The sequence below is a fragment of the Diadema antillarum genome, unplaced genomic scaffold, assembly GCF_040938485.1.
Source record: "Diadema antillarum isolate AM-2024a unplaced genomic scaffold, OU_Dant_1.0 seq00000776_RagTag, whole genome shotgun sequence".
NCBI classification, from domain to species: Eukaryota; Metazoa; Echinodermata; class Echinoidea; order Diadematoida; family Diadematidae; genus Diadema; species Diadema antillarum.
In genome coordinates this window covers 102,877-212,500 of record NW_027271665.1, presented here as the reverse complement: position 1 = coordinate 212,500, position 109,624 = coordinate 102,877, and the positions used below count along the sequence as shown (strand labels likewise).

The following is a 109,624-nucleotide window of genomic DNA, read 5'->3' as shown; positions in this document are numbered from 1 at the left end:
AATATCATAACCACACGCCATGTTAGATGTCAAATAATGCACAAAACAAGCCAGCGACGCAGTCGCCTTGACACTTACAGAATTCAGACATGTCAGAAGGAAATCTGTTTGAGATATCATCTGTACTTTCTACAGGAAGAAGAGACAAAAAGGAGAGCATAACAGGAAAAAGAAAAAAAAAGAAATAAGTGAACAAGAAAAACAAGGGAGCTGATCATCAGCAAGACACAAAACACTTGGTTGCAAGCACGCAACACACATACATACACACACACACACACACAAACAAACAAACAAACAAACACATACATGGCGATGAACACACGAAAAATCTACACTACCTAAAGAAAGAGAACAAGAAAAAGCCAAGACAGAGCTATAACAATCATGCATGAGTGAAGTTCGATGAAGTAGTGGAAGTGAGGGAATATATTTTTTTTTCGGGGGGGGGGGGGGGAGGATAGGCCTAGAAGTACCATCTTTTAGATATCTTTATTCGTACTTCAATCTAATTACCCTAATTAATCTAATCATTTCGTTACGAAATTATGTGTTAATACGTGCGCTGAACGCCCTTCTTGCCAGCGAAGTGTGCAGTTTTATTAGACACACGTCATAATGGTAATCTACTTGTTACCGCTTGTTGTCATGGGTATGATTATTTGTAAGTGTCTTTCGGCATTAATTGGCAATGTAGAGCCTTAGGCTTTGAGAGGAATCCCCCCCCCCCCCCCCCCCCCCGAAAAAAAAAACGACTCAAAAACTCATTGTTAAGCTGTTTTTTAACCGATATTGAGCGTCACCCCCAAGAGTACAAAAGTAGATAAATGATAAAGAACCCTTAAGTAATATCAAAGTGAAACAGTTCGACTATTGCCCTAGAAACGGTGGGGAGGCAACAGGAGATATCATCGCTGCGAGCCTCGCTTCCATTCCTCTTGGTCTCTCAGGGTACCGTTTCCACTGCTTCTTTACTGTGGATCAGAAGACATCAACGGATTGTGATATTAGCAATCGTGTTTCCTCGTTCTCACTAGGAAGGATAGTCGGCCATCTAGATAAACAGTCAAGTGTACGACCATGGAGGTGAGTTTGAAGAGCCGAAGGTGACCAAAATACAGTTTATTTGTTTTTTCTATTTGATAATGACGTTTCTTAAAAATCAGGTCTTAAAGGCAATATACCTCAAGTTTATTCCCAAGTTAGATATGCCTAATGTTAATCTAGGTGGAGGTTAAACACGAAAATCATAAAAAGTACAAATTTGTATCATCAAGTGCATCGTGTAGGAAGTCAGTTTGGCCGACTTTCTTTTCTGGTAATCACTCGATCATGAAAAGTACATCAACATGGTATTCGAAGGGGTGGGGAAGGGTACGAATGCTCCCCTTTTTTTTCTTCTCGTGATGAAACCTTGGTTAATGGATTATCCTTCAGAGATGTCCATCTTCCCGTGAATCAATTACTCAGAGTTACCTTGACTTTACTGGAACTGTCAATAGCAACGCCTTACGTATGCGATGTATAACCTTTGCATATAATTATATTTAATCTGACGCGCCATCCACTGTGCATGAATGGCCTTGATAAGCCATAAATGGAAACACACGAATAGCAATTTCCGTGCCTCTATATCATAAAAACGTGGAGCTTGTGCAATCAAACCTTGTTGAAATATGCATTCTCTGTGTACTCTTAAATTTCAGATGGTCATGCTCGTTGCTATTACTTTAATGGGGTTGGCAGGTAAGATGATGTCAACATCGTTGCATGTATATATATATATATATATATATATATATATGCCAATCAGTCTCATTTACATGTATTATGTTGTATTTACCAAAGGGGCCCCGTACGGATAAGAAATGTAATGAACATCAAATCAAAGTATACAAACAATAAAATAGCCTACACTACAAATCAACTACAAATATTCCAAGACAAAAATACAAATAAACTCAAACATTGGTACTATTACAGCTTGATAGGGCAATCAGAAAAGTATCGTTACTTCACCTGCCCCCCCCCCTTACAATTGTTGATATTTAATACCTTCAGATTTCTGACTTCACTATCAGTTCTTCATACAAAAAAATGAACTTAAAGTATGGTAGACGAGAAAAAAGGACGATATTCATAAACAATGTGATTTATACATTTCTGGAAAGCTTAAGGGACAAGTCCACTTTCATATATTGAGAGAATACAGCAATATTAGTAGAACACATCAGTGAAAGTTTGGGGAAAATCTGACAATCCGTTCGAAAGTTACGCATTTTTTAAGTATCTGCGCAGTCACTGCTGGATGACGAGAATACTACACTGTATGATGTTACATGCGTACAATGATGCAAGGAAAATAAAAAGTGAATTTCACAAAAATTTACTTTTTGAATAAATTGCACATTTTTTCGACTTGTTACTGACGTTTGTTAAGGGTAATATAATTCCCCCTGCCTTCTGAAAGAGAGAAGTCGAGTGTTCTTTTGTTATGCGAGAAAAATGGAAATATGTTGAATTTTCTTTATTTTTTCTTTATATCGTTGTACACATGTGACATCACAAGCCGCAGTAGTCTTTTTATCCAGCCTTGACTGAGCAGAAACTTAAAAAATGCATTACTTTTGAACGGATTGTCCGATTTTCCTCAAAATCTCACTGATGCGTTCTAGTAATATTGCTGCATTCACTCAGCCCACATGTCTATGAAGGTGAACTTGCCCTTTAAGTCTCTTGGAATATGAATAATTAACTTTCAGAAGGTAAAAACGTCTCCAGAACGATGGAGAGATGGTGTTTTGAGACCCTTTTACACCACCAGAAACCGATCTGACGGCGAAATTTTGGTGATCAAAATTCTGACGTCACGAAATGTGCGCTGTGCTACCACTCCATCCACACAGTGGGTTCCGTCTATGGAGGGCCGTTGCGGGCGTGGTTCGTTTGGCGCATACGTATGGAGAGGCAGTGTGCCCGTTTCCATGTATGCCCCAAGCGAGTTGTGTCCGCGGCGGTCTTCCATATCCGTCGCCTCGCCCTCGCTTCTTCTACCACTCCGACTTTGCCACTGTCACTATCAGTGCCATTGTTACTGTCACTGTCATCACTCAATTCACTCTCGATATCAAACTCAAAGTCTTTCTGTACAATATAAGGTAAAAATTGGACGTTTTGATATCTCAGCCGAGAAAGTAGAGGCGACTAAAGACAGGCCAGATATTGCATCCGCTCACCAAGAAATACGTGCTTTGTGAATGGCGGCCTAGATGTCCCGCTGCACTCGTCAAGGGTTTCGTTCATTTCGTGACGTCATATTTTAGGGCTCGAAAAAGACGGCTGTTCCGGAGCGAATATCGGTGAAGCAAATCAATCAGTTTTAACTCGCGATTTCTCAGTGGCGCGAGTATGTTTTAATAAGTCACATTAAAAATCTGTTTTAGGAGACATTTTCCTCTGCTTTGACACCTTCTTTTATATGATTTTCTTGATTTTAATGTCTCGTTCACCATACTTTAATAATATGTAACACAAAATAACATCAACATAGAAATCAGTTGATTTTAATACATTTCCATACCTATGCATGCCTTCATAACCTATCAATCATGCTGAGTACCCTGCATGATGTTTTGAAAACAGACAATAACTGCGCATTTCGAATAAAATCCAGAAAATTGTTCCACATCTCTTAAGCTTGATGATGAAAAGAGTTCTTAAAATATTCTGTTTTGGATCTATGAACAAGGGAAAATTAACGGCATAACGTGTATGAAATGATGTGTGTCTTACAGGAACTAATTGTCTGAGATTGAGTAATGGGCTCACCCTATTGCTTATTCAAAATATTTGCAACTCTGGTACTGAACTCGTTGATGTATTGATTGCCATTGTAATTTCAAGGGCATTCGCTGAAGTTTCTCCAATTGACCAATAAAAGTTCAGTTTACCTTGTCAAAATTTACTTTTCATAATTCCTTTCCATTTTTCGAACAAACAAGCATATACCGCACACACACATAGATATACGTATATATTAATATATATGTATATGGGTCCAGACGTAGCTTCTGCTTTCTGGAAAAAAAATATTCTGAATAGGGGGCCGGAAAATGAAATGAGTGTTGTTAGAGGTGATGACATGATAACGATTTAACCTATATGGGCGGGCCTTGACTACAAATCTGTACCAACCTACAACGATATCTATCACATGAAGTTGAAAAAAAAATCATTCTCTACGTTCTTATGGTAGAAGCTGGGTCTGGGGCAGTTGCGACTGACCTCTAAATGTTATCAAGATATAAAGTGTGTTGATATGTATTAGAATAGAAGAAATCAATTAATTTTGAGTTTAAAAAAATCTATTGAAGAAGTAACCGATTTGAATGGGAACGCGATACAAAATATCTCTCTCAAAAATGTTTGAGGAAGTTTAATACTGTATGTTATAAATACATGTTGACCTGTTCGTGCCATTCAGAGCTTCATTTCGCAGATAAATTGATAAGGAATAGTCATAAGGAGGTGCAGATGGATAAAAGAGATAGGTATAGACAGACAGACAGAAAGATTAAGAAGTTGGAAGTCTCCAATATATAACTGACTGTTCAAATTCAACCTTATGACAGCTGCAACTCAAACACTGTCACCACCCGGTGATTGTCAGCCTAATCTGCAGTGCCCACTCCAAACATACATGAACGCCGAGGGAGAATGGGTAACGATACGGGGTATCGCAAAGCCAGTACTCGGACAAACCATGCTCTCTTTCAGCACATCCGTCATCGACTTAACTGCATTCAAGCAATATAAATGTCAAATCCCAGGTGAGGACATGGCTTCTTGCAGGTTAAACCAATGTGATAGCTGGCAATTGAAATGAAATGGCATTTTAAAGAAAAATTATAGGATCTTCACACTACCAATCCCAAAATTATAGACTAGTATTAGCAATCGAAAAATATAATGTCATATTTTCCACCTGTTGGTGAATCCTAAATATAAGCAATGCGAGCATGTTTTGTCATTCTTTATCAAATCTTCTTTCAATTAATATTTTCATTTACTTTTAACTTTATGTCTAACAAGTAGGACCTCTTATTGCTCTAGACATTTTTGGTAAGATATCTGCCTCCGTAAGTTCTCCAGTTTTCTCTTTTTTTTCCTTCTTTTGCTATGCCAAACTCAAAGATACAGTAAATTGTAAAAGTATGATTATGTTCGTTACTTTTCTCTTCTTTCATGCGATATCTTGTGGTATGTGTGTTTGTTTGTTTGTTTTATTTCATTCAATCACAGGAAAAAATGCCCTCGATCAGGTAGGTAAGGCTGTCTTTCAGAGAGGCCATAAACACAGTGTTACAACAGCAATAGAAACAAGACAGCAGTTAACAAATCAATCAATGCAAATTAGCAATAAATACAAGCATAACATAACAAAATACATTGTAACATACCAGAAATTAGATGCCAAGAAAAAAAAAGAAAAATATAGACGTAACCACTAAAACATAAACGCTACAAAAGAGCGTGACACAAGCAGGTTAACGTAGATTCAGACAAATTAGCTGAAACATATTTTGAAATCCACACTAGGTAACACCCATAATCTAACATTCATTGAAATGCTTTCAAATGACTTATTATTCTTACATTTTCGGGAAGGTTATTGAATTTCTTAAGACCTGAATAAATGTCTGTAACCTTTTTAAAAACCTTTTCAAAAACACTGTATAGTGCTTATTTTTAAGGAGTATCAGAAGCAAACAATGAATTGAATATGAATTTTCCTCCTTTTGATTGACCAGACTAGGAATCTCTTTAACATATTGAATAATAAAGAAATGCGGGGGAAAAAACAACCAACAAACAAACAAAACAAAAAAGTTTGCAGCATTATTGTGTGACGTGTATGTGTTTTGACGTTTACTTTTTGCTCAAATGCAGAATGTGCCTCGGCACCCTGTAAGAACGCTGGTATATGTGAAGAACTCCCATCAGGCTTTGCGTGTATCTGCAATTCCACGTTCACGGGAAGGCTGTGTGAAACCTACCTTCTAGAAGAGCCAAACAGTAAATGACTTTCTTACGCTTTTGCAACCATCATAAAAGATCGTATAATTCCTGTTATTCCTATCAAACAATAGATTAACCCCTTCATTCCTATCCATAGGTAGGCGTTTGATACGTTTGAATCATTGGCATTGGCACAGAAAGTGTTAAAGTGTGTGTGTGTGTGTTTTCCCAATCTACAAGTGGATTTTACATTATGGTTATGAGGAACAGAAAGATAAAATTTTCGGTATGGGTCGTAAAATTTGTAAGGTTTAAAACGAAAAGTGATTTTAGTGGCATAATTATGAAAAGGAGCTAGGAAATGACGTCATCAAGTTTATAAAATTCTCTCTCTCTCTCTCTCTCTCTCTCTGTCTCTGTCTCTCTCTCTTGGTTAGTGCACACATTTTTATAAATATTACATTTTTATTCCATAATAATCATGGGCATTCCGATTCCCCTAAACACAAATTCACGGTAATTGCATTTACAACAGCTGAACAGGCTCCTGTGAAAAATACAAAGTTTTACTTATTGACTTCTCACAATTGTTCACTTTGAATCTACAATATGGGATATTTTTATTTTTTGTATTCCAAGACCATGAAGGAAGTTTTATTCAAGATCTGTCAACAAAGCACTGTCTGATTAACTCATTTAAAACGCACCTGTGGTTTCAACTTACAAGATAAGGTAAAGAAGCATTCCAGACGATTTGCATAATCTCACATCTTATAGTACATAGATCAACAGATCCATGTATAAATTTGTGAAATTTATTGTGCTTCTGAGAAGAGAAACAATACTTTGAAATTACACTGAACAAGGATCATGACATAGCAGGCTCATATGTTTCAGAATTTTAGCAGTGTAATTCTATTACAATACCACTTGCTTGCGAGTTCACCTGTGTGTAATCTATGCATGCCTTCTTCTTTTGTTCTGCTTCCTTGAGCCCCAACTCATGCATTCTTATGTTTACCCTGCCATGTCATCATCCTTGCTCATTGCAGTTTGTTATAGATTTCGAAAAAAAAGTCTTATTCTTTAACCCAATCATCATAAATTCTCGAACTCTGTCTTCAGTACAAGTAACTTAGAGTTGTTCGAATGTAAAAATCTGAAAACCATTTGGAGATTTCCTTTGATTATGATAACACGCGCTATTTTCATATCTATCTTGTTCATTCAACAACACATGGAATATTTAAATGTTTTACTGAATAAGAATTTAATATTTCGTTTTATGTCATCATAATGAAATTCGCTATCCCACGGCAGTTCTTTTTTTTTACGCCGAGATGACATCTGGCACTGTTTTGGGGGGAGTTTCTTACATTTACCAAATTTACGAATTCGACCAATTCAGTGCGTAATAATATTGATAATAATACAGGTGACATATAATGCGCCAATGAGTTATGAAGTACAAACATCATTACACAAACATGCACATGAAAATAAATGAAACAATAATGATGATGGGAAAAAAAAATCATAATACACAATTCTACTGGAAAGCGGTTACAAACAAATGAGTCATAAGGCCGTGTCACACCTTTCTGGGCAAGCTACGCGGGCTTGTGGCGAGGAGGTAGTTTCCAGCACGTTATAGAAGATTTTCCGCGGGCGAACAAGAATGTTTGCAATTTTCGCATTTGTTTCTTACGTACTAGACGCGTGCTACTTACATGACTTAGCTTCTACTTGCGTGCATTCCGTGTGATCTGCGTGAGAGCCAATTCCTGCGATGTGCTGCCGGTAAAGCCCCTGTTCCACTATGCCGTTCTCGCTACGATTTGACAATTTTCTCAGATCGGGAAGGATCGGGTAAAACCAGAGCCGATCTGGACACAGTACGATGTTAGAACGCTCTAAGAACGCGGCAGTTACGACTTCCACGTGCTTGCTACGCTCTTACTACGATGGTCGAGAATGAGACATTACAAGCTCTGTCGCTGCAGTTACGCTCTAGAACGATGTAGCTACGCTGTCAGTGCGATATTGCCGATGTTATCCGATCGATGCACGCTGTATTTACGCTCTGAATGATCTATACGATCTTATCACGCTATTACCCAGTTCAGAGAGCTGAAAAGTGCCCGATGTGCCCCGATATACCCCGATTTGACTGTAAATCCGCAGTCAGTCAACTTATTAGTATGCAGAACCAAAGAAATACACTGTGGACCTCGAAGAGGCTCCTCAAATCACGGCTCTTTTGCAGCAATGCATTGCTATAATCAAGGGCTTGCTGATCTTTCCAAGGCTTTTTCTTGATGTCCTTGCTTTTATAATCCGTCTTCCTCCAGTTGTAGATGATTTCACGTTCTTCAAAATTCTACTATGCCCTCTTCTCCGTCCTCTTAGAGCATTAAGTGCAGTCTCTCTTTCTTCGCCCTTTGTGTAGCTGCTTCGCTGCATTCTTTCTTTTTTTTTCATGTTTTCTTCTTCTTCGGAAATTTGAGCTCCTTTTTCATATTCTGCCTCGAAAGGTGCAGCGACGATCTCCTCCTCCTCCTCAACAATCTTGCGTCTCGATCTCTTTGATCTTCTTCTGGCAGACATTTTGGCTGCGATTTTTCCAGCGTATCGGCTGCGTCCTGTTTAGAGCGGCGAGAGCGGGAGACGTGATTAATTGAGTCTGGGAAGGCGTAGCTAAAGTGGAAACAGCGTAACTAAAGTGGGAATGAAGCGTACTGAGAGCGTCGTAGGAACGGGCCTTGATTCTATACGAGAGAAGAGAACGTAGTGAGAGCGGCGTTAAAGCGGGAAGACGTGCTTTGATCAGGGAAGAGCGGCGCTGAAGGTGTCTAAGTTTACTTCCCGTTCTTGTGCCGATGTTACTACGCTCAGAAAGACCTTGTTACGCGCATCCCGCGGTGTTTTGCTCTCCCCGCTTGCCGTACGATTCAAAATAGGTCAATTTTGATCGGGGAGATCGGGAAGAAATTTTGAACAGGTTAAGCCCCCGTTCCACTATCACGATTTGGACCCCGATCTGTCCCGATCTAGCAGATCGGGAGAGAGCGGCAAAAGCGTACGGGGATCGGAAGCATCGTAGCAGCAGCGTGTGGAGGTCGGGGTTGGAGCGGGCAGTTTTTCAGATCGGGAAGAAATTTTGAACCGGTTCAAAATTTCTTCCCGATCTCCCCGATCAAAATTGACATATTTTTAATCGTACGGCAAGCGGGGAGAGCGTAGTGACAGCGTAAACGCAGCGGGGAGAGCGTAATGACGGCGTAAACGCAGCGGGATGAGCGTAGCAAGGTCTTTCTGAGCATAGTAACATCGGCACAAGAACGGGAAGTAATTTTAGCTGTAATTTTCGAAGAAGAAGAAGAGATGAAGAAAAAGAAGAGAAGAAAGCAGCGAAGCAGCTACCCAAAAGGCGAAGAAAGAGAGACTGCACGTGATGCTGAAAGAGGAGGAAGAGGACATAGCAGAATTTTGAAGAATATGAAATCATCTACAACTGGAGGAAGACGGACTATAAAAGCAAGGACATCAAGAAAAATCCTTTGAAAAATCAGCACGTCTTTGTTTATACAATGCATTGCTTCAAAAGAACCGTGAGTTGAGGAGGCTCTTCAAGTTCAAGTTCAAGTTGATTTATTTCACTTCCAACAAACAAATAATAAAAAATACAAAGAAACGCTCATATACACAGACGTCATGAAATCAGTACCACAATGCGATGAACAGAATAACATTGTAAAAGAGATACAGGCAAATTATCAACAGAGATACAAATAACAGTTACGTCACTGTGGTAAATGCATATAAAATATTGCTGGAAATGGAGGGGACTGCTAAAAAGCAGAGCTTGTAGTATTAGAATGCAGTCCCCTCATAGAGAAAAATATATAATTGCAAAAAACAACAACAACAAATTTCCCTAAGCGGTAGCAAAAAAAAAGACAGACAGAGTAATACACACATACATGCACACATACGGACGCACATTAACAAACACATGGCGGCTCTCTTGTAAGGAAAAAATTGATGAGAGGATAGAAAGATATAGTAGTGAAGAAGCAGGGGCGTCACCAGCTTTTTTTCAAGGGGGGTGCGTTTTGACACTAAATGTAACCAAGGAGGTACTACCTCCTTGATGTAACGAGATTTTTTGGACAGACATTTGGAACATAGGAAGCTCTCAATCCCTAGACTTTTACGTTTTTTTTTGAGGGAAGCCAAGCAGGGAAAGGGCACCGGCGTATCTAGGATTTCATCTTGGGGGGGGGGGGGTGTTAGTATGCGAGGGAGCGAGCAAGGGGGGGGTGGGTGTGGAAGTGCATGTTAAAGCAACATGCCCTTCCACACCCCCCCCCCCTTGCTCGCTCCCTCGCATACTAGCACCCCCCCCCCCTCCCACGGTGAGAACTTTTTGCATTTTGATGTTGTAAATGGTGCAATTTGATGAAGGCTTTTTGCGTGTTTTCATCGACTTGAAACAGTCCCACTTGTTTAAGGTAGCAGTATATTTTGATGGAAATTGTTGTTGAACAATGTGCCTATAAACTATATCATTTCATTAAACTTCTTGCATTGATTCTTACACTGATGTCATGAACGTGACCGAGCCCGAGCAAGCGGAGCGAGCGAGGGGGGAGGGTGTGGGAGGGGGCCAACCCCCTCCCACGGTTAGAACTGAAATTGCATTTTGATGTTGTAAATGGTGCAATTTGATGCATGTTTTGCTTGTTTTATCGACTTGAAACAGTCCCACTTGTTTGAGGTAGCACTATATTTTGATGAAGATTATTATTGAACAATTTGCCTCTAAAATAGTATCATCCAAATAAACTTCCTGTTTTAATATTTACACTGAATGTCATGAACGCGGCCAAGCAAGAGCGAGAGGAGTGAGCAAGGGGGAGGATGTGGGAGGGAGTGCCCCCCTCCCACGGTGAGCACTTTTTGCATTTTGATGTTGTAAATAGTGCAATTTGATGCAAATTTTTTGCGTGTTTTATCGACTTGAAACAGTCCCACTTGTTTAAGGTATCAGTACATTTTGAAGTAAATTGTTATTGAACAATTTGCCTACTATATAAATGGTATAATCTAAATAAACTTATAGTAATAATTCTTACACTGATGCCATGAACGCGACCGAGCCCGAGCAAGCGGAACGAGCAAGGAAGGGGGGGGGGGGGGGAGGTTGTGGGAGGGAGTTGTCCACAATGGATTATGGAATGACGGTGTGAAACGACAAATTACTGGCAGCAATATCAGGAGAATGGCGTAACGACTACATGCGAGCGAGCGGAGCGAGCGAGCTTGAAAATTTTGACATTTTACAGTCCAAAAATGCCGTTTGTAGCCATATTTTTTCGATTTGGAAATTAGGGGGGGGGGGGAGGCGCACCGGGCGCAACTGCTGACAATTACAGGCAGCAACATCAGGCGAATGGCATAACAATTAAATGCGAGCGAGCGAAGAGAGCGAGCTCGAAAATTGTGACATTTTACAGTCCTAAAACTGCCATTTGGAGCTATATTTTGCGCAACTGCCGGCAATTACTGGCAGCAACATCAGGAGAATTGCATAACAATTAAATGCGAGCGAGCGGAGCGAGCGAGCTTGAAAATTTTGACATTTTACAGTGAAAAAAAACTGCCGTCTGTAGCTATACTTTTTCGCTTTGGAATTTAAGGGGGGGGGACACATCGGGCGCAACTGCTGGCAATTACTGGCAGCAATATCAGGAGAGCATAACGATTACATGCGAGCGAGCGGAACGAGCGAGCTCAAAAATTTTACATTTTACAGTCCAAAAACTGCCGTTCTTAGCCATATTTTTTCGCTTTGGAAATTAAGGGGGGGGGGACACCGGGCGGAACTGCTGGCAATTACTAACAGCAACATCAGGTGAATTGCCGTAACGATTAAATGCGAGCGAGCGAAGAGAGCGAGCTTGAAAATTTTACATTTTACAGTCCAAAAACTGCCGTTCTTAGCCATATTTTTTCGCTTTGGAATTTAAGGGGGGGGGGGACACATCGGGCGCAACTGCTGGCAATTACTGGCAGCAATATCAGGAGAGCATAACGATTACATGCGAGCGAGCGGAACGAGCGAGCTAAAAAATTTTACATTTTACAGTCCAAAAACTGCCGTTCTTAGCCATATTTTTTCGCTTTGGAAAGTAAGGGGGGGGGGGACACCGGGCGGAACTGCTGGCAATTACTAACAGCAACATCAGGTGAATTGCATAACGATTAAATGCGAGCGAGCGAAGAGAGCGAGCTTGAAAATTTTACATTTTACAGTCCAAAAACTGCCGTTCTTAGCCATATTTTTTCGCTTTGGAAATCAAGGGGGGGGGGCGCACCGGGCGCAACTGCTGGCAATTATTGGCAGCAACATCAGGTGAACTGCATAACGATTAAATGCGAGCGAGCGAAGAGAGCGAGCTTGAAAATTTTACATTTTACAGTCCAAAAACTGCCGTTCTTAGCCATATTTTTTCGCTTTGGAAATCAAGGGGGCGCACCGGACGCAACTGCTGGCAATTATTGGCAGCAACATCAGGTGAACTGCATAACGATTAAATGCGAGCGAGCGAAGAGAGCGAGCTTGAAAATTTTACATTTTACAGTCCAAAAACTGCCATTCTTAGCTATAATTTTTCGCTTTGGAAATCAAGGGGGGGGGGGGCGCCCCGGGCGCAACTGCTGGCAATTACTGGCAGCAACATCAGGTGAACTGCATAACGATTCAATGCGAGCGAAGAGAGCGAGCTTGAAAATTCTGACATTTTACAGTAAAAAACTACCGTTTGTAGCTATATTTCGCTTTGGAAATTAAGGGGGGGGGGGCGCACCGGGCGCAACTGCTGACAATTACTGGCAGTAACATCAGAAGAATTGCATAAAGATTAAATGCGAGCGAGCTTGAAAATTTTGAAAAACTGCCGTTTGAAGCTATATCTGGTTTTGTTTTGTTTTGTTTTTTTTTTTTTGCTTTAGAAATTAAGGGGGACGCATCGGGCGCAACTGTTGGCAATTACTGGCAGCAATATAAAGAGAATTTAAATGCGAGCGAGCTTGAAAATTTTGACATTTTACAGTCCCCAAACTGCCGTTTGTAGGTATATTTTTCGCTTTGGAAATTAAGAGGGGGGGGCGCACCGGGCGCAACTGCCGGCAATTATTGGCAGCAACTTCAGGAGAATGGCATTACGACCAAATGCGAGCGAGCGAGCTTAAAAATTTTGACATTTTACATTCCAAGAACTGCCGTTTGAAGCTATATTTTTTCGCTTTGGAAATTAAGAGGAGGGGGGGGGGAGGGGACGCCCGATGCGCCCCTCCCCCTGGATCCGCCACTGGTAGTCAAGGGTGTCGGTTTATGTCCATGACTTGGGGAGGTATGACCAGCGAGGTGGCGTCGAAGTGACCAAGCGGGGGAAGGATGTCTAAAATCTGCACTTTAGAGCATCCCCTGCTCCGTATCGTACGGATGTACAGTACGGTCGATAAAATAGAATACTAGTAGATATGTATAAAATCATTGCTGCCAGAACCAGGGGTGCGAATTGTTTTTGCCCACGAATTTCTTATTTCTTTTTTTAGTCCCTGGTGCAAACTGTAAAAAAAAAAAAAAAAAAAACATAGAAAAGAATAATTATTTAGCGTCCGGCGTTGAGGTCGCTCACTGACTGATTTTTTTTTTTTTTTTTTTTTTTTTAAGGATCTGAAGGGGGTGCGTTCGCACCCAACGCACCCCCCCTGGTGACGCCCATGAGAAGGTAGTAAGTCCGAGGTGGACAAGGGGGGCGGGGGGGGGGGGGAGGAGGGGAGAGGAGAGGGAAATGGTGGGTCATAACCAGGGCACTGGAGGCACAGAAGCACGGGCTCGCTGATGAAGAAAGAGTAGTGAGAATAACGAAGCAACAACAACTTTGAAAATCAAAAGTAAAAAAAGAAGAATGAATCTTCGAGGTCCACAGTATCTTTCTTCGGTTCTGCATGCTAATAAGTTGACTGACTGCTGACCCACAGTCGAATCGGGGTACATCGGGGCACATCGGGCACTTTTCAGCTCTCTGAACGGGGTAACAGCGTGATAAGATCGTATAGATCGTTCAGAGCGTAGATACAGCGTGCATTGATCGGAATACATCGGCAACATCGCACTAACAGCGTAGCTACATCGTTCTAAAGCGTACCGGCAGCGGCAGAGATCGCAATGTCTAATTCCCGATCATCGTAGTAAGAGCGTAGCAAGCACTTGGTAGTCGTAACTGCAGCGTACTTAGAGCGTTCTAACATCGTACTGTGTCCAGATCGGCTCAGGTTTTACCCGATCCTTCCCAACCTGAGAAAATTGTCAAATCGTAGCGAGAACGGCATAGTGGAACGGGGGCTTTAGGGTCTCCTACTGGTGTTCTGCGTGTACCTCTGCGAGCGACCCCCACGACTCACTCGGAACAAGTTTTGAGCATGCTCAAGGCCTTGTTATACCGTATCTGGGGAAGTTTTGCGGCTTGATTTGAGGGGAAACAAATTTGCTCCCTGGAGCTCTCCGCAGTTGGTCCGCACCTGACAGTACCTAGTGCGTATCTCGCCTGTACTTGCCCGGAGGTGCTCACGCAAGTCCGATTTAACCGCAGCCAAGTTTTGAGCATGACCAAAACATTTTCCGGGTGAGTCGCGGGAATGCCCGGAGAGGTTCACGCAGAACGCCGGTAGGAAGCCCTTAGCGGCAGCACTTCGCAGGCAACTCCCACGCAGGTACTTCGCAGTCCCCATAAGCAGCCAAGATAATGACATTCCTTGGGACTTCAGTCATTCCTTTAAAGGAATTCCTTCACTGAGTTGTCAGCCCCCACGCGACTGGTACAAAGGTCACACAGTATACCCGAAAGTAGAATTTAAGTAGAACGCGCCCAGCAAGTAAGACGCATGCACTGACTCGCCCAAATCCTTGTTCGCCCTCAGAAATTCCCGGTATGCTGGAAAGTCCCTACACGCAACAGAATGCATAGCTTGCCCGGAAAGGTGTGACAGGGCCTAAACATGGTTGCGGGTAAAAAGATTTGCGTGCACACCTCCGAGTGACTACGGGTGAGATATGTGCTAGGTACTGTCATGTGCGGCTCATTCCGGGGACCTCCGGGTAGTAAAAATTGTTCTTTGCAAGTCGCACGCAAGGCTTGCCCGGAAAGGTGTGACACGGCCTTTAAGGCCGTGTCTCACCTTTCCGGGCAAAGCTACACGGGCTTGTTGCGAGGAGGGTTTTCCAGCGCGGAGGAGAATTTTTCGCGTGCGTACAAGAATGTTTGCGAGTTTCGCACTTGTGTCTTACCTGCTATACTCGTGCTACTTACATTCTACTTGCGTGTATTCCGTGTGACCTGCGTGAGAGCCTTGACACCGATCCGTTTTCTGTGACGAGCGACGTACGGGTACTGAGAAGTTGTTGAAGTTGCATGAGCAGGGGCGGATCCAGGAATTCCGTAAAGAAGGGGCGTGTTTACAAAATTAAAGGGGGGCGCACGCACCCCTCCCTCCATTTTTTTCTTTTTATTTCTTTTGTTTCAACAAAAAATAAGAGGGGGGCGTGAGCCGGTTGCGGTCCTCCCTGGATCCGCCCCTGATGAGAGGTGCTGCCGGTAAGGGTCTCCTACTGGTGTTATGCGTGTACCTCTGCGAGCGAACCACACGACTCACTCACTACAGCATATAGTTTGATAATCTGGAACAGACAACACACTCAAGGATCTTGGACAACAATGTATTAGTTATCCATTCTAATTTGCCGTAACTGTCATTCTTTAGTCTTTTTATTGGTGCCTACTCGTTCCTTCATTTATGCATCTTCAATATTCACATTCACTCTCTCACATAAAGATGAAATTGAATGTTTCACCGACTATCGGAGTGCTGCGGACTACAGGGGTACTGTTAACAAAGCTAGAAACGGCATGACTTGTCAGAAATGGACATCGCAAACGCCGAATTCCCACACGAAGCTACAAGATCACCCTTACAAGGGACTGGGCGACCACAACTTTTGCCGAAATCCTGACAGGGAGGACTGGGTGTGGTGTTACGTCCCTGACCCGTCGGAGCGTTACGAGTACTGCGACATTGGCAGCGCCCAGCCTACTTGCGGCTTAATAAACCGTACGTGTTGAGGGTGTTGATGAAAAAAGAAATTTGTCTTTTAATACTGGAAGCGTCCACTTGATATTAAGAGCCTTATGGTTCAGTTCCTCATTAGATTATCAGATAAGAGACACGTATTGGAAGAAGAAAAAGAGGATGTCGGAGAAGAAACAGAAAATGGAAAAAGTTACTATTTCTGCTCCTTTCATGGCGGTCCCGACCTGTGCTTTTTCTTCCTTTTAAATCTGCAATAATTACGAGAAATAAAAAAAGAATAATCATAATAATATTCATATAGTAATGATAATAGTAATCTTTATTATTATTATTATTATCATCATCATCATCATTATTGCTACACCATTGATTACCAGTTGCATTACTGGCGAAGATGCTCTCAATAACCAATAATTGTATGGGATATATATATATATATATATATATATATATATATATATATATATATTGTGGAATTTGATCATTTGGAATTTACAATTTTTTATATTGTCGATTCTTTATCTAAAAAGGAAATGTAACTGAAGATCTGCATTCAGGGCAGCAAGCATTTTCAGTGGTTATAACGTACAAAATTACCACACGAACACAACACTTGAAATTTGTCATATCCGTATTGCTTTAGAAACACTCGTGGCTAAGTCCACCTTCATGGTTATGTGAATTGAGTGAATGCAGCAATGTTCGTACAACACATTAGTAAAAGTTTGAGGAAAATCGGACAATCCGTTCAAAAGTTATGAATTTTTTAAGTTTCTACACAGTCACAGCTGGATGAGAATCAGTGTGTGACGTCACATTATATGTTGAATTTTCTTTATAATACAATATTATTGTATATGTATGTACAATTAAAAAAAATCACATATTTTCATTTTTCTTACATGATTAAAGAACGCTGGACTTGCCTCTTTTAAAAGGCAGGAGGAATGATATGATCCTTAACATACATGCCAGTGACAAGTCGAGGAAGTGTGCATTTTTTTTTAGAATAGAATTTTGTGAAGTTCTCTTTATAATTTCTTTATATTACGTGTATTGTTATATGCATGTGGCATCATACACTGTAGTAGTCTTCTCATCCAGCAGCGCCTGGGCAGATATTTGAAAAATTCCTAACTTTTGAACGAATTGTCCAATTTTCTCCAAACTTTCACTGATGTGTTCCACAAATATTGCTGCATTCACTCAATTCACATAATCGAAAGTAGACTTGTCATATGAGTAGTTTTTGTTCACTTCTCCATAGTCTCTTCTTTTCCTTGCTGATTTTCTCTTTACACTTCCTTTTATTTTCTCGGGAAAGGTTAAACCCGCACGAATAATTTGAGTAAACATTCGTTTACTCTACAAATATTCTTTGTCCATTTTCTTTTCTCTACTTCCTCTTTTTGGATTTTGAATAAATCTAATGATTGCAAATAATTATTGAGTCCTTTATTTGATATCGCCATAAAATGGCATCAGTAAACCTACATTAGATTTCCTATCATCCCAAGAGACTTTGGGTACTGTTATTCATTGTATTTACCGAAGTTACAAATTTGATTAAGTCAGGGCATTACTTGTATCCATCTATTAGACATGGAATCTGTATTCCCTATATCATTTACTCTCTTAATTCACATTTACTCATTTGTTGCCTCCTTTATGTATTTCATGTCCATTCCCTCTTTCACATAAAGATGGCATCGAATGTTTTACTGACTACCTGTTGGCGGCAGACTACCGGGGCTATGTTAACGAGACTGTAAACGGCAGGACTTGTCAGAAGTGGACATCGCAAAAGCCGTTTAAGCACAAGATGTTACAAAATCACCCTACCAAGGGACTGGGCGACCACAACTTTTGCCGAAATCCTGACAGGGAGGACTGGGCGTGGTGTTACACAACTGACCCGTCGGTGCGTTATGAGTATTGCAACATTGGCAGAGCCCAGCCTACTTGCGGCTGATATCTTTTGAAGAAGAAACCTGGCTTCACTGAATGCGCCCACATAATAAGTCTTTGAGGATCAGATCTTCATTAGAGCTGTTAAAGAAAAGAAACATGAGGAAGAAAAAGACGAAGACAAATAGAAAAAAAAAAGATCTCATCAACTCCTTACGTATCATGGCTGTCCTGTCTGCCCTTTTTTCTGCCCCTTTCATTTCTATGATGATTACACTATAAGATGCATTTATTTTTTTTTTACTATTTGTTGCCTTGCTCACGTAGGTAAACAGTTACATTGTTGGATAATCGATTCTAAATATGTATCCTGTACTCTGTTTGCGTACTTTGAATTCAAGTTGCTACTGTAATTGGGGAACAAAAAAGAAATATGTACATCATTTTATGTCAGTGTACTATCGCATCCCCTGATTGAATCACTTTATAGCGTGTTTTATCAGATTCAAAGAATATCTAATAGTTTATTTCTATATCAAAAGAGAGAAAGAAACATACTAAAATCAACGTAGTATAAACTGAACATAAATAAACGTAAAAACGGTATGAACATGTTAAATTGACAATAATCGTTATGTTTAGTCATGTTATCTGTAGGTACAAGATGTAAAATACACATATACGTACTGTATAAACAGTACCTAAGATGCGTTGAAGAAATTCCATCATATCTGTACCAAAGATGTACTTGAATTAGTCGTTTATATTGTCATCTCTTGTTATTTACTATCTCGTAACATTACGTTGCCGCCAATCACAATTCTCTTCAGGATTTTATGTCAACAAAATGCATGAATTTATTGAGAAGATTTTGTGCACAACTTATTTGGAGGCATTTACCTTAATGACTTCATTGTCTCTATCAATTTGACTACGCGGTTGCGGTTGATATCATAGTGCTTTGGGGTGATACAGGCCTCTGAGGGCATGCTACAAACTTACAAAAAAAAATTATTTATTTTTGGACCCTTATTCAAGAATTTGTGCGTAGTACGTTTACTCTGGAGAATCTATCTATAACATCGCGTTTGTTGGCTACCAAGAAATTTAAGAAACGTTCGAGCTAATGAAGTGAAACTTTGATATCGTTAATTTTTGTCACAATTTTGTAAATGCAAATCACACAAAAATACACTTAAAGGGATGGTACAGTATTGGTGGAGATGAGATTTTGGCTTTTAACTTTTTGCGAGATACCAAAAAAACACTTATGATATAGTACAGAGCATACCAGTTTAAGAGGAATTCAAAGTTTATTTGATGAAAATCGGGTTTGGAATGACTGAAACATCCGAAAACAAAGTAAACCAAAGCGATCGTAATAAAGTGTGGGTCCCACACTTTATTAGAATCGCTCTCTTTTGGATATCTCAGCCATTTCAAAACCAATTTTCATCAAATAAATGTTGAATTCCTCACAGAATTACATGCTCTTTCATATTTCATAAGAGGTTTGTCATTATTTCACCCAAAAATGTTAGAAACCCGAAATTAGGTCTCAACCAAAACTGTACGATCCCTTTGATCTATTGTACACAAACATGATCAGTAAATTGAAAATGCACCCCTCAAAAATAAGAAAGGAATAAAAAAAAACTAAACTTGTATCAAATCAGTAGACTATTCAGTTAGGTAATTACGAGGCTAAACAATCATGTCTGTTATATTGAATCCATTGAGTATATCATTTTGTCACAGTTATTGATGTAAACATAATAATGTCGTCACTCAAGAGTTTTCTTCTGCTGTATACATACAATATTAGTATAGTATCTTCCATCTACTCTACACCTCGCTCTGCATAAAGTAAGAATTGATAACTTGTAAGACATCATACAATATTCTACATCTGAAGGGAAGCGAATTACACGTATGGCCTATAGAATTATAAATATAGAACAAAATGAGTATGTTCTGTAATATCATAGTTATGATATTAACAGTGGAATTTTTTGTGTATATATGCATGTATTTACTTACAACTGTACAGACATTGTGTATGATTTCATTTAATTCATTTGCACAATGCTTTTTTCGTTGTGTGCCAGTGAAATACAAATTTCTGTTCAAAAATAACAGACAATAAAAACGGATGTCACGTGTTGCATCACTCAGCACTAAATAAACTTCAGCCTTAATTGAAATTTTACCAAAAGACTCTTTGATTTGTTACGATTGGCATTAGACCTATGCTTGTCTGTACCGCCAAAATGTATTTTGTTGTTGTTGTTATTGTTGTTTTTGTTGTCGTGTCGTCGTCGTTTTTCATCCTTGTGTTTCTTTCTTTCTTTCTTTTTTGCCGTAACATACAAACAGTATGCTTGAAAAAATATATATATAATCTGGGTGTCAAAATAATGCTATTAGTGGGAAGGAGGTAGCCATTTTTACTCGTATCAGTTCCAGGTAAAAATGTCAGAGGTAAAGATGTCAGAGGTAAAAATGTCCGAGGTAAAAATGTCCGAGGTAAAAATGTCAGAGCTTAAAAATGTCAGAGGTAAAAATGTCAGAGGTAAAAATGTCAGAGCTAAAGATGTCAGAGCTAAAAATGTCAGAGCTAAAAATGTCAGAGCTAAAGATGTCAGAGGTAAAAATGTCAGAGGTAAAAATGTCAGAGGTATAAATGTCAGAGGTAAAAATGTTAGAAGTAAAAATGTCAGCTAAAAATGTCAGAGCTTAAAGATGTCAGAGGTAAAAATGTCAGGTAAAGAAACTTTTCCTCTGGCATTTATACCTCTGAAAGTTTTACTTTTAACATTTTTACCTCTGACATCACAATGTTTCTAGTTTCACCGCAAAAGTTATGTTAAGGGTATCATAAATCAACACAAATCAACATGCATGTGGGTTTCAGGGCCTCTTAAACGTACACGCAAATTTCAAATCCATGAACGGATAAGATGTCTGTGTGCGCATGCGCTGGCCGTCGATTCAGTGTAGCTCTCCCAAGGTCCTCTCGGCCGAGTCACATTCAGTCATCAATTCGAACAGAAAGGGACTATTGGCAGAACCAGACGTTGCCCGAAGCCTGTTTTCAATACTTGAACTTAACTGGTGAGTCTTCAAATTGAAGAAATGTTTGGATTTTAAGTTGATATTTACCCGCGATACTACGTCTGTCGTGATTCTGAATGCTACAATGCGCAGCCCCATTTAGCTATGCGTATGGGGCTGCTGGTCGCAGTTATCATGCATGCAGTAATGGTTTCGTACAATACGTGTACTGTATATTGATTCTCGTACCGCGACGGCTTTGGTACGAAACCATTATTGCATGATTACTAAGACATGAGAGCACTTTTGGGCGAGTAATTCTCACAGTGTTAGTTATATGAAAGGTACTTTAACCTGGAACACAAACTAAGACAAGGAAATTCAGGGATATTTTTGATTATCTTTTCCTGATTCGATTATTTCAATAGGTTTGGAAAGTCTGCTTGAAAAGAATTACATGTTACTTTAAAGATTAAAATCTGCTATGTTAGAATCCATTCTCAACAAAAATCCATGTCTGACTGCGGGGGGGGGGGGGGTGGGGGGGGCGGGGGTTGTGATGCAGGACCACATAATTCAGACGCAATCAAAATAGTATCAACATTGCTTCCTTAACTTGCATCAAACCTCCAGCGTCCACAACACTTGCACTGTATCATAATATAACTACTACCAACCTTGGAGAATGCTGAAATGCTGAAATGCCTATCTACACGCTCCATCTGCTTCTTATACATTTCCATTCTCTCTCCCTCCCTCCATACCCCTATCTCTTTACACTGGATACAATGAAACACGTGTAAATCGTTTTCTTAATATTTTTTACATGTGTAATTGTATGCGTTGCATACATGCATAGGTTCATTTTAGAATTTCCAGTACATTGAAAGATTTTTTTTTTACGGTGCATTTTTGTAAAAAAGAAAATCGTACGTGGAAGAACGACATGTACAGATTTGCTTTGAGTTTCTTTTTGCATGTTTTGCCTGCTTATCGAAGGCGATCTGTTCAACATTGCCCTAATAGTCAACAACCTAAACTGATGTCACAATGTATCGAAACTTGATTTGATTACTCTGATATTGCCTAGAGCAAAGCTTTATCATGCTTACTTTACAACAATGTACAAGGTTATTTGAACTATAATGGTTCTTTGAAGAAAATGTTTTAGACTTTTAAACAGACTTTGTGAACTACTGTGCCCACATGTCAACTAACTCTGGTTAGATTTCATCTATAGGATTGACATCCGTGAGGTTTTCGCCTGTAGGAAATTGATGCCCCTTCATGGACCCTTTTCTGTTTAAATGTCCATCTCCCTGCTGACTCACTTCTGCGTACTTCCCCGCAACTATAGCGGGATATCTAATTTACATAAGAGTCTAAAGTGTATAGTTATTATGTAGTATCAAACGGGGAGTGTGTATGTGTGTGGGCATGTGTGTGTTATGTGTGTGTTTCTTTGTTAGCCTGCACCTGTATCCAGTGATGTTATGTGGATGGCACGACGCGATGTATTATCCTTGGGAGTACGTGTAAGTGTGTGTGTGTGTGTGTGTGTGTGTGTGTATGTATGTATGTAAAGATTATGTAAAGTATACACTTCCTCGGAAAGGACGTATTCCTTCCTTAACTTCCTTAACTCTCTTGTTTTGTTGTTTATCGATAAATAAATATAATGAATTATAATAAATTATAATAATATATAATAATATATGTCAACAAAATAATTTTCTCGATGGACAATAAATGAATCATTCTGAATCTGAATCTGAATCATTTCATTTTGCAATCATATCATTATGTCTCCAAGCTGAACACCATGTATTATTTAATTTTGTTATCTATATTTGAAATTGAAATTGAAATAATATATGTCAATACAGTGTGAGAAAAGGACGCATTTTATTCAAGGGATGTACATCTATACTTCAATGTTGTTTATTATCAAGCTTTCGATCACATACTCGTTATGTGAGCCTACAAGGGGCGATAGCCCGTGCCTCCAGATCTAGAAACTGGTTTGACATTATTTTAAGAAATGCTAAGTCTGATTTTGGGTAGTTGCTTTTTAAGAGGAGAGTCGCATGCGGTTTAGTAACTGCATTCATTTCAGCTAGACTTTTCCGTATAAAGGTTGTCAGATCTCCCAAACCAGTCTTTTTACGGCTAACTTCTGCCAAATTATTTTCTGGTCTCAGTGGCAAATTTCAAGACGATGTTCAATTAGTAGGTACACCCCAATGTTATGTATGATAACTTTATTAATATATGATGCCATGGGGAATATCATTAGTGACCCAATTCCAGATATAATTATTGCTTTTGATTTATGAACTTATAGTAATAGTACCTGGCTTTGAAACTCGTTGTCATACCTACTTATTAAAGTCTTTGCAGAAGTATTACGTTTCATAACCTTTTTTTTTACGTTTCATCAAAAAAAAATGTTCTTCATTTGGTAATGCTTTTTTTTTTTATTCCAAGTCACAATATGTTGTATTCTAAGCCCTTTGTATTCTGTCGATCTTCACATAGTTATCACATTTTATTATATAATTTCACTTCTAATGTTACTATTTCCTACTTTTTTTTGGGGGGGGGGGGCAGGGCAGCCAATATTATTGCATGACCTAAAAAAAGTGAAATTTGATGATTTTAGGGGGAAACGGTGCCGATATGATTACACATACATTATACATATATGCAAGTATTCATACATACATACAGTATTCATAGATATAGCTAGAAGTCTGATTTTATCATGCATGCACACGCATACGCGTGTTGGTGTGTAGGGGATGGGGTGTTGTAGTGTCTGGAAGACTAATAGTGGGGCAGATATGTGAAAAAGATGCGCACATCCGGCGGAAAGTATGAAATTTTGCATAAAGGGGTATTTTGAGGCGCTGATTTCAAAAATTGCGGATCCAAGAGATCTGACCACGGGGTCGACCGCCATTTTGAATTCCAATATGGCCGCCGTAAAAGATCCCTATCTTCAGTTCTGAATGACATTAGCCATTGGAATTTGATATATAAAAGCATGGTGATATGATGACTTTAATAACAGACTTATTTGATATGTCTGACAAGCTACACGGCAGCCAATTTGAATTTTTACACATATTTGCCATGTTGGAGTCTTGAAAATCTCTATCTCGGGTTTGTAAATTACTCTACCTGATTGAGCGCGCGTGTGTAACTGATAGAGTGCGCGCTGCTGTATTTACATTGTGACGTCAGTGAAAGGTGCATTATGCTTCCTTTTTGCTGCACTTTTTGACATACCCGTGAATATTAGTCGTGTTGTTTGTCTTTGTAGCCACATTGGAATTCAAAATAGCAGGCATTGCGTTTGTCAGACACATCACATCAGTTAATATTTTAACTCAGTATGTTAAAATACTTGTTTACACCTAATTTCAGGGTCACTCACCACTTAGAAATCGAGATAGGGATTTTGAATATTTCGTCGAGGCGGCCATATTGGAATTCAAAATGGCGGCCATTCAAAGTTTGTCAGACACTCCAAATCAATCTGTCATCAAATTCAATGTGTCAAAACGCTCATTTGTACCAAATTTTGGTGCCACAGGTCATTCAGAACTGAAGATAGGGATCTTTAAATTTGTTTTGTGATGGCGGCCATATTGGAATTCAAAATGGCGGCAGACCCCGTGATCAGATCTCTTGGATCCGGCAATATTTGAAATCAGCGCCCCAAAATACCCCTATATACAAAATTTCATACTTTCCGCCGGATGTGAGCATTTCGACGTATTTTTGCTACATATCTGCCCTACTATAATGTTCGTTTTATTTTTTTAAATGGGACATACAGCTTATAGGTAGCTAAACACTGTTTCTGCAGCAGCTCCTTAGCAGACAGGTATACGGCACTGAATTGGACTATTATAAACGACAGATAAACAGCATAAAGACAAAGAGATAGGTGTGTAGCCAGATGAGTAGATGGATAAATAGATATGCGTACACTATATTCAATGAATCAATTTAAAAAAAAAGATGAAAATAAATACTTGAATGACTTTGTACATGAATTAGTAGAGCAATATATACATAAACAAGTTAATGAATAAGAAAGCAGATCATTAAATGAATATAGAACACAATGTCCAAAATTTCTTTGCGACAAGAAAAACCGTATAATCTAAATGATAGATAAATAGAATATAGATAAAATGACTATGAACCATATTAAAACAACTTTAATCTACTTTTCATTGGTTTCACAATTGTCGTGGCCGCAAAGGAAGCAATGAAGACGTGATACCAAGCGATCACGTGACCAGCGGATTCATATCTTGTCTAAATAATGATAACAATACCAATAATAATGATAATTGTAATGATAATAATAACAATTATTATTATTACCACAATTATTATTATTATTATTCTTAGTAGTAGTAGTAGTAGTATTATCATCATCATAAGGGCTTATTTATCCAGGGTAGCCTCTTCAGGGCTACCATTGCTCTACCAGAGAGCCCTGCCATTGTCATTACACCAGCGTTGCCAGGTACCCATTGATACTCCTGCGTCGAGAGGGACACTTGGCGGGAATCGAACTCCGGTCCTCCGACTGGGAGTTGGGAGTCTTAGTCACTATGTCTCAGCGCCCCCAGCGAAGTACAAGACAATTAAGATGAAGTGTCTTTGGCAGGGCCACATACTGCCGCTGCCAGGGACTCGAATCCGGAATTGCATAATTGATAGTCGGTGTCTCATCCACGAAACCACGCTTGTACTCGACAATGGCATGCCTTTCAGCATTCGCTCTCATCCAGGCGCCCAGGGTCGACGTCAATGAGGACAATGCCGCTGAACTCTGCCGACGTCTCGAAGCCCTTGCCCGGTTCGATGTCGTCGATCTCGTAGTAGCTTCGATACTCCGACATCACCGGTTTTTGTCTCGGAGCCCTTCGGGTGACAGGCACAATCTCCCCAAATTCTGCGTCATCCCTCGCACCATATCCCATGGCGGGAGGGTTTCGGCTGAGTGTCATGGGAAGAGTGTTGCCAAGATACACGTGGCTGATGTTTACGGCTCCTGTTGGCTTGGGAAATGTCTCGTACGGGATTCCACCAATGACTGGACGGGCCAGAAATGATATGATAAACATTTAATCTTCTCGTGAGCTATAAGACATTGATAATCTAAAACAGCACCTTGGAGAGTCATTTCTTCGTTTCATACCATATCATGCTGTAAACAGTTGGCCAGGACAATATCTCTAACAACTAAACGTGCAAAACTCGACTGTATTCATGCTTAGTATTCTTCACACAGTGTTGTCATTGAGGGTAACTTGGCAATCCCGCACATACAAAAACAGGAGAAACACACTCTTTGATTACACAATTTTACCTAGAGAATATCAGCTCAAAAAATAAGAGGGATTATCAATATTGGCAGATAATTATCTTCACTTGAATTCAGAACGATCATTGTAAACAAAGAGCATTGTCCGTTGCGCTGCATTGTTCTTGGTATGAAATCAAAAGATGATTTGTTATTTCAGAATGCAGGTTTAATCTATGGATAAAACTTTCTTTTTGTTGACTAGCTTACAAGCAGAATTTTCCTAGGCAAAATCAATTTCCTGGTTGGGCTGATCGACATCCAGGAATTATACAAAATTATTAGGTTTTTACAGTACACTATGGATTTTCTTTTCTTCGAAAATTTGTTCTCATCAAAACAAAATGTCTTAATCCAACGTAAAGCACGATCCATTTACTGGTTTGAGCAAATGTTTATCTTGTGGCAAGTGCCATGTACTGACAGCCATATAACAAAGCGTTTTATAATCATTATTTTATGGAGGAGTGGAAATGATTCTGATTTTCCCGCACGTAACAATTCGTATTTCCATCGGTGAGACAGAAGAGTACATCTAGCTTGCGTACGAACCTGAAAGAACTCGATCGGACCTCGATAAGGAATTCGTCTTCGATTCTTGACGATCGAGAATTTTGTCGAGATCCGACATCAGTGGCGAGAATGTTCCTCTTTCGAGTAACGCCTGCATGTTGGAGTATTCAATCACGTCTGACCCGTCTGTCGACCTCTGTTCATTCTTTAAGATACAGACCGGAGACAGAAGTATAGATTTTATAATACACATACATAATGTTTATACGAAAGTTTTGCATAATGGAGCAGGCATATACCATTCCGTAGCTTTCAAGTGAGAAAAAAAATGCAAACGAAACCCGACCGAGCAATATCATCTACATATTAAGTATATACAGCTGCACAACAGTATTGGAGATATAACTTGTGGAAATTTGACCTTTCTTAATCTTGTAGAAGTGTCTCTTCCTGTTTTGCTGAAGATGTGCTAAATTCAGAAATTAATGACAAAAATTCATCACATCAAGTAAAAGGAAGATGGTTGGTACGCATTCAAATGTTTACAATGCAAAACATGTTTTAATAAAATGTTAGCTTTCTAGCAGGCAGAATATTTCTAGACTAGAGTAAAGTAACCAATAATTCAGAAGTTTCAAAGAATAAGAAAGTGGTCTAAATAATTGGTGGGATCCATTTTTTATCAGGACCACTTTGTTTTGGATATTACTCAGCCATTTCATTACAGACTTTCAAACATGTTTTCCTTTCCTTTTGGAATTGTTTGCTCTTTTATATTATTTTCATAAGTAGATTCTCATTATCCCACAAAAAAAATCGAGTCTTGAAACTCTTATATATTTTTTCTCTCGATTCTTACATATTTTGTCATTCTGCCTTTTTTAATACATTGGCATGAGGAAGCAATTTAGATAACACGTAAGTATTTATTGTAGACGAGCAACGTCTTTTTGTGTAGGTCTATGTATATATGCTGTATACATATAAGATATAGACACAACAGATAATATGTCATGTTAATGGACAAGTTCGCTTTCATTAATATATGAATTGAGAGAGTGCAGAAATATTGATAGAACACATCAGTGAAAGTTTGGGGAAAATTGAACAATCCGTTCAAAAGTTATGAACTTTTGAAGCTTCAGTGCCGCGATCTCTGGGTGAGAAGATAGTACAGCTTGTGATGTCACATGTGTGGAACGACAAGAAAATATGAAAAATAACATATTTGCACTTTTCTGATATAACAAAAGAGCGATTGACTTGCCTCATTTAGGAGGCAGCAGGATGATAATTACCCTTAACTTACTCTTGTGACAAGTCGAGGGAATGTGCACTTCTTAGTAAAAATACTTTTGTGAAATTCTCCTTATATTTTCCTTACATTGTTCTACGCATGTGACATCTTAAACTGAGATAGTCTTTTCATCCAGCAGTGACTGCATGGAAACTTCAAAAACTTATAACTTTTGAAGGGATTGTCCGATTTTCCTCAAACCTTCACTTTAGCTCATGCGTTCTACTAATATTGCGGCATTCATGCAATCCACATGTATACGAAGGTAAACTTATTCTTTAATTTTCGTGCTCATACCAATCCTCTTTTTTTTAATCAAAATCAATATTGAAATTAGAGGATTTTCATTATTCAATCTAGTTTATATCTATATCATTATAACTAATGTTAAGTAAAAAAAAAAATAATTGCATTTTACATATTCTAATTCATACATTGAATGCACAATTGGTCCATTAAAAACGTTTTCTGAAGATTTCATCTGGATGAGTCACCTGCGATTTAAGACTACCCCTTTGGTTGTCGCCTGGCCCGTCTCTGGCTCCTGATATATCCAGATTGTCGGGTACAGTTTTGAAAATGTGATCGCTTGGGCGCCAGGGTACGCTGGCCTGCTCAGGGGACGTCGAGGCCTGAAGTTCTGGCGAGGAATCTTCCGAGGACACGCTCCAAATGCTGACACTGCTCCGCGTTTCAGCATCCCTGTAAACGCCACGCCAGTCAGCGGAAGACCCGTCGATGGAGCTGATAGGCACAACTCGATTGACGTACGTTTCGTCGGGCGTGGAAGGGTGTGGTAGGTTGGTTTTCCCCTCCCCTTCGTAGTGTCCTTCCGATGCTGTTAAATCTTTCCGTGCTTTACAGGCCTCACCGGTGTTGGTACACGCAGTTCTTTTCCCAGCGTGAGTGTCAGACCCCGATTTGGACCGTTGGCCGTGTTTCACTTTCGCTTGCGCAGTGTTGGATCCAGGCAACATTTCCATGGAGACTCTGACAGCAAGAAGATTCTGTGTCAATCAAAATTGTGATAAAAAGGAAACCAAACACCATCATTACAACATGGTAGGCCGTAAAGAAATATCAAATGGTCAATCGAAGCCAATGGTCGCCGTTATACAGCACCGCTTCGGAGAAAACGCAAAATTATGCACACCATGAAGATGACAGGTCAACAAAAGAGGTGGTCACTTTCCATACATCAATCATTACATATTGCTCTCTGGATATTAATGATACACTTGTAAACCAATATAGCAATCAATTCTCCTCCTTGTCTCATCATGCATTTCTACACCTACTCGATTTCAATGTCTGTACGTGACTTATATTTTAAACGTTTCATGATAAATGTTTTATGAGAAATGCACTTACTATTCCTTTAAATACTGTTGTAGGCCTATCTCGTAATCCGCGCGGGGATATTACGAATGGAAATCAATTCTGACAATAATTACAATGAGGCAAAATGGGTAACCTCATTGGGCTTAAAGAAATCTTGGCGAAACAATTTGATGTACAATGAGTTGTTGGGGACAGGAGGAGCTGTTGTACATGGTTCAGTGGATAAGACAACCAGCAAGCAATCACTGGACATTGGTTCGAGTCCCATGGTAGCAGCTGTTTGTGACCGCGCCCAAGACACGTCATCATAAATGCCTCGTCTTTCAAAGGGGGTCCAATGCCGATGATCCTATACGATTGCAAAAGAAATTACAATATTCCCAACACAAGAAGAACAAAAAACAAACAAACAAACAAAACGGAGACAGGCAACCTGCCTGTCGGATAGTTAGCTATCTCATTTACTTATAGAATGATTTCATGAGTGAACCAGCTTTAACATATATGTTGGTATGGATTCATTGAAGAGCCCTATATACTTGTAGATGAAGGCCTTACTTCGCGTTGGTATATATAGCCTATGGATGTAATTATTTTGGCAATTGTTTTGTTTTGTTTTGTTTTGTTTTTCAGTCTTTCAAGTATGCGTCTTGCGTCGTACAATAAATTACGTCTTGCCACTCCTTCTGATGATGATTATAATTATACCGATAGTCCGAGTGGCTAAATAGCATTCTCCGATATTGCTTAACTGGGTTCTTTGTCAGCTGAGTTGAGATGGAATCTATTTCAAGATCGGAACCGAGAACAACCTACCACTATGTCAAGAATATCATCTATACATATATATATGTGTATATATATATATATATATATATATATATATATATATATATATATATAATGCAAATCAATGTGTGCATGATGCAGAAAGCCTACGTGGTAGAAAACTTCTCGAGAGATTCAAACACATGATGCTCGAGGAATAAAGTCAGAATTCATCGTTTGTTTGGTTTTTTTTTTTTAGAAGAGTTGTGATGACTTGACTTTATTATTGTGCAGTGTCAGAGAAGTGACGCGTTGGCGTTAGATGGTCGCCATTTTACCCTCAAGGCTGTAACAACATCATGTCCAGAAAAGCGATTGTTAAACGGCTTCTCATTTTTCACACAGCGTAAATGGGGAAACGTGGTTTCGCAACGACATCTACCCTGCCAATTTTCGATTTGCTTTTCCCTTTGTCTTAAAAAGAGCATAATAGGTAGTACAAGCATAATACGTTGTAGACAAAGAGAAAAGTCAAAAGCGGGGGGGGGGGGAATCGCGAGAGCTACAGAGAGAACGATTTCGATGTGAGCCGCTGGAGAGGAGTAAGTATGGACGATTCTACACGCAGCCTTTTTCAGTAGTCTCGCTCTCCAAGGCCGTCATCATTTTCTGCGCAGCTATCTCCGCATCTAAAGAATCTCGGGGACGTTCGTAGTAGATATCCCGTACCTTAACTATCATGACATGTGTGTTCTACCAATGACCAAGATGGTTAACGATTCATGCGAGGGTATTTGAGAATTGATTTGTATAGTAGTGCTTAATACTCAGGTTTGTATTCTTGCTTTCGATCTAGTATACGCGTAAGAGTCTACATGCAGACTTCCTGTTAGTGAGTAGTCTCACTCGTTAAGGTTGTCATCATTTTCTGCGCAGCTGTCTGCGCATTGAAGGAAATTTCAATGATAGCCTTTTGTCAAGGCCCTCTCGCTGTGTGGTGAAGAGAGCCCAGTAGAGTGTGGTTGCGCGAGGTGTCGCACTCGGCTGGGCTCGCTTCGCTGGCCCGTTACGGCGAGAAGGCCTTGACAAAAGGCTATCTCATTGACGACCCTCGTGTTCTCGATATGTGTTCTTCCAAAGCGTTTTAACGCTTTATGCGAGGCTCTTTAAGATTCGATATGAAATATAGTGCTTGATACTCAGGTTTGTATTCTCGCTTCCTATATGTTAATTTCTTGATATCTATTGGTAGTAGTTTCCCTTGTAAGATCTATAAGTCTAAAGAAAAAAAAGACTTCCCAATAAGAGTTGGGACCCATCTTTTATTACGACCACTTTGCTATAATTCTGCTTGGGATATTTCAACCATCTTAAAACCGATTTTCATCAAATAAACTTTGAACTGCTCTTAGAATCGGATGTTCTATAATATGGGATAAGTGGTTTTCAGGTATCTCACAAAAAGTTAAATCTGAATCCTCCATCTCAACAAAACAATACCATCTGTATAAATCACCTGGTCTGACCCTCATGTTTTTTTATACCTGCATACTCATATAGTCAGTTTCGTGTTCAACATCTACGGCAGAACATGATTCGCCTCGACAATTTGAGCCGGGTCGTTCAGCCGCCGCGGCCACAGTCAGGTCATCCGAACTCTCGTACCGCCGCCGGTCCTCAGCACCCATTCTTTCCTCAGCGTCCGTGGGCTCGCCTTCTTGCGCCTTGCCCCGCTTCGTCGCGCAACGCGGACAGTGGAGACGGCGCCGGCAACACGGCCAGCTGAGAAACCAATCGTTAGGCAGCAACTGGGTTTCTCGTCGATTTGGCGGGCAACAGGAGTCCGTCATCCGCCGACAGAGTTGATTCAGAAGCACGCCCGTGATTACCATGGCCCATAGAACTCCCACAACTTTCATCAAGTCCTGGGCGGAAAGAGTCTGTTGATTCCCGGTAGCAGCTTCAGGACTGTCAACATAATCGTCATAGTTGTGTTAGCTCATATAGCCGACAAAAAAAAAAATTAAAATAAAATAAAAATAAAATCCACAACTGACCACCACATTCCATACCGGATTTAAAATACAAATGAATATCAATTATTATGACAGGGTGCCTCAGAAAACAATAACGATTAAAATCGTAAAATACAACCTACATAAATAGCAACAAACCCGATACTTGAATTCCCAGATGGCCCTATACCCTTAACATTATGATAGTAATAGTCGTGGCAACGTTGTCAGTCATTATTACTGTGTAATTTGTAATGGGATGTGTGGTTTTGTTGTTGTGTAATTTCGCGTCAAGCACCATTTCTTCAGATTGGTGATTAACCATTTCTGTGCAGGGACTTTAATAGGACAGAGTGTGCATGCTGTTTGGAAGTTTCGGCACTCTTAAAGGGAAGATAAACCCCAAGAACAATGTGGATTGAGTGAAAGCAGCAACATTAGTAGAACACATCAGTGAAGGTTTGAAGAAAATCGGACAATCGATGCAAAAGTTATGAATTTTTTAAGTTTTGGTGTTGGAACCGCTGGATGAGGAGACTACTACAGGTTATGACGTATGAGTGGACAACAATACCAAGAAAATATAAAGAAAATATTACAAAAATCCATTTTTCATGAAAATTACAAATTCCATCAACTTGATATTGACATATGTTAAGGGTAGCAATTATTCCCCGTGCTTTCTGAAAGTGGTTGGTCCACTGCTCTTTCATAATTCTAGAAAAGTGAATTTTTGTTGAATTTCCTTTATATCTTGTTTGTATTGTTGTCCACTCATACGTCATATCCTCTAGTAGTCTCCTCATCCAGCGGTTCCAACACCAAAACTTTAAAAATTCATAACTTTTGCATCGATTGTCCGATTTTCCTCAAACTTTCACTGATGTGTTCTACTAATGTTACTGCTTTCACTCAATCCACATTGCTCTTGGGGTTTACCTTCCCTTTAAGCATAACGTGGGTTAAACGAAACTAATCGCGTGGCTATGTCGCACTCAGCCAGGCGAAATAGCACAAAGTATATAGACAGAGGCTTGCATTCACTCCCCCCCCCCCCCGCATGCAAATAAGGAAATACATGATTATAAACGTATTAAGCCACATAATATAGGTATATGATACGACAAACGAACATGGCAACTCTTGAAATTATTCGTTCTCTAAAGAACAAGAGACTTACGTCGTCGCAAACGTTGCTCCATCCTCTCTAGGATGTCTTGGATGCTTCCCTTCAGAGATTGGGAAACTGGGCATGCTGTATGAGGAGTATCTGGTCGAGGTGCAGGGAGAATCATCTGCGTAGTGGATTTAAGGAAATCAAGCTGCGATGAATGAAATCGCAACCCGGAGCAGTAAAAGGTGACGCAAAGTGTTAGCCGGAAGGCACACAATGGACTATAACGGCATCCATCGTACTTACCACCTTATTTGGGAACTGATACTATAGAGGTACTATCTGTATAAGATTTGCTCTGTGGATGGATGCCCTATGAACTGTTTTAAATCCTTGTATATGAATCCGCTATTTATCATGGTTTGCTCTAGGCCTATATAACTTTGGTTGGTTATCAAGGGTTATAGTGGACAGAATCGTTGGAGTTGTTGCAGTATGCGCTAAGAGGATTCCTAATTTCAGTTCAACTGATCTTATAGGGATAATTTTAGGATCAATCGGTCCTCAGATGTTAGGAACTGTTTCACTTTACCGTTTGGGAACAGTAAACACCTTGCACGTTATGGAATACATTGTGAATGTCTATGTATCCATCCCCATTAGATCTCATCTGAGTCTGTACGAAATTTGGATTAATTGTTTGGCTCTAGAGTGTCCACTGTAACACCACTCTTATTTCAGCAATCTGATGCTGAATCACACCAGGCCATGTTTATGGAGAGTTAAAATTGATTGTATAGTTGATTTCTATGATAAGTCTATGGCAGCCTGTGTGTTAAGGAAAAATATAATCGATCTTTTGATAAAACGGCGTCCAGAGTTCTTTTCAATTACATAGAAGCAGACTTCTGCGAGAGTCTTACCATTTGCACTGACCGACGTGATCTTCAAGCTAAAACTCCCCAATCCTCTGGAGTCAAACCACAGGTACGCTTTTGGTCCGGAGCTCGTGGCGTTGGCTCCCGCTCCGCGCTCGGGCTCCAGCAAACACTGTTGCCGGTCGAAAGCGACAATGTGCCTTTCTGTCACGCAGACAGTATCTCCTTCACCGACATCGATGACGGTGAACTCAAAGCGAACTCGACATCCGAGTGGTGCTTCGATGACGTAGAAGGCGAAAGAGAACTTCAGGTAGTGGCTTGGGTAGTTGGGAGACGATACATTTGTATGAGAATCACCAGGTGGGACCATTATGTTGTATTCTGCAATGAGAAACGCCCTATTTGAAGTTATGTTGTCACATTCATGATCTGCACGCTGTGATGTGTGATATATAGGTAGAACGAGATATGGCATAATTGCGTATTACATATACAGGGCGTATCAAAAAAGTTACACTTTTGGAAAAAAAAATTATCTAAATTACATTTCAAAATATTTGGAAGTTTTTTTTTTTCATATTTATGGATGCCCAATAGTCTCATCTATCAAGTGCAATCAACAAAACAAATTTTTGTTCACGCTTGGCTGAACACTGACGCTCTTTATCCAGAGTGTGAAAAATGGCTTGCGCCAAATTGAAAGAAGATTACGAAGCATATACCTCTATGTATATACCTCTTTAGTTCTTCCAGTCATTCACCACGCAACAGCAGGCTGGTAATGTGGAGCCCAACTCGACACATTTTATATCAAACATAATTATCATGCTATGAATGCACATCGTGTGTAAATATGATATCATAAAATTATTTACCGTCTCCTTCCGTTGCGCAGGTCATTAAACTGAAAGAATGTTTGCCTGCCAGATCTCTCCTCTTGTTCAAATAGATTTTAAGTTTCTGGCCGGGGGATACTAAGTCCAAAGGGGGTGGCATAAGCCGTCCTCGCACCGTCATCAGACGGACAGGGGTCGAAGGGGTGTATGATGTGTCTTGGTGGTAAAGCTCCAGGTACTCGCCGCTCCCCAATTCCACGTTTTCAAAATGTACTAACACTGCAGGCAGATCAAAGAAACAAAGAAGGGAAATACAGGAAAGGAGATAAAAGGAGGTGGATAAGCTAAATATCCAGTATAAAAAAAGATGTATTGTATGTTACAAGATATGTTATCATTTGACGTTTGTATTACCTATTTATATTGATTGGAAATGAAAATAAAACATGAATGAATGAATGAATGAATGAATGAATGAATGAATGAATTAATTAATTAATTAATTAATTAAAGAAAATAAAATGATGGTGGTATTGATGATAAGTGTACAAATAATAAGGATAACATATAATGTCATAATCATCACCATACACATGAAAAACTGAACATATCAACCAACAAATATAGCAGTATAAGTATCATAAACATTATATATATATATATATATATATCAATTGTTCAATACGTGAATAGATACAAATGAATTGCATATCTCTTTATCTATGTTCGCATTCTATAAAGATAAGAGTATAAAGAAACAAGATAAAATTGTATTAAAGATGTAACATACCTGATTTTTTATACATGTATCAGGGTGTATATTTTCTATGTACATTGTATTTTATCGTTATTATCATTATTATTATTATTATTATCATCATCATTATTATTATCATTATTATTATTGACATGTATAATATATGCACTAGACCTCACGTCTTAAGACAATTCACAGCAGCTGGCACAATGCAAAAGTCCAGATTTCCGGCACGAGTTACTTCTTATGAATGATATGTGTATTATGCGCAATACATTTGAACGCATAGGCCTATACAATACGTTATTAAACCATCATTAGTCAAATCATGTTCGCTGACAGGTCTACATAGCGTAATGTGACAAAATAAAACATTGCTATGTTGAAAATACACAATGCCCGTTGAGACAAATATCTATCATAAGTCCAGTGACGTCATATTCACGATGTATACTGCACTATACACATGACGTCCTGTTATATTCATCGCATCGGTATTGGTATCAACCTCTTAAACTATTGTGTATATCACGTCCACTGCATACACGGTAAGTGCAGCAATGCATAAGCAATCAACAAAACAAGAGTCATATTTGTTTTTGTCCGTGAAAACGTCCTGTAATAATTTCAAATACTAATTGAAGGTTATAAAACAAATATGTTGTACCATATCTAGCCTGTAGTAAACTCGTTGCTATGCCAGAAAGAGCACTATTTTTGGGGGGCTGCTCCACTATGTAACAGAAAAATAGCGCTATTCCTGCTACCATGGAATCCATAACTTCAACTAGAGGCTCTCAGTACATGTAATATTTCTTTGATATCTACTTGACACTTACACATTATTACATGTATATACAGTGGAAAAAGGGGAGGTGAGATCATAGATTGACAGGACAATGACATTTAATCCGCGCGACAATTGCTCCGAAAATTGCAGCAAAGGCTTCGCGACAGTGTTCCGCGACTTTTTGTTCGCCTGACATTTGCTCCGGTCGACCGACCGCCGACAATCGCTCAACCGACTTGTTGTTCCGCAGAAATTTTCTTCGAAGATACAGTTGTCTCCCTTGCAAGTGCTCCGCTGTCTATGCCGAAGATTAATTTCTAAATTGAATTCTCAAGCGCATTGTGATATTTGATAATGTTCGCTTTTTATGTATGAAATTACGAAATCTGACGACAATGAAATGTTATTCAGAAACTACTTAGTGCAATTGTTGTTTTCTTTCCAAATCAATACTTTGAAATAGATGAAATCGATGTACAGCCAAATCAGTAATCATCAATTCACTCAAATGTTTTATACGTTATAGTATTCGAAATGATATGAATGTTTGGTATAGTTAGTCGTTCCATTGTCAAGCCAATGTAAACCCAATGTAACGACTCTGGCGTTAAGAGTGATCCCGAGTTTAAAAAGGGGGAGGGGGTCAAACGTGTCATATCGTCCCCAAATCATTTTGATAGTAAACAATGATTATCATTGTTTTGGCATTATCTTTGTTTTCGTAATTAGTACTTTGTCGTCATCATTACAATCATTATGTGTCTCATTACCACTGAAGTCTTAGTATTTTGTGATTTGTGGGCTGCGTTGATTAGCTCGAACGATGATGACAGATAGAGGTTATGCATGGGAATGTTTCGCAAAGGATAATTACAATAATTTAATATGCGATAGTAATGATAATCAATAATGTTGGTGTCAAAGACGGTTTGCTTAGCACACATTTCCTTCTTTCATTTTCTCCTCTCGCCTTCCACTCTCTTTTTTTTTCCTGGTGAATAACGAACATCAACAACAACAGCAAAACCGCCATCATACTGTCACAAACCATGGACTACGCAGAGGCGGATCCAGGAATTCCGTAAAAGGGGCACAATTACAAAATTAAGGGGGTGGAAGAATCCCCATTTTTCTTTTTATTTCTTTTGTTTTAACAGAAAATTAAAAGGGCGAGCGCCCGATGATATTCCCCGATTGGATCTCCCCCCCCCCCCCCCGCTACGTGCAAGAGTAAGCAATATATATGTACGTCTCTTGAGGAAACGTGTTAATTGTGATGAATAAGAAGGAAATAAATTCTGTTTTTCCTTTTCACTAATTCTGAGTGAACACAAACTTGGAAATAATTTTCACTAGACACGAAGTGCCAGACTTGGCACGAGAAATATGGAGTAAATGATAAACAGAAGGATGCACCAAATGCGGATGAGCATTTCCTCAAGTTTAGAAGAGGATATAGAGTCAGGAACTGTCTTTGTGTGGAGCAGCGATGACATTTATAATACGAGCTATATCTTGGGAATTCAATTAACTTTGTGAATATAAGTCGTTGTAGCAAATGCTTAAAGTCAAGTGGAACAATTCCCGAAAAAATCAAGGAGATGAATTTAACTTCCTGGTGAACCAAGGAGATGAATATAACTTAAAAAACAAAGTCTTAGTAAACTTAATTTAAGTGGCCACGGTGGCCATCTTATGATGCTATTACAATTTAAGCATTGAAGGAAACAATACAAATATATGTATGTATATGTATATATACATGTATATTATAAACAATAAAGTGGAACAATTTATGATTTCTTTCTTAACCCGGGATCAATGTCAACACTGTGTCGTGCCCCTGGCTTAGTAATTTTATTATAGGAGGAAGTTATGTGAATCTATACTTGATAAACAAATTCGAAGACTTGAGGATTATTTTCTTAATTGGGGATCATGATAACACTGTCATACTTTGACTTTATAATTACTTGAACTAACAACAATGATTATTATACAATCATATCATTTTCTAATAATATAATCAGTAAAATATTGGTTGTCAATGAATCGATGTTAATGACTAGACCCATTTTCATCTCTTTCAAAGAATTGATAAAGGAGAAAAAATGAATATTTGCACAAAATAACTCATAAATAATATCTACATGTCGTAAGACTATCACAGTTTCACATAGAGTTCATGAAAAACTAACATTGTTATATCAAAAGAATTTTAGAATTCAATCTTCTGCAGAGCACTATGGATCGCGGGAGGAGCAAGAGCAGTATATTCACAATATGTATTGTCTGAGCAATTGACGTCGGAATAATTTTCGGCAAAGCTAATGTTGTATCTTTGGAGCAAATTTCGGTGGAGGAATAATTGTCGGCGGAATTATCAAATGTCGCGGAGCATTTATTGAAATTTGAGGAGCAATTGTCAGCTGATCATGTTTTCAATCATCGGATTGACAGCCTGCAAACAACTTGGCAAAGATTGTGCTATATGAATACAACAAGATCTCTTAGGCATCTAATTCCAGACTAAAGTGGCGTGAATTAATTTTTCTGAGGCTCGATGATCAGAAAATGAAAGAAGGTTCGTTATCATTAAGGTTCGTCAAGCCAATAATGTAAAGACGGTATACGTACTAACGAAACCACAGAATAACAAACCTCATTTTATTTATTTCTTTTTATCTACTTTTTTTTCTTTCAGTAGGGCAGCTCTGCTATTGGCTACAAACGATGATGTAATTCTCAGAAGCCCCATACACATACATAGACCCAAAGAGACAACAGAAAAAAATATAATACATAATACATAATACAGTAAAATATACGATAAACTGACAGCATGGTTATGATTTCGTTTTCGGATCAACGAACCTTCCGAATAACAAACTGTAACCCTTAAGTTGATCTTAAATCCACTTCCTACCTCTGAACTTTCTAGAAAGGAATCGTTGAACTGATAATGCGATGAACTCCGTTCAAAATAGCATATTCGCCGAAAGCTCTTAACACTCCATAAAGAATAACACCATTTATATCATTTACTTTTCTTGCAAGATTTCACAGAAGTTATTTCAAACCTCTGCGCTGTGATGAGAAAACGATTCCGTGTGACGCCAATACGTTTATACGTTTATTTATCAATAATAAGTCACAAAAGTATGAAATAATTTTTTGATCATGTTTTATCAGTATCAGACATTTTCTTACCACGTGACACTTACATAGATCTTCAAAATCAGTTGTTATGAGTACAATCGTTTCTTTTTTGGCATAAACGAAAAAAAAAACACACAAATGCATGTGTTTCTTTCCAACACTTATGTGCATGCAAAAAGGAAAAATCAACACGCTGTGTAAAAACAATATTGTTTAGGTTTATTTAAAAATGTGAAAAATTATAGACAGAGGGGGTATCGGAAAACAAAGTATGCTGTATATCTGATAGATGACGGAAGCCATGTTCTTGGAAACGGTACTCCCTATTCATTATTTATAAGATTGTCAACAGACAAAATCGGTGATAGAAAAGAAGAATCGGTGATAGAAAGCAACTGAAAAAGACAGGTAGTGACAGGTTTCGTAGACACAAGCCCACTATCAAATCTAGAATGAAATACTGTGCAAAGTGCATGAGGCAAAGTTTTTTTTTTTTATTTAGTTTTTCCTAAATCATTCGAACATTTCTCTAACTCGTATTCCTAGGCTTCTTCCATTTTTAGCGGAACGTCTTGTTTCTTTATTACCTCGGCGATTTCCTGGAGCGATAAGCAACACAGGTTTACCAGTAGAGAAAGTTGAACGAGTGATCTCAACCTGGCTTGGGCAATCCTGCAGAAAGACGTCTTTACCTGCAGAAACGCGATCATCGCAAAATGTACACTCTAAAAATTGAAATGGTAAATCAACATTTCAGATGCTTTTACTGCTCCAACCTCTGGTTAAATATTAAATGTAACATTCAAAATATCAACTTTTACACTCTACAGAAGAAGAGTGAAAAAAATCACTCTTGAAGGAGTGAATAACAGGAAAGAGTGAGTTTCGAGTGAAATTGACGTGAATTTGGAGTGAAAATGTTCATTTTATTCTCGAAGATTTTTTAGTGATCTTTGAAGTCACTCAAATATGAGTAAAAATGAAAATTTTCACTCAAAATTCACACCAATTTTACCCGAATCTCACTCTTTTCTGTTATTTACTCCTTCAAGAGTGAACACATTCACTCTTCATTTTTAGAGAGTACACTCAAAACATTGTAATTCCATTTAGAAGAGGTTAATGATAAATCCAACATTTTGTATGTCAAATTTGATAATGTACAAAATGTTGGAGGAGTGACAATATCTAAAATGCTTATTTACTGTTTCAGTTTTTACAATGTATACGTGGTATGATGCCTGTTTTGGGCAAGCGTTATCAATGTGGTTATAGGCAACAGGCATTCACGTATTTCCTTTTCGTGTGTGTGTGTGTGTGCGTGTTTGTGTTTTAATAAAGAACTTTATGGAATTGTTTTCTCATCTCTTTACAACGAATCACAATTCATATCACTAGACAGAAACATGATATACAACATATTCGAAACGCAGAAAATATTTACAAAAGTAGCTTATGAGCTGGACAAAACATCGACGATACGGCCTATGAGTCATATAGTTACATAATATGTATATACGTTATATATTATATAATGTAATATCATGTGTTTATATTTAACGTATAAGTAATATAGTCTTTTTTTCTGAGAGTGTGCATCGTAATAGCTTCAGGCTCATAGACTATAAGCGTCACCAAGACAAGAAGAAATCCAGCATTTTCAAGAAAAGGATAATCGTTTCATTCTTCTTTTCATTTTTTTTTTATTTCAACGCTGGAAAATCCATACAGCATGAGCTGTTTTCCAAAGAGTGCGGGCAGAAAATACATACTAATTTACAATTTAAAAGGATGATAGAAGACAACAAATCGCAAAAAAAAAATCAAAACAGAAATACAATAAAGAAAAAAATATCCAAGCAGAAAATGTATGCATACAAGATGAGATAATAAAATAATGCTGATGACTTCACTTCTAAGTAAAGGATGACATCCAAGAAGGCGATATAGGACTACTTACCGATGATCGAGGGCAGAGTAAAGTAAAGAAGGAAGAATTTCAGCAGCGAAGCCATACTCATAGTCCAGCGTGATAACCAGCCTACGAACAAATAGTAACACAAACATACACCGCCCCTCAGGAATCTGTCCTCCTTTCCAGAGGTGTATTCTGCTTGTCTTCAAGTGCCAACGGTCTTAATAGCCTCTGGCTGAAGGAAAAGATGGGAAACCTTTTTCAACTCTTTCGATACTTCAAGACCTCAGCACTCTGAATACCGAGGTACTGCGAAAGAGAAAGTAAAACATGAGCATGATGAGTATATGTTAAAGTGAACCACCACCCTTTAGTCGAGACTACTTTCATGACTTTGATGAAGTAGTCTTGCTGCTGTCCCAGTCATGTTTCATGTTCATTACTCTGTTTGTTGTTGTTTTATGTATAACTGTTTGTTCGTCTGTCTCTTAGTGGGCTGCCAATTTTTTTGTGTGACGAACTTTTTGTGCCGATTTGTTATTGTTTTCAATTCAATTTTTGCATCGGGCTTTTAATACAAGAGAGGCCCACACTCTACAAGCTCTGTCTTTTTTTCACACAGTGCATACATTGAAAACTATTTCACTTTCGTTATCTTAGCAACTATTGCAATGTATCGCTACAGTTAGTTTTTTTCCTATTATTGTTGTCTTTTCTGTACAATTGTATGCATTGTTTTTTGTCACTGAAGAAAGTGAGATTATGCTTGTATGTTGTATAAAAAACGAATAAATATGACTTTGAACTTGAACAGGAAAGGAAGTAAACGCTACAATGAAATCACAGAAATCTGAAGAAAATAGCACATAGCATAAGAACGTAATGCTTAACAGTTTATTTTTTTCCCATCGGTCATGATATCAGGTATAATTTATTATGCAAAATTGTGGCAGCAATGACGTCACCACTGTATCAAATGAATTATGTGTTAGTCTCATTTTTAGTTCATAATTAAGCGACTACGATTTCTTCTCGACGTTGAAACAAAGGAAGGTCAAACAAAGACTTTCATTGAAATTTCGATATTTTTTTTTTAATTTGTCCGATTTTACTCTGTTTATCGATATCGAGTTGAATGCTGAGTGCCTTTCATTTCTATAAACCTATCATTTTGAGTATATGACGCCTTTAGTTTTATTATCATTATTGTTATTATTATTGTTATTATCATTATCATCATCATCATCATTGTCATCATCATTATCATTAACATCATTATTATTATCATTATTATTATTATTATTATCATCATTATTGTTATTATTATTATTATATTTATCATTATTATTATTATTATTATCATTTCTTGTTTGATCTTGTATTGCAGTACACTAAAAGACCACTTGTCACGAGAGCAATGACTGGAAGAGCCAACAGTGATTTACACCAGGCGTATATAGACAGCCACCTTAGCACATCCAGGGAGGTTTCGCCTCCTCTACCTGGCAGATCCAAGAAACTGCATTCATAGGGTTCTGTTCAACATTCTAAATTTGAAAGTCATCATACTACAATGATACAAAGATCCTCTTCTTTTTTTTTTTTACCGGAGAGCATAAAAATTATGATAGAGAGGAAGGAGAACATTCTGCTTATTGGTAATGTAGTTATCCGTTGGGCCATCCCTTCTGGAAAGAACACAGTGTCCTACAATGTGAGAAACACAGTGTGAACACAATGTGAACACAGTGTGAAATCTCTTTACGCTGTCAAATTCGAGCGTTTTAACAGTGTGAACACATTGTGAATCCCCAACTCACAGTGTGACACAGAACATTACCATGTGAACACTCTGTGAAAACCAAATCACAGTGTGAAATCGTCTCCATACTGTTAAATTCGAGCTTTTCACATAGTTGACTATGTGACCACACTGTGAACACACTGTGGGACACTGTGGGTTTTTTTTTTGTAAGGATATTCTTGTCATGCTGGGGACTAGACTAGGTACGTCATTAGCCTTTTATTGATTTCGAAAGTGAACATCCCCCTCGTCTGCATGATAAACCATTAATCATTATAGATGGACGTGTATCGAAAGAGAACTTCGGTGATGCACTACAAAAGCTAACATTGAGATGGCTGACAGTTCTTGCAGTACCCACATAAAAGGAGCATTTCTAATCACTATAGGAAGGAAAACGAGAGAGAGAAAGGTTGAAGAAATGGAAGAAGTAAGAGATAACAATTCATTTTCAGCTCTTAAGGGAAATGTTGTATCAAGCTGTAACACCATCCTTCATCTTGGGACGAAAATCCCTAACATCATCGTGATTTCTGACTTCCACGCTCATACAGAAATATAGGCGTCATTTTCATGCTATATGTATGTATATGTGTGTGTGTGTGTGTGTGTGTGTGTGTGTGTGATAAAAACCTAAATGGTATAGAAACCCTTCATCCTCATATGTCCTCCATTCAAAGACTAAGTATGCAATCATAATTATTAAACTATTACATGCATGTCGACTTATTATCCCTCTACACTCTTTCACATGCTTTGTATTTGTTTGTTTGTACTTTGTATGTGTTTACAAAAAATGTTCTGTTGAAAATACGTTCATGCAAATCATGCTCATTCCATTATTCATAAATACCCAAGGTTATGAATTCATATCATGTGTCATTTGATTGTATATACTATAGAATGAAGCTGATGAGGACAGAGCGTCTAAAATACGTGTAATGTGAAGTAGATGAGAACTTGAAAGAGAAATAAGACAGCAAAGATGTCTATAAAGGGATCGTATAGTTTTGGTTGAGACCTAATTTCAGGTCTCTAACATTGGTGAGATAATGAGAAACCTCTTATGAAATATGAAAGAGCATGTAATTCTATGAGGAATTCAACGTTTATTTGATGAAATTGGTTTTGAAATGGCTGAGATATCCAAAAAAAGACAATTCTAATAAAGTGTGGGACCCTCACTTTATTACGATCGCTTTGTTTTACTTTGTTTTTGGATGTTTCAGTCATTCCAAACCCGATTTTCTTCAAATAAACTTTGTATTCCTCTTAAAATGGTATGTTCTGTACTATATCATAAGTGTTTTCTTGGTATCTCGCAAAAAGTTAAAAGTCAAATTCTTATCTCCACCAATACTGTACCAATACTTTAAAATGTACCATAGAATGAAGCTGATGCGAACATAATTATTTAGAGCTTCTAAAAATACGTGTAACGGGAAGTAGATATGAGGACTTCAAAGAGAAATAAGACAAGGCACACTTCAGTTCGTGACTACTCTACTTTCTACTTCTTTCATGTAACACTAAGCAAGTTCTTGAGATGGTTTAGGGCCGCATTAAGTGATCAAGACGAGATGAATGATCTAAATCGAAATGAGAAACGAATCCTTATTTATTAGACACAATGACAGTATTCCACAATATCCTTTCATCTATTGTCATATCGATAGCCTGGGACAAGGAAATGGCTTGTAATTCTGACATTACGCAAGACTCACGAAATGCTTTCGCTTATGCTATTATAGTGTATACACAATGCCGCGACGGTGATGTGGCGTGTAAAAAATAAGTTGTTATGCGCACCCATGAATAGGATGCCATTTTTATTGCTTTGAACGTAACTGAATCAACTGAGAGGGTTGATATTCGTTACTAACCTATCAAACTGACCAGCTGATGAAGTTACTAAATGATAGAACTATATATTACCTTCATTTGAAACTTAATGCATTTTCCTCATATAATTAAAGGGATGGTACAGTATTGGTGGAGATGAGAATTGGGCTTTTAATTTTTTTGCGAGATACCAAGAAAACACTTCTGATATAATACAGAGCATACCATTTTAGGAGGAATTCAAAGTTTATTTGATGAAAATCGGGTTTGGAATGACTGAAACATCCAAAAACAAAGTAAAACAAAGCGATCGTAAAAGAATCGCTCTTTTTTGGATATCTCAGCCATTTCAAAACCAATTTTCATCAAATAAACTTTGAATTCCTCATAGAATTACATGCTCTTTCATATTTTATAAGAGATTTCTCATTATCTCACAAAAAAAAAAAATGTTAGAAACCTGAAATTAGGTCTCAACCAAAACTATACGGTCCCTTTAAATCCAAAACAGTGAACATACATACATATCTGTATAGCTTTTGATAAATACATGCATATGTATGCATAGATTATAATATATAAATATTACATCACAAAATGTTGATTTGTACCATATTAGCTATTAAACATTGATTATATAAAAAGAAAAAGCAGTCATTACTTTTTGACAATAAGCTGTTTTTAAACAATTTAAATAATAAGTTATTTCTCAGTATAAAGGTATCAGAAACAATTTATCATCATGGTCGGACATCCGGGTATTTCTGTTACACGTGGTCACGGAGAGGGACCGCTTAAGTTAAAATAAAACTCCCAGTAGCCTAGGAGTTGATCGAACTTTCATTACTTTTTTAAACGAAATTATCAACTTTTCTTCCTTAATTAGCTTGTATATGTGTATATATCTCTATAGGGGCAGGAGGGGGCATAAATTCCTAAACACGGCCGGGAGGTGTATTGACTTTATGTATCCATCAACTTGAGGACACCAGTAAACGTAGCTATGTCGCAATATCCCTTTGATATAAGCTTTCGGTCTTCGCCCTTCTACATTTAACAATAAACATAATTTACAACGACACTATTATGGCTATTCAACAGTATGAAGACAGGCTAAGTAAAATACGTATGGGTATATATCCTCAGTCATTTGGAATCGGAGGCTGTCTTCATCCTATTGTATAGCCCATATTATGGTCCACTAATACATTTGTGACAGCCAAAAGAATATTTATTGATAAGCTAGGGAATGGTAGATCGCTGGTTCTGCAGACGGTACTATGTTGTCTGTATAACCACGTAGATTCGTACACTGCTAGTAGTGTGCACTGCATTCGCGCTGAAGTGCCGCACATTATATAGATGATGACTGGCGGTGGAGGGAACGTACCGAATGTTGCACCCGAAGGGTTTGAAATGCTATTGAGGGAGGTTATAAGTCCCGAGACGAAGTGGAGGGACTTATAGCCTCCCGAAATAGCATTTCAAACCCTGAGGGTGGAGCGTTTGGTACATATTCCCGGCAACAAAAGTCACCATGTGTTATTTATGGGTTAGTCAAATCTGCTTTTTCACATTGTATGGAATAGGCAAAGTCATCCTATCGATTGCGTGGAAAATATGATTGTTCAATCGTTTGGTATCGTTTGTCATTTGTTACGTGAAAATGTTTTCCCATGGGAGAACATTACAAAAATGTTCTGCCCATGGGCGAACATAACCAAAGTGCCTCCATCACGTAACTGTGTTTAGCCAATCACTAACCGGTATTTGACTAACCCATTTAATATTTTAGTTTGTATATAAGTTGGGAGGTGAGAGAAAGTCTCACCTCCCTGGTATAAGCTACCGGAAGTGACATGTACCCGACCGCAAGATTTGGCAAAAGTTAATTCTCTCTTTCTCTCTCTCTCTTCTTCTTTTCCCCGTTTCTTTGTTCCTTTTTCACACACTTTTGCATTCTTTATTTTTCTTTTCCCGACCTTCCCAGTTTCCCCGCACTCTTTGTAGTTGTAAGCTTTTCATCCCCCTTATTTCCCCCTTTCCCTCAGAGGTGCCCACATGATACAAGCATAGTTTTTTTGAGTGGGACCTCCACTTTTTTTTTCTCGCAGAGTGTATACAGATTGTATGTATCTTTTTTGAACTGATCATGTAGACATGAACATGTTGTTAATCCTGTCTGGTTATTTATATTTTATTTTATTACTCGCATGCCAAACTTATAATATTGTTTCTTGTACATTCTGTTGGAAAAAGAAAAGTGAAAATGAAATTTAAATTGAATTCACTGTTTTCTCTTTACTATCAATATCTTGATTTTATTATATAATAATTTATATATATATATATATATATGCTATTATATATGTATATATAGATATAGATATAGATATATATATATATATATATATATATATATATATATATATATATGTGTGTGTGTGTATGACAATGTTGTATTTTATGTAATCATTATCACTATGCTACTTGTGGGAGCATTTTAGATTAGTGTTTAGTAATCTTACATTGCCTATCAAAGTTGTTAATAATCAAGGAAAATCTTGCAAACAATAAAGAGTCTCAAGTTTCATTTTTGAAAAATATCTGAATTGCAATGACTGGAGAAATGAAGAGACACAGTAACTCTGAATAAATTCGTGTACAACGAACAAAGTAATGTGACATTTTCTTTAATAGGGTCAAATTTCTGTACAGCAATATGTTCATGTAACACGTGAGCTATTATCATAGCATATAGAATGGCAAAGTATCATGAATTGCAGTTTCTTTAACAGTAACATATAAAAATATAGTAAAATACACGAGCACTTTAATGCAAACAACTTCGACAAGCCTCAAAACAAGCCTCAATGACTATTAAAAAATGATGACTTTTTGTCACACACACAATGTGTATTACTTACATTCGTTTATATACGTCAAACAAGCGCATCAATCAGACATGAAATCCGATATTTAGAAGAGTATAGTTTACCCACGAAAGGAAATAAGGTGTACCCATGCTCTAAAGCGATGCTGCTTTAGAGACACTCTGATACAGAAAGACCAAAACAGATACCAACAAACTCATATCAAATTTCTTATGGTGTTGGCGCAGATCTAAAGTGATAAATGCATGCAGTAGCACCACATGCAAACACGCACGGCTGAAATACCGGACACTAGAGCAAAGACACATACACACAAACACAGGCACATACACACATACGCAGGTTGTTTCGTATGAAAACGCATGATTTTTCCAGTTTCACAAGCTGAATCACCTATACCAAGAGAGAGTATTTACACCATTGGGATGAAATAAGTGTTCCATCATGTCCGCCGAGAACAACTCTAGAGACTTTATGAGGACTCACAGTAAGAATAACAACAACAACAAAATAGCAATGTGCAACTATATGCGCCGAAAGTCTCTCAATTTCAGAACAACTTCAAACTTCTCTCTTTAAAGGGATCGTATAGTTTTGGTTTGTTTGTTTGATAGATACTTTATTTTCTGCAAATCAATATGTAATACATAAATTGAATAATCGTGAACATGGGAAACATACAAAGTATATTTGAAACAGAGTCGTTTGACTTGCATAAACAACGATATAAAAGGAAATTAATGATATTACAGTATGCATGTCTATGCAGCTGGGATTACAATAACAATATTATATTTAAGAAGTGATAATGCAGAGGGCCGCCATTGTAAGCATTGCTTGAAAAGATGGCCGGCCCGAGGAAAAGGTAGGTATGTAAATTGGTAAACAATACAAATTCTGCTGCGAAGATAGAAGGGGAAAATAAACTCTGATGTGTGATGGTGGTGAATGTGCGTGCGAGTGTTTGAGAGTGCACAGGGGCAGATAGGCTGGGATTTGGAATGATAAAATTGGTTTGCTGGAAGAGGGAATGACTTACGATGTTGCTACTATCGGGAGACCAACATAAGTCATATGAATTATTCGTGCTTAATTCGTATTTGAAGTATACTGTGATAAAATATGCTTCTTTAAGTTTGCTTTGAATGAAAACAAGGAGGCACACTAATTCAACTCCTCAGGAAGAGTGTTCCATGTATCCGGACCGTGATGTCTAATCGATTTTTGAGCAAGTAAAAGCTTTGGATTACTTAAATGAAAATCATGGGAACGACGGGTAGGGTATGAGTGAATGTGATCATTAGTTACTAGGGCATTATGGAAAAATGGTAATAAATTTCGAATGTGTTTATACATAAATATAGCAGTTAGGTATGAATGTATATCATGGGCCTTTAGAGTTTTTAGGCGATAAAATATGGGATCAGTGTGAGCCAAAAAATTTTAAAGTGTGCATAAATTACGAAGAGCCTTTTTCTGAAGAAGAAAAATTGTGTTCAATTTGGTTTTGCTACAGTTGCCCCATACAATATTACAGTACATTACAATGGTAGAAATAAGGTGTTGTATATATATCATTATAGTTTGATCATTAATTAAGTATTTTATTCTCCTTAAAACACCAGTTACTTTAGATATTGCTGTTATAATATTCTGGACATGAGTATTCCAAGTTAGATTGTTATCTAGGGTCACTCCTAGGAACTTGGTTGAATGTTTCTCAGCAATGTTTATATCATCAATAGAAATACTTTGAGGAAGGGTGGGTTGGGATTGAAACGTATGAAAATGTATAAAACATGTTTTATCAATATTGAATGAAAGCTTATTACTTCTAAACCATTTCGAAATATTACTTAATTCCATGTTAAATGTATCAACCAATGTTACAATATCCTTGTGGGAATAAAAATACATTGGTGTCGTCTGCAAATAAAATGAAGTTTAAACGAGGAGAGGAATTAATGATATCATTAATATAAATCAAAAAAAGTACGGGCCCGAGGATAGATCCCTGAGGGACACAACATGACACGTTCAAATGGAACGAATGACTGGATTTAAATGCAACATATTGTTTTCGATGACTTAGATAACTTCTAAACCATGACAAAGTAATCCCTCTCAGGCAATAATTATGTAATTTTTCAAATAAAATGTCATGATCAATAGTGTCGAATGCTTTACTAAGATCCATAAAAACTCCAATAATGTGCTCCTTTTTAATAAGCTGTTGAGACCTAATTACAGGTTTCTAACATTTTTTGGTGAGATAATGAGAAACCTCTTATAAAATATGAAAGAGCATGTAATTCTATGAGGAATTCAATGTTTATTTGATGAAAATTGGTTTTGAAATGGCTGAGATATCCAAAAAAAAGAGCGATTCTAATAAAGTGTGGGACCCACACTTTATTACGATCGTTTTATTTTACTTTGTTTTTGGATGTTTCAGTCATTCCAAACCCAATTTTCATCAAATAAACTTTGAATTCCTGTTAAAATGGTATGCTCTGTACTATATCATAAGTGTTTTCTCGGTATCTCGGAAAAGGTTAAAAGCCCAATTCTCATGTTCACCAATACTGTACCATCCCTTTAATATCAGTCCAATAGAATGGAGAGAAGAGGAGAGAGGGAGAGAGAAAGAGAGAGAGGAGGAGGAGGAGAGAGTGACGAAAGGAAACTTTATTATCTTATGTTCTTCCACACCTTTTGACAAGGGCATTAATAATTTTGCTGCGAGAACTTAGTTTTGATCACGGGACCCTGTTGAGATAAGCTGCAAACAATGCTCACCACTGGATTCCATTGTGGTGTCGAAGAATGAATGACCCTCTCTTTCAACTCACCGAGAGTTGAAACAAAGAATCTACGAATTTAGTAGCAAATTACCAGAAAGCGGAAATTCATTGTAGGACCACAATAAGAGGCTCCACACTTTGCCTCAACAATTTGTTAACATCAAAATTAGGCAACCACGATTAACAAACAATAGAGAAAACAACAGAGAATCAATCTTTTCTATCTCCCTCTCTCTCTCTCTTTCTTTCTGTCACTCTCTATCTACATATATACTCAGTATATTCAGTATATATATATATATATATATATGTGTGTGTGTGTGTGTGTGTGTGTATCGTTTTATTTATATATTTATATATATATATATATATATATATATATATATATATATATATATATATATACATATACATAGCGAAAACTTTGAGCAAAGAAAATGGGTATTACAATTGTTTCTGGTCAGTTTTTCCTTCCTTGTTTCAATATATATATATATATATACATATATATATATAAGATATGTTCTGCTTTAAATGCCCTTCCAACACAACATGGTATCCACAACTAGATTTTGAAATCAGCTGTAAAATAAAAAAAAAGTTTAAATGAAAGAACAGGGATGACCGTGAGCTTTGGTGAGCATATCAGTTTGCTCCCCGTTCTCAGGACTACAAATGTAAACTGGGTTGATATGTAGGAGGGGGGGGGGGGGGGGGGTAGTCAGGGTTGATACGTGGGGGGACACCTTGTTCAAGCACATGTCTTGGATTCAAACTCTGATATGTGAGAGTAAAGAGTCATAGCCATCCGACGTCCTACTAGTCCCACTAAGCAAATGCTAAGTACAGTGTAACTACAACAGAGAATAAAGTTTGCGGCAAATGTCTACAAGCCAATGGCAAACAGTTTGCCAATACAGTTAAGTTATTTTCTCATTCTCTGAACTCACCCTCCCTCCCCCCCCCCCCCAAAAAAAAAAATGTATACACGCATTGTACAAGGGTATACACATTGCTTCATATATTAGGATAACATAATGATATCATATTGCATACCCTTTATATAAGGTAAGAGACAACAAAACAATGAATGCTTGCTAACAAGCAGTCACGCTGCAGCCACCGCCAGCCTGTAGGCCCTTCCGAAGAACTGCAGGCAATTAGCCTGATTAGAGAGTACCTTACTGAGACAACCATCAATGCCACGTGATCATGCCGATTGGTGATCAGAACGTGGAATTGCAATTGTTTGCCCCTTTACTTTCATTCGCATTTTTTTTGTGCGTATGTCTGTGCTTGTATGTGTGTGTGTGTGTGTGTCTGTTTGTCTGTATGTTTGTATGTCTGTGTTTGTTTGTGCATTTATCTTCCACTTTCTCCACACGCATTATCCATCCGTCTTTCCATGTGTAGGTGCCTAGGCATTTCTTTCTCGAGAGAAAGATCCAAGCGATAAAAGTAAATAGGCCTGTGTTTTCCATTGTTTCCTTACAAACGAAAATAGCAAACCTTGTGTAACAATAGAAACATTATTTCTCTCCCGTTCATGTTTTTCCGACATCATTAGCTTTCAGAGCTTTACCCACTATATTGTACATATCATGCTTACCATACTTAATCGTAATCTTACTACCTATACCTGCAAACAATTTATTGTTCCTCTTGTTTGAAGCTGCATTCCGTCTATCACCCTTAACACTGTATAGTGTATGGGAATCATGTAGTAGGAAGGCTGGCCCGGTTCGGATAATATTCGAGAATCCCTTTATCACTGTTCCCTGTGTTAGGACACACACACAGCCGCTGAATAAGATCTCTGTGTTAGGACACACACACAGCCGCTGAATATTGGCTGGGGTCGACCGTTACCAATGAGAGTATCAACACGCCTCGATGCAAGTATCCGCTGACCGGTGAGGGCGGGTACTTTTCGTGGTTCTCGCATTTACCCCGGTGGGCAGAGAATGAAGTTTACCACCCATGAGTCCTCATGCTGATGGGTCTTTAAAAACTGTCACTTGTTCAGTTTTTGTCTTGTAACGATGAGAAATGTAAAAGGGGGTAGCTGATAATATGCCTTAACAATGTTTGTTTGTTTGCTTGCTTGTTTGTTTGTTTGTTTCTTTGTTTGTGTCATTGCTTGTTTCATTTTATCCATCTGAGAACATGGCTGGATAGCCCACATTTACCTGCACTAGCTGGTCTTTCTTGAGGTCAGGTTGGATGTAAGGCAGACCACTTCAACAGGTCATCATGCACCGTGCGCTTTGCCATGAATGAATGAAGCGGAATCTTCTACGCGCATGCGTTGTGACCCCCTCTCTGATTCACGGTACCTTCATCTCGTATCCTACCCGAAGGATAATCACTCTTGAAAGATTCCTGTAATTGCTAACCTTTCTGGTTATCTTTTATTGAGAGTTAAACGAAATCCATACATTCCCCCAAATCTTAAGAGATTGGAAGATTCGCAAGACTAAGGCTTCATTTGAGCTCACGATATTTTGTCAGTTTGACGCAGTTGCAGAAATCGGATGGTATCATCATGTACCTGAACGCCTGAAAACAAATGGTGCTCTGAAGTCATGCCGTCTTTTGGTTTCAATCTCGCAAAAGAATGTCCGACGCACTGTCGCTGCCTTTCCCGCGAAGGAAGAACACATTCTTCTGCGCTCCGGCCCGGCCGCGCTTTGAGTTCTTTCGCTCGTCCGTCTCGATAAAGTTGAATTTAGCCGGTTTACTGCTGGACATGGGACGGCCCTGACCGCGCGCCGACGGAAGAGGCTTGTTCTTGCCCCTACCGCTCTGCTCAGCATCCATCTGGTAGTAGCTGTGATCGGCCACGGCGATGGGGCCGACATCCAACTTGGAGTTCGCTTTATTCTCGCTGACAACGATGTCCTCATCCTCTTCCGACTTGTCGTCGTCATCCTTCTTGTCGTTCTCGTCGTCGTCGTCGGTGGCGAACTCGAGCTCCATTTCATCTCGCTCCTTCTCGTCCTCGTCCACCTCCTTGTGTTTTTTCTTCACCTTCTTGGACTTGTTCTTCCGGCTTCTCTTCTTCTTCTTCTTGCTCCCCTTGAGTTCGCCCATCTGTTCTCCGTCTTCACCTTCATCGAGCAGTTTCTTTGGTCTGAAAGAGAATGTGGGAGATAGAGAGAAAAAGATATAGAAGCCCATGGATGAAAAGAAAATATTATGTAACTTTGCAGTCTATACCGTGTAGGGGTGGCAGTCATGATTGTATGGCCCTCTTCATTTCCCTCTTTAAACATGCTTTGGTTGTTACAAATGTTCCTCTAATTTTTAAAGCTTTCTGAACGTCTTTTGATAAGAGTCAAAGAAAATCCTCTTAATTATCATATCCCAAATGTGATGATGGTTTCACAGCAGAAACCGCACAATTTAACCAACGTTCTCCTAGAAATCACATTTCTGCTACTTATGCTGTATCTTTTTCGTATTCCTTTTTACATTTCAGTTCTAGTATGTTAGTGGGAGGGTTTTCAAAAGCCTCGGGATCTCTAAAGCTATAACAGATCCTTAATGAAGAAACACATTTTGAAAGAGGAAGGCATAACATATAAGACATTTCAGAAGATAGGTCTTAATCCGAATTTTTCCATTTTCAATTCAATTCAATTCAATGTTTTATTTCATTTTTCGACAAAAAAGATATGAACATCACTTTTATCACTTTACAATAGATCATGCAGCAAAAAAACAAACAAAACAAAAAACAACATAGTTGCAAAGTTAGAGATGTCAAGAATATTGTTTGGACTGTATCTTCTGAAATCAAAGTCTTGATGAAAAAGAAAAAAAACAACAACATTCTTTACATTTATTATATGGCCATCCGTTAAGCAGGGAAAATGACATACACGATGTCCTTGGTTTATGTCCAGCACGTTAAAGCGCACTAAACAACATCGTGATATCACGAGTGAAAGGGTGAATCAAAACAAAAAGAACAAATCTCAAAATGTCTTACAATGAGCACATGTGTGAACTGTGCGTGTTGATAAGTAACATATAGATAAGTACACATTGTGGTTCCTAAAAATGGTGACTTCGAGACTCACTTCTTTTTTCTCGTCTTACAGCAGGCGACTGTAAAAGCGATTAAGACGATGAGGAAAAGCAGAGAAACGCCCCCAACGACCATTCCTACGGAGAGCGCTGCATGGACAAAGCAAGATGGGGACAGCATTATTACTGGTGTCAGATTGTTTAAAAAAAAAGGGTAGATGACAGAAGTGGGCATGAATACTGAGATACTGAGGTAGGAAGGGGAAGAATTCTGGAAGTTGCACCGATTACGTTCTGTTGTGATGCATTATCGCTTTTCGTGCAATCTTGTAGTTTGATAAGTCGGCTGAGAAGGCAATATTTCATTTGGTCATTGAACATTATCTATCTTCCCACGAAAATAGTGATATCGATTAAAATGGTAGGATTAAAACGTTTGGGAGAACGTTCATTTAAAAAAAAAAAAGAAATAGGTTGCATGCCCGTATCAAACATGAGCATGAGCGTGTATATAGGCAAAATTGGCCTGTTTGCAAATGGACACGTAAATGATACTATGCTCCACGACATGAGACAATACTCCACGACCTTCTTTAGTGTTTCCATGAAAACACTTCAAAGTCAACTTTCGAAACATATCCCCAAATGAAACAAGTATTATGATACTCATTAATAATGAAGGCCATTACTTTCGTATTGGCTTTCCTTAATGTGTTTCTTGACCTATATGTATCAGAAATCTTTGTAGGCTACAACAATACTGCTCTTTACAATTGTATGTCTTTCAAATTACGGTCCATAAATTTTAGACACATAATACCCACATCCCACAAATCACAAGAGGTTTTCGAGATGACATTGATACGAGATTCTTAAAGGACAAGTCCACCTTCATAGACATGTGGATTGAATGAATGCAGCAATATTAATAGAACACAACAGCAAGAGTTTGATGAAAATCGGACAATCCGTTTAAAAGTTATGAATTTTTAAAGTTTCTGCTCAGTCACTGCTGGATGTGAAGACTACTACGGCTTGTGATGTCACATGTGTACAACGATATAAAGTATAAGAATAAAAAAATTGAACATATTTTCAATTTTCTTACATAATAAAAGAACACTTGACTTCCCTCTTTCAGAAGGCAAGGGGGAATAATATTGCCCTTAATATACGTCAGTGACGAGTCGAGGAAATGTGCACTTTCTTCAAAGAGTAAAATTTTGTGATATTCTCTTTATATTTTCCTTGTAGCTTTGTACGCATGTGACATCATATAACACTTTAGTAGTCTTCTCATCCAGCAGTGATTGTGTAGATGCTTTAAAAATTCATAACTTTTTAACGGATTGTCCGATTTCCCCCCAAACTTTCACTGATGTGTTCTACTAAATACTGCTGCATTTACTCATTGAATCCACATGTATATGAAGGTGGACTTGTCCTTTAAATTAACGTAAACTCAGACAGAAAGGAGGAGGAGGAGGAGGAGGAGGAGGAGGAGAAGGGGTAAGAAGAGGAGAAGGGAAAGAAAAAGAACAAGATGAAGCATTAAAAAAAAGGAGAGAAGAAGACAAAGAAGAAGAGTAAATTGTTGTTCTTCTTCTTATAAAAAATACGCACAAAAAAAGATAAAATAATTATGATTTGATATTGCTTATCAACGAAGGCAGGCATACGCTCAATCACCAACTCGGGCACCGCCTTCGCAGCTCCAACAACAAGAAGAGGTAATGATAAAATACCTCCTTTGCTTTAAGTATCTTCGTCAGCACTGGTCGTCTCCTGTTCACTTACCCTCTAGCTTCTGCTCGCCACCCATGCCCGGTTCCTCCGTGGTCGTTGACGCGACTGTTGTGGTGGGTACGGCTGTTGGTCAATGGTAAGAAATAGCATAGTTTTATATAGCTTCGCAAACAGCGCTGCAATAAAAATGCAATCAAAGATTTCATAAAACCCATCCAGATTATGTGGATATGGGGGGGGGGGGGTGGAGGGGGAGGGGTCCGATCTGGGAGCACAGTGGTATAGTGAATAAGACTTTTCGACTTTCTACAGGAGGTCACGAGTTCGAGCCCTGCCGAGTGCTTGCGTCCTTGAATGATATGTTTTTTATGGTTTGTTTTACCCGTGATGTCCCTCTTGACCCTCATTAGGGTGCCTTCAATGCTGGGGTAATAATAACGGCAGAGCCCTTCTTGTGGAGATCGGTGTTAACGCTGAAGACGCTACTCTCTTCAAACAAGACCATAAATATCTCATTATAGCTTTACGTGTGCTTACATTACACGCATGAAATGTTCTGTACGGGAGGATGTGTGTGTAAGTGTGTAGTGTTATGAATCAGTTTATCGCAGTTATAGCCTTCTAGAGAAATTGAGGGGAAGGAGACGAGGGGAAACGACCTAACAAAATCTTTACTAGGTCCGACTACCGAAATCAGGAAGTCTTTAGTCTGAAGCTTACGTGGTACTAAGCACGTGGGACTGGCAAGCGGAGACGCCAAATTAGGAATGGGAAGAGAAAGTATTGCCTCAAATAGATATCTGGAAACGATTAACCCTTTGTCTGCTCTGAGAGCCAATTGGTACAGCAAATATCATAGCATTGTACACACTGTTTAAAGTCCCTGGCACTTGAAGGGTTAAGGTACATTCGTACCCATAGAATGATAGAGAAGAACATTAGAGGTGAATAGTCAGTCCTTCTCAGGTAAAAGTCTTTCAGATATATCAGCATGACAGACGATTAACCTTAACATGAAAACAGCACAAAATATGAACCACGGTATTCTTTTTGAGATCTTCGCCCCTGGCATACTAAAGTAGTGGCGCCTGGCCAAATATCATCCCACGCTTAAAGGAAAGAAGAAATATCAGCTGCTGAGGACATAAAAAGGGTACGATCTATCAAAATAAGGTGTGTCTGCAAAGTTTTCAACACAATACTATTCTTTCCCCCTGTCCCAATTTTTAAAGGGACCTGGTAAAATGAATTTAAGTAAATGTACAATATATTTCTCGCAATATATTCATCTCTACATTAAACATTGCTATACAATGATAAAATGAAGATTCATCCTATAAAGCTTACATGCTATTTGCTTTATCATTATACTTATCATTGTTATTTCAAAACTGTCTGAGATCTCCATTGATTATATATACACATATGGCTTCCTGTTAAGCTTTTGTATAAAAAAATAAATGCAGAAATTAATTGAAATTAAATCAAATCAAAATACTGGACATTATATAGTGCCAGGTTTCACCCTTCGGTGATTTATTACTATTTCCATATCTGCGTAGCATTTTTCAAATCGTCTGTCAGCCTATTGACACAACGCGTAGAATGTTGTTGTTAGAATGTAGTTGGGGCGCTGTGGCATAGTGGATAAGACTCCCGACTCCCGATCGGAGGACCCGAGTTCGATTCCTGCCCAGTGCTTAAGTCCTTTGACAGGATGTTTTTACCCACAATGTCCCTCTCGACCCAGGTGTATAAATGGGTACCTGTCAACGTTAGGGTAATAATAACAGCAGGGCCCTCTGGTAGAGCAGTGGCAACACTGAAGAGACTACCCTGGGTAAATAAGACCTTATATTTTGTCAAGATGTTTTGTAAGATCACTTTTTCCGTGCTACAAAGGTGTACATACGGACACATATCGGTGAGGCATCGTTCCAATCGTAGCCGGGTCCTGATTGGCCACAAGTGAGCGTTTTGGTTCCCAGCATCTGGTAACCCTCGTCACACTTGAACGTCACCGAGGCGCCGAACTGGAACCAGTCATTGTCCCGGGAACCGTAGGCGATGCCGCCAGGGTCACCGCAGAACCCCTCTTGGGCTGAGAGCAGAAGAAGGAGGGGGGGGGGGGGGGGGGGGGAGGAGATGAGAAGAAGGTTTAGTATATTATTAGGAAGTGAATGAATACACGTGTTATAAAAATTAAATAAAATGTCAAAACGATATGGAGTCTAACGAACACATAGAAGATAATGTGGAACTTTGATGAATGAACACTCTGTTGTCTGTGAGGATGTTTACATATGGATGAAGAAAAAACAACACTGACAATGATAGTATTGAAATTATTATAATGTCAATATCAAATTATCCGCAAGAAAATGTCATAATTATGCTCTCTGAAGTAGAATTCAGATGACATATGTGTTGTAAAGGGGAAATAATATCACTTAAAAAAGTGAAGGGAGGCACAATGGAGGGGGAAATGATTGAGCTTTAGCGCAGGTGAACTATAGAAGCTTTTGACGCCAGAATGTAACTTGGTGTGTCTAACCTTATGTTTGTTTATCATTTTGAATTATCAAGAAAAATTGTGCTGTACAATAAAATCAATCATTCATCTGTTCATGTATTTCCCCTGCCCTAATGTTACAGTTGTTTGTTCTATTCGCTTTCTGTTATATTTTTGTATGGAAGGAATGCATAAATGAAATGAAATCGAATCAAACTAAAATACTGGACATTATAAACAGGTGATATATTTCCATATCTGCGTAGTATTTTTTTTTTTTTGCAAACGTCTGTTCCAGATGGTATTTTTCAACAAATGATTATTGCTAAATTCTGTATCGTTCATTTGGCCATAAGATTATCTTTATAATATTGTCATTAACATTATTTTGCTGATATAGGTTTAGTAATTACTTCACTTGGCAAACTTCGTGAAGTGGTCTAACAAGCCCAAACAGTATCGAAGCCCAAGAAGAAATTGATGATAATGATATCGACAATGATGAGTGATGAAGACGACGATGATTATTGATAATGAGAATAATGACGATGTGATTACGATGACGATTATGGTGACGGTTAAGTTGATGCTAACGACAATAATGATCAAAATGGCGATATTGGTGATGAAGGATAATGACGATGATAATGATGATGGTGATGATGATGATGATGATGAGGACGAGGAGGAGGAGGAGGAGGATTGACAAAGTTGATGCTGACAACGATGATGTTGAGGAACATAAAGATGATAAGTGATGGTAATTAAAGCGATGCGGTGATGATGATGATGATGATAATGAGGGGATGATGGTAAATATGATGACGACAACGATGATCATGAACATGATTAATATAATGAAATACAAAGGACGTACTATCGTAGATGGCAAACGTTTTCAGCAGCCTCTTGGTCCCGCCGCAAAGCTGTAAGTAGTTGCCGGGGCAGTGCCAGAGGCAATGCTCGTGACCGACCAAGGTCATCTCCGTGGTCGTGTTGGGCATGTTGAGCCAGCAATGGCAGTGGTCAATGGACACTCCGGCCAGGGACATGGACTCGTTGATGCAGAAGGCCAAGCAGGAGTCGACGGTCAAGTTCTTGTCGATCATGTTGATGTCGCTCTTTATAGACACACTCGCCATCTTGTAACAGCCTTTATACCCCGGCACTATGTCACAAAAGGACAAACAGACCGATAACATATGAAAAGACTTTCAAATAGTCATAAGATTAAGTGAGTATTAAATTGAATGATGTACGTAACACATGAATATAAGATCATTCTGCACAAATATTGATGAATTGAATAGAGCATCAACATGGAGATATAGAATAATGCTATGCATTTAATCAGTGGCTATAATGGAAGAAAGAATGAAGGCTAGTTGGGTCAAAGTCGAATTTCGGTGACTCAAATTAAACTGAAAAGATCCTACCCTAAAAGGACCTGGTATACCCTTTACTACAAGGCAGCAGTTACGGTAATCGTTCTGTACTTGTCCACTTTGTCTGTTTGTTTCTATGTTTCGGAAAACCTTATAATCTTTTCTTCATCCTGACCATTATAACACCCTCCTAAATCAATAAAAATACATAATAATCCAAATGATTACGTATCAGTACTTTGTACATATTATGTATACGACAAGAGCAGTGAGGATGAAGTTCTTGATGAAAATGTTTTGACTAATTTACGACTAATGTTATTCTGATGACGCTTTATAGTGATGCCCGCCCCTTACGTTGGCAGATGGCTCCTGCCTCTCTCTCGCTGCTGCATGGTCTGATGTTGGAGGTGGAGTTACTGCAGTGCATCAGGTCGGGTGCATCTGGGAGGAAACAGGGAATAAAGTGACGGTTAATAGGAAAATGGTACGTCTGATTTGTCTTGAGGGATAACAGGGGATACTTAAAGGAGACCTCCGGATGATTTTCAGATTTTTACATTTGAACAACTATCGATTAGTTTTACTGAGGACAGAGTTTCAGAATTTGTGATAATTGGGATGAAGAATAAGAATATTTTCAAAATTAAGAACAAATTGCATCGAACAAGGATGATGACATGGCAGAGTCACCATAAGAATGCATGAGTTGGGGCTCATGGAAGCAGAACAAAAGAAGAAGGCATGTATTGGTGAACTCGCAAGCAAGCGGTATTGTAATGAAATTACACTGCTACATTTCGAAAATATGTGAACCCCCTGTGTCATCATTCTTGTTCAGTGTAATTTGTTTAAGATTTTTCAAAATATTATTTCTCTGCTCAAGAACCACAATACATTCCACAAACTTATACATATAGTTTTCGATTTATGTACTACATGATGTGAAATTATGAAAATCGTCTGGAATGTCCCTTTAAACATTGTTAAAGATGTTATCATGAAGGTCTCGGTTCAAGTCTCCTGGTTGCAAAGGTTGTGCCTGCCCCTGCAGGCAAGGCATGCTATCCTCATTGCCAACTCCTTTGATGGACAATGGCTGACTTACAGGCTTTCATTGCTACCTTGAGAGCAGCTTACAACAAGTCATGATTAAGATATCGCAGAAAATTCAAATCCTAATATCTTAATAATAAAAAAACAATAAGCATCTTTATTTTCATTGGGAAATGTTGCCTTCCATTATGTATGTGAAAATCATTCAACCATCTAAAGGCAGATAGGAACCGATCGTGGTAGGCCCTACTTACAAACGTTGCTTAAAGTTAGTTCCATCACATTTCACACTTTTATTCGTAATGGACCTAAGCTTTTGTTCAGTCATTTACTTACAGAAAACCTTCTCCTGTCGATTCAATATCTGATATCTGATATTAAGGCATTAAGTTTTGTAGCAGTACGTTCTTATGTTTTTAATTGTGATCTCATCATTTTGATGTTATTGTCCAGTTTATGTTTTATGATTATGTACCATATTTGGTTTTGTCGTGAAATATGGGAAAATAAATTCAGTTTGATTCAATTCAGTTCAAATATCACATCAACTCGTATAGTATCCCCCTGCCTTAATCTATCAGTTGGTTCCAGATTATGTATATTTCTTAAATCATTTGATGACTTTGTGTAGTTGCGTAGTTCTGTCTTCTTCTTCTTTTTCTACTCAGATATTGTCTTTTCCTTCGTGCTGCAAATAATAAGGAAGAAAGTCCTATGAAAATAACTTTAAGAAAGATATTTTTGTGTCCGATATTATTCCCAATGCTTTTATCTCTATCCAGAAAAGCAAATTAATTGCGGCAGATTACTTTATAATTATTGAAATCTTTAAGAGGAACTAGAAAACTCAATTTGTTGTGCTTCATAATTTTCATTTGATTTAATTCAATATCTATAAGCATTTTGTCAACACATAAATGTTAACTTCAAGAATCGATTTCGATTTTTTCGATTTTCGATTTCGATTTATTTTCATATTTCTCGATGAAAAAATACATCAAATATAACAAAATCAAATGAAGTACATGATATCAAGCTGGAGACATACATAAAATATTGCAAATATATAAAACATATAGTGGTCGATCTATGACGTTTTGAATCTGTGAATGGATGCTAAAGAAGTATGAAGGAACCTACTTAAAAGCGAGCTTGTTGAGCGTAGGTCCCAGTTAAAATCGAGTTAAAGATTAAGATGGGGAGCACGGGTACAACATTGACCAAAACATAGAGAAAAAAAAGTACATTTATACAGTTATAAAGCAAATTCTTCTCTAATACAGATTTGGGGTCGGATAAGCCACATGCTGTAGGCGGATGAACCATTGTCGTTCTGGCGATAATAACAATATGACTCAATATATGATAACAATAATACGGTTAAAAAATATTAAAGATTTATACATTGCGTGTATTAAGGAGGGAACACATACACCTGCAAATCCCCCCCCCCAGAAAAAAAGAAGACATTCAACAACCAGTTACAGTGCAGAAGGAATTAAAATACCAGCTGTTACCTCGCCCCAAATGTCTTAGAGAAGGAAGAAAATGCAATAGGTCATAGACACAATGACAGAATTTGAGGGCACAAATAGCTGTATATCCTGCTACGTTTAACTATACACACTGAGAGTGAGAAAAGCTTCATGACATTTTTATATAATACATGGTCCTCAATGAGTATCATAAAAAAAGATTTACAATCAGAGCATGACTGGCTACTTTAGAAAATAGATCAAACGATTGCAGACTACATGAACACAACTACAAAGAGCAAATCACAATGAAGTAACTCGGATGAGAGGATGTAAGAGTAAAATATCCATTACTTTTTTGAATATACAATATAACTGTCATTGTAAATGGAATGCCGGATATCTTAACAAGTAGACTTTTTAATTATCAGGATTACATGATGACAATAAGGGTGGATTCGTAGCAGATATAAACACGCGATATTTCTTACGTGGGCTACTTGCATTGTTATCTAACTTAAGGAAAATAAAATGTCATGTCGAACATTTAGTGTATTGAATGATGGAATTGAAAAAAAAAAAGGCAGTTCAACTTTCCTGGGAAATGCGCGAGCACAATAGACAATGGCTCGATATGGCTGTATTAGAAGAGACTATAAGGGCGGCATACCCACTTTCATGAAAAGAACCACACATGCATATTGCAAAGCAAAGATTGAAATTCATATTTGCAGACGTCCCATTGATTACAGGTTTATTTTTTTTTTCCAGCCTTCGAATACTAGTAGTTAGTGCTTTATTTTGCTCACAAAAACATCAAGATCCCTTCTAAATAAAGCCATATATCCATTTTCTGACCTTAGAACTGCACACACACACACACACACACACACACACACACACACACACACACAAATTATGCCGATGGGTTGCTTTAATTGTTTTGGAATGTGGTTGTTTCTGACTTTGGGCTGACATAATGTTCATCATCAGTATGTTCATCGTAGATAGCTGCAATTTACACAATATAAAAAAGGAGCATAACCTTTATAATCTTAAAGGGTTAATACCTTATGGTCCGAACACGTCAAGCGGCGGAAGAGTGCGTATACACCCTTCAGACGTTCAAATGGAATGTCCCTTGATGCCGTAACTAATTTACGTATGCGCTCTGATATAGTTACCCAATCACCGCCTCGATATTGCCAGTCACGTCGTTGGTTTCTCACCTTTTGACCCCGTTATCATTATCATGCGTTTGCTGACGTCACTGACGCCTTATCCTAAGAATAGAAAGTGCGCTTGATCGGTGGCTCTGATAACGAACAGACAGACATTTGGCATTTGACTACCTCATGTCACTGACCCATTAAAATGTAGCCACTTATCTTACTGCTTTTTTTGATAGGCAACAACAGTAATAACAGTTTAAACAACATCTATTTGGCTTCTTTCTGTCGATGTTAGTTTTTCCCTTTCCCTTTTGTTTTTTTTTTTCTTCCGGAGTAGACATTTTCTTATTTATAGACTAAAAATCATTTGCCAACAATTATGTTGCATTGTCAATTTCAATTTCAATTCATTTCTGCATTTTTTTTTTCACGAAGGCGATGTACAAACGAAAATACAATAACATCAACTTTGGTAAAATAACAATTTCTAAGGAAAATCAGGTACTTAAACAAATTAGATGCAAAGCATTTAGATAAAGAATACAATGAACTATTGCATTTTCACTTCTATGAGCATGTTCCACGTCGCAGGGACCGCCACAATAGACATACGTAATGGTGTTTGACGAGATGACAGCTCTTTCCTGACAAAACGGCTAAAAAGTATTCCCAAGGATTTACTGGCAAAAATGTAAAGGAAAAGGGTGGGTGGAAAGGAGAAGTGCAGGGGGAAGGAGGGAGTCACGAATGGTCTGACTTGATTTCGCCTTAATAGAAACACATCCATGAGTATGCTTAAAGGGACCATAAATTGATATAACTATCTGTTTCAGTTGCCAATACTATACTTTACTTCAATATCTTATCTTATAAATACATCTTTTCATGTTTATTCAAGGACATTGTCAATTTATCATCACTAACTTTCATTTTCTTTTAAAGGTTCTTTTTAAAAAAGAAAAAAGGTGTAAATTACTTAAGATGATTAGGGTGGCATTCCATATCAAATCCACTATATTTTAAAGATTTATGAGCCATCAGGATTCGTGAGTTATTTCAACGAATGTTATCGCAGGTACGGGTTGGATATGACTGATTTGTTGTTGTTGTTGTTGTTGTATGAAAAATGATCATTGAAAATTTTCAAAATTGAAAATACTTAAACATAAATGTTGCTGTTTGAAAAGCATTTATATTATCTAATTTGAAAACTTTAAACTGATAAACTGCAGGATCATTATGTGTAATAAAAGTGGAACTTGTACAAATTTTGACGGCCTTCTTTTAAAAATAAGAATTCTTTTCAATTTTGATTTACCCTAGTCTGACAGTTTCCCCATATGAAATTGCAGTATGTGAGAAAACAGTTCATGAAGCAGTATTAAAGCATTTATTTTTTTTTAATTATGAAGATATATTAGCTATATGGTAATTCCAACTTAAACAATTACTAATTGTTACTCCTAAAAATTAAGTATAATCCAATTTTTCAAATGATAAGCCATTTACCTGTATATCAAGCAATTTTTGGATTAACTTTAGAGAATATAATGTGAAAATGTATAAAATTGGTTTTACCAATATCCATCGATAATGTAATGCGTTATCAACCAAGATTGTATTTTCTGCAATTCTGAATTTGATATTTGAATATGGTTATGAGGTTGTAATGATTCTTTGTGGACAGTGAAACAGTAGTGTCATCTGCACACAAAATGAAATAAAAAAATTATGCTGTTTATTATTTACTATATCAACAACAACAACAACAGGGGCCAAGTATCGAGCCCTCGGGTACTCCACATTGGATATTTGACGTGGATGAATTATGCGCTAGTAAATACACAAATTGTCGCCTATCAGATAAATTGCTTTTAAACCACCAATAAGCAGGGCCTCGTTTTCGAATAGCATAATTACCTAATTTATAAAAGTGTGCTTTGTGATCAATGTTATCAAATGTCTTATTTAAACTCATGAATATGAAAATGATATGTCTTTTCATGAAAGTTGTTTTGTAACCCTCACTATCAATTAATAACTGTCAAGAACGTTTTTTTAGCGTTTTTTTTCTTTTTATATATTGGTAAAAACCTTTGCAATCTTTTAAATTCGGGCATATTCCATACGATATTGAATATATATTCTAAATGAGATGCACTTGACTTAAGTATCCGCTTTAGTAATTTCATCCTAAAGCCATCATATTCAAGTAAAGTCTTAGATTAAAATGATTTACAATATTGTTAATTTCATTTTGTGTTGTAGCATTACACATATTGCTTTTGTTGATGACGTGATAAAAAAATCTAGAAAAATGTAAATTATCGCATTGTATCTTTGAAGCTAAATCAAGTCCAATATAGAGGAAAAAAATATAACAGCAGAATTATGGTCTTATTCAATGTTACCAAACCAAAATCATATTTGGACATAATTCGTTTCAAGTCTTACGGGATGGTTTTCTGACGGTGACTGAGGAAAAAAAATGGTAAGCAAACCCTCGAAAAAGAAAAAAATTTGAGAGAGACTATTCACTTAAAACGTTGCTAACACGGATGTGGCTGTGTGGGAGAGGATGTAACTGACAATAGCATCATTCATTGCTTTAGCAAAACGTTCTATACAACATATATCCATTGGCTGTTATCAAGATTAATGTTGAGTCTTGCTATATGATATTGTCGTGAGAAATATTAAGATAGTCTCCAGAAACGTATCCACCATAATTATGTTTTTTACCATCATTCTTCCTGGTTTTCAGTTGGGAGAGGGGGAGAAGGAGGGAGGGGAACCGCATAAATCTATTTCTGGATTGATTGAAGGTTCAGTTGACACAAATTTCTTAGCCAACAAACCACTTCCTTGCACACACTACACTGGCCGAGCTAGAAGGGTAATCTCTCTTCCTCTGTACGCACACATTTGCACAGTATAGAAGCAGACGCACATTCACCTATTCATAGTACTTATATACTATATACCATATATATGTATGTGTATTATATCTATACACATATATATGTATGCATGTGTGTGTATATGTGTGTATAGGCCTGTTAGATACTTACATTATGTAACGTGAAAGAATGCAAAAAGTTCTTGAAATAATTTCATATTTCAAGCTTCAGACAAACTGTCAGTCCTTATATACGGTCTGTGATTTACGTCTTAAACTGAAATAATGTAATAATACGATACAGTTATGTATAATACATAATATAATGTTATATATACGTATATCTTCAAAAACATCTAAAAACTCACTTGTCTCATTGGTGATCCCATTGTAAAGCGCATTTGAACATGTGTAGGGAAAATGCGCTAGTATCGTTATTATTATTGCAAAGAATGTTACCCTATATTCATTAATTTAGTGTTTAAATATGGAAACAAACAAGATGAATCAAAATCAAATACACCAAAATAAACAAAGTGAAATTGAATTGAAACGAAACAAAATCGAAATGAAGATGTAATAGGGTAAACGAACTTTATCATAAATGATTTCAGATGATGCCGAGGAAGCTGGTGAGTCACGAAACTCCCTAGGAATCAAACTCAGGCGAGCAAAGATGTGCTTCAAAGCCTTTTTTTCTGTATCTTTCAGTCACTTTCTTCAAAGCAAACTCTCTGTGACCCCATCTCCAGCTTTCGTGAGGAAGAGTCTGACAAAATGAGACGACACGAATCAGAACGAACAGCTTAAATCTCCCTCAAGCTCCTACAATTCTGGAAAGAATATAACTCTCCTCACATTTATTGCCACGATCTACACCTGTTTCATAAAGCAAGGTAAATTTTTCGTGTCCTCAACGGGTTAACGCATGGCTTTGTGCCTTCCCACATCATGTATTTAATAATAACAGTAGGGCCTAAAAAATTTATAGTTATAGAGGAAGATAGGGCGTGAAGAACGTTTGCCCCTTAAAGAGCCTAAAAGTGTGCCCCAAATAACTAACATGTGACCCTGCATCACATAACCAACAAACAGTCACAAGACATGATTTTTTTTTTGTTTTATTAAGGGCAGATTCTGAAAGAGCAGACTGTAAGCTGTTAATGATGTACATTGTATAACTCAAATCAAATGGACTCTCCTAACCTATCTAATTATTGGAAAGAAAGCACACACTCTTGGAAAGTGTGTACACTGGGAAAAGAGTCTCCGAAGTTTGGGTCTATTCATGCGCTTCAACTATACCAAGCCGTGCCAGTTCTGTAATGAATGGGACAAAAACAGGATGTAAAACAACTATAGCAACAACAATGCAGGGATTATCAGATTAAATTGAAATTGAGCATGCTCTATTTACACATTCTATCCATGAGTAATATCAACTTTCAAAGCAGGAGCATTATCCTGTCAAACGTTATTAGAGTTGAAAGTGAAGAGTGTGTACAGGATTTTTAAGAAATTGAAAAGGGCCTCTAGGTGTCTAGCAGTCTAGGAAGCACCTAATCACACTATTCTAACAAAAAAAAAAAAAGGTGTTCTAGAAAAACTGCTTAAACACAATTTCCTATTCGTCTTATGATCCCAAATCTTAGAATAATGTAGAAGAAAAATTGGTCTTTCAGAAAATGTGAAACACTCAAGATTGACAAGGTTAACCGTCTTCACCTATTTTGAGTCTTCATGTAAAATCAGAAAGTGCGCGGACTTTTTGTTCGTTTTGTCATGCAGGTTCACATTATAATGTCAATGTCGTCAAACTTGTACGCTTGTTTAAATGAACACTGCCCCTGCTTTCAACAAGCTGAATATATACCCAGTGCATTTCTTAATATAAACATTAGTTTGAATGTATAACTAGATTACAATTAGAGCAAGTATAGGTATTAAACGAGATTATTATGCTATATATATTATATCATTAAACATTATAATGCTTTCGGTCATCCCTTGGCTAAATTCTGTAGACCTTAATACACACACAGACGCACACACACACACACACGCGTTATCGAGTTTGATGAAGAACCATTGTTCTTGAGCTGAAGGATGAATTAGTTTGCCGGAATCTTGTAAGGGATTTTTAAAGGATGATGACTCATAAACGTGTGTCCACTTTACCATTGTCTTCAGTGTCGATTTGATGTGATTTGATTTAATTTGATTTGATTTGATCTGAATTCATTTACACTTTGTGTTTACAATCTCGTATGACATAAATTGTGCCCGGTGAATTACCTTCAATGACAATAAAATGTTCAAGACCCATGAACTTAAAATGGCCCGTTAGATATTACATTGCCCGTAGAAGATTGTAAAACATGAAAACTGAGGAAATGATATGATTTGCATAAAATATAGAACTCGAAATAATCTTCGAGACATTTGATATATTAACTACCTCCTGTTAGAAATTCACAGTCGAAGAACATTCTGAAATTCGAAACAATTTTTGTATTCTTTCTATAGGGATATTTTTCCTTGTTTGTTTTTGAAGGTCAGTTAAACATGTTCTTTGATATTTTGAATTGACTTAGTACGTTCATGTGTCAAGTGGATAATGTGTTGGTAAATTGGAAAGTTTGTTTAAAACTTGGATTTTCGATGGAATAACAAAACTAGAAAGTATAATACCCGTCTGTATATTTCCTGAATAAATAAGATGTAAAATATTTATGACCAACACGTCTGTACTGAAGAACTCTTTTAATGTATAAGAAATGTAAATCTCTCGTAAAGCAAATGACAACCTCCTTTTTTTCAACACTCTCCGACGCACAAAATCCACTTTGTTAAATACAACCGGTAATTTCTAAAGTCAGATTTCTTCCGCAGGTCATTCATTTTTTCAATGATTTACTTTGTGACGAATTTGATACTTTAATCCCGAGTTGGAATAAGATCAGCCGGCGCTTCGAAGGCCTTAACCTGTGAGAGGCACTGTCAAGGTGTCAAGCACGGGGCTAAATTCATCGTGTGTGTGCTTCTCATGGGATTGTGTTGTAATAAGCGATAATTTTCTGATCGACCGCCAGCACAACCCCGCAAAAAATAATAGCACTGTTCTGTCAGTCGCTTTGTTTCATTTCTTTATCAACTATTAAACAATATCATATGCAACCATACACACAACATGATTACATGAATGATAATTATTGCATATATTTACATACTATATAAATGTATGGTTACATAAACACTAAGTCATGTGAAATTAGATATTGTTGTATCATATCAATTAAACAATGGCCATGAAGGTATTTAAAATGGGTATACATAACGCTTATTATATCTTGTTTATTGCAGTCACCTCAAGAAAATGAAAACTTAAAGGGGATGGCTAGTAACTGATCAGTGGGAATGCTGGGGGATGATTGTTCCAATCCTTGTGAGATTCATTTAAGAGTACATTATTCATCTATTGTTGTGTGAAAATTATTTGCCCGTTAACGATCGCCCCGACACTGTACAGGCATGCTAACCTGGAAACATTGAACTGCACATTACCTGAATAAGAGACCATTCTGAAGCAAATAATTTTCACACAACAATAGATATATACTGTACTCTTAAATTAATCCCACAAGGATTGGAAAAATCATCCCCCAGCATTCCCACTGATTCCCACTGATCAGTTACTAGCCATCCCCTTTAATCTAAGCAACCCTTGCTATTCTGACAAGTATGGGGGAGGCTTCCAATTTACACAACATATTGTTATCTTTTGTTTTCTCTGCAGCAGTAAAAGTTACATAATTTTGCCTTTAAAGCATCCAAAGCACACTGTAAAAACATCGGTGTTAGATTTCACACCATGGGTGTTAAATCTAACACCGATCAAACTTCAATAGAGGACCACACCCACAGGTGTAGAAAATGCACTGTGATGGTGTTGAAAAGTGTTCACCTGACACTGTGTGGTGTTAATTTGACACTGTACCTGGTGTTATTTTGACACTGTACTGGTGTTAATTAAAAAATGACACCACATGGTGTTGATTTGATATTTGTTGGTGTTAATATCAATGGTTTAACACCCGTCCAGCTTCAATAAGAGACCACACCTGCTGGTGTTACTGTGGTGTAAATCTATTTTCACATTTTTTCAAATATCTAGTATTTTAATGTAAAATTCTTGATCGTCTTGTTTAAATTAAAAATCAACAAGAAGTGCAGTTACTAAGAAACTCTTCAAAAAACAGTTTTATATTTGGAAATTACACCCGTAGGTGTTAATTTAACACCATAAATGAGCACCGAAAATTTAACATCAGCTCGGTGTTCACTATTTAACACCGGACTTTTTGCAGTGCAGGATCATCTTGAAGAGCAGAACAACAAGTATTATAGTCTACACAGTTCAAATAATTAGATTAAGAATATGTAAAAATGACATGATTGAATTAGTGAATATATACCTGTGTGTATATATATATATAAATGATAATATCTGTATATATATGTATATATATACCTATACCTGATCATAATTTGACGGATGTTTCGAAGGAGCGTTTAGAATATTTCTGTTACTGTTGTTCACTAACGGTATCGCAGATATCGAATAAGAGAGAGAGAGAGAGAGGGAGAGAGAGAGAGAGAGAGAACGATGGGTAAGCGGAGAGGACTGGCCAAAAGTTTTTTTTTTTTTTTAAGATTCTCATATGTTAGCTGTTTTTTGTACATAATAATGACTAATCAAGCTGGTCGATCACTCTTGATTTGCTGGTACACCTATTTTTGTTTTTCTTTTCCCAATACTTCCCCTGTATCTTCTGAGGGGAACGTAAAACAGTTTAATGAATGTCTCATTCAGCTAAAATACCAATGTCAATATTGCTATCATAAAAACCTCTAATTGGTCTGCAGCGTGTGCTCTATTTGTTCTCCTATAATTGCATTTGAGAATGATTTTTATTTACCCTCGATTATTGTTGTCCGCTTTTCCTTAGTTTGGTCTGTTTGTTAGTTTGTGTCCGTGCCCATTATACAGGCCCTATTTTGTTCTTCACACTAGATTTCTATTGGGACCTACGCGCAACAAGCTTGCTTTTGAAGAGGTTTCATCGTAGGCACCCTATTTCTCTATCTACAGCATTCTATTGACCACTTATGTTCTTTGATATATTTATCATACATCCAGGCTTGTTATCATTATCATCTTATTCTGTTGCATTTCATGAATATTGTGGGTTTTTTTTTCATTGAGAAATACGAAATAAATTGGAATTGCAAATGAAATTGAAATGGAAAAATGCATTAAATTGTTTAACAGGTGAAATCACTTACAAAAATAACTTCACCGTTTAACGAATATTATGCACGCATGCTTCTCATTGGAGCGATTAAGAAATGATTTAGTGGGTTGAAGGGAAAATGCCATTTTGGATTCTCATCGCACACTTCTTCCGTGTGTCCTACTTCTGATTAACGTTTTCTTCGTATAGAATCAGCATCCGTCTTGCACCGCCTAAAACCAGTGGTTAGGATGAACTCACTGGGTAATTAGATCCACTTCCCCCTGCTAATTCGAGAAAACCAAGGATATGTGATAATGAGTGGACGGTGGCATACGTTGGCAGGATGAGTAAGGAAAACTTGTCTGAACACACTCAAGGGCAAAGTCTTGGGAACTATAAAAGAACAATACAAGTTTCTTTCATATGTCTTTCATTCATGTAACAAAAGGAAATGAGTGACACTTGCAAAAGTGAGATGAAAAGAGAGACGGTGACTGTAAATAAAATCATGGCCAGCTATCTAGTTGATGAAACGAGATCCAACACACTTCATCCGAACAAGCAGTATACTACAGCTGTGTATTTTTCGTTGTTTTACCAATAATCTTTCATAGTTATCATTCTTACAATAATATTACCATGCAGCAGAGAATTACAAACCTGGTTCGCAATCCACGTTGGTCAACAGCACGCTGAGGTAGCTCTCGCCGTAGCGCTCCTTCGCGTGTCGCACAGCCACCGCTGGCCCGGGGAAACCGGCCTCGTTGCATGCCACCATGGCGTTAATGTTCGTCCATCCATCTCCGCAGACCGAAGCCCACATCCCTGGCTGGATGTTGTTTTCATAGGCCACCTCTACCCGCCCCTCTCGGTTTGTCGGCCCGCCGCCCATTCGGAGCTCTGAGAAAGCCAAGGTCGTTAAAATGCAACTGTGATTAGTATTTAAAGTTCGACAACAACTATACAACACCAACAACAGCAACATCGACAACATTTCTAACACCATCACTATACCAACACCACCAACAACAACTACTGGTAACATACACCATTCAGGAAACTTCAATGTTGGGTTGTTTTGTATTCATACAGTATGTACCTCTCATCAGTATTATATAACATGTATGACAGGTATTTTAATGCTTTGTATTTCAAGTGAAAAGATGACAGTAATAATATAGCACGTATTGATAATAAAATTTAGGTAAAAGATACTCTGAAAGCTAAAAAAAAAAAATCTTAACGGACCCATCATCATTAAGAGTGTGTTGTAATCACACTCAATGTATTATAAGAATAAGATTGGCAGCAACTGGAAAATACAAAATCATCCAAAGGTATGAACCTCAGGAGTTTACACATCATCCAAAGGTATGAACCTCAGGAGTTTGCGCAGTTTGGCTATACACACGCTGCGCAGTACTCTCTAAAAAAAAATCGAGTGAAAATTTTCACTCTAAAAAGAGTGAATACAGAAAAGAGTGAATTTCGAGTGAAATTGGAGTGAATTGTGAGTGAAAATGCTCATTTTCACTCATTTTGGAGTGACGTCAGGGATCACTCCAAAATCTTCGAGTGATCCCTGACGTCACTCTAAAATGAGTGAAAATGAGCATTTTCACTCAAAATTCACTCCAATTTCACTCGAAATTCACTCTTTTTTGTATTCACTCTTTTTAGAGTGAAAATTTTCACTCGATTTTTTTTAGAGAGTTTGTTTGTTTGTTTGTTTGGTTTATTTCTGCATTTTCTTTCTCCAAATACAATTGCAAATGAAAACAAAATGATACAGATACATACAAATCAATACAAAAAAAAAATCATTTGCGTAACAACATTCAGTCTGAAGTGGCATAATTATGAATCAAAATAACATATTAAGGCTTACTGTATCTAATAACAAAGGAGAAATCAATACAGGGGACCGTCATCATAAGCAGAGCTTGACGTGGATGAGGCCCTATCTGAATATGTGATACCAATGTAATACAACACCAATTATATATGTACTCATAAAACTCTTAATCTTAATACACAAAACACATTTTGCTACAGAAAAAAAAAAACAGAAAAGAAAAATAGTGACTTGGCGCTTTAGAACAAGAAAAAAAAAAACAGCACGCAGCACCATTGACTGCTGCATGGTATAGTAGACAATAAAAGTGTAGGTGTGTGCGAGTGACAGTGCGTCGTGTGTGCAGGTGACAGTGCAAGAGAGAATAAAGGCTGTAGCATGCCTATTTTGGGGGTAAGGTATACGCTTTAATGAATGTATGCAATATCATTATCAAAGAAAGGAAAGGAACGGGAGGGAATGAAAAAAAAACACTTTGCATGGATCAGGGCTTACTGAGAATTCAGAAAAAAAGAAGAAAAAGTACATTGATCAAAAACTACTAACTGGAGACATATTTCAATAATAAATACTTTTTTAAATGAGCTTTAAAGGAAAACAGTGAAGTACACTGCTTTAATTGATCAGGTAGGTTATTCCAGACATCGGGGCCGTAATGTCTAATTGATTTCTGAGCTAAAACAGTTTTGGGGTTTACAAGGTGAAAATCTGTCGAACGGCGAGTTGGATATGTGTGTATATTCGAATTTAAGTGAAAAATATTATGAAATAAAGAGGGAAGTTGATTTGTTGCATACTTGTACATAAATATACCTGTTTGTAAAATGTGGATGTCCTGAAGCTTCAAAGTATGCAAACGATGAAATAAAGGATCTGTATGAGATAAATATGTGGAATTAGTAATAATACGAATAGCACGCTTTTGGAGTAAATACAATAAATTCAGTTTAGTAATACTACAATTTCCCCATACAATAATGTCATCGCCGTGCATCTTAGGCTGCGTTTATCAACTTTCCCCTGTTTAAACGGCTTTCGATAGCCCTTTCGATAGCCCTTTCGAAAGCCCTTTCCATAGCCCTTTCGAGAGCCCTTTCCAAAGCCCTGACTGCCTGTTCTATTAATGTGCCGCTTGTTTTCTAAGAAGGGACGGCGAAAAGCAATTACCATCATAAAGACATATCTTCCTTTGGGATTGACGAGTCATGATGCAATGCCACATGAATCAATTGTCTTCCTATCTGTGAGGCAGCTCCAGTTTAGCACATACTTCAAATATTTCTGAGTGGCGGCATGAGACTTTGGCTGCGTTTATCAACTTTCCCCTCTTTAAACGGCTTTCGATAGCCCTTTCCAAAGCCCTTTAGAAACGGCTTTCAAAATAGTTGCGTTTATCAACTCTCTTCGCGAACACGATTTTTTAACTGACCTGTCACTGCACAGCTGCATTGCGCTATTCGACCCGAGGAGAAGTACAAGTACTGCAGTACAAGACTACAAAGCCGTTTCAAAACAGCTTTGCGTTTAACAACTTCCAAAAGGCTTTTACAAACAGGTTTCTGAAAACCTGTTTAGGAAACCTGTTTGGATAGCCACAAATTTGGGGCTTTCGAAAAGGCTTTCCTAAAGGGCTTTCAAAACAGCTTTGCGTTTATCAACTCGTAAAAATTCCGTGAAAGCTGTTTGGATAACCTGTTTCTGCCGAAAAAAAGGAGTTGATAAACGCACCCTTAGACGCATACGAACGATTCGACTGTCCATTGATACTGCAACAGAGTCTCATAGAGGCTAGGGCTTGTTTTTACATGCTAACAATCACTACCCATTGAAACCATAGTAATTAGCATAAGATTACGTTTGCTTCTATCATGTTATCGGATGATAAATGAAGTGATACGTTTCAGCCCGTAAGCTTATTTCAACGTTAACGAAAGTTGAACATGATCGTTGGGTCTGTATCACATTACGTTACTTTTCAAATACAGCTACAAGAAACGAAACTAATCATGTGGTGATATGGATATTACGCCGCGCCTAGTAGCGAGCACAAAAAAAGAGCAATGATATTGCATGCTTAAATTACAGGGGATTATTCTATTCTAGGGACTTGGACATGTTCCAGAGAGTTAGAGTGATTTGTTTCGTAAGCAATAGTCATTCACATTAGTTGTTGGTGTAATATGTCTCTTGTTGTAATCATCACTTACTTGTTACAGGAAAGTTCAGCGACTTTACGGGTGTATTTACTTGATAACATGACAAACAAATCGCATTGTACTGTACCTTCGTCATCCTTCATAATATCTCGAGAAAGTTTAACCCTTTGTTTACTCTGAGTGCCGATAGGCACAGAAAACCACATAGTGTTGTACATACTGTCCAAAGTCCTGGCACCGAAAGGGTTCAGAAGGAAACTTTGAAACATTTTCTCTATGAGCGTCTCTGGCATGGCTGTGCACTTCCCTTCCTCTTTGTCAATTTTCAGAGGACATCTCTCTCTTAATCAATATCGCAAAAGAAAATCAGTTCCGCGTAGAACTTTCTGTTTGGGTGTTTGTTGTGTGTGTGTGTGTGTGTGGTGTGTGGTGTGGTTTGTGTGTGTGCGTGTGTGTGTGTGTGTGTGTGTGTTTTAGGGAACTCCTGTTTAGACGTTTTAGCCTACACTTCTGTCCTTATCAATTCTGCCTGCCTGTATCTTCCATCCGCAGAGATTTGCAAAGTCCATCCCAATTCCGAGTTGACATACCTTATGTCTAAATATATAATATATACAACAGGACGTTCCGCAATGATAAAATAGTGAATCACTTCAAATACAATTTAAGGGTATTAAACTATAAATTATTACCCACGACTTGCAGAAACCCCATCCGATTTGCTTCAGCGGTCAAAGAGAAATCGGGGGGGGGGGGGGTTTGTAGAGCATGTCAGGAATCCTTTTCCTCCAAGTTCTTTCCATTGTGTTCACACATAGATATGCAGTGCCAAGAGCATCCAAGTGCTAAACTTGGAAGAATCACATCCACGACATTCTTCACAACGATTCACATTTTTCTGTGACCACTTAACCAAATTGAATGGGGTTTTCTGCAAAATATAGGTAAGATGTTATATTTTTAGACCCTGAAATTGCATTCAGACAGTTTAATCATATTGGAAGTTATCAATGTAAAAATCCGTTTGTAATTTTGATATTGTAAAGTTGACCTAAAGGTTGCACAACAACAACAAAAAAAAAAAACTGGTCTGAACTTACCTGAAATAATAAACAAAACATTGCATTCTGATTTTTTCAAGAAAGAATCTCTTTGATAGTTTCATTTTGATTCGACCTGACAGAGAAAACAATATTATTGCCCAAGACGTTAGTTAGTTTGTTCGTGTATTTGTTTGTTTGTTTTTATTCATTTATTTCTTCGAAATAAGGTTTCTTGGCGGCAGCAAAATCTAAGATTTGGCCTTTTTGATCCTTCTGCTGGCTTAAGTGTTGGTCTCTTTCCTCCGAGTCGCTTCGACAGAGGTTGAGAATGGAATATCATACAACTTTAAAACATCTTATAGCTATTTCTGAAAGTCATATCAATCTGAAAGATAATCACACGGGTCAATAATCTTGACGCATATAGAGCCCACATGGCAGGGAGAATTGCTCCCCTCGACACAAAATGGAATAGTCCAGCCATTGTTATTCTTCTCTTGACAACACTCCCTTCCTCCCTCCCTCTTCCCTCCTCGTCACCCCCCCCCCCCTCCTCCCTTTCCCTTTCCCTCGATCATTTCATGCATTATCTCGAAGTTCCGTTGTCACAAATACACTGCATGACAAATCTCAATTCTCAAATTTTCAATCAGGAAAGTTAGAGAGAAGCAACTTTGTTGTGAGTAAGTGTGTGTGTGTGAGTGTGTATGTGTGTGTGTATGTGTGTGTGTATGTGTGTGTATGTGTGTGTGTGTGTGTGTGTGTGTGTGATAAAGTGAGAGAGAAAGATAGAGAGGGGGAGAAAGGGAGATTTTTTAAAAAGTAGAATGAACAAGCAATTATAGCTCAATTGCCCTCTAATGTCGACCAGTCAGATTTAATTCGGCAGATATGCGCTGCAGCTGTCACAAATCTACATTGTTCATTAATCATCACATATCAAGGCCTTCCAACATTAGTCAAGAAGGGGAAAACGTCCCCTCAAAGTTAAGACACGTCAGTTCTACGAGGTCGGCAACCGAAGGATTCTTAAATGGATATTTTCAATAACACATTAACTGTTGACATGTTTGGTGTACGTTCCTGTTTCTTCTGAAAGCGTTTGCCCTATACATGTGAAATTTAAGTGTCATTTGCGAAAAGGTGGTACTAACATCTGACACACACAAAAGTACCATTAAAATCACGTTATTGGCCATGTTGGTATATCACTCTATAACTGCAGCGACTTTCCCTCCTGAAAGTTGTTTTTTTTTTCCAAAAATCCCTCGCATGTGACAAGACTACAAGAGTTTGATGCGAATAATACATCATATTCTAATTGATCCCATGACCAAAGAAAGGAAAATTTAGTAAAGATACTAATGTGTGCAGTACAAAAGGAGACTTACGAGGAGCTAACATTTACACTGTCTAAAATCACCACAGTTTCGTGAAACATGTGGAAATCTAAAATTACATAACTTTCCTATTTTAGGTCCGATTTTGCTACATCTCTATAGATTTGTCCGACTCAGATTTACTTTATCTGTTAAAGCAAATTTGAACACTGAGTGGAATTGCGTTGTAAAGTGTTTACCAGAATTTGGCCATTGCATCTGATTAAGAACGCTTATTTTCTTCAATAATTAGATGCTGTCACGTGTCCTAACGTGAGACTGTCTCCCTATTCGTAATCCTCAGATATCATCTTATCCGTAATCTTAACGTTCAAGTCGATATCGCGTTTACGTTGTATTTGATGGATACGATAAGATCAGAGGAACACAATGGCTTAGGGTTCCATCAAATTCTGACGTAAAATTCATTATTTCAATGTTATTTGCTATTGTCATATATTCAATTCAGTTTAATTCAAGTGATTTTATTTCCACATAAAGTAATACAAAGCAATATACATAACGCTTACACGAGTACATGATATTTTAAGGAACTTTGACTCACATAAATTCTGTTCATTGTTTACATTATTTGTAAACAAAATAGTGAACTGTATGTTATTATTTTTGTCGGAAATGGGAATGAATTTGAATTGAACTTGAATTGAATTGAAAATAAGAGAGATATAGAGATCAAAACTTCCCTGTTTTCACTGAGCATCGATATTGACTGGAAACACATCGCGCAATGACAATCACATTGGTATGTGTTTTGTTGTCGTTGTTGTTGTTTTTTTCACAATACTGCAGAGATTTCTTCATTAATATTTCATATTCAAATATAAAAAGAATTTAGCATACTATGGCAATGGTTTCATCATGTCACACTCCAAATGTAGTAGAGATAAATGAAATAACTTTGAGTTTCAAATCTAGCAGTTTCCAATAAAATTTACATGTTAATTAAACTTTTTTTAAGTTTAGAGTTTAGTTTATTTCCACAAGTTAAGTAAAAACCATATAATTATACAATCAAAATATATACATATACAAACCAAAGATTATTTTGGGGTAAGTACATAATCATAGTTGAAAGTTAAAAAGTGTGTGCTGAAGATTGACATAACAATTAAAATAAACGGTGGAGGAAATCAGCAGTAGGCCATTGGCCTTTCGAGGCTGATCCCGTGAACAAATATACGATGTTAAAACTGTATGTCATTATACACTGCCCCAGAGTACAATGTTAATTTACTGACATTTTATAATCCTTCCAGATGTTTAAGGTCATCCGATTGTAGATTGCTTGTTGTTCCAAAAACGAAGAAATCATGGGGGGATCGGTCATTTGCACAACATGCTGGACCTTACCTGTGGAATCAGTTGCCTCAAGCTATCCGTCACATTTCGAATGTTGACTCCTTTAAAGTTGCCCTCAAGACTCATTTGTTCATGACCATTTTGCAGTAGAATTGTATATTATGATGTGTATTTTTTCATTATCATTATTGTGTTATTCATTTTCATGTACATGTTTGTGTAATGATTTTTGTATTTCATAACTTACTCTTCTACTGCGCCTTGAGCACGTTAACTATGTGGAAGTTGCGCATTATAAGTACCCTGTATTTCTATTATTATTATTATTACAAATCGCGAGTCACATAAAAAAGAAATCAGATTTGCAATGAATAAGGACAAGAAAAGAACATCCAAAAGGAAGGAACCAAGACATACCAAGAACAACCATAAAGGAGTGGGACAAATGGGCAAGAATTATGATTAAATGCAATTAAAAAAACACACACACAATTTCACATATGAAATCAATGCATTTTTTTGGTGCCATTTAGTGGAAACTAAAAACTTGACATGAAAAAAAAAATGTAAGAATAAACATTTGCAAGACTATCAAATTGGCAATTGCTGTCTGATGGCTAGTGCTGAAAAAAGACTATAAATTGAATGAAGTTGAATGAAGTTTAATGATAATGATAATTTTCCATTCGAGAAGATTTTTACAATGTGTATCTAAATTGATTTTGAAATTCAAAACATTATTCGAATAATATGAACAACTTCAGATTTTTTTTTTTGTGCCCACACAAAGGCAGTGTGATGAATGTTACATGTCTTCATGAATTCTCTTCTTTTTTTAATATAAAATGTGAAAGGTCAATAGTACTGCTCTAAGCTGTTTTCATCTTTAAAAAAAAATATGCAGCATCAATCACTTAATAAAAGACACGCATTGAATATATTCAAATTAATAAATTCAGCTGTACAACATCGTATTGTGAACACCAAGCATTTTGAGCCAAAAGGTCCATAGAAGTGCATGTGTCTCTCACAGTTTTCATGACAAAATTAACATTGACTCAAACGTAAGATTTGTTTTCCCTTCACAGCAAATAAACATTTAAGGCCAATCTAGAAGAAAAAAAATCTTTGCAATATTTGGCAGCATTCAAAATGTGTTCTTTTCTAGCATTTAACGTCTCGCTGTACAGTTATAGCCCAGTATTGTGATATAACGCACAAATTCCTACTCAGCAGTATACTAGCAAACATGCTGTTGGTCGGGGTTGTAGCAATCACAACTCCTTCTTCCCTACAAGGCATCATTTGCAGCTATGTGAATTCAATTCAATTCAATTCAGTGCAATTCAATTCAATTCAATTTAATTCAATTATCACTTACTTCAATCCAACAAAAGTCAGTGTATGACTGTATGACATGTATATTACAACATAGCTTCCCCTCCGTTTTCAACATTTTCAACATGATGCAGTAAATAGCATTATCTATTTCTTACTCAATTCATTGTTTTATACCATATTTTGATGAATGCAACATATACTAGTAATACGTACAAGTATGTATATTACAATGTCATGTAATGAAGTACATGTCATGTATATTGTTTTTCTTTCTTCGTGCTGGGTTTTGTACATTGACACTCTTTGTTGAAAATGAAATGAAATGAAATGAAAATGTCAGTACATGACACCAGAATAATGATAAAATGAAAAAAGATGAAATCGCTTCTTTTCCGATTTTATGTATAAAGAAAAGAAAAGAAGAAAGACATTTTGTAAAGATCTTGTGTGTGGGTCCCCTGTAGACCTATGAGGTTATCTGTGACGTCATCATCTCACGTAATCTGCACATCAGATTACTATTAATATCATTGTTGTACATATATGTTGTTCTATAATGTTGTATATGTTCTATAATGTTCTATAATGTTGTTCTATATATTGTACATATATGTTGTTCTGTAATTTGTTTCGTATATATATTACATGAATCTTTTGCAAACGTTTGAACAATATTATTTCATCACATGTATACTTTGTACTATGTTTTTGATTTTCGATGATTGGAAATAAACTATGATTGAATTGAATTGAATTGAATTGAATTGTTTCGTGAAGATAACCATGTAAAACTGCAAAATTCCATAACTTTCTTTCAGGTGTGATTTGATGAAACCTCTAACATTTTGTTATCATTGTTATCATTTTTATTATTATATTCAGAATTGTCTCTCTCATGACAAGATGTCTGTTGGAGATAACTTTCAAGTTCCACTATAGAAATTCAAACTTTAAATGCCTTTTTTCTTAGTTTTCATCTCTGTTCCGAGAAATGCTGCTTTTTTTTAGTGTTTGCACTCTGTTGAGCACACCCACATCGTCCAAATTGTTATTATTATTATTATTATTATTATTATTATTATTATCATTATCATTATTATTATTATCATTAATATCATCATTATCATTATTATTATTATCATTATCATTAATATCATCATTATCATTATTATCATCATCATTATTATTGTTATCATCATCACTTTTATTATCATCATTATCTAATCATCTTGATACAAGTAGTAGTAGTAGAAGAAGTAGTATTTCATACTCTACTTTAATACAAAAGTTAATTTGATGATGGTGTGGAAGTTATTTCGTACCCTGCTGGAAACGGCACTAAACAAAAATGGCTGTTTGAGGCTCAAAGTGGTCACTGCATGCGCTTACTTCATTTTTACCTTAATTTATATTTTGGGGCTCGACAACCTATCGCCTTGGTAATTTCTTCGACCAGGGCATCCCGAGGGATTTACCGAGATTCTATATTCATGTACGCTCTAAAACAACAAAGAGGCAATCTTAATAATTTCTAGCATTCGACAGTTGGCGAAAGTGAGTGGATTCTCAGATGTTAAACTTATGTGTGTGTCGCTTGTTCATCTGCATCTCATTTAAAAAGTCAATGTTGGTAAGAAAGGAATTAAGGTGTTGGGTGTATCATCTTTTTTTAATAATCATGATGATTGGAGGTAATCAAAATCATAACGATGAAATCGAATCAAATAAGAAATGAAAATAGATAAGATTGTTGGAGCTTGTTTCTTGATGAAGATTGGGCTATTCTTCATTTTTTGATACTTTTACATATTTCAAATTAAACAAATGAGTATGGCAATACATCTCTCCATAATAACTATGACAAGCAGATAAATCATCTATCTATACGATGCCCTTCTTTGAGAATTGGAATATGCGTATGGGACGAGAGGTATCATCTCAAATAAAGCTTAGCTTGTCAAAAAGATTTTTTTCTTTTCGTTGTTTTTCAGATAAATAAAATGAGGCTGTGTTGATGACTGCATCATTATTGTGATACGTTCTTTATTACGTCTTGTAGTGACGCAATATCTTATAATTGACATCATGCCCATACAGATAATCCGGGAGGTATATAAGAAGAAGAATACCAAGAACTAGCATTTTCCCTTTCAACCTCTGACAACTGTTGTGTGATGATAGTATCCAAGGATAAACAATTTGGACAAGCCCAGCTTTATACTCGACAGGTTATAAACGTCACGAGCGCACGATCAGTACATCGCTGCCAAGTTTGCCGTGCTTTAAATAGATTCTTGGTTAAAGTGGTTTTTTTTTTCTCCGATCCAGTGTTGTTTCTTCATTTTCCCCTCCTCATCTAATCATCTTAAACATTCCTTCTCTTACTCTAAAGTCGAAACTGCTACTTTCTTTATTACCCTTTTATTCCTTCTTCAATGTCCCTCTTTTCCATCCCTAACTTTTTTCACTATCATTACTCCTTGTCCATTCTGCGTTTTCCTTGTTTTCTGCGCTTTCCTGCACTTAATATTTTCTAAAATATTTCACGTCATAATGTAACCCTTCCTGTCAACGCTTGGTACTGAAATTAGCACCGGAAACTGCAATTTGTCTTCAACATAAAGCTACCTTCAGTGATTGCCTTTATCAGGGTATAGCTCACTACACAGTCAAGTCATGTCTAAGCGCAATATCCGTGTCGCGTGCTATCCTACCTAAGAATGCTTAACTCAAGTCTCATCAAATTTTCGCTCCAGCTTAGACACATCAAGTAAAAACTTTAAAGGGATGATTGGTGAAAACGAGGATTGGGCTTTTAACTTTTTTGTGAGATACCAAGAACCATTTATGAAATAAGTACAAAGCATACCACTTTAAAAGGAATTCAGATTCTATTCGATGAAAATCGGTTTTGGAATGGCTGAGACGTCCAAAACAAAGTAAAACAAAGCGATTGTAATAAAAGGTGGGTCCCACCTTTTTATATGATCGCTTTGTTTTGGATATTTCAGCCATTCCAAAACCAATTATCATCAAATAAACGTTGATTTCCCCTTGGAAATACATGTTTTCAGATTTCATAAGATGTTTCTCATTATCTAATCAAAAAAATTTCGAAACATGAAGTTAGGTCTCAACCAAAACTATACGATCCCTTTAAGTACACTGGAAGGAAGAGCTTGTATTTGCTTAGAATTCTTGTTAATCAATGTTCATGAAAGTGGAAAAAATAACTAAATATTTCTCTCTGTGACTAACACTGTTGAATTACCTGGACTCGAGACTATACACTGCAAAAAGTCCGGTGTTAAATAGTGAACACCGAGCTGGTGTTAAATTTTCGGTGCTCATTTATGGTGTTAAATTAACACCTCCGGGTGTCATTTCCAAATTTTAAACTGTTTTTTGAAGAGTTTCTTGGTAACTGCACTTCTTGTTGATTTTTAATTTAAACAAGACGATCAAGAATTTTACATTAAAATACTAGATTTTTGAAAAAATGTGAAAATAAATTTACACCAAAGTAACACCAGCTGGTGTGGTCTCTTACTGAAGCTGGACGGGTGTTAAACCATTGATATTAACACCAACAAATATCAAATCAACACCATGTGGTGTCATTTTTGAATTAACACCAGTACAGTGTCAAAATAACACCAGGTACAGTGTCAAATTAACACCACGAAATGTCAGGTGAACACTTTTCAACACCATCACAGTGCATTTTTAACACCTGTGGGTGTGGTCCTTTATTGAAGTTTGATCGGTGTTTAATTTAACACCCGTGGTGTTAAATCTAACGCCGATGTTCTTACAGTGTACAGCTTTATGAGATGTAAGATGGCTATCTTGTCATCCATTCGGTGGTACTGATTTAATCTCCGGCAGTTCTCACAAAGCTTACGTCATGCAGCTAATCCTCATCGAGTAGTGTTGCCAATTTATATAGCAATATCACGCGAGGAAATCAAGTCGTTGCTATGAAAACCACGCTCCTCTGTTTTTAGATTATTTATATTTTTGTTGTTTAAAATTTGTCGCTTGGCAGATACTATTACAGTGACATTAAAACTTGTTCGAGAACTTCGAATTTGTAAGTGATATTTAGGAAGTTGCCTATATTTCTCTGTAAGGACGAATGAAGACATGACAAACTTAATGCAAAACTTGTGACAATCTAGTCATGGGTATACATTACTTTCATACAAAACGAACAATTAAACACAATCGTATCAGACCGACACATTATACCCGCAGTAACCTATAGTCCTCAACAGTCTGTGGAATGTTTTGAGATTCTCCAATGATTTTTATCTTTGCTATTTGACACGATTGCGCTTACGGTACGTTAATACTCACTTAACCATTTATCTGCTTTGAGTGCCAATTAACACAGAAAACTCTTATAGCGTTGTACACACTGTCCAAAGCCCTGCCACGGAAGATATTAACTATACAGAATGAAAGTCCTCTCGAATTAATACGTTCCTTAGACACAAATGCAGCATAGGACTTAACGATATAGGTTACTCACCTCCGCATATTGCATATTCTGTGTGCACAAGGATCAGGTAGACGGCGACTAGAGTCCATAGGTTCCTGCAGACGGTCGCGGGAATGTCCCTTATCTCCATTATTTTCCTTCGCAAGTTCTTCTAACAGGCTGTGACTCCAAGAAAAGTACGTCGATTTTCCCCCTAAACTGTTGAAAACAGGCTCCGGAAAACAGGAAAAAAGACCACCAATATCCAAATGTACACACGAGACTGGCGAACGGATTCCTCTCTCCACCAAGAGAAAATCATATAACTGGTTGACATTAAAGTTCACGCCCACAAAGTTGACCTTTCCTTCATGTCTTGTCTCTTTTGCATATGAATGTATACACGTCCTGGGACTAGGCTGGGTATTGATGGCGGTCCTTGCCAAAAAAAGAACAACTTCACTGTCGAAGAACAAGGAACAATGATGATTTTCCCCCGAGATTATGGCTCAGTCCAAATCTGTGATCCAGTCTGTCACATGGTGAAAATCCTCAGCTTTGATACTTAGAATATGACAAGAAGATACGCGAGACTAAAATGAAGGCGCTTTCGTAAGGCAGTTGAACTCCCCAGAAGTGTTCAGGAACTAGGGTAGTTATGCGGTCTGAAGAAAGTCCATCCCTCTATGACGTAACAATATGCTCACGATGACTGTATGCAGCGGTCAACTGAACTTTTCCTTGTTGTAAGAAACGTTGGTTCTCATAAAAGGTCTCACCCATACAGAAATGAAAATTCTAAACGTTTGAACAAAACAAAACAAGACGATTATGTTGATCTTACACTTTGCGCACAACACTCTGACAGGCATGAAACCTCTGCGAAAATTTGACGTGGAATCGTTACCTTTTTACGTTGCTTTCATCCATCAACTTTACTGTGCACTTGCCTTGGCTCCGACAACTTTTCGTTGTACGCTCAATCCAGCACAATGGCCTATGATCGACGATTTTCACAGCTCTAACGAAGTTCAAACATGTTATTTTCAGAGACAAACATCACTTCAGTTACGTCTCGCGAAAAATTCATGTAATTCCCTTGTAAAAGAGAGAATTTAGAGGAGTGTACATGCTGAACTTTTCACTTGGTTGTCGTTGTCAGCGTTTAAAGTTTCGCAAAGTTCTCGCAATGCTATAAGCGAACTCTCGCGTAGACCAAGTGGCCTTTCTTGCTGTTCTTTTTTTCCCCGCACTCTGAAGCTCGCAGTTCTTGCTATGGATTTCCTTCCTGCGCCACAGACACGCGCCCCTGTCCCCGAGAGAACGGGGCAAGACGAGGGGTGACGATGCGTCAGAGTGACATCACCAGTCACGAAGAGTCACACGCTTATAACAGCCCTTTCGACCCTGACTCCTTGTCTGTGTTGTATTCATTATTACATCTCCTTATCTCTCTATTCATCTGCCTTTCTATCTGTCATCTGTCTATCTATCTATCTATCTATCTATCTATCTATTTATCTGTCTATCTATTATGTGTCTATCCGTTGTCTGTTAGTCTTTCTTTACTCAAAGTTTTCACTATCTATTATTTGTTTCTGGTCAATTTTCCCTCTCTTTGTTTCAATATATATATATATATATATATATATATATATATATATATATATACATTATTGTTCTCTTTGTCTATCCTTTTTCTGTTTATCTGTCTTTCTGTCTCTCTGTTTTTCTGTCTTTCCGTCTTTTTTTTATCTATCTGTCCTATGTAAATACTTATACCTATATCTGTCCACATTATGTTCGATGATACCATAATCCTACTCTACAGTGTGTCATTCATCTATATCTGTCCTGCTATTTCTCTGTTAAGATAATATCTACCTCTATATCTCGCTTGTTTCTATTACACTATTTACAATTATATCTGCTATACTTTCCTGCTATGTTGACAACTATATCATCTCCTCTCTCTCTCTCTCTCTCTCTCTCTCTCTCTCTCTCCCCCCTCCCCCCCTCTCTCTCTGTCTGTGTTTGCTTCATTATTACATCTCCTTATATATCTTCTCATCTGTATATTTATCTATCAGTCTGTTTGTTAATATATATATATATATATATATATATATATATATATATATATATATTTGTGTATTTATCTCTTCCTCTCTGTCATATAATTCTCAATTCAAGGGCAAAATTCTTCTCATCTTTAAAGTATCTAACCTCTATCAGTTTGCATTCTTTCGTAAAGTGCGTCCCCGTTACAGAATTTGAAGCCATCGTGATTTCTTATGAGAGCAAAATATAATAAATTCTACTCAAAGCACTGCATGTTTCAGAAACTTCAGTCTTGAGCCAATTTTAAATTGCAATGCCATCATACCGGAGAATATACTTCTAGAAAATGTTATCACGAATCCATCAGAATAAAAAGAAAATCAACAAGGCAAGCTGCACTAAAAAATAAAAAAAAAAATTACTGAAACGTTATCTCAAAGTATGTTTTTGACACTTAATGTTCCTGTACTACTTGTACAGTAATTAGGATTTACATTTCATTGACGAAATGCATTCCTTTTTAAACTTAAACCCATGTTTGTTATAAGAAATCCCCATTATATCCTTTTTCAGGTATCATATTTCTATGAAGTTCATAAACACTTATTTGCTCTTTCAGATCTAAATTCATGTTTCCATCAAAACCTTTATTGGACCTTGGAGTTCTCGTCACTGTCATGTGATTTAGACCTGAAGTCCGCTGCTCTTGAAGAGATTATGTTCCTCTACACTAGGGGATGTATAACATAAAGCATTGCCTTCGTTTCTCGTAATCCGGTGAGTAATATTATATCTGTTCCTCTCTGAAACTGTATCATATTCACAAGCAGAGGAACCATTCATTTCTATGGCACATAAACTCATTTTCTCTTCGTTGGAATATATTCAAAGCTGATTCATATGTAGCAAAGTACAGCGGTCTCATACTGTACTTGTGCTTTGCGTGCAACTATGTTTTACTATAATTTAGAAGCAGGCCCTTCTTTATTACAGTACGTGAAAATAACAACCATTAATGCAATGTAGTGCAATGTAATGCAATGCAGAGCAGTAAATTGAATATAAATCAATTTGAATTTATTAGAATGAAATACAATGAAACGAAAGGAAATTAATTTTTAAAAAAAAAGAAGGGGCATAGATGTGATAGTTGATGGTACAAAGTTAAGTTTGGGTAGTTTGCCAGCATTTGCAAAAGACATGTGTTTTATCCAGGTGTGTAGAGGAAGGCATGATAGAAACCTTATTATTCAAATTCATGAAACATCGATGTAGGGCAATTTGTCAATCAGTTGCAAAGAAACCTTATTGTTCTGTATAGTCCACTGTTTTTGTTACAATGTGTGCTAAGAAAGCATTACAGTACCAACTTCTCTGGTTATGCTTACTCGTGAAGTCTTGCGTAATGAAATTTGATATTACTAAAAAACGGAGGGGGGAGAGGTAGGAGGTGTGTGTCAATAAAGTGCAATGTTAATCTCTTTAATCCTTTTAAGTCTTGTGAGTAATCTGGGACAGGTGTCAACAAAAACAACAGGCAAGCCTACAGCGACTGTCAACCTGCTACTACACATATTTATCATGACAGTACTGTGGCTGCGGGTGCACACACTTTCACTCGCGTGCGCGAACGCACGCACACGCACACACATACAGCACCCCCCCCCCCCCCCTCACATATGCTTATGCCTACAGTATTGTGATTTCCGTTTCTTCTGCAGTAAAACACTTATAAACTATGCTGGACAAGGGATACCATTCATGACACCAATCCACAGGGACAGAGTCTTTATCAATGTCACAGTTTGTTACCACCCGAACTCACCCATTCGTCTAAATTAGGCTGTTTAACCACCCAAAATGAAACATATCGGAGAAGATGGGATAACATAACATAACAATCACTGGTATGCAGTAACTGTTTATCACTGTGAATCTATGAAGGTGAATCATACATATATCCATACGTAAGTCTCTATGCTGCTTAATAATATCATCTGCGAGACTCTTCATTGAAAATCATCTCATCAAATAACATTAACTATGATAACTATGGTCTATGATAACAGCCCAATTCATATACATAATATACTTATTCACAGCATTAACCTGTATGACGGCATTAACCTATATGACAGCATTAACCATGAATTTTTATCAGGAGTTCGACACAGTTCAAAGGGTGTATTTCCAGTTTCTCGAATCGCGGTAACAGAAATTGAATACTGACTTTTAATCGCGACTCCGTGATCAATGCTCTCCCTGCGTGGAAAGACATTGAAGCGCTGAATCTTTCCCCATACTTTTCAGCATCTCACATTTGGCAGAGTAAGGTGACAACCACCGACGTCCGTAGAAATAACATTGTTCATGCAGGAATAACGATTGAGGAGCTGTTGCAACCTTGTGGTAACGCTGCACTATAACGCTCAAACATGGAGTCCCCGTTTCGAGTCACGGACAGCCTATACGGTGTAGTCGAGGTGCTTTATCCTCGTGCACTGTCCAGTCATTTTCGTAATTCCGAAAGTTCGTTAGTACACACTTTTCTTGTTTGTTTGTTTGTTTGTTTGTTTGTTTGTTTGTTTGTTTGTTTGTTTTGTTTTGTTTTGTTTATTTGTGGTTTTTTCGTGTTTGGATGAACGACACTTATTTCATCTTCGGTTTAACGAACCTACGGAATAAAGAACTTTATTTCATTTTCGGACTAACAAACCTTCGGCACAACGAACTTTGTTTCATTTTCGGTTAAACGAACCTACGGAATAGAGAACTGTATTTCATTTTCGGACTAACGAACCTTCAGCATAACGAATCTTGTTTCATTTTCGGTTAAACGAACCTACGGATGGAATAGAGAACTTTGTTTCATTTTCGGACTAACGAATCTTCGGCATAACGAACCTTGTTTCATTTTCTGTTTAGCGAACTTACGGATCGAATAGAGAACTTTATTTCATTTTTTGGACGAACTAATCTTTGAAATGACGACGCTTATTTCATTTTCGGATTAACGAACCTAGGAAAGAAAGAATTTTATTTCATTTTCTGACTAATGAACCTTTACCATAACAACCTTCCCGTAAAACGCTGCAAAATGTTTGGATTAACGAGCCCTAATTCATTTTCGATGAACAAATTTCTAGGTATACAAAATAACGAGTCTCATCTTAAGTGCGGATAGACCGAACCTTTGGTATAACGAACATCATAATTTTTTCGTCCATTTCATTTCAGTGGCAACAAAGATTCCGAACAACATGCCACTGCAAAAAATTTGAACCGAATGTTGGTGAGGGGGTTGGCGGCTAACCCTGATGTATGTCTGGTTTCCATAACGGCAGTTGGCCAGAGAACAGTCATGATCACGGATGTTTTTTGGCCGGACTCCTCACTTTATATCCCGATCGAATCAAGCTAAATCCTCTTTTTAAAAAAAAGGGTAGTCGGTAGTGATGGAAGTTGATACCAGTAGAAGCGGAAGTGCCTTATCAAGTCAGGGAAGAAGAGAAGAGTTGTCACCATGGCACCCTGACAGCTCAATTAAGCATTAAAACATCGTTATTCTTGGACCGGATATTGGGGTCTAAAGTTCAGGGACGGCCAGTTTTAGCAAAAACGTATCACCCTTGTTGTTGTTGTTTTTTTCTTCACAGATGAATCGTCCTTTATTAAGTACAGTGTTTACAGTAGTTTAATCAGTGTAAATGCTGGCAACGAATGTGTAGTGTTTTGATTGTGTGTTGTTTTGTTTTTCTTTTCTCTCTTTAGAAAGTAGGAAGTAGAAGAAGTAGTAGTAAGTAAACTGGAAATTTATGTTTTCACTTGGGCTGCGTCAGTTGGCAGTCATATCAACGTACACGGATTCTGTGATTAAATGCTAGGACGTGCTAATCACACATTGATCTTGATCTTATAAGCTAATGCTATTTCGTCAATAGGGTCAACTGAGGCACAGTCCGTCTTATTTTCGAGTTGATGGCCACCCCACCCTCATTTGGCTACTGCCACGATCAGTGACCCTTACTCCGGACCCTCGTCACTTTAAAGGGATGGTACAGTTTTGGATGAGAAGGGACTTGAGGTTTCCAACATTTTTTGATGATGATTGTTTGCGATAATGAGAAACCTTTTATGAAATATGAAAGAGCATAACATAATTCTAAGAGGAATTCAAAGTTTATTTGATGAAAAATTGGTTTTGAAATGGATGAGATATCCAAAACGAAGGCAAAAGGTGGGATCTACCTTTTGTTATGGGGTCGCTTTGTTTTACTTTGTTTTTTGATATCTTTGCCATTTCAAACCATTGAATTCCTCTTAGAATTGTATGCTTTTTAACATTTTATAAAGTGGTCTTTAAGTATCTCAAGTATCTTACCTCATCTTCAACGCTAAATTCTCACCGCAACCAATACTATATCATCCCTTTAATGACGTATAGATATTGCGTAGATTCCAAGTACTGTATAAGTTCTTATTTTTGCGTACAGATTATTTTCGCGAATGCGGAGGTAGCGGACACTTCAATCGGCGAGATGTTGCTTTCGCGATTTGATACCGAGGCTTATCGAAAGTGCACTAACTATTCTAGCGCGTGGCAACATTTTCGCGTGTTGTTAAATTCGAGTCCCAGCAGTGATTCGCGTAATTCACGAAAATTACACCCTTGTGAAAACAACAGTTTATACAGTATAACAAGATCGATTGTGTTGTGCTGCCTTTCTGTAATGATGTGTAAAATAGCACATAAAATAAGGACCCCCCCCCCCCCCCCACACACACACACACACCCAATGGAGGACCTGTGGTCAGAATTGGTAGGTGCATTTGTCAGAGGTGCATACGGCAGAGGTAAAATCGTAAAATCAGTAGCTAATTTCATGGGACTCATTTAGTCTCACGACTTCACACGGATAACAAACTGTGTTGAATCTGATAGACAAATATTGTCCCTTCTTCGAAGTGGATAAACATAGTTGATCAGTGTTTGAGCCATGATAAAAGTCATGGGCACACTAGTCGTACTCGAATGGGATTCGAACCCGCAACCTCCTGACCGCTATATAGTGGGCGGCGTCACATCCACTAGACTACCAATCTTCCGCCCTATAGGAGGAATACTTACGCATTCTGGCCGCGCTAGCGGTAAACCTACATCTTAAAACATCACTAACGCTGTGAATAGCCGCATTCATAGAAGCATATACCAATCTAATGCCCCAGTCACACAGTGCTTTACGATGGATTACGTCCGCCGCGGATAGATACGAATGAGTGGACGCAGGGGGACGCAGCGTGGACGCAGGCATCCGCAGGGACGTATGTAGACGTAACTGTCCGTAACTCATCCGTAAAGAAACGCAAAATGACGTCGCCGAACCTGCGAAATTTTGAAATGTTCAAAATTTCGCAGAGGGACGCCACGGACGCAAACTTACGCAAGTAACCGTAACCAAACGTAACTATCCGTAACCGAACGTAACTACCCGTGGCTTGGTCGCAAACCATCCGCAAAAAAAATTACCTCCCGTCCGTTTGCGTTCGCTTACGTCCATCGTAAGTATCAGAAATTAACCGGAAGTTAACGTATTACAACAGTTTCGTCCGCTTACGGATATTTACGGACAGCTACGGATGTTGCGGTCAATTGCTTCCTTCGACGTTTTCCCTTTTCCACTCGCATGGGAACACAGAGACCCGTGGGAAAGCACACTACTCCTGTTGCCAAGCTGCAGCGCCTTAGAATGCTACAACACAGTCGGAGCGGTGGAGAGGCAGAACTGCATGGTCAAATTATGACATTTCTCCCACAATTAATGGTCATTTTAAGTGGCACCCATATACCATGTAAACTATAGTACTCATGACATCGGTTGACTCTTGGTGCTGAACTTTTTTTCTTGTACTCTTCGAATGTATATTTTTCGAAAAAAGCAATATTTTGCGTAGGGGATGGGGTGATAGCATTTTATTAACTTTTCTGGCCGGGGAAGGTGTGGGACAGGGGCAACTATATAAAATGAGAACGAATTTGGTATTTCTATAATGTAAGATCTTACCCATGCACTTTACGCTCCATCGAATGTGTATTACATTTTTTTTTGTATACTACTACTACTACTACTACTACTACTACTACTACTACCACTACTACTACTACTACTACTACTACTAATAATAATAATAATAATAATAATAATAAAGGACATCTATATTGCGCAGCTACTATAAAAATATACTCTACTGCGCATTACAAAATGACATGCATACAAGAAATTCAAACAGAAAATACATTACTTCAAGAGATGACTTGATATTGTACTTGGGTGTGGCAGGGGTGTTTAATGGTTTTGATGTCTTTTTTTTCTGTAAATTTAATAAGCATTGCTTTATCATAAATATCTCCTTAACATAACCCAGTAAGTCATGAATATCGCTGAACAACGACAGCGTAACCACAGTTTGTCTATTCCATGACTGCAAGTAATATTTTCTTAATCTAATGTTTAAAGGGTGTGTACAGTTCTGGTCGAGGTGAGGATTTAGCTTTTAACATTTTGCGAGATATTCAGATACCACTCTTTGAGATGTCAAAGAGCATGCAATTCTAAAGAGTATCAAAAGTTTATTTAATGAAAATCGGTTTTGAAATGGCTGAGATATCCAAAAACAAGGTGAAACAAAGAGATCGTAATAAAGTTGTGGCATGTCGCCTTTTCTTATTATAATTATATCACTTTTTTGGATATCTTAGCCATTTCAAAACCAATTTTCATCAAATAAACGTTGAATCCTTCTTAAAATTACATGTTCTTTCATATTTCATAAGAGGTTTCTCATTATCTCACTTAGAAATGTTCAAAACATGAATCCCTTTTTTTACCTCAACCGGTACTGTACAGTCCCTTTAACTTTTCGATCTATATTGTATTTTATTTGTGGTATAGTGATGTTATATGTGACCCTGCACCACAAAACACACAAAAAGTCGCCACACATGAAATTTTAGTAGGAGCATGTTCTGAAAGAGCAGACTTTAAGCTTTAAAATGATGTATTACTCAAATCAAATATTGGAAAGAATATACACACTCAGAAAAAGTGTAAACTAAAGAGGCTCTGAAGTACAGTGTCTATTCAAGCGCTTAATCTTTATCAAGCCGTGCTGGTTGTGCGATGAATGGGACAAAAAACAGGATGGAAACCACCGGAGTAACAACAATGAGGGGATTATCTGATTAAACTGAAATTAATGATAATAATAATAATGATAATAATAGTAATAACAATAATAATAATAATAATAATAATAATAATAATAATAATAATAATAATAATAATAATAACAATAATAATAATAACAATGATAAGGCCTTATTTACCCAGGGTAGCCAAGTCAAGATCGGCTCGGTTGACCCATTTCACCTATTTTCAGTCCTCACACAAGATCAGTGTGTGCGACTTTTTGTTCGTTTTGTGATGCACGGTCACATACATTCTTTACATTTATGACGTTTATTCATATTTGAGTTGCACAAACAAAATTCAAACTTCAAGTTCAAAATTTCATATATCTTTTATTATTGTAAAGTAAATTAAAGGATTACAATTTTTTCACAACTTGTACGTAAATCAATTTCAGTTTTCCCCAGTGTACAATGTAAGACAGTCCAAAATGTGATAACCTTGCTGTCATAATACACTGACTTAGCAGGGATCGTAAGAGAAAACCAAATTGTCCATAATTATTCATAACAATCCAGGGGCGGATCCAGGGAGGACCGCAACCGGCGCACCCCCCCCCCCCCTTTATTTTTTGTTGAAACAAAAGAAATAAAAAGAAAAAATGGGGGGAGGGGTGCGTGCGCCCCCCTTTTATTTTGTAAACACGCCCCCTCTTTACGGAATTCCTGGATCCGCCCCTGCAATCTGTAACTATCCGTAACTATCCGAAAAAATGCGCAACTCTCCGCAAGTGTTCAGAACTATTATGTGCCAATTCGTAAGAATATCCGCAAGTGGACGCAAGTATTCGCATCTGGTCGTATCTGTCCGTATCGCCCGCATTTTTTGCCCGCATGTTTTGTACAAATTTCTGGTGACGGCAAAGGATCCGCGCGGGTCCGCGGAAAAAATGACTTTTTTGGACGTAACGCCGGACGCAGAGCATTATGTGACTGGGGCTTTTACTACGATTCTATAAACAATACCTTCTTATACATGTAATAGGCCTATGTACTACATCCTCTTTCAACGTCAGTTTGCCTGTTTCTTTATACTGCATCTATAGGTTTTCCCATCCATTTTCGCACTTTTATCATTCAATTTCAAAGACTTATTATTCAATCTCGTCACGAGAAGCACGCGGAACACAAATCCTAACTTCAATTTCGTCAATTGTCATTGTAATTCGTTTTTCGTCAAACATTTTCAAAGACATAGCTTTCAGAATCGTCAATTCTCATTCAAATTCATCCCTTCCGCTGACGGATCACAGAATGACAGAATGTGAAGATCAAATTCGTTTTTGTTCACACAATTTCGTGAATTTTTCATTCAAATTAGTCAGATGTTGTCGATTCTTTATTTTGATGGTGAACCAACTTTAAGCCGACATATTTTTACTTTCTCTCGTAAATGGTATCGTTACACATGATTCCCTAACCATTTGCTTAGACAATACACACGAAAAACATGACTGCCAACCAAAATTGATTGAAGGATAAACGACAGTCAAAAGTCATAACCCATGCAGGACAGCATGTCAGTGTCACATTTTAAACTTTGACTCGTAATGTTCAGGTTTTCGCATCATAATGCATGAAGCAAAATTTTAACTTTTAATCCTGGAATGCAGCAAACATAATTATGTTATCTATTCTTTGACATTAAACAGGCTACAATTGTACACTTAAATTTTGTCTTTAATCATGTTTGCCTAGAAATCGTGTGTCAGTGTTTTCGTTTGCGAGACGGTACGTCTGTTTGTATCAGTGTGTACTCGGATTGCATGTGCGTGTGTCTGTATCTATGGTTCTGTGTGTGTGTGTGTGTGTGTGTGTGTGTGTGTGTGTGTGTGTGTGTGTGCGGGGGGGGGGGGGACTTGTGTGTATGTTAACTCCTGAATGTAACATGTGAACGGTTACAGAGAAAAACATACATGAATGACTGGAAAATCACAACGGACAGAGATATGAGACGAATATGAATGAAAGTTTAACGAAAATGATTGACAAAAGACGAAATCGATCCTGCTGTTTTGAGTGATGCGAGTGAGACTGACGAATTTGAACTGTAAATGACGAAAATGTATGCCAAATGACTAAATTGAATGGACTTTATTTGAAAATGAACGACAAACGACGAATTTGAAAGTAAGATTGGCCTATTCCCGACATCCTGCGACGAAATTGAAGTAAACATTTGTGAAATTGAATGAAAAAAGTTTGAAAATGAATGGGAAAACCTATATTAACTTTCGATCCTGGAAATAGATTTCAGTCTAATTTCGTGATAATTCCCTTGTAACTTACTCATTCCTGCTTACTTCTATGAAATACCCTCCTTCTCTCCTCTCCCCTTCCTCTTCACGTTCTCCACCCCATTTATGGTTCTTTCCGACTCCCTTCTCTCCTCGACAGTTCGATACCTCAAAAACCACAAAGTTCTGAGTCACAGAAAGTGTAGCACATTATAAGATCTAAAGAAGTGAAGGCAAGGAACACACGTATGACACCGCGCATGGCTGGTCACGTGATGAGTCATCGGGAGACCTGATACGGCGCAAGGCGATAACACAATGAGCCGTTCGAGCCAATTGGGAGCGGCGGAGGAGGAGCTAAAATTAGCTCCCGCTCCTGTCGCCTTGGAGACGAAAGTGAAGAACATGATGCAGAACGGATGTTCCGCCCAGCCAGACTATGATCGCAGCAGCTCCTTTCGTATACTGTCATGTTCACCGTCCATGCACACAAACAATAATCAACCAAACAAAGAACAAACAAAAACATGCTAATGAACATTTAAGAAACAAAGGATCAAATTCAAGAGCAGCAAAACTCGCAGGCTATCTCATCATCTTAAATGGATACATAATTATTTCGTCAATGTTTCCAGGACAGGGAGCACGATCCATGCAGTAATCCCTAAATTAAGAAACATGAACCTTAGCTGAACTCTGATATTTTGGACCACTCAGACGACGTGTTTGTGTTTTGGGGAGGGGTTGATAATTGTGGTCATCCCCCCCCCCATACACACACACACACACACACACACACACACACACACACACACACACACACACACACACACACACACACACACAACCATCACACTATAAGACTGACCACATCTGATGAAAGCACACAAGCAACAGGGTTTCATTCTCATTTCAGTTATTGGACTGAAGATGACAAGTCCTTTCGCAGTTTTTTTGTTAACTTCAGACGTGAATTTTGACATGGCTTCATGGACACACTATTACACGTTTATAAGCACACAAACACACACTTATGTAGACATTGTCTATTACTTTGAATCTAGGTTTTGGTTTCATAAAATGCACAAACCTCACAAAGGAATATTATGCATCTTCACACAACAACAACAAAACCCATCTCCCCCTTCCCCCGCTCCAAACTGGCGTAAATTTTTGAACAAAATGATTTTATAAAAGCAATATACTATAAGAATGAGAGTGATCTACTGAGTCATGCATGAGTGAGCACACATAAAGACAAAATGGTTACTTCTAACAATTCACGAGTGGAGGTCTGTAAAGCATTTTGTTTTTGGTAAATGTTTAAGTGCATCTTGTTTGTTTCATCCAATGTTTGATGCAAGATATATCAAAGCATTTTTTTTTTTTGCTCTATACAGTGTACTTGCTCAACCTTAACACAAACGACTCCCTCTCGTGTTCACGCATGTGTTTTAACATGTTGGTAATAGTGTTTGATGTCAACTTTTTCAATAAACTGAACGGAGGGTTGAATAGTAACCGAAGGAAAAAAAAAAACCGCTGTCAGGATAGGTGCAGTGGGTCCAAGAATGGATCAAAAAACAAACATACTACAAACGGAATGTTTCACAGACCCCCAAATGACTCTTGTGACTTTTAAAAAGCAACCATTTTGTCTTTAATCGTGCTCACTCAAGCATGACTGAAAAGATCATTCTCACTTTCACACGGAAATTAGTCAATATAAGTATAGAAACTCCCCTGCCAAATTAGTTTGCTTAAAATCTGGGGGTGTTTCATCAACGTTTGTCGGCGCTGACAACTTGAATCACCATAGTAACAGTCAGCGACCAGAGCATCTCAGCCAATCAAAACCAAGGATTTTGCTGAAATTGGTCAGCGACTGACAAGCGTTGATGAAACACCCCCCTGGTCATTGAAAAATTATGCCATTTTGATTCATTAGGAGGGGGCAGGGTTACTTATTTTGTATACATGTGTAATCTTCTTATATTCTTTTATTGATATTTTGTGGGTCTTAATATGTTAGAAGTGGTTTTATCACAATTAATTATGCTCATTTTTTTTTAATGGAATAAGTAGCAGCCCGCCCGTAAAGTTCTCATAAATGTCAAAGCATTCCCTATTTCTCTCTCTCTCTCTCTCTCTTATATTTCCCATAACGTAAGGAGTGGCAGGATTTTCAGTGTGCAAATGTTTGTTTGTTTGTTTGTTTGTTTGTTTGTTTGTTTGTTTGTTTGTTTGTTCATTTTCATCTGAGAGATGGCTGGATAGCCCATATTCAGCTATATACGTTAAGCTGGTCTTCCATGGGGTCCAGTTGGATGTAAGATGTAAATATCAAAGTATTATTTCGACGTGACGTCGAATCCCCTAGGTTTATCAGATCACATTTCGCTTCAAAACGTGAGGGAGGCTTCCCTGAGTAGTACAGTGAACCTCGCCTAAGTAAAATCCACTAAGGAACCCGGAGAAACTCATTCGCCTTTGTGCGAATTTCGACTTACGCGATAGAATTAACACATTACACTGTTATGTTACAAACCCATGGTGGAGTTGATTTTTCGACTTACAGGTCTTCCGACATGTGGGAGGTTGGTTAAAGCGAGGTTGACTGTAATGCCCCTATAATATGAGACAACATGAGATTGCCTCTGATGGGAATAGATAAACTTTCAACTATTGACTTGAATTGAATATAATTGAACTGAATTGAATTAAATTGAATTGAATTGAATTGATTTGAATTGCATTGAATTGAATTGAACTGAATTGAAATGAATTGAACTGCATCGAATTGAATTGAAAAGATTCCATTGAGCGCCTACTCTGAAGAAGTGACAGGGGAACGATTGATTCTTAGTTTCTGTTCTAGAGAGACAAAGTTCTACATTCTTTACTATTCTCTATATGCTTGAGTCCTTCTTATGTTAATTCATGAGCATGTAAGAACATTCGAGAGTATTGTATCCATCACATTCTAAAGATTTCGACGCTGCGTCCCACGTTCTCCAGTGGAATGGGTATACCTGCATAATAATAATAAAAATAATGATAATAATAGTAATAGTAATAATAATAATAATAATAATAATAATAATAATAATAATAATAATAATAACAATAATAATAATGATAATAATAATGTACTGTAATATACGTACATGTTCAAATGCGCTTTACTATTGGATGATTAATGAAATAAGAGGGTTTTTATATGTTTCTTGAAGATGATGTGAGATTGCTGGTTGCGGAGAGATTTATGGGGTAGTTGATTCCATAGTTTGGGAGCAGGAGATGAAAATGCTTTATCACCAGATGTGGCCAGCATCTGGGAAGTTGGACGTTTCAGTGCGATACCCTGTGAGGAGCGGAGGGTGTACCGGGATGGATGACGGATAGTTATGAGTTCAGATAAGTAAGGAGGGGCGAGACCGTGGATGCATTTGAAAGTGAGCAGAAGTATCTTGTAGTGGATCCTGGACCTGATGGGAAGCCAGTTTAGTTTACGGAGGACAGGTTGCACGTGGGAGAATTTGGGTGTGCGTAAATGGAAGCTCGACTCGCAGCCCACATTTTGGCTCAGTACCGATCTAACATAAAGGGGTGGGGTATAAAAATGGCAACCCTACTTGAAAGAACACACTGACCCACAGTGTGTTTGCAATGTGTTCAAATAGTCGTCCATGAATGTGAAAACGCTCTAATTTAACAGTGTGAAGAGATTTCACACTGTGTTTCAGATTGTGTCTTAGACTATGGGACACACGTGTTCTTTCCAGCAGCAGTGGCGGATCCAGAGGGGGGCGCAACCGGCACACGCCCCCCCCCCTTTAATTTTCCTAAAAAACAAAAGAAATAAAAAGAAAATCAATGAAATGAAACCCGGAAGTGGCACTAGAAATATTAGTCATGCCCCCCCCCCACCCCTTTACAGAATTCCTGGATCCGCCCCTGCAGCAGGGTATGCGTGGTGCAACAAAGTGAGGTCGTCTGTATGCAAAGGGTAAAGGTCAGACCTCAATTTAAGAAGATAATTTGCTCTGTCATTTTTTTTTCTGTCAAGCCATTAACTGTCTGCATTCTAGACTATAGAGATCTGTGCTTGATTGTATATTACTCCGTATCGAAACAAAAAGTCTGTCTTCTATAAACTAGGCACGTTTCCATGTGTCATTTTCTCCGTTTTGGTGAACACTAAACGTATTTCATGTGGTATATGAACAGTACACTAATGTTTTTGTCTATTAAACGTGGCGGTTCTCTGAACATCATTCGTAAATGTCTTCGTATAGACTCTATACAAGGACATTCTCTTTAAATGTCATTCCACACGTCACACCAACACGTCCACTCTGTACAGTAAATGCGCTGCACATGTTATCTGTCATTGACGTCTGTTAGACACTAACGACGTTAAACTCAATGGCACACGAGACCTTGCCTTTGAGGACTAGGGATTAACCACGATAAATCAGTGTAGTATTAAAACAGCCAAGTGTGGCGCAGCTGCTGTTTAATTTCTTACTGGGAAAAAAAAGAAAAAAAAGAAAAAGAATGAACCCCGAGACAAGACCTTGTTTCGAACGGCAGACTTAACCCCGGTCTTTCCGGGGGAAAGTAGGACTCAGAGGGGGCCCATAATTGGCGGGAAAGGGTAAGAGGAAAAAGTTCAGGCCCTACAATTGAACGATCAACGTGACTCTTTCCACAGTACTTCAAGCATTCTCATTACGCCACCATTATGATCAAGTTCATAGAGACAACAATGCCGACTATAATTGGGAAGATTTGTAAAAGATGTTACAATCAAAATCTCAGAAAAGTTTCCCTCCCAAACCGTTTGATTGGTCCAGCCATTGAATCAAACGATGTGCTCAGTCGTTGTTGGTCCCCCCCCCCACCCCCTTCTTTTTTTTCTCAAACTCGATACTCTTCTGTCATTCTTTAATCCCAACCCACCGATATTTTTGACAGTAACTATACGCAAGGCAGCCTCTTCAGTTCTAATCCTGATTGTATACGACTCTTTCAGAGAGCCTTATTACAGTAACCAACGTTACCTGGTAATTATTATTATCTGAACACGTATTGTGATGGTTGAAGAAGGAACATCACAAATGAAGAAAGCACTTGTTTCAGAGTCGCACCTAGAAACTACGGGACGACGTATAATAAAACCAGAGTCTTTCATATCTTTTCACCCTGTGTTTTCAGCAACATATAGGTTCAGGCACAAAGATTTGCCTTTAGTGCGGTTCATCCCCACAATGTGCATGCTGGGTCTATAGTATCAACTGATATTAGAAAGCGGATTACTGAACCATCGGGCATGATATTCACTGATTGACACACAGACTCTCTCCTTTTAGATTTCACCAGACGTTCACTTCTGCAGAAAGAAATTAATGTTTTTATATTTCTTTTCACATTCAACCACATCTACAAGAACTATTACACCAAAATACAACCACTGCCGCCATCTTGCTGGCTGTTTTCTTGACTTGAAAGGTAATTTTAGGCTCTTTGCATTAATGCCTAGATAGGATGAATTCAAGGTTATTATGACCTACACGATCATTTTTCTAGGTTAGTTTCGTTGTCATTGACAAAAAGTAACTCGTTGCGAGAGAAAAGGACACGTGTTTGGTAAGTCCGGAACGGGTCATAATTATGGTAATTTCACAGCCCTAGAGTCCTCTACATAGTTACAGCCAATCAAAAGCGTGGGAGTTTACTGACAGAATGATGTTTAATCAGGACGAGATAAACCTTTAGGTCGGTTGATGGAAATATTTATTACGCTATAACAGTTTGATTCTGTTCGTGTTTGCGCGAGTGTAAGATGAATGTGCGCGTGCGCTTCCACCGGATCACCACGAAAGCCAATTATGTACTTGATCACAACAAAAAATGAATGGATGAAAGAAGGCAGATGAGTAGATGAATGAACACAGAATAAATACATGAATACATGAATAAATGAATAGATTAAAGAATTAATGTACATACAAACAAAGATAAATGAATGTAAAAATAAATCAATGAAAAGGTAATACATATGTGTATAAATGAATATATAGATAGCCCTATAATCATTTATGATATATCAATATGATAGATATCAATGATATATACTACTGAGAGGATATAGGTGTGTACGATATGAAACCACTGATGCAGTCGTGGGCACTTTGCGTCCCTCCTACCGTTTCTGGCTTTTGAACAAGTAAATAATTTGAAGGCAGTATTACATTAAATCAAGGTTTACATTCAAGCGTGTGATAATTTTTTTAATGTTTTTTTGTTTTTTTCTGGGAAGTACGCAAGCGCTGAATTTCATGTATTAATGCATGCATGTCGTAGTGTGTGGCGTCGTTATAAACGTGATGACTTGAATCATAATGCCTGTGTTTGTGCATTGTGTGAAAGTCCGCGTGTATTGTTGGCTTTGTAGCCGGCCTTTCGAGTAAGCTTCAAGCCTACATACAAGGGTTTGTAAATATCATTGTCTGTGTATAAATGTCCTTTTTTTTCTTGAAGTGCAAAAGTCTATTCGTTATTTGAAAACAAAATAACGAAGAAAAATAAATTCGCGAGTATCATTTTCTAACTTGGCATGAGACACGTGAGAGAACCCCAACTTTTTAGTTGTCGGTTATTTATATTCGGTGTTTTATCAGATCCATTGATTGGGACTATCTTCAACTCTGAGGGCGCCCTGTCACATGCCACAGCCTGAACGAAGAACATCTCTGTTGAATTGTTTGAGCATGTTTTGTTCTTGTCTATCTACAAGCAATTGTCTTATGCAAGTTCTGTTGCAACCTATCCAGTTTGACCAGATTTCATTGCAAAATGTCACTTGGTAGCCAAAGAGCAGGAGTTAAATTCAGGTGAATACATTCTGCACAGCCCAAACACTGCGGTGAATATAATCAGACTTTTCTTCCAAGACGACCTGTCAAGCTTTTAACGGACCTTGGAAAGTTATTGTTTTACTAGGACCATAGATTTCACATCCCACCATGAAAATGATGGTGACGTCATACTCAGAAAAGAATGTGACATTCCATAACAATATTTGATTACCCATGTAGTTCAACAAGACTATGACTGTTAAGTATCTGTTTGTTTAATATAGAGAATGAGATCAAAATAACCCCTGACCAGGCGCGCCGGAAGCAGTTTTGGATTGGGGGGGGCAAACATTGGAGGGGGCTCAAGATTAGACCATGCATATGTTACACAATATACACATACAAACACACACACACGCACACACACACACACACACACGCACACACATCTATCATATATATATATATATATATATATATATATATATATATATATATATATTATGTAAAGTGGCGTACGGTGGGTCGAAACATGGGGGGAACCATAAAGTAATTTTGACGGTCTGCATGCTTGTGCGTGTGTGCGTAAGCAATAATGGGACTACAATACATTACGGAATGTGATACATTCAACAACGCAGTCATTGAGGAACATTGTAAGTTTTCCTTACATGGATTATGGAATGACGGTGTGAAACGATCGAGAAATTATATACTGTCAGCAACATAAGGTGAATGGCATAACAATAAAATGCGAGCGAGCGAAGCGAGCGAGCTTGAAAATTTTGCTATTCTACAGTTCCAAAACTGGAGTTTTAATTGTAGCTATTATTTCGCTTTGGAAATAAATGGGGGCGCATCGGGCGCAACTGCTGGCAATTATTGGCAGCAACATTAGGAGAATGGCATAACGATTCAATGCGATCGAGCGAAGGGAGCAAGCTTGAAAATTTTGACATTCTACAGTCCCCAAATTGGGGTTTGTAGCTATATCTTTCACTTTGGAAATTAATGGGACGGCGCATCGGGCGCAACTGCTGGCAATTACTGGCAGCAACATTAGGAGAATGGCATAACGATGCAATGCGAGCGAGCAAAGCGAGCGAGCTTGAGAATTTTGACATTTTACAGTCCAAAAACTCCCGTTTGTAGCTATATCTTTCGCTTTGGAAATTAAGGGGGGGCATCGGGCGCAACTGCTGGTAATTATTGGCAGCAACGTTGGAGAGTGGCATAACGATTCAATGCGAGCGAGCGAAGCGAGCGAGCGTGAAAATTTTGACATGTTACAATCCAAAAACTCCCGTTTGTAGCTATATCTTTCGCTTTGGAAATTAAGGGGGGCATCGGGCGCAACTGCTGGCTATTACTGGCAGCAACGTTAGGAGAATGGCATAACGACTCAATGCGAGCGAGCGAAGCGAGCGAGCTTGAAAATTTTGACATGGAGATTGTTACAGTCCCCAAACTCCCGTTTGTAACTATACCTTTCGATTTGGAAATTAAGGGGGGGGGGGGGCATCGGGCGCAACTGCTGGCAATTACTGGCAGCAACATTAGGAAAGTGGCATAACGATTCAATGCGAGCGAGCGAAGCGAGCGAGCTTGAAAATTTTGACATTTTACAGTCCCAAAACTCCCGTTTGTAGCTATACTTATCTTTCGCTTTGGAAGTTAAGGGGTGGGGGCATCGGGCGCAACTACTGGCAATTACTTTCAGCAACATTAGGAGAATGGCATAACGATTCAATGCGAGCGAGCGAAGCGAGCGAGCCTGAAAATTTTGACATTCTAGAGTCCAACAACTGCCGTCGTAGCAATATTTTTCGCTTTAGAAATTAAGGGGTAGGCGCACCGGGCTCAACTGCTGGATGCGAGCGAGCGAAGCGAGCGAGCTTGAAAATTTTGACATTTTACAGTCCAAAAGCTGCCGTTTGTGGCCATATTTTTCCCTTTTATTCATATATATACATATTTATTTTATTTTCTCTGTTTATTCATTTATTTTAATCATTATTATTATCATTTATTTATTTATTTATTTTTTTTTTTTTGGGGGGGGGCTTTTTGGGGGGGCAAAAATGCGTTTTGCCCCCCCACTTTTTGGATTGGGGGGGCGGCCGCCCCCCCTGCCCCCCCACTTCCGGCGCCTATGCCCCTGACTGAATGAGTCAGGGGTTTGGAGAGAAAAGAAAACTATTGTATCGTGAATAGACAATACGATGAAAGAAAATAGGATGCACATGATTCAAACAGCACAAAGAGTATCGGTGTCTGAAGAGGTGCAAATGAGAAATTTATGAATTGATGTTTGACAAAATATAAATCAAAATGGCTGGCTGCATGTATCAACCTTCCAGTACCTCCCAAGTTGACTTTGCAGAGAAACCAGGAAAATGTTTTGCGATGATGATGCACATTCCTACGCCAAGTTTCAATGATTCTAGATTCAACAGCAATACTGCGCATGCTCAGTGACTTCACGTTTGTTGCCAAGCAGCAGCCTTACGTTCAAAGTAATCCCAGATCCTACAGAATTGAAGCTGTGTCTGACAAGAGAGCTTCACTGGATATAAATCTTTCGTCTTTGAGGGGGAGATGAAGACGATAGAAAGATAGGAGAAAGATAAAGAAAAACAGAAAGAAAAGTTATGACAGCATGAGATGGGGAGTTGAATTCGATAGAGTTGTTGCAGCAGAAGCAAGCCAATGCGTACCCTTCTTTCAATGCGCTGAAGAAACTTAATCAGTTCCGCTTTGCCACCAATAATAAATAAATGATATCAAGTTTGTAGATGTCACAGCGCCATCTCTTGTTGAGTGTACTAAAGGTTAATTTTATGAGTAAGGCATAAATTTATATCAGTGTTACCTCCTCGTTACCACGTATCAGTGTTCTTCTAAAAGACATGAAGTATTTCTTTCAATCAAATCTAATAAACAAAAACAAAAATAATAATGATAAGGGTAATAAAAAATACTACTATTACTACTATTACTACTACTACTACTACTACTGCTGCTGCTACCACTACTAATACTACTATTACATGTACTACTACTACTACTACTACTACTTCTACTACTACTACTACTACTATTCGAGAGCATGAATTAGCTTCCGCTTCTGCCAACTCGGGTTCCATAAACGAAGTTGGACATCCAAACCTGTGTATCTCTGTCCTCAGTTCATTAATACATGTACTATCAAGGCCTGTGTCCTTCTTCAGTACACTGATGAAAGTCTGTGGTCCTACTTCTTCCTCTTTTTGCAAGCTCCAAGATTACGAGGTAATAATAATAATAATAATAATAATAATAATAATAATAATAATAATGATAATAATTACAATAACAACAATAATAATAATTACAATGATAACAATAATGATAACAACAATAACGAAGTACGTTATCCTTTACAGTCTTATCAGATTCTAGTAGCTGAAAAGAACTTGTGTTCTATACTTCCAGCAAAAACCAGTCACATACTCGATCACGGGCATTCCTGCTGTTTAGGCAATTATTGTAACACAAAACTGTTTCACCACATGATACTTGATACGTAACGATAAGTTTGAAATTCAAAGTTGTTGTTTTTCCGCATTGTTAGTGATATTGCTTTATGAAAGATACCCATAAGCAGCTCATCAATTTAAAGAAAAAAAAAACAGTTGTGAGATATTTTCTTTGTATTGTACTGATGGTCTTTAAATCCATGTCAGGCCATGAGATACAAAAATAATAGGTCGGACTGTGGAACGGTGTGAGTGAAACCAAAAAACAGCAACAACAAAAAAACAACAACAACAACTAAACGTTGGAATATCTTTCGAAATACGTCCGCAGAAGATGACAGATCTCACCCTGTATAGTAAATTGGTGTAATATTTTGAGCGCCAAAAAAGTAAAAAAACAAGCAAGTATAATAAACAAAACGGTTGCATTGATTCTTGTTTAATTATTCTTGTTACGCCATTAGGAAAGCCTTCTGTCTATTAATGTGTATTGCCCCTGATCCACTCTGCACGTATCACATTCGCATACAATAAGACTTGTCTATAATCTTACAGCAAAAAGGCCTGTGTATCTACGACAAACATCTAGTGGTAAATGAACAGATGAGCTGTTATGCAAAGAGGTACATAAAGTCAAAAGAAGTGATATTTATGAATTGGAGAGAGGGAGAGACAGAAAGAGAGAAGAAAAGAGAAAGAAAAAAGCAAGCAAGAAAGAAAGAAGAGCTAGAGAAAGAAAGAAAACGAAATGATCTCAATTTCTCCCTGTGCTCATCGCATTCACAGAAATAATTTGTGATGTATTTTCTTCAAGTGTCTTAAAGATCTTACTAACACGGAGTCATATTAGAAAGGAAAGAAGCTTTTTAGGTTTGCAGAATTATTTACTGCTGCAGCTGTAAAGAAACAAAGTTCTTAAACTGAGGAGTGAGGAGGAATACTTCACGTTGTGGACTCCGAAGTTTTATAAACGTCTATTCTTAAAGACTGTAGGCCCTACTGTATTTTGAAAGAAAGTATACTAGTAGTTGATAGGGGGGTCATCGTCCAGACAGTTACTTTTAGAGTTGACTTGAATTGTGTACAACAGAGATTTTTAGGCAAACTCTGAATTTTAGATCACTCCAAGTCACTTTCTCGTGATATCAGAATGAGATATGAAATTAGCATAATAAGAATTATTATACCCCCCTCCCCGACATTTCAAGTCACGTATCACAGGGATTTATTCCACAGACTGGCAGGGGCGGATCCAGGAATTTTGTAAAGGGAGTGGGGGGGGGGGGGGGCG

General features: G+C 37.7%; 4 protein-coding genes across 4 annotated transcripts; 1 reads left to right on the top strand and 3 right to left on the bottom strand.

The window, feature by feature from the left end:
• The first annotated feature begins 15,995 nt into the window (after nt 1-15,995).
• LOC139738960 (plasminogen-like) lies at nt 15,996-18,148 on the top strand. Its single transcript, XM_071649578.1, has 2 exons — nt 15,996-16,197; nt 17,880-18,148. The coding sequence occupies exons 1-2, from the start codon at nt 15,996-15,998 to the stop codon at nt 18,146-18,148; spliced, it is 471 nt and encodes a 156-aa protein (XP_071505679.1).
• Nucleotides 18,149-25,605: 7,457 nt separating this feature from the next.
• On the bottom strand, nt 25,606-29,742 carry LOC139738970 (uncharacterized). Its single transcript, XM_071649587.1, has 3 exons — nt 28,832-29,742; nt 27,080-27,245; nt 25,606-26,257 (listed from the first exon to the last, which is right to left on the bottom strand). Exons 1-3 carry the CDS (start codon nt 29,318-29,320, stop codon nt 25,932-25,934), a joined length of 981 nt encoding a protein of 326 aa, XP_071505688.1. The 5' UTR covers nt 29,321-29,742; the 3' UTR covers nt 25,606-25,931.
• A 2,188-nt stretch (nt 29,743-31,930) lies between these two features.
• Nucleotides 31,931-42,067, bottom strand: LOC139738969 (uncharacterized). Its single transcript, XM_071649586.1, has 6 exons — nt 41,959-42,067; nt 40,586-40,690; nt 35,332-35,571; nt 34,499-34,837; nt 33,642-33,756; nt 31,931-32,414 (listed from the first exon to the last, which is right to left on the bottom strand). Exons 1-6 carry the CDS (start codon nt 42,017-42,019, stop codon nt 31,985-31,987), a joined length of 1,290 nt encoding a protein of 429 aa, XP_071505687.1. The 5' UTR covers nt 42,020-42,067; the 3' UTR covers nt 31,931-31,984.
• An 11,791-nt stretch (nt 42,068-53,858) lies between these two features.
• On the bottom strand, nt 53,859-86,467 carry LOC139738959 (uncharacterized). The gene is made up of 8 exons (XM_071649577.1): nt 86,460-86,467; nt 73,492-73,760; nt 61,290-61,376; nt 60,425-60,715; nt 58,948-59,136; nt 57,087-57,158; nt 55,343-55,439; nt 53,859-54,390 (listed from the first exon to the last, which is right to left on the bottom strand). The coding sequence occupies exons 1-8, from the start codon at nt 86,465-86,467 to the stop codon at nt 53,859-53,861; spliced, it is 1,545 nt and encodes a 514-aa protein (XP_071505678.1).
• Nucleotides 86,468-109,624: the final 23,157 nt, after the last annotated feature.

What these genes read in the sequence shown, in the direction of transcription:
- LOC139738960 (XM_071649578.1), top strand. Translation starts at nt 15,996, where the DNA reads ATGACTTGTCAGAAATGGACATCGCAAACGCCGAATTCCCACACGAAG. An exon ending in TACTTGCGGCTTAATAAACC is followed by an intron (nt 16,198 to 17,879) that starts GTACGTGTTGAG and finishes TTTCACATAAAG; the next exon opens with ATGGCATCGAATGTTTTACT.
- LOC139738970 (XM_071649587.1), bottom strand. Translation starts at nt 29,320, where the DNA reads ATGGAAATGTTGCCTGGATCCAACACTGCGCAAGCGAAAGTGAAACAC. An exon ending in GGGGTAGTCTTAAATCGCAG is followed by an intron (nt 27,246 to 28,831) that starts GTGACTCATCCA and finishes TGTATCTTAAAG; the next exon opens with AATGAACAGAGGTCGACAGA. An exon ending in GTCCGATCGAGTTCTTTCAG is followed by an intron (nt 26,258 to 27,079) that starts GTTCGTACGCAA and finishes TGGCCCGTCCAG; the next exon opens with TCATTGGTGGAATCCCGTAC.
- LOC139738969 (XM_071649586.1), bottom strand. Translation starts at nt 42,019, where the DNA reads ATGAGTATGGCTTCGCTGCTGAAATTCTTCCTTCTTTACTTTACTCTG. An exon ending in CGCTCCAGGAAATCGCCGAG is followed by an intron (nt 35,572 to 40,585) that starts GTAATAAAGAAA and finishes ATCTGCCTGCAG; the next exon opens with TGTTAGTACATTTTGAAAAC. An exon ending in GGAGCAACGTTTGCGACGAC is followed by an intron (nt 32,415 to 33,641) that starts GTAAGTCTCTTG and finishes TTATGTTGACAG; the next exon opens with TCCTGAAGCTGCTACCGGGA.
- LOC139738959 (XM_071649577.1), bottom strand. An exon ending in AACGTTTGCCATCTACGATA is followed by an intron (nt 59,137 to 60,424) that starts GTACGTCCTTTG and finishes TTCTGCTCTCAG; the next exon opens with CCCAAGAGGGGTTCTGCGGT. An exon ending in TGGCGAGCAGAAGCTAGAGG is followed by an intron (nt 55,440 to 57,086) that starts GTAAGTGAACAG and finishes TTGTCCATGCAG; the next exon opens with CGCTCTCCGTAGGAATGGTC.